This window comes from Hyla sarda, chromosome 6 (assembly GCF_029499605.1).
Source record: "Hyla sarda isolate aHylSar1 chromosome 6, aHylSar1.hap1, whole genome shotgun sequence".
In the NCBI taxonomy this organism is placed as follows: domain Eukaryota; kingdom Metazoa; phylum Chordata; class Amphibia; order Anura; family Hylidae; genus Hyla; species Hyla sarda.
The window spans coordinates 198,153,687-198,297,865 of record NC_079194.1 but is presented as its reverse complement, the minus strand read 5'-3'; positions in this window follow the sequence as shown (position 1 = coordinate 198,297,865).

Sequence of the window (144,179 nt, the reverse complement as noted above, 5' to 3'; positions counted from 1 at the left end):
CTCAACAATATCAAGAGATCAGTGGTGGTGTTAGGATTGAGGCCCTAGTTGATCAAAGCTTTTGACTTGTCTGTGTGACAGCTCCTTCATTCACTACAAAGACAGGATGCAGCTTAGAACACAAATGGACGTCATGGTACATTAGGTACCAGGACACCAGGATGTACAATGTACAATGTCATTAAGGGGTTACAGTGTGGAACAGCAAACTAATATAGCAATGGCAAATAGATTGATAGGATCTATATTATTGTTAGAAACTGTTAGATTTGGTATGACATTTTTTTGTGTGTTATCACTTCTTGGAAGCAAGATTTGTTTGCTGGGTTAGTATTGGTCAAAAATCCTGCAGTGGACAAGCATCTGACTAGGTTGGTTGTCTAGTTCCCTAGATTCCACAGTTAATATTGACTGCAGCACGTTGGTAGTAATCTTACAGAGTCTAAGGTGCTGCACCAGAGCCAGCCACAAATTCGGGATGGATTTGCTGTGGCAGGCGGCACCCAGGTCTCTACCCCTAACACGACTCGACCATGCAGGTGGCTGAGGAGATACAAGGCACGAGAGGAATAAGGCAAGTTGTGGTCAGGAAAGCAGAAGGTCAGGGCAGGTCACACAGGTGCATAGTCAGGAACAAAGCAGGAGGTCAATAGGCAGGTGGCACAGGTGCAAGGTCAGATCATGAAATAGAGGTATCAGCAACACGCAAGCCAAGACACAGAATAGCTTTCTCTAAGCCACAATGGCAAACAAAGATCCGGCAGTGAGTGGGAAGAAGTGCAGAAACTTATAACAAAGCTGCAGGTGAATGTGATAATTATGGGCACACTGGCCCTTTAAATCTTAGAGTTCAGGCACGCGCGCACCCTAGGAGGCAGGGGCAGATGAGGACAGAGCAGAGGAGAGCTCACGGCCAGCATGTCTGGCCAGAGCGCCGGGCGTAACTGTACCCCCCCCCCCTTTGGTCTCCCCCTCTTTTTTAGGCACAAAAAGTTCTGGAGTAAATCACAGTCCAGGATATTTTCTTCCGGCTCCCAAGATCTTTCCTCTGAACCAAAACCTTTACAGTCAACCAAAAAGTGTTGTCTCCCTCTCACAGTTGTAGAGGCCAGAATTTCCTTGACTTCATAAACATCCGAAGAACCAGAGACAGGCGTGGGAACAACATTCTGTTGTGAAAAATGGTTAATCACAAGAGGCTTGAGCAGGGACACATTGAAGGAATAAGGAATACATAAAGAAGAAGGTAGACAAAGTTTATTGGAGACCAGATTAATTCTTTACAACACTTCAAACGGACCCAGGAAGCGAGGTCCCAACTTGTAGCTGGGAATCTTGAAACGGATGTATCTGGAGGACAACCAAACCTTATCACTGGGAGATAAGGAGTGAGGAGATCTTCTTTTCTTATCTGCCTGGATTTTCATATGTGGGGAGGCTTGAGACAGAGAATTCCAAGTCTGTTGCCAAACGGAAGAGAAGTCTCGAACAAGTTCATCAACAACTGGCACACCAGGTGGAGACTGGAATAGGAAGAAGAGAATGAAGATGAAGACCATAAACAACAAAGAATGTAGAACACCTCTTTGACTCAAAATCCTTATGATTGTAGGGAAATTCTGACCAAGGTAGAAGGTCGAACCAATCGTCTTGTCGAGTTGAAACAAAATAATGGAGGTAACTTTCCAGGATTTGATTCACCCTCTCCACCTGACCATTGAACTGAGGGTGGTAGGCAGAGGAAAAGTCCAGATCGATGTCAAGACGGTAACAGAGAGCACGCCAGAACTTGGAAACAAATTGCACTCCACGATCCGAGACAATAGGATTCGGAAGGACATGAAGGCGAAAAATGTGTTGAAGAAAGTGTTTAGCCAGCTGTGGAGCAGATGGAAGACCCAGTAGGGGAATGAAATGAGCCATCTTGGAAAATTGATCTACCGCCACCCAGATGACCGTATTATTACAGGAAGGTGGCAGATCGGTAATAAAGTCCATAGCAATGTGAGACCAGGGGGGTTCCAGAGTGGGCAAAGACTGTAAGAGTCCTGTAGGTCTCTGCCAAGGAGTTTTATCCCGGGCACAGGTAACACAGGAACAGACAAAATCGGTGACATGGCGTTCCAGGTGCGGCCACCAGTAATGCCAGGAGATAAGTTGAATAGTCTTCCATATACCAGGGTGACCTGCCAGTAAAGAAGAATGTCCCCAATTCAAGACTTTATGTCTCAGTTTAACGGGCACATAAGATTTCTGTCACGCTCCGTGCTCCGGCTGGCTGCATCGGCCTCGAGCGCATTGTTCCCTTATCCCCAGCTGTCGGTGGGGCTGGGATTCCCATCGTGGAACACACCCGCATGCGAATCCCAGCCTGTCACTCACCTCACTCCCCTGCTGCCTCCACTGTGTCTCAGCTCCGGCGTGCGCGTCCCCGTCCCTTAGGGCGTACGCTCACAGGCGCTAAAAAATGTAAAGGGCTAGTTTGCCCATAATTATTGTGTACACCTGACACCATTCTATAAGTCCATGCACCTCCCACACATTAGACTCCGCACCTTTGCCACCTGCCTTGGCCTTCTGCTACATTTGACTACCCTACTGCCTTATCCTTTGGTACCTCGCCTTGCCCAGCTACCTGTGTGGTCGAGCCGTGTCAGGGGTAGTGACCTGGGTGTCGCTGCCGCAGCAAGCCCATCCTGCCTTGCGGCTCTGGTGAAGGACAGCAGCACCTTAGTCTACGCTCCCCGATACAGTCCGAGTCATCAGCCACACAGGTCAGAGGATCCTCATCCAGCTCCATTACAATTTCCCTGGGGGAACTTGCTGAAGATCGGCAGGAGCTGCTGAAACTAATCGCTCTGGAGTAATAATATGCCTTGGCGTGGAGTCCAATCTTACGACATCGGAGGACCTGGAAAGAGCATCATCTCTGATGTTCTTGTTAGCAGGGCAGAAATTAATGAAGAAATTAAATCTGGTAAAGAAAAGAGACCATCTAGCCTTGCACGGATTCAATCGCTGGGTAGACCTGAGGTATAGGAGATTCTTATGGTCTGAATAAATGCTGACCAGATTAGAAGAACCTTCTAATAAATGTCGCCACTCTTCCAAGGCGAGCTTAATAGCCAAGATTTCTCGATCTCCAATAGAGTAGTTCCTCTCTGCAGGCGATGAAGTCTTAGAAAAGAAACCATAGGTTACAATCTTGCCCTTGGAGTTTTTCTGGGTGAGAATGGCACCTGCTCCTACGGATGAAGCAGCTATCTCCAAAGCAAAGGGTTTCTTAGGATAAGGTCTAGAAAACACGGGAGAAGAGGCAAATGCAGACTTTAAGCGAGTGAAGGCCTCTTCGGCCTCAGGAGGCCAAGTCTTGGGGTTCAATCAAGGAAGACAAATGTGGTATGAACTGATGATAATAATTGGCAAATCCCAAAAAGCGTTGAATAGCCCGTAGACCAGTAGGACGAGGCCAATCCAATACAGCAGTCAGTTTGTCAGGATGCATCTGTAGGCCTTGATGAGAAACAATGTAATCGAGGAACGGAAGACTAGATCTCTCGAATAAGCATTTCTCCAGTTTGGCGTAAAGATCATTCTCCCATAGGTGTTGTTGAACCAGACGGACATGTGAGGGATGCTCCTCCAAATTGGGTGAGAAAATCAAGATGTCATCAAGGTATACGACAACACATGTATAGAGCAGGTCTCGGAAGATGTCATTGACAAATTCTTGGAATACAGCTGAAGTATTACAGAGACCAAAAGGCATCAGGAGATACTCAAAGTGTCCATCTCGGGTATTAACGGCCATTTTCCATTCGTCTCCCTCACGGATACGGATAAGATTATATGCTCCATGCAAATCCAACTTGGAGAAGATCTTGGCTCCCCGAAGAGAGGAAGGGAATAGCGATTTTTGATCATGATCTTATTAAGACCCCTGTTGTCAATACAAGGACAGAGGGAGGATTGTCGTATAAATCCGTTTTGGAGGTTCTCTTGGATATATTTTGCAATGGGTCGAGTCTCCGGAACAGATAATAGATAGATTCTTCCTCGAGGAGGTGTGGTTCCAGGCTGTAAGTCAATGGGGCAGTCATAGGGACGATGTGGTGTCAGAATTAGTGTTGCTCGCGAATATTCGCAATTCGAATATTATTCGCGAATATCGCATATTCGCGAATTCGCGAATTTCGCAAATATAGCGCTATATATTCGTAATTACGAATATTCGTTTTTTTTGTTTTTTTTTTCCCAGTACACATCACAGTGATCACCCCTCTCTGCTTCCAGCTTGTGTGGTGTAAAGAAGGCTCTAATACTACTGTGTGAGACTGGCGTGCGAATTTTCGCATATGCGAACATTTACATATGCTAATTTTCGCATCTGCGAATTTATTGTCTATGTGAATTTTTCGCATATGTTAATTTTCGCATACGCGAATTTTCCGCAATTGCGAAAATAAAACGAGAATATTACGAATATGCGAATATTCGCGAATATATGACGAATGTTCGTCCATATATTCGCGAATATTCGCGAATTCGAATATGGCTTATGCCGCTCAACACTAGTCAGGATCTCGGCTTGCTTTTCGCAGAATAGGTATGAAAAGTCTTGATATGGAAGAGGCAGAAAAGGCATAGGAGGAGGTGAGGAGACAGCTTTAGGTTGGATTTGTACAAGACAGTGATTTGGGCACAACTGTCCAGAGCAAGTGATTTCACCAGACTTCCATTCAAGTTGCGGAGAATGATGTTGAAGCCAAGGAAGAGCAAGAAAAAGCTCCAAAGTACAATGAGGTAGCACATAGAACTCAATTTTTTCCTTTTGCATAACACCCACTTGCATGGCGAGAGGTTCTGTACTGAATAGCACTGTAGAATTCAGGCTTTATCCATTAACAGAGGTAATATACAAGGACTTAGCAAGTCAAATCACAGGAAGCTGGTGTTTATGGACCAGGGAGGCATCAAAGAAGTCTCCAGCGGAACCAGAGTCCAAAAAAGCAGAAGCAATGAAAGAAGTCTTGGCAGGAGTAAAATTTTGGAACGGAATGGTCAAACGCGGAGTAGAATTCACACCCAAGGTTGTCTCTCTCCCTTGTCCTTTATGCGGGTGTTCTCCCGTTCACTTAGGTCGTACTGATCAGTCATTGAGAAAGTGCTCCGGACTGGCACAATGTAAGCACAAGTTATCATTGCGTTGATGGGATCTTTCCTGCTGCATTAGGTGAGAGCAGCCCACCTGCATAGCCTCTTGGCTGGAGGCAAAGAAGACAGTAGAGGTGGACATTGAAACACGGGAGCCAGACGAGGAAATCGCCATGTACCGCCAGGTTCTCTTCCAAATGAAGTTCCTCCTGCCTCTAGGCAAAACGCACATCAATTAGAGTGGCTAAATGAATTAGTTTGGGTGCGTCCCATGATGCGAATCCCAGCGAAGGGGGGGGGGGGGGTGCTGAGCCGCATGGCCCGATCAGGCTGGTGTGATCAATACAAAAGTATTGCAGTACATTAAATAAGCAATTGAAAGATGGCTTAAACAAGTTCCTCGGGGGAATAAAAAATGGAACAAAAAGTTACAAGTTAAAAATATTATTTATCCCTTTCAAATCACGCCCTAAATAAATTAATAAATAAATAAATTCCTACCTACCTCTAAAGGTTACTAATAAAACTACAGGCCGCCACTTTATTAAAGGAACCTACACGGCTCTTTAGGTAGAAAAATAAAAATGTAGGGGTCAGAATATGTTAATGTTAAGTTTTTTAAAGTGGTAAAACAAGCACTGTATAAATTTAGTATTGTCATATTCATACTCACCCGCAGAATAAGGTTTTCATGTAATTTTTACTGTACGGTATAATCATAATAAATGGTCTTGTACAGCAAAAAATAAACCCCCATATCACTGTTGATGGAGAACTATAGATGTTATGAATCCTAGAAGATGAGGAAGAAAGAATGTAAGTAAAAATAGGAGGGGGAGGGGAAAAATTTATTTTTCTAAATACTTCTGACAGAGTAGCATGGTAAAACTGCAAAAAAGTAGCTTGATGTTTCCGTTCAATTTCAAAAGAAATGGCATCAGCTCCAAAAGCTTAAGTATTAGAAGTTTCAGCTGAAGAAACTTTAATCTCTTTAAGATGAATTGGTGATTTCAGTAACTGAACTTCGTCTGGACCCAGTCAAAAAATTAAGGAAGTTCTTTTCTTTTTGAATTTCTTTTCTGTCTGACCACAGTGCTCTCTGCTGACACATCTGTCCATGTCAGGAACTGTCCAGAGTAGGAGCAAATCTCCATAGCAAACCTATCCTGCTCTGGACAGTTCCAGATATGGACAGAGGTGTCAACAGAGAGCACTGTGGTCAGACAGAAAAGAAATTCAAAAATACAAATCTGTTTAAATTTCTGGCACCAGTTGTTGTTTTCCACCAGAATACCCCTTTAAAAAGCCTACATAAAAATTTGGCTACCTATACACAAAAGTAGATTGGTGTGAAAGAAGGGAACATGTGCACAAGAGGTAAACTATAGTATATTCATATAGGGCTCTTATATTTACCTCCAAGTTCACCACTACATGAGAGATGCTAGGAGCATGTTTTCATCATATTCTAGGGTATTGCGAAAAGGACTAACACAGCACACTACACTTCCCACTTCCAAATAAAGGATGAAGAAAACTTAATGGTACAGTGGAAATACACACCTAGTAAAGGTTCCATTTCCCAATGCAAAAAACTAAACTTCAATAAAACTTAATCCTGCATATAATACTTCTAGTCCCAGTAAGACATGCCCTAAGTGTAACACCTTCATAGTAAATATCGACCCATATAGGGATACCGAATTCAAGTTGACTTCAGCTATTAACATTGTTAATTTGGCACTAGATCCCACTGATAATACAGCATACACAATAATTATGCAGTACTTAATAATTTAATGGAAGTTCCCATAGAAGTCACATCTGCCGGCCCCGAATAATTAATATAATATACGTTCACATTTGAATTTAATCCATTAGGCACCATAGTGTTCAGTCTGATCATCCAATATGCCTCTTTAATGCAGAGGTGACATAACATATCCCCCCCATGAAGCGCTCTGGTAATTCTATTAATTGCCCAAATCCTAAACATGTTAGTAAGTCTGTGGTGACATTATACAAAATGTCTAGAGGCATTGGACATATTTTGATGTCATTACACATCTGACTAATGACATTTAGATGTTCTAGTGCTCTAATTTTCAATTCATGAGTGGTACAACCCACACACATCATATTATACATAGAACACTAATTGACATAGACAACAGAGGAAAAGGTGATGTGTTGCCTGATTGGGAAGGTTTGGGATCCCTCACTATCATGGAATTCCTTGTAAGGAATAACATAGGAATGAGTCCTACAAGAGCAGAAGCCACATCTAAAAAGCCTGTAACTAAAAGCCAGTTACCAGGACTTCTCTACTTAAAGGGGTACTCCACCCCTAGACATCTTATTCACTATTCAAAGGATAGGGGATAAGATGTGTGATTGCGGGGGTCCCACCACTGGGGATCCCCGCATTATTGCATGTGGCACCCACCTGTTTCTTGTCCGGAAGCGCTGGAGGGTCTGGATCGTCATGACTCTGCCCCCGTGTGACATCACTCCCCATCCCCTCATTGCAAGTCTATGGGAGGGGGCGTGACGGCCATCTTTTGGATAGGGGATAAGACGTCTAGGGGTGGAGTACCATTTTAATGGCACTAGGGCAGGGGTCAAGTCCTGGGAAAAAAAGTGTAGGAACTCACCCAAGATTTCCACTCAGGGCTGGTTTTGCAGGACTACTGCTAATGGAACCAGTGTTCCTGCTGTAGAAAAAGTGCAGGAACTCCGTTCCCATGAGTTCCTTCAGGACTTGAGCCCTGCACTAGGGTACAGAAAAATTGCAACCTTTCATTAATATGATACAATTTCCACCTGCTAAACTTTGTTCCAGTTTGGGATCAGCATGTAGAAATGATATATGTTGTATCAATTTAATTTAATTAACCCCTTGGGGACCGAGCCCATTTTGACCCTAAGGACCAGAGCATTTTTTTGCAATTCTAACCACTGTCACTTTAACTCTGGGATGCTTGTACTTATGAATTTGATTCAGATATTGTTGTTGTTGTTATTCTACTTTATGTTGTTATTCTACTTTATGTTAGTGATACATTTTCATTGATACTTCTTGGTAAAAATCAAGTTAGCATTTTTATAACTTTGAAGCTCTCTGCTTGTAAGGAAAATAGGCATACCAAATAAATTATACAGGGTAGGCCATTTCTATGGATACACCTTAATAAAATGAGAATGGTTGGTGATATTAACTTCCTGTTTGTGGCACATTAGTATATGTGAGTGGGGAAACTTTTCAAGATGGGTGGTGACCATGGCGGCCATTTTGAAGTCGGACATTTTGAATCCAACTTTTGTTTTTTCAATAGGAAGAGGGTCATGTGACACATCAAACTTATTGGGAATTTCACACTCTTCACACACTGATAGCAACACCACAGGAGAAATGCTAGCACAGGCTTCCAGTATCCGTAGTTTCAGGTGCTGCACATCTCGTATCTTCACAGCATAGACAATAGCTTTCATATGATCCCAAAGATAAAAGTCTAAGGGGGTCAGATCGGGAGACCTTGGGGGCCATTCAACTGGCCCACGACGACCAATCCACTTTCCAGGAAACTGTTCATCTAGCAATGCTCGGACCTGACACCCATAATGTGGTGGTGCACAATCTTGCTGGAAAAACTCAGGGAACGTGCCAGCTTAAGTGCATAAAGAGGGAAACACAACATTATGTAGCAATTTCGCATATCCAGTGGCCTTGAGGTTTCCATTGATGAAGAATGGCCCCACTATCTTTATACCACATATACCACACCTTACTTACCATGAATTTTTGTGTTCCAACAGTCTTGGAGGGATTTATCCAATGTGGATTAGTGCCAGAAAAATAGCGGTGGTTTTCTTTGTTAACTTCACCATTTACATAAAAGTTTTCCTCATCACTGAACAAAATCTTCTGCTTAAACTGAGGGTCCTGTTCCAATTTTTGTTTTGCCCATTCTGCAGCACCTGAAACTACGGATACTGGAAGCATGTGCTAGCATTTCTCCTGTGGTGTTGCTATCAGTGTGTGAAGAGTGGGAGAAGAGGGTTGCATTGACAATCCAACACAATGGGCAGCACATTCAACACACTTTATAAGTGGTCAGAAACTTGTAAATAACTCATGAAAGAATAAAGTTACGTTAAAACCAAGCACATAATTGTTTTTCTTGTGAAATTCCCAATAAGTTTGATTTGTCACATGACCCTCTTCCTATTGAAAAAACAAAAGTTGGATTCAAAATGGCCGACTTCAAAATGGCCACCATGGTCACCACCCATCTTGAAAAGTTTCCCCACTCACATATACTAATGTGCCATAAACAGGAGGTTAATATCACCAACCATATCCATATAAATGGCCCACCCTGTATATTGATTCACATATACAATATGTCTACTTTATGTTGCCATCATAAAGGGTCTTTATGCTAGAAATACCCCATAATGGACCCCATTATCAAAGCTGCACCCCTCAACGTATTCAAAATGATATTCAGAAAGTTTGTTAACCTTTAGGTGTTTCACAAAAATAGCAGCAAAATGGAGGCGAAAATTGAAAATCTTAATTTTTTTACACTAACATGTTCTTGTAGACCCATATTTTTTTTTACAAGAGGTAAAAGGAGAAAAAGCCCCCCAAAATATGTAACCCAATTTCTCTCGAGTAAGGAAACACCTCATATGTGCATGTAAAGTGCTCTGTCTGTGCACTAGAGGGCTCAGAAGGGAAGGAGCAACAATGGGATTTTGGAGAGCGAATTTTGCTGAAATGGTTTTTTAGGGCATGTCACATTTAGGAGGCCCCTATGGTGCCAGAACAGCAGAAAAACACCCCACATGGTATACTATTTGGGAACTACACCCATCAAGGACCTTAACACCCCACAGGTGTTTGATGACTTGGCATTGAAGTTGGACGTGAAAATAAAACATTAAATTTTTTTTTACTAAAATGCTGATGTTACCCCAAATTTTTCATTTTCACAAGGGGTAATAGGTGAAACTGTCCCCCAAAATTTTAAACCCCATTTCCCTCGAGTAAGGATATACCTCATATGTGGGTGTAAAGTGATCTGCGGATGCACTAGAGGACTCAGAAGGGAAGGAGCGACATTGGGCTTTTGGAAAGCTAATTTTGCTGAAATGGTTTTTGGGGGGCCTGTCACATTTAGGAAGCTCTCATGGTGCCAGAACAGCGGAAATCCCCCCACATGGCACACTATTTGGGAAACTACACCCCTCAAGGAACATAACAAGGGGTACAGTGAGCCTTAACACCCCACAGGTGTTTGAAGACTTTGCGTTGAATTTGGACGTGAAAATGAAATTTCTTTTTTTACAAAAATGCTGATGTTACCCCAAATTTTTCATTTTCACAATGGATAATGGGTGAAAATGTCCCCCAAAATTTTAACTCCCATTTCTGTAGAGTAAGGAAATACCTCATATGTGGATGTAAAGTGATCTGCGGGTGCACTAGAGGGCACAAAAGGGACGGAGCGACATTGGTCTTTTGGAAAGCGAATTTTGCTGAAATGGTTTTTGGGGGGCATGTCACATTTAGGAAGCTCCCATGGTGCTAGAACAGCAAAAAACACCCCACATGGCACACTATTTGGGAAACTGCACCCCTCAAGGAATGTAACAAGGGGTGCAGTGAGGATTTACACCCCACTGGCATTTGACAGATCTATTTAACAGTGGGCTGTGCAAATGAAAAATGTAATTTTTAATTTGCACTGACCACTGTTTCAAAAATCTGTCAGTCACCTGTGGGGTGTTAAGGCTCACTATACCCCTTGTTACATTCTGTGAGGGGTGTAGTTTCCAAACTAGGGTCACATGTGGGTATTTTTTTTTTTTTTGTGTTTATGTCAGAACCGCTGTAACCAGCAGCCAACCCTGTACAAATCACGGGTTTAGGCCTCAAATGTACATGGAGCTCTCTCACTCCTGAGCCTTGTTGTGCGCCCGCAGAGCATTTTACACCCACATATGGGGTATTTCCATACTTGGGAGAAATTGTGTTACAAATTTTGTGGGTCTTTATTTCCTTTTACCTCTTATGAAAATGAAAAGTATGGGGCAACACCAGCATGTTAGTGTAAAAAAAATTTTGGTGTAGGCCCCAACTTTACCTTTTCATAAAGGGTAAAAGCCCTTTTGAAATTGTAGCGCAATGTGGCTCTAAACTGTTGCCTTGAAATAAGACAGGGCTCTGAAATGAGAGAGCGCCATGCGCATTTGAGGCCTAAATTAGAAATTTTTATAGGGGTGTACCCGGATGCAAGGATTTCACTTGCCTCCTCCACAAAAAATACTATACGTCCCCAAACAGGGTGCCTCCAGCTGTCGCAAAACTCACCACATGCCTGGACAGTCAATGGCTGTCCAGCAATACTGGGAGATTTTATTTTGCAACAGCTGGAGGCTCTGTTTTGGAAAAACTGACGTAAAAAAAGTTTTTAATTTGTATTGGGGGGGGGGGGGGGAGGGCAACAGTGTAAGGGTGTAGTACTGTAGTGTATTGTAGTGTTTTTAGGGTACATTCACACAGGCCAGGGTATACAGTGAGTTTCCCGCTGCAGCAGGAAATTTGCCGCATCTCAACCTTGAAGTGGGAAACTTGCTGTAAACCCCCTTCCCGTGTGAATGTACCCTGTACATTCACGTGGGGGGAGGGCAAAATTACAACTCCCAGCATGCACTGACCGACTGTGCATGCTGGGAGTTGTAGTTATGCAACAGCTGGAGGCATACTGGTTGGGATTGGGAAACACTGAGTTAGGTAACAGACTATCGCAGGGTTTCAGCACCACTGTCTGTTTCCTAACTCAGTGTTTCCCAACCCATGTGCCTCCAGCTGTTGCAAGACTAAAACTCCAAGCATGCATGGTCTGTCAGTGCATGCTTGGAGTTATAGTTTTGCAACAGCAGGAGGCACACGGGTTGGGAAACACTGAGTTAGGAAACAGACAATGTTTCCCAACCAGTGTGCCTCCAGTTGTTTCAATACTACAACTCCCAGCATGCCCAGACAGCCGAAGGGCATGCTGGTAGTTGTAGTTATGCAACAACTGGAGGAGAACAATTTGGAGACCAGTGTGTAGTGGTCTCCAAACTGTAGCCCTCCAGATGTTGCAAAACTACAACTCCCAGCATGCTGAGTCTGTCCAAGCATGCTGGGAGTTGTAGTTCTGCAACCTCTGAAGGGCCAGATGTTACAGAACTACAACTCCCAGCATTCCTGGACAGTCTGGGCATGCTGAGAGTTGTAGTTTTGCAACATCTGGAAGGACAGTGGTCTCCAAACTGTGGCCCTCCAGATGTTGCAAAACTACAACTCCCAGCATGCCCAGACAGCCAAAGGCTGTCTGGGCATGCTGGGAGTTGTAGTTTTGAAACTCCTAGATACAGCAATGAAGATCACTTTACTTCACTGCTGCATCTGGGAAACCGCCACCGCTGCCTCCACTTGCCTGCTACCTCCTGTCAGCCACCGGTCCCTGGTCCTCGGTCCCCACGTGAAGCCAGGTAACCGGTGCCGGCGTTCCCCTCTGCACCCACAGGTGTCCCCCCCTGCACATTGCCACCATCTTCCCCCGCTCTGGGGCGGGCAGAGCGGGGGAAATGTACGTTCACCCCCGCCCCTGCGCTGCGATTCGCTGATAAGTCCTGATTGGCCTATCGCAGGGGATAGGAGGAGGTGGCACCCATGCCACCTCACTCCTATCCTTTAGGATGATTGGGGCTGTCTCTGACATCTCCGATCATCCCTATTTTCGGGGCTATCAGGTCATCAGAGACGCGATCAGCCCGGAATCGCCGTGAATCGCTGAGCTGAAGTTATCGGCGATTTGCGGCGATCAACGAGATGGGGGGTTCTCAGGACCCCCCAGGTATTTGTACAAGATGCCTGCTGAATGATTTCAGCAGGCATCCCATTCCGATCCCCATCCAGCTAGCAGCGGGGATCGAAATTCCCACGGGCATACAGGTACGCCCTAGGTCCTTAAGTACCAGGACACAAGAGCGTATCCATATGCCCGTGGTCCCCAACAGGTTAAAGGGGTTATCCAGGAATAGAAAAACACAGCTAATTTATTTAAAATAACAGCTCCCCGTCTGTCGTCAGGTTGGGTGTGGTTTTACAACTTGGCTCCATTCACTTCAATGGAACTGAGCTGCAGTACCACACCCAACCTGGAGACAGACAGGGAGTGGTTTTTGAAAGAAAGTAGCAGTGTTTGGATAATACCTTTAAACTGTGAGTTGTCTTGCAGAACTAAAGTGGACATCATAACTCTCTTTGCTCTATTGCCACTATATGTCACTATTGCCACTATATGCCCATCTTTCCTTTTTAGAATGTTCCTTTATAACATCTGTCCTTATTAGTGTTGAGCGGCATAGGCCATATTCGAATTCGCGAATATTCGCGAATATATGGACGAATATTCGTCATATTCGCGAATATTCGCATATTCGAGTTTTATTTTCGCAAATGTGAATATTCGCGTGTGCGAAAATATACAACAACAAATACAACAAATTAACATGCAAAAATTCGTATATGCGAAAATTAGCATATGCAAATTTTCGCATATGCGAAACTTCGCACGCCAGTCTCACACAGTAGTATTAGAGCCTTCTTTACACCACATAAGCTGGAAGCAGAGAGGGATGATCACTGTGATGTGTACTGTGAAAAAAAAAACAAAAAAAAAACGAATATTCGTAATTACGAATATATAGCGCTATATTCGCGAATATTCGCGAATTCGCGAATATGCGATATTCGCGAATAAAATTCGAATTGCGAATATTCGCGAGCAACACTAGTCCTTATCAAAGTCGTCGACCATACTGTTCCTTCTAACCCTCCTGATTTCTTCGACTGGTAAAGATTTTTTCATGTACTGAGGATGTTGGCTACTCAATGCAGTTTCTGCATGGAATTCATGTGGATTCACGAGTCAATAAAGCAGAATATGCACAGATACCACAGCAAAATCAGCACAGATCCTAACCCGTGTGAACATGGCCTATGTAAAAAAAATGCAGGCTGATAAATAATAAAAACCTAATACTCACAATTGTTTGTACACAATTACAATAAACTAATAAATGCACTCAAACAAAAAAAAAAACACACCTAAAAAGACCTTGGAAATATCCTAGTTCATGATGAGAAAAGTAGAACCAATGTCATTAGCAAAAAATGAAATTTTTTTTTTATCTATTGGAGAGGTTTTCTTCAAATCCAACCACCAAAGATTAAAGGGGTTATCCAGGAAAAAACTTTTTTTTTATATATATCAACTGGCTCCAGAAAGTTAAACAGATTTGTAAATTACTTCTATTAAAAAATCGTAATCCTTTCAGTACTTATGAGCTTCTGAAGTTAAGGTTGTTCTTTTCTGTCTAAGTGTTCTCTGATGACACGTGTCTCGGGAACTGCCCAGTTTAGAAGCAAATCCCCATAGCAAACCTCTTCTAAACTGGGCGGTTCCCGAGACACATGTCATCAGAGAGCACTTAGACAGAAAAGAACAACCTTGACTTCAGAAGCTTTTAAGATTTTTTAATAGAAGTAATTTACAAATCTGCTTAACTTTCTGGAGCCAGTTGATATATATATATACAAAAAAAAATAATAATAATTCCTGGATAATCCCTTTAACATCAAGTAGGTCTCTATTCTTGATTCTACCACCAACAAAGGGCAATGGTCAGAGTCTGTGGATCTCTTCTATCACACCCAGTACATGTGGAAATGTAGAAGCTCTGCCCAGAGTCAAATACAATTTGTACAGGGTGTCACGGAATAAACCATTTTGCCTGGACTTTTAATCCTCAATAAATTCAGCCATCCCAGTTTAGCAAAAAGATTCAACAAACAATCTAATTCCCTAGTAGCACACACCAATAGCCCTGCATACTCTGTCCAACTCTAGATCCACAACATTATTAATATTGCCCAGGGTCAAGAATACTTTGATCTTCCAAGAACTTATAAATGACTCTCTTTTAGGACTTGAGAAGCATAGGAAGGAGGGCGCATAACACCAAAAACAATCTTGCAAATACAGATACTTTCCTCTTTTGTTGGCTTTAATGGCATTGCTAACAAAATGTACATTTTTATTTATTGAAATACTAACTAACCATGCAAGAGAGAAAAAAAAACATTGAGTTGTAAGGTTTATATATCAGATTATTTGTTAAATGAGTCTCAAGGTAACTCAATGGCAAATTAAAGTGTAATTAAATCAAATTAAAAATTGGCAAATGTTTTATCTCATCCTTAACAATCCAGATATCCCAAAATAGAAACCCTCTCTTTTTTTCTTACAATGACGTATATTTTATTAAAAGAACATTTAAAAAAAAAAAAACATCAATTCAAAAGAAAAAAGATAATTTTCCGTCACGTAAATATAAACGTGAATCTAACAACATTATGACATCTGCTGGATTAGAAAAACCTGACTGCAAGTAAATGCAGGAAGTGACTTGTTCTATTGTGTGGGAATTCTTTATGTCTATGATTCACTGGCCTGCTTCCAACGCTGTGTGTGCAGCTTCTATTGACTTGAATGGAAGTGGAATGAAACCTCGACAGTAGATTCCATTTAAAGGTTTCCCCTGAAATGCTTTTTGTCAAAACATTAATGTCCAATGGCTTTTCAAGAGAATTCAAGACAGAATTAGTACTTTGTTCCTTGCATAGCTGTAAGTGTCGCTACCTACTTCTTGAATGCAACGCCTCTGAGTTAACCTCTGAGTTGCCTTTTCCATATGGTGGGGAAAACCTTACTTTCCACCAAATAATAAGCAGAGTGTAGTATGTTTTGGAATCGTACCAAAAACAGTAAGTTCCATGCACCCTTGTTCACTAACCCTTATATACTTTTATTAAGAAACTTGGGATGTCTTTTATATTAAATATAAATCTATTGCCAAGTTGTATTAAATGATAGTGTATGAAAAAAGAAGCCCTCTGAAGAATCAGTGCTTAATTACAACTTAATTAGCATAATTATGCATGCTAATAGCATCTCAAATGAATAGCAGTTGTCATGAGGTTGGGACCATCTGTAAGAGTGTCGGATTAATACATCATTTTTTATATCTAACAACGTAGTAACTCTTTCCCTGAAAGTGATTTTCATTAATCAAGTTCATTTTTATTATATAGAAAATTTGGCATTTTTCATTATGGGCTATTATCCCTTTCCCCATGCAGTCCTAATACAATACTAATGAGACCCCATGTGGCTGCTCCACATTGACAATGGCAGTACAGGTGTATTATTATAATTGTTACAAACAGTACATTGTATCTCAGAAATAGCAGAGTTCTAACCTGGAAATATCACAGATTCGTTCCCAGGGGTCCCAATGTAATTTCTAGAGCTTTATGAAAAAAAAACAAAAACATGCATGTTTTTATCTGGCTGAATAACATTGTAACTCCTACATTGTATCAGCTCCTCCACTGAAGAGATGAATTTAAGTACTGGACATGACTGGAAATATAGCCTTCTAGATGATCATATGTGACTAAGAAGTCCAAGGGTTCGATGAGATAAAAAAAATCATGGATACTTGTACATGGGCTGTTTTTGTGATTGGGCAGCTCAATTCACCCTTATTTTACCAGAGGCTTCCTCTAGTGCCCAGTGTTGTGCATTCATTGGAAGTTCAATGTCTGTAGATCAACAATCCATCTACATACTCGAATCCTCATACCTCGACTTCAGATCTCCTCTTGCTTTTCAAATGTAACTTTCTAAACAAACTATATAACAGAAAAGCATTAAAGGAAATATTGTGGACAAAAACTTATCCCCTATCTGCAGGATAGGGGATAAGTTTTAGATCAAGGGGGGTCCAAGCCCTGGGGCACCCCACGATCTCCTGTATAGAGCCCCAGCTCTCTTCCACAGCGGTGTGTCCCGATCCCCGCCTGAAGTGGGGGATGCCAAGCCCCCTCTATATAGCTTTATGGGAGAGCTATTTGGCAATCTTCGCCTCTCCCATAGAGCTATGTAGAGGGGGAGTGGCGGCCCCCCTTCAGGTGGGGTTCGTGATGCTTTGCTGTGGAGGAGAGCCGGGGCTCCATACAGGAGATTTCGGGGGGCCCCAGCTCTCGGGCCCCCCACGATCTAAAATGGATCCCCTATCCTGGAGATAGAAACGTTTTTGTCCATGATACTTCTTTAAAAGAATTGGCCTACAAGTGAGGCCTTCTCAAACCTTTCTTGGGAAATGTTTCCTTGTTCCTCTATTTCTTTGACTTTTAAACCAATCATTTTCCTGGGATCCTTTACTTATTCTTTGATTTACAAATAATCTAATTGATAATTAAATGTCCTTTGTCTATTCCTAATTTTGGTTATAAAAACTGAAGAATTCTCCAACAAGTGTGTGATTTGAGTCATACCTTCCTCAGAAAACCTATGAAGATGATGAGATGATTATATAATATCAGCAGAACTTATCTGATAGGTAGAACATTGTAGTCAACATCCTACCGTCTTTGTAGCTTGGGTAGATTAAAGAGGTGCTCCGATGCTCCAACGCTCGGAACCGGAGGCCGTGATCATGATGTCACAGCCAAGCCCCCTGGTGACATCACTCCCACCATTCATGTCTATGGGAGGGGGCGTGTCAGCACTACCACTTCCACAGAAACCTGGCATTTGTTTAGAATGCCGGGTGTTGCAGGAGATCGTGGGGTGCCCCATCAGCAGGACCCCCATGATCAGACATCTTATCCCCTATCCTCCTACCCTTTTGATAGGGGATAAGATGTCTAGCAGTGGAGTACCACTTTAATGTAGCATGTACATACAAGTACAGCAAATAAGGATAAATGCAATAGCTTCATATAAGAACTTTTCTAAAGTTTGGTGTAAAGGAGCACCAACCGTTACAGTTTAATTCAATTCATACATACAGTGTCTGAACAGTAAAGTGTATGCCTGGAACTTTTGACAACTGAAAATACAATACAGTTAAAGTAATAATTGAAAAGGGGGGGGGTCTATTATTTTTTTTCCCATTAACGATCAATATAATAGAGATGTAATATCTCACCTATAGTTTTAGGGGGATTCCAGATTTCTGCAGGGTTGATGGGTAATGTTTGCCTCTAATGATCTTTCACCCACTGATACAACTGACTGTAATGATTTGTTCACTATTTTATTACACATTTATTACTTCTTTCTCTCAGACAAACCTCTCCCACTTTCTCACAAAAAGCAGTTTTAGGAGAACAGCATACCTAAAGAACATGCACGCTGCATGGCCTGTTTCTGGCGCAGTTCTTCATGTAAAGGAACGTTCCTGTCATGATGAACGTGTCATTCGTGTGCCCTGGCAAGGACTGCCATAAAATGATCTATTCTGAGAAACACCACATAGCTGCCAAATTATTGCCTATAAAGATTGGCCCCGTAAAGTTTATTTTCATTTAGAATTTTCCATGACAAAGTTGAGGCCTGAAAAGAAGGTTTGAATTTTATGGAGACTTTACATAAGATTTTTGGACTGTGACAGTTTTCTTGATAATGTACAAAAAAAAAAAAAAAAATTGACCACACTATAGGTGCCCGTTACAAATTGTCTGCCCAGTAGACATAAATGGGAACAGTGGGGGTTGGATATCTTCTCTCCTTTATGGGCCACTATCTGCAGTGTAGCCTGTTCACACCACTGATGGCCATGTAATAGCTTAGACCATTATGGTAAACATGATTTTAATAGAGGTGAACATTTATTAATTGTGTCACTTATTTATATTTCATTTTGTTATTGGTTTTACTAGTTGTTTAATTTTTGTCGATCAAAATGAAAAAAAAAAAAAAAAAAAAAACAATGTAAAATCATCATGGTCTGCTTTGATAGTACCTCTTTGGAAACTGCCAAAGTAGCAGTTGTATTCTTCTTATGGGTCATATAATTTAGCCAATTCCTTGTCTTAGACAATGGCAACATGGTAATCATGTTTTTTTTTTAGGAAATAATAATCATATCAGCAAATGAGACTTACACAGGTTATACAGTATTTGGCTATGCTCACACATTGTTTTTATTTGGCCTTTTTTAGCCATACAAAAATGTATAGTTTTGTTGATTTTTTTGTACTCACTAAGTTTTACTTTTTTTTTTATTTCAGCAATCTTGAAAAAAATGCTCTTTATTTTTACTGCCTTTTGAATTACAGCCGTGTGCACTAATGAATGCTTTTCCATAGGTACTACCTTCCAGACAGTAATAGACATGCTTAGGAAGGATCTGTGCTTGTCTTGGGGGTAAACGGCTGTGTTTTGAGATTACCAGCTTTTTGTGAACTACCGTATTTATCGGCGTATAACACGCATTTTGTAGGCTAAAATGTTTAGCCTAAAGTCTATCTGCGTGTTATACGCCGATAAGCCGCTGCAGTTCAATGATTTAAAGCGGGCGCTTTAAATCAATGAAATGCAGCAGCATTGCCGGTGCAGAGACCGCCACCGCTGCCAGCTTCTCTGCCCCTGCCTGTCCTGGTATCTAGAGCCCTGCTGCCGGCCCTTCTCTCCCCCTGACTATCGGTGCCGCTGCCCGTTCTCTCCCCCTGACTATCGGTGCCGGAGCCCCATTGCCGGCGCCGATAGCCAGGGGGAGAGAAGTGGCGCCGGCAATGGGGCAGCGGCGCCGACAGACAGGGGGAGAGAAGGGGCAGCGGCACCCATTGCCGGCGCCGCTGCCCCATTGCCTCCCCCATCCCCCCATCCCCGGTTGTGTAATTACCTGTTGCTGGGGTCGGGTCCGCACTGCTTCAGGCCTCCGGTGTGCGTCCCCTGCGTCGTTGCTATGCGCTGCGAGACGCAATGACTTCACTCGTCATTGCGCCGCGCCGTGCAGTGCATAGCAACGACGCATGGGACGCACACCAGAGGCCTGAAGCAGCGTGGCCCCGACCCTGGCAACAAGTAATTATACAACCAGGGATGGGGGAGGCCACAGTGCAGCAGCGTCGGAAATGGGTGCCGCTGCCCCTTCTTTCCCTCTGGCTATCGGCGCCGCTGCCCCATTTCCGGCGCCGCTTCTCTCCCCCTGGCTATCGGCGCCGGCACCGATAGTCAGGAGGAGAGAACGGGCAGCGGCGCAGATAGCCAGTGGGAGAGAAGCGGTGGCAGCAGGGCTCTAGACCCCAGGAAAGGCAGGGGGAGAGAAGCGGGCAGTGACGGCCCCTCTCCCTCTGCCTTTCCTGGGGGTGTATCGGGGTATAAGCATGCACACACATGCACCCTCAATTTACCAAGGATATTTGGGTAAAAAACTTTTTTTACCCAAATATCCTTGGTAAAATGAGGATGCGTGTTATAGGCCGGTGCGTGGTATACCCCAATAAATATGGTAGTTATTTCCTGTTGGAGTTTGTTCTCTCAATTTTTCTTTCTTCCACACATCAGTCACCCCACCCATTGAAACACACCTGTGCTATCTTCAATGTAAAAGACCAGTGTTTTCTGACCAGGGTGCCTCCAGCTGTTGCAAATTATTGCAAAATGATCTCCCACCCAGCGGTTGAAGCAAAGACAGGCTCCCTCTGAACACCTGAATAGTGATATAATATCTCATGCTGCACTGCAACCTGGGAAAACCTGAGATGACACTCATTTTGTATGCTGTTAAAAATAAATGTAAGGGCAAAAATTATTAAAGAATTGCGAGACCATCATGAAACACAGGCAAAAACACTATATTATGAACTACACTACTTTACAGCCCCTGCAGCATAGTCAAATAAAAAAAAATCCTGGAATACCCCTTTAAGATTTATATAAAATAGTAAAAGACCAAAAATGACTATTTTTGTACTGTGTCGTTCTTGCACATGGTCTGTGTGGGATATTGCAGTGAAGGGGCCTAAGCTTCAATACTAGACATAGCCTATGACCAAGAGTTTTAGTTATAGGTGGTCAGTTATTTTATTGGAAATAGTAGAAAATAATAAGAGCCATCCTGACTGTTTGGGTATATATGATGGTATATATTTAACACCTAAAGAAGTAATGCAGATATGTGCAACCCTAAAACTGATGAATGAGCCATGTCACAGTCTCCGTGTAAGAAGAAATGATATTCTCATCTGATCAATTGCTCAGCCAGGGTGCGATTTGATGCATTAGCAGGGTTACGATAATATGTGGTATATGGACATTGCATTGTCTTACAGACAGGTGCAGACTTCTGCTCAGGTCCCAGTCCTCTGCATTAAGGGGAAAAGCATTACAGCTAGATATGAATGCACAGGGCTTCTGGGATACCCTCTGACAGAGAGACATTTGCATTAGTTCCTCTGTATCAACATTATTGCCACAAATGAACATCTTTGCTGATACAGAATCCTTTAATCTAGCAGTGGTTATAAAGGCTGAGCTGCTCCCATTATTTATACAAATGATGCCGCAAGTAGTTGCCAAATCACCTCTTACTAGGATTGACTCCATGAATGACATCCCCAGGGCGAAGGTTTGCATTGTATATATGGTATTTGGTTATGCTCTAGACAGGACAGAGCCTTCACTACTACAGATGGATCATGTGGGATCTGTCTTTATTCTGTGCAGCTCAGCAGAATCCCCCTCTCTCCAATCAATGCCCGAGGGATTACAGATACCGCTTGTGTTAAAGTCTATACACCGTGATGGAGAACTTTATACTTGTGGATACTTGTGGCACTGTGGGGAATGTATTAACCTTTAAAGTGCTAACAACTCTGTTCCTGTCTACTTTTATAGATGTAACAAAGCCTAATTTTTCATTTGCCACAACTTATGATAGATATTGAGTAGGAATATATATATATATATATATATATATATATATATATATATATATATATGGTTTAACTTTTAGATGGCAACATTTTAACTCAAGGGAAAATGAAAAACTCAGCTCTAGCACGTCTTCATAATATTGTATGACTCTTCACTAAAAGAAGTCACTTTTCCATTTAAAGAGTAGCCGTCATGATTTTGATACATTTTTTACTCCTCCTAGTTCACTCCCCCCATCATGATAAATCACTGCTTTTATTTTTATATATATTTTTTATTTGATACCTGATATGTGTTGTATATTCTGCTCAGTCTCAGCTCCACAGACTGGGAAGGGGTGTTCCCCAGCAGGTGTGACATCATTAGAAGCCATACAGGGGAGAACTTCCTCCCATACTTTGTCTGCCCATACTTTGCTATGCTGCTCTGGACACACAGCCGAGAGCAGTTCAGTATGAGATCATCTTTGATTGACTGAGACCACACCCTTCCCCCTTAGCTCTATGTACTTAACTCTAAAGTGTATCAGCTTTGCCCAACATCTGCAAAAGGGAGCAGAAATATCCAGCACAATGTTTATCACAATATTAGCACTATGCACTGAAGGCATCATGAATCTTCAGCAGCGTTTTCCAACAGGGTGCCTCTAGCTGTTGCAAACCTACAACTCCCAGGCATTCTGAGAGTTGTAGTTTGCAACAGCTGCAGGCACCCTGGCTGGGAAACCCTGCTCTACAGTCTAGCTCAGCTCAAAGGGAAAGGGAGATTAAATATTCAGCTCTAAACACTCTATACACTAAACTGAGGTCCCACCTAAAATTCCTGACTTTTGTCTCTGCCAGGCTACTGAAGGAGACAATCTGCTAGCAGGACTGCAGGCATGACTAGAAGGAGGGGTTAATTTAACACAAAAAGTCACAATATTTTATTAAGACATATATTAGAAAAGTAAGTCAAATAGGCTAGTCTACAGTATATTAAATATATTTGATTGTAAGAGGTAGCATTTAATGTAAGTAAACCAGCCATGAAATTTTGGTAAAATAATACAATATTTATTTTGTGATCAGACACAAATTATGTATTAACTGTCCCTTAAATAAAAAGTTTAGTCTGGGCCACCAGACCAGTCATTAGGATTTTGAGGTCCTACCTTCCATTTGTGCAGAGCATGTGCATGTCATCATTTTATCATTGCAAACAAGACATACATAGACAATAAAGTCTAACAGATTATTTTTAAAGGGGTACTCCGGTGGAAAATAAAAAAAAATTTCAATCAACTGGTGCCAGAAAGTTAAACAGATTTGTAAATTACTTCCATTTGAAAATCTTAATTTTTACAGTACTTATCAGCTGCTGTATACTACAGAGGAAGTTAGGTTATTCTTTTCTGTCTGACCACAGTGCTCTCTGCTGACACCTCTGTCCATGTCAGGGACTGTCCAGAGCAGGAGGAAATCCCCATAGCAAACCTCTCCTGACATGGACAGAGGTGTTAGCCGAGAGCACTGCCCTTTAAATCATCCCATAAATCCCTAGTTTCAAGTAGAGCTGGGCGGTATACCGGTTCATACCGAATACCAGTGTGTTTTTGTCTTACGGTATGAATTTTTCACATACCGCAATACCGTTTCCATAGCAACCAACTCCAATGCGTGATGGCGTCCGGCCGCACAGCGTCTCTGGGAAGTGTAGTCCGAGCCGCACTGAACTGACTGTGAGGAGCTGGGAGGGGACTACAACTCTTGGAGGGCACGTGACTGCTGGGTGGGAGCAGGAAACTCGAGAAGAACTGCAGAGACATGAAGGAGAGTTACCGGGCGGCCTGACTGAGACCCGGGGTACCATGGTGAGGACCCCCGACCACCTGACACTATACTGAGTAACCCTCTTGCCCCTGGCCACAAAGACCGTTAAATACAGTGAAACCGCCATATACTTTTTGGTCACACTGCCCAGCTCTAGTTTCTTGTCTTCTAATAGACCATTATTGTGTCAGAGCCTAGGTCTACTGGATGATTATTTGGTAGTCTTGTATGATAGTCTGTAGTAATAATTATAATAATAATAATAATAATAATAACCAATCATCTTTATTTGTATATCGCAAACATATTCTGCACAAATTCTGAGGATACATATACAGCCAAAATCAGACATACACAAATATAGACTATTCCTTTATTCAAGCAGGAGGAGGAAGGGCTCTGCCTATAGGATTTTACAATCTTTAAGCAATAAGGGTGACACAAAAGGTAAAATATGCTTGTTTTGTACAATGGTCCAATGATCTTTGGGCCTTACTCTGATTCTTCAGGGTATTGAATTCCAACAAACTGCTATAGCAGCAAAAAGTCTTAAAAACGAAAGTTAGAAGTTTGGATCATGCGGCTTATGGAGAATATTACGCTTAGATTGTTGGTGGGATATACAGCACTGTTCGGGCGGTAGATAGAGATCAGGGAGGAGATATAGAGCTGTGCAGCACTGTGGAGAGCTTTGTGGGTAGAAGTAGACATACATTTTAAAAAAAACTGTTGGGCTAACATTCATTTACCCATCAGTCATCTCTCCTGACCTCCCCATACATATGGACGTTTGGCACTGCCGAACATTTCCATTTCCCCTATATATGGAGGGATAGTATAAGGTGCAAACAGACAGCTCCCAAAACAAAAAGGTTGGGTGATTAAAAACCCCATATACCTTATTATACTCTCCACTGACATTATTTGCCAGTGGAGAATTAGGAGGCTGCCATACTCCTTGGACATTTTTCTGAACCCACTAAAGGTGGCTGGTTTGGCCAACTTAAATTTAAGGTGTATGGGCACCTAAGGGGTGGTAGGTTTAAATTGTATTCTATATTGGATGGGGAAAACAGTGCAATGACTGGCACAGGGTGGAGGTGTAACATTTAAGTGGCCCCATCATCACTTCAGAAATGCAGGACCCAGGCAGCTCACTGGCAGGTACCAGACATATAAGACAGAGAAAGTGTCTGAATGACACAGCTTTGAGGTGGCAGCAGCATGAGGAGAACATATAGTGGCTGAATGACACAGCCTGGACTTGGCGACAGCATGAGGAGACCACATAGTGGCTGAATGACACAGCCTGAAGTTGGCGGCAGCATATAGTGGCTGAATGACACAGCCTGGAGGTGGCAGCAGCATGAGGAGAACATATGATTGCAGTATGAGACGGCTTGGAGCTTGCATCAACATGAGTGGAACATATGGTGGCAGTATGAAACAGCTTGGACTGACATCAGCATGAGGAGAATATATGGTGGCAGAATGAGACAGCTTGGAGGTGGCATCAGCACGAGGAGAACATATGGTGGCAGAATGAGACAGCCTGGAGGTGGCAGCAGCAGCATCAGGAGTCCTAAAAGTGACCCGGTGACGTGCGGTGGGTGGCAATACCAATACCCCGTGACGAAGGTGGGTGAAAAAAGGAGAACTTGGCATCAGATGTGGGGCATCAGGCAGGAGGCGGGATCAGAATAGTAGCTGAGGCAGGTAGGCAGAAGAAAACGGTCTCTTTTGTAAAAGTGTTAGCGTGCACAAGTAAGTATTGAGGATATGCATTAATTAAATGTAACTTTTAATAATAGGCTTAATATAAATAAATAAGAAATATGGGCCCCAATTTTTTTTTTTATCAAACAAAAGGAAAGGTGTGCAAAAAAAGATCACTGCATCCACGGCATTGCGGTCGTCTGAATGGATGATTAGATCGCCTGCAGTCAGAGGTCCCCTACCTGCTCTGGCTGTCCGACTGCTCCGGCTGTCCTGCTCCGGCAGAAGATCGCTGATAATACTGATCAGTGCTATGCTTCTGCATAGCACTGTTTAGTATTTGCAATCTAATGATTGCTATGAATAGTCCCCTATGGGGACATAAAAAGTGGGAAAAAAAAGTAAGAAAAAGATTTTTTTTAAAATGTGAAAAAGCCCCTCCCCCAATAAAAATTAAATGTCCCTTTTTTCTCATTTTATCCCAAAAAGCATAAAAAAAAAGAATAAACATATTTGGTATCGCCGCGTACGTAAATGTTCGAAGTATCGAAATATAATGTTAATGATACCATATGGCGAAGGGTGTAAATGTAAAAAAAAAAAAAAAAAGTCCAAAATTGCTGCGTTTTTGTGACATCACATTCCAAATTTTTTTTAATAAAAGCGATTAAAAGCTATATATACGCAAAAGTGGTACCAATAAAAAGTACAGATCACGTTGCAAAATATGAGCTGTCATACAGCCTCGTACGAAAAAATTAGAAAGGTATAGGTAGTCAATATAGAGTTTTAAACATACAAATTTTGTTTAAAAAATGAGAGTTTTTTTTAAAGCCACACAATAATAGAAAAGCATATAACATGGGTATTATTTTCATCGTATTGACCCACAGAATAAAGAAAACATGTCATTTTTACTGTCAAGTGTACAACGTGAAAATGAAACCTTCATAAATTAGCAAAATTGCGATTTTCTTTTCAATTTCCCCACACAAATAATATTTTTTAGGTCGTGCCATACATTTTATGGTAAAATGATTGATGTCTTTAGGTCTAGCAAAAAACAAGCCCTTACATGGGTCTGTGGATGAAAATATAAGAGTTATGATTTTTAGAAGGCAATGAGGAAAAAACGAAGTCCTTAAATGGGGTTATCCACCATAAGGTGATTTTTGTACGTACCTGTCAGACAGTAATGGACATGCCTATGCTTAGGAAGGATCTGCGCTTGTCTTGGGGCTAAATGGCTATGTTGTGAGATTACCATGACACTGTGGCTAGCTTTTTGTGAACTGGTATTTCCTGTTTGACTTTTCTTATTTGCCTACAAATCCCATGATTCCTTTCCCCTCCCTCCCACACATCAGCCACCCCACCCATTGAAACATAAATGAGCTGCATCCATTCCTGTGGTTTTCAATCAGGGTGCCTACAGCTGTTGAATTAGTTGCAGATTGATCCCTCTCCCACCAAGCGATCCCTCCACCCATTGAATCAGACAGGCTCCCTGTCATCAGCTGACTAGTGAGTCAGGTCTCAGCCGCATTGCAACCTGGGAAAAATCTGAGACAACAGTCATTTTGTATGCTGTTAAAAATAAATATTGGGGTGAAAATCACAGAAGAATTGTGAGAAAACCGTCACACACAGGTACAGACACTATATGATGAACTACACTAACTTTACAGCCGCTGTAGCTCATCAAATAAAAAAAATTCCTGGAATACCCCTTTAAGGCTTATTGGGCTGTGTCCTTAAAAAAATGAACATAAATATTTTAGATACCCTTTAATGCCCAATGACAAATCGAAGCATGCTTTCCTATAGGGGCCATCTTATGAAAGTAAACACCTTGCGGCACCATCAGACACGTGGGAGATCGAGGAGTATCCTCCTATGTAGAACAGGGACAGAGGCCCACTTTAATGACATTAGATATCTTTAATCATGATTTCTTGACAAATAGAATTTATCAAACAGTATTCACACTGACCCTAATTTACTATTGTAAACCCGACCTGTTTTGTAAGGTTGTGGGCCAGAATTTGGCACATTGCGCCACAAATTGTGTCTGTGGCAGAATTTGCGCCAGAAAATTTAAAAACCCGACCAACTCTCCATTTTACTTAGAAAACCCAAAAGAAAAGGGACGTGGCCACCAGGAAAAGGGGGCATGGTTGCCAAAAAAGGGGCATGTCCCAGACAGTTTTAAAAAAAAATATCAACATATTTACTAAGGTTTCCACAGAAAATGTGGTGGATTTGAGCTCTGAAAACCCCCACAGATCAGAGCATGTGTAAAAAAAATAAAGTGTAGGGAAAAGTGCAAAATGTGAGGAAACTTTAGTAAATACTGTGGAAAAATACTTGTAACAAAGTAACATAGTTACTACACTCCAGTCTTAGTAAATCAGGGCTACTATGTCCATGTTGGGTTCCTCCCTAGTATGGCTAGGTTGCTCTTCACATTCGGTATGTGCTCCTAGTTGGTTTTCTTGGGTTGGGCTGCCCTGGATGTTTGCATCCAATGATAGAAGGTTTTTTTGTAGGTGTATTTTGCTTTACCAATATACATGACATTTGTTTGATATAAAATTGGATTAGTAGGCGTATGTAGCTAAATTCCATACTTGGATGTATCCTTAGGAGCTCTTTTTGCACTTTTGTTTCTTTGTTTTTAAAGAGTTATTTCAGTGAAAAACTATATAATTTCTTTAAATCAAGTAGTGCCAAAAAGTTAAACAGATTTGTAAATTACTTCTATTTAAAAATCTTAATCTTACTAGTACTTATCAGCGTCTGTATGCTCTAGAGGAAGTTCTCTTTGAAGTTCTTTTCTATTTGACCCCAGTGCTCTCTGCTGACACCTCTGTCCATGTCAGCAACTGTCCAGAGCAGAAACAAATCCCCATAGCAAACCTATCCTGCTCTGGACAGTTCCTGAGACAGAGGTGTCAGCAGAGAGCACTGTGGTCAGACAGAAAAGATCTACACAACTTCCTCTGTAGTATACAGCAGATGGTAAGTACTAAAAGGGTTAAGATTTTTTAATTGAAGTAATTTACAAATCTGTTTAATTTTCTGGCGCCAGTTGATTAGATTCCCCCCCCCCCCCCCCCCCCCACACACACACACACACCGGAATACCCCTTTAAATAGCATTTTCTCAGGTTCATCAGATGTTGCACTAGATTGTTTTTTAACTCCATTGTACTATAAGTTGTTAGGCTTTTGATTAAGTGGGCAACCAAGAAACAAGTTTAGCTGACCAAGGCCCATGTGTATTACCTGTAATGTACCTGTTTTAATGGCTATAATAAAGTCAAGAAAGTTTTATCCACATTGAAATTGCGCTAGACTACTTTTTCTTTTAGTCATTTGTAAATGGTTTATGATTATTAATATTACACCGCCTTTTAGAGGAATCATTAAAATTGGAGTCTCCTTTAATTCAAATGACATAGATTCTTTTGTATGAGGAATATGTCAGGAAGCCAGAATATTCAGCTAATAAACAACATTTTTTTGCACCATGTATGTGCTTCGCTAGTGATCACTTGTATAATGATTAGGGATGAGCGAATCAAATCTGACGAATCAGAATTCATTATGAATTTCAGGAAAAATTTGATTCGCTACAAATGTGAATATCACCGTGATTCTATTGCGCAAATCGCTTGATTAAACTCCATTTAGTGCGGTCCTGGCTCCAGGGCATCTAAAATGGTGGATCCACATGTGAGGACATGGGGCAAGGAATCCTGCGATGGCGGGAACAAGGGTAGGCGGGATGACCCTGAATCACATGCAGCATGCAGCTTATCAGCAGCCAGCCATCCCTGTGATGTCACAGCCCTATATATAATTGGCAGCTATATTGCGGCCAGTCACTTCAGCCATTCACTGCAGGGAGATAGATAAGGACAGATAGCGCTGTGTTTTGCACAGAAAAGCATTTTTCCAGCAATGATTCACCTCCTAGTTAAGTCAGCGTTTTGTTGCACAGAGAGAGGGACAGAGAGCAGCATGTGTTTCACAGAAAAGCATTCTTACTGCAGCGAATCACCTCCCAGTCACTGTCTACAGCATTCTATTACAGAGAGGGACAGAGAGCAGTGTGTTGCACAGAACAGCAACGATTCAGCTCAAGCAAAAATCCTGCCTAGAAGCACTGATAGGGAAGGGAGTGAGATTGAGAGAGAAAGTGCTATTTTGGGTGAAGTACACAGCGACTGTGTGAGGCAGCACTGGTGTGTACTATTTTGTACCTGTTGAAGTCTCAAGGGCCTAGATACTGTGAAACGCCAGGCAAAAGTACTCACTGGCTGCTATTGGTGACCGACAACAGGAAGCCTGAGACATGTGCCCTGCATGGCACACGTGTTCAATGTGGTTGTCAAGCGGTTCCTGAAGTGCTCCCCCCATCTGCAAGACATCCTAACAATGGGAAGGAAACTGTGCATGCACTTCAGCCACTCGTACACAGCAAAGCACACCCTCCTTGAGCTGCAGCGTCAGAATGGCATCCCCAACATAGTCTGATTTGTGACGTTTCCACACGTTGGAATTGCACCCTCCATATGTTGTACCGACTATACAAACAGAGAAAAGCCATTACTGATTTCTTGATGATCCAAGCGGATAGGGGGACTCCCCTGTGTAACTTCAATGTCAACCAGTGGCAGCTCATACGTGACACCTGCCATTTGCTAAGGCCATTTGAGGAAGCCACATTATTATTAGTTAGTTGCCAGGATTACGGGATGAATGACGTCATTCCACTGCTTCATCTACTACAACACGTGTTGAAAACTATGCCTGGTCCGAGCACTGGAGGCATTGCACCTACATCTCACAGACACATGAGCCCTGTGGGGTGATGAACTGGAGGAGGAGGATGAGAGGGAGGGGCACAGTGGAGCACAGTTTAGGTTTCGCGAGATGGGCGGTGGACAGGAGAGGAGGAGCAGGAGCAGCTAGAGGAGCTAGAGGGCTATAAGGAAGGTGAGACACAGGACTCAGACACACCGTGGCAGTAAGCAGTGGTGATGGAGGCAGGGAGCACCTCCAAGTCACTTGCACAAATAGATTGATGCATGCTCACTTGTTTGCGTAGTGACCACAGAATTGTCACCATTCGTCGGCTGTATAACTTCTGGCTCTCCACACTATTGGACCCTCGCTACCGGCACAAAATGGGGGCCTTTTTCATGCCCACTGACTCGGGGGGCCCTCCGTGCTCACCTTCCACTGCCATGGCTGCTGGGGAGGGGGGGGGGGGGTGGCAGGAGCAGTACCAGCTCCATTAGCAGCAGCCTGAGTATACAGTCGCTGATGAGTAGCTTTCTTCACCCGCATAGTCAAGCAACTCATCAGCATCAGGTAGACCTGGAGCAGGACCTGAACCAGCAGGAGATGGCATACCTTGACGTGACCATGCCAACACACCTTGAAGACTCGCTGCACTTCAGGGAAGCCAAACTTGATTTATGGCCACAACTAGCAGAGTTTGCCCTTAAAAAGCTGTCCTGCCCAGCCAGTAGTGTGCCATCAGAGCGGGTGTTTAGTGTAGCAGTGGCCATAGTAACCCCAAGGAGAACTCATCTGTCCATGAAAAATGTGGAGAGACTGACCTTTGTAAGGATGAATCAGGCATGGATCAGCCAGGATTACACCCACCAATGCCTGATGCATTAGAGTAGATAAGGGGTTGGCAACCCCTGGCACGCATGCCACTAATGGCGGGGTGCTTTCCAGCGGCAAGTGGGGCCCATGGGCAGAGAGGCACTCACTCCACTAATGGGGATCCAGGACACTTGTCCCGGATCCCCAGGTGAGTGAGTGCAGCTTTAAGCTGTGTGCGCACACGCAAACACAGCTAAAGCATCCTTTCAGTTTGAGCTGCAAGACCTGTGAACTCTGCCCCCACGCAGTGCAGGCGCTGATGACGTCACTCATCGGCACCTGCACTATAGCGGGAGAAGAACGCAGCCAGCTTGTGCTGTGTGCTGCTGAGGAGATCCCTGCCTGTGTATAGGTGAGTAAAAGGGTTTGTTTTCTTTTTTTTTTTTTTATCATCCTGGCATCGGCTGGAGAGGGGAGTGATGAAAGGGTGTGCAGGTGAGAGGGGGTGATGATGTGGAGGAGGTGAAAGGGGGGGTTGCGCAGGTGAGAGGGTGGGTGATGATGTGGAAGAGGGGTGTGATGATGTGGAAGGGGGGGGTGATGATGTGGATGTGTGGGGGTGATGATGTGGAAGAGGTGAGAGGGGGGGTGATGATGTGGAGGAGATGAGAGGGAGGGGGGTGATGATGTGGAAGAGGTGAGAGGGGAGTGATGATGTGGAGGAGGTGAGAGGGGGGTGATGATGTGGAAGAGGTGAGGGGGGGTGATGATGTGAAAGAGGTGAGAGGGGGTGTGATGATGTGGAGGAGGTGAGAGGGAGGGGTGATGATGTGGAAGAGGTGAGGGGGTGATGATGTCGAAGAGGTGAGAGGGCGTGATGATGTGGAAGAGGTGAGAGGGGGGTTGATGATGTGGAAGAGGTGAGAGGGGGGTGATGATGTGGAAGACGTGAGAGGGGGGGGTGTTGATGTGGAAGGGGAGGTGATGATGTGGAAGAGGGGTGTGATGATGTGGAAGAGGGGGGGTGATGATGTTGTAGAGGTGAGAGGGGGGGTGATGATGAGGAGGAGGTGAGTGGGGGTTGATGATGTGGAAGAGGTGAGAGGGGGGTGATAATGTGGAAGACGTGAGAGGGGGGGGTGATGATGTGGAAGAGGTGAGAAGGGGGGATGATGTGGAAGAGGTGAGAGGGGGGTTGATGATGTAAAAGAGTGGAGGGGGGGGGGTTGATGATGTGGAAGAAGTGAGAGGGGGGTGATGATGTGAAAAAGGTGGTGATAATGGGGAAGAGGTGAGGGGGTGATAATGTGGAAGAGGTGAGAGGTGGTGGGGTGATAATGTGGAAGAGGTGAGAGGGGGGTGATGATGTGGAGTAGGTGAGGGTGTGTGTGCCGGTGAGAGAGTGGGTGATGATGTGGAGGAGGTGAGAGGGGGGTGATGATGTGGAAGAGGTGAGAGGGGGGTGATGATGTGGAAGAGGTGAGAGGGTGGGTGATGATGTGGAGGAGGTGAGGGTGTGTGTGCAGGTGAGAGGGTGTGTGATGATGTGGAGGAGGTGAGAGGGGGATGATGATGTGGAAGAGGTGAGAGGGGGGATATGATGTGGAAGAGGTGAGAGGGGGGTGATGATGTGGAAGAGGTGAGATGTGGTGGGGTGATAAAGTGGAAGAGGTGAGAGGGTGGGTGATGATGTGGAGGTGAGAGGGGGTGTGATGATGTAGAGGAGGTGAGGGTGTGTGTGCAGGTGTAAGGGGGTGATGATGTGGAGGAGGTGAGGGTGTGTGTGCAGGTGAGAGGGGGGTGATGATGTGAAGGAGGTGAAGGGGGGTTTAAGTGAGAGGGGGGTGATGATGTGGAGGAAATGTGGGGTGTGTGTGTGCAGGTGAGGTGGGGGGGTGATGATGTGGAGGAGCACTGGTTACTTCCCTACATGGTTACCTACCCAATTACCTGCTTGGCTACTTCCATATCTGGCAACCTATCTAGTTACCGTATATGCCGGCGTATAAGACGACTTGGCGTATAAGACGACCCCCAACTTTTACAGTTAAAATATAGAGTTTGGGATATACTCGCCATATAAGACTACCCCTCCTACCGCGATGTACGGTACCTTGTAGTTCCCCCCACATTAGGTAGGCATCATGTTCACCCACATTAGGTAGGCAGTATAGTTCCCCCCACATTAGGTAGGCAGTATAGTTCCCCCCCACATTAGGTAGGCAGTATAGTTCCCCCTACATTAAGTTGGCAGTTCCCCCACATTAAGTTGGCAGTTCCCCCACATTAGGTTGCCAGTTCCCCCACATTAGGTTGCCAGTTCCCCCACATTAGATTGCCAGCTCCCCCACATTAGGTGGGCAGTTCCCCCACATTAGGTCGGCAGTTCCCCCACATTAGGTCGGCAGTTCCCCCACAATAGTAGGCAGCTCCCCCACAATAGGTTGGGAGTTACCCCACATTAGGTAAGCAGTTACCCCACATTAGTAGGCAGCTCCCCCACATTAGTAGCAGTTCCCCCACAATAGTAGGCAGCTCCCCCACATTTGTAGGCAGCTCCCTCCACATTTGTAGGCAGCTCCCCCCACATTAGGTCAGCAGTTCCCCCACAATAGTAGGCAGCTCCCCCCACATTAGTAGGCAATTCCCCCACATTAGGTCAGCAGTTCCCCCACAATAGTAGGCAGCTCCCCCCACATTTGTAGGCAGCTCCCCCCACAATAGTAGGCAGCTCCCCCCACATTTGTAGGCAGCTCCCCCCACATTAGGTCAGCAGTTCCCCCACAATAGTAGGCAGCTCCCCCCACATTAGATTGGCAGCTCCCCCCAACAGACATACAGCTTCCAGCCATATACAGTGTATGGCTGGAGGCTGTATGTCTGTACTGCCCCCACAGTGTTCCGATCACCGCTCCTCCGGCCCGGGTCACCATCTACTGCTATGGTCTATGGACCATAGCAGTAGGTGCCAGGACTGGGGAGCGGTGACCGGATCCCTTAAGATAGCACGGCCGGTCACTCACCAGGCCCCGGTCGGCGCGCGTCCTCCTGCGGTCCTCCTGGTCCTGCGCTCCTCGGCCTCTATGGTTGTAGGCACGTGACGTCACTGACGTCCCATGCGTACAACCATAGAGACAGAGGACCGGACCGCAGGAGGACACGCGTCGCCGGGGAATGGTAAGTGACCGGCGCACAACCTTATGTCCCAAAATGATTTTTCGGCACACAGGGATGTCCGGTATAGAAATACCTAAGATTATCTGCCCGGGCCCGCTCTCGTGTGTGGCTGCAGGCGGGGGCCGGCCAGAGCAGGTAAAAACTAATACTGTATACTAAAAACCAGGGGGCCTCCAGTTGTTGTAAAACTACAACTCCCAGCATGCCCGGACAGCCTTTGCCGTGCTGGGGGTTGTAGTTTCACAACAGCTGGAGGCACCCTGGTTTTTAGTATACAGTATTAGTTTTTACTTGCTCTGGCCGGCCCCCGCCTGCAGCCACACATGGGAGCCGGCCTGGGCAGATAATCAGAAGTTTTCCTATCCCGGACCTCAATACCCGGGGTATAAGACGACCCCCGAATTTTCTGAAGAAAATTCGGGGTTAAAAAGTCGTCTTATACGATGGGATATACGGTACCTGTCTGGCTATTTCCCTACCTGGCAACCTGCCTAGTTTTTAATTTTTTTTTATTTATACATTTTTATTATATCCGTTAAACATTAAAGACACATGACATAAGAAACATTACACTACCATTTACCCCTCCCCCCTCCACCCCACATCCCTGCCAGAAGAGAGGGGAAAAAAAAAAAAGAAACAAATTCATTCTTACTCTTCCCAATCTGCCCATATTGATTTAAAATTTTTTAACCTTCTCCTAGACCCACCGGCCCTCCATTCTTCATACTTCCGGATTTTCAAAACTAGCTTCTCCCATTCGGTGACATTTGGACCCCTATTACCTAAGAGCCCTCTGAGGATCATGACCTTAGCCAGCATAAATATATGAATCAATAACTCTCGTCCAACCTGCTTGGCTACTTCCCTACCTGGCAACCTACCTAGTTACCTGCCTGGCTATTTCCCTACCTGGTAACCTACCTAGTTACCTGCCAGGCTATTTCCCTACCTTAAACCTACCGAATTACCTGTCTGGCTACTTCCCTACCTGGCTTCTAACCTTATTACTTTCTTGGCTACCTACCCACCTACTTAGCCTCCTGGCTACCTACCTACATAGCTACTTACCTACATAGCAACCTAATTACCTAGCTAGCTAGCTACCCAGCTACCTACCAACATAGATAGCTACCCACTTACCTACCTGGCTACCTACTTAGCTACCTTGCTACCTACCTATGAACCTCCATATCTACATAAATACCTACCTACCTACCTAATTGGCTGCCTATCAACCTAGCTAGCTACCTATATCCAAGGAAAATCACAGCACACCAAAGTATAATGTGCAATTCAGTGGAGTTTATTCCATTCCAACCAGTGTTACAGAGAAGGCTACAATTTGTCGCTTCTAGTGCTTGACAAAGGTGAAGACAGGTCGCTGAAACGCAGCCTGCTCTGTAACACTGTTTGGAATGGAATAAACTCCACTGAATTCTGCACTTCTGGGGACTGCACTGAAACATGCAGAAACTAAGATGTTTGTCTTGCTGATGCTGCAGTGATGGGTTTTGTCTGTAAGAGTCAATTAATGTAACTGTATTTATATTATTGCGCAACACGACTGAGGTCTGATCCTGGGGTCTGTATTATGCAGGGATCTGATTCTGGGGTCGGTATAATGGTGGGGTCTGATTATAGGGTCTCTATTATGGTGGGTGGTGATTCTGGGGTCTGTATTATGATGGGTGGTGATTCTGGGGTCTGTATTATGGTGGGGTCTGATTCGGGGTCTGTATTATGGTGGGTGGTGATTCTAGGGTCTATATTATGGTGGGTGGTGATTCTGGGGTCTGTATTGTGGTGGGGACTGATTCTGGGGTCTGATTCGGGCATCTGTATTATGGTGGGTGGTTATTCTGGGGTCTATATTATGGTGGGTAGTGATTCTGGGGTCTGTATTATAGTGGGGTCTGATTCTAGGGTCTGTATTATAGTGGGGTCTGATTCTGGGGTCTGTATCATGGCAGGTGGTGACTCTGGTGTCTGTATTGTGGTGTGGACTGATTCTGGGGTTTGTATTATACAGGTCTGAGTTAAAATGGTTGTTCTCACTGTAAGGTCCTTACAGCGAAAACAATGCATAGTGACAATTCTGTAAAAACCCACCCTGTGACCAGCCACACCCCCACAAATCACACCCATAGCAAATCACATCCACAACAAGCCACACCCACAACATGCCACACCCACAACAAGCCACACACATGTTGCCGGCACACCAAGCATCTTTGAAAAAAATGTAGGCACAGCACTACCAAAAGGTTGCCTACCCCTGAAGTAGATTGACCATGGTGCCACACCCACATTTCACAAATATGAATAGTGCAAAACATGTTAAAGGTGCTGTTCCCCAGTTACAGACATTCCTCGCCATCAGACCACAAGTAAGTATTGAGGATATGCATTAGCTAAAACAACTTTTCTTAGGATAAAATATACATACTCAAAGTTTTTTTTCTAAATCAAACAAAAGGAAAGGTGTGCAAAAAACACCACGTGCCACCTACACCACCAAGTACTGATGTGAGGCAAAGACCTCTAAAAGTGGAAGGGAACAACGTATGGTCCATTGTAACTGGTAGGGGTAAAAACTTCCCCTGTAAGGCCCTACACTCACATTATTAATTCTCTTCTTTTCAAGTGTTACTCGCCCTAAAAACGGCGGCCCCACACAGGAACCTCTCCCAATTTCCCCCTACAAACACTGCCATTTCCCAGGGTTTTTAGGTGGAAATAGAGAAAGTTTCCTGTGTGGGGCTGCCCTTTTTAGGGTGAGTAACACTTGCCAAGAAGGGAATTAATAGGGGGAGACTAGGGCCTTTCATGGGAAGTTTCTACCCCCCCCTGCTACAATGGACAATACGTTGCTCCCTTCCACCTTTTTGAGGAAAGTGTTACTCATCTTAAAAAGGGCAGCCCCACACAGGAACCAATCCCTATTTCCACCTAAAAAACCTGGGAAATGACCATATGTTCTCCTCATGCTGCTGCCACCTCCAGGCTGTCTCATTCAACCACCATATGTTCTCCTCATGCTGATGTCAGCTCCAAGCTGTCTCATACTGCCACCATATGTTCTCCTCATGCTGCTGCCACCTCCACGCTGTGCCATTCAGCCACTATTTGGTCTCCTCATGCTGCTGCCAACTCCAGGCTGTGTTATTCAGCCAGTATATGTTCTCCTCATGCTGCCGCCACCTCCAGGCTGTGTCATTCAACCACTATATGTTCTCCTCATGCTGCCTCCACCTCCAGGCTGTTTCATTCAGCCAGCATATGTTCGCCTCATGCTGCTGCCACCTCCATGCTGTGTCATTCAGCCACTATACGGTCTCTTCATGCTGCCGCCACCTCCTGGCTGTGTCATTAAGCCACTATAGTAGAAGGAAAACAGGAAAAAGCCGGGTATAAAGCGCAAACCACTTCGGACGTCTCTTCAAAGGTAATATAACTTTATTACAGCCACATACAACGTGTTTTGAGGCGCATTCCTCTTCTTCAGGTGACAGGCTTATCTTTATGTCAGTGCCTCTGTGTGCTTTTTATGACTAAAATTGGCGCCAAAAATCGTGGCTTTTTTGGCCCCGCCCTATGGGCGGACCCCAACTTGCAGGTAATGGCCAGGTGTTTGGCCCACATTATTTAAAACACAATAAATAATACACTGTAAAACACGTTAAAGAATAACATATAACAATAAAAGGCTACTGGTTCGGTATGGATGTCATTCAGGACAATATGCTTCATAGCGGACCATAGAGGCAAGTACGGCGCAGGCGCTCTGTGTTCCGGTCAAGCCGAACTTCTGCGCCGACTCGGCGCAGAAGTTCGGCTTGCCCGGAACACAGAGCGCCTGCGCCGTACTTGCCTCTATGGTCCGCTATGAAGCATATTGTCCTGAATCTACTTGAATCTAATAAAGTAAATTAAACTTGTGAATCTAATATAAATAAATTAGAATTTAAAAAAATCAATATCATCTTCTCAAGACTGAGGCCCTATGGTTGTCGACATCATATATTATCTGTGGAATTATCACAAGAATCCAATGAAACAGCTTGGAGCGATAACAATGAACCATGACTGATTAAATGAAACATTTGCACTCTCACAGTCAGGGGGGCGCTGAGAGGCAGGAGCTGGAACAGGTGGTATTTGGCCTGACGGAAGACCGCCAGCTTGATGCTCACCAGAATGGGTACTCAAAAAAAGTTAATAAATTGAAATAAAATAAAATAAAAATTACATAAAAGATCACTTTATTCTCTTCAATTTTGACACCATATGGTCTCCCTGCTGCCACATCCAGATGCTCTATGGCAGTGATTCTAATAGTGATGCCTGTAATCTGCATGTCATACTGAATAACAGTATTATTTCACTAACACAGCATACACCCTATGCGTGTTAGGACAAGGCAAATTGTTCTACACATCTATTGAGGCTATATGGTCTCATACTTTCGCAACCTCCTCCACTAGCCACTATATGATCTCCTCATGCTACCGCCACCTCCAGGCCATGTCATTCAGCCACTATATGGTCTCCTCATGCTTCCGCCACCTCCAGACTGTGTCATTCAGCCACTGGTCTCCTCATACTGATGCCTCCTCCAGGCTCTGTCATTGTGCCGCTCTGCGACAATGATTCTAATAGAGACTCCTCTGATCTGCATGTTATACTGAATAACAGTATTATTTCACTAACCCAGCACACACCCTATGCGTGTTACAGCAAGGCAAAATGTTCTGCATCCCGATTGAGGCTCTCTGTAGGCCAGAAATAGCCGTTTTTAATAGCGATTTGCCGCAAATCAATTCGGACCTAACCAATTTTTTTTTCGGAAAATTCAACAAATCGTCCGAATCAAATTTTTTCTAAAATTTGCTCATCTCTAATCATGATAATAATTTTTAATATATAATAAATGTCATTGGTATGTGAAGAGCAGACATCACATTTTTCTTTGGAGAACTTCGTTAAAGTTTGATATTTGGTGCTGGTATCTTACGTGTAACTGGGATTTGATTGCTTTGCCCTGTTAGTACAGCTCTACAGAATGTATCTTGTACTTCATAAATATATTCTCATTCATTTGCTGCGGCTGCACTTTTGGATATTGCAGTATTAGTATTACCAATATTATTATGAATAGTGTGGTTACTGTTACATCTAGAGATGTTCAATATCACAGTTGTTGGATCTCAGTAGTCAATTCATGTTCTGTACGTGTAAGGTGAAGATTAGCTTACCCAATGAAGATTTTCTGTTTATTCAGGGAGAAATATATTTTTTTTAATGGAAATGTCAGTTATCTCCTTGTGTACATAAAGGCTGGGATGGCCCACCAGGGAACTGCCCAATTCATTGGAGAGCCCTAAATCCCCAGGTGCGTGGAGGAATATCTCTACATCTATATATATAAAACTCAATGGCCCTGATTTACTAAAATCCGAGTGTTCTATCTGGAGTGTTTTAGATTTCACTCCTCTTTTTCTGGGAGTTGATTTACTAATGTGTTGCACGTGTTGGTTCATTTTCTGTCGCATGTTTTTTTTTTTCGCATGGGAAAATGTGTCGCACATACTATGGGTTAAAAGAAAAAAACAAAAAAAAAAAACATGGTATAGAATACAAATCATCACTAGGATGTGCCAAACCAAACAAGCAAAACCCAAGATTTAACGGGAATTAAGCAACAAAATAGAACTAAAAAAAACTTAAATGGACTTAGACCATCTAATATAGGAGTTTAAAAACATCCCCCCCACACACACAATAAAAATATATATATACAATTAAAGGCATATTCTAAAAATCCTTGTGTAGAACTGTAAAACAATGGAAAAAAAAGAAAAGAAAATAGTTAAACCCCTTAAGGACCAAGCCCATTTTGACCTTAAGGACCAGGCCAATTTTTTTTTTTTTTGCATTTTCATTTTTTCCTCCTCGTCTTCTTAAAATCGTAACTCTATTATATTTTCATCCACAGACAAGTATGAGGGCTTGTTTTTTGCTCGACCAGTTGTCCTGCGTAATGACATCACTCATTTTACCATGAAATGTATGGCGCAACCAAAAAAAATACTATTTGTGTGGGGAAATTAAAACTAAAACCGCAAATTAGCAAATTTTGGAAGGTTTTGTTTTTACGCTGTACAATTTACGGTAAAAATGACATGTGTTCTTTATTCTGTGGGTCAATACGATTAAAATTATACCAATGATTATATACTTTTGTATTATTGTTGCTCTTAAAAAAAATTGCAAACTTTTTAACCAAATTAGTATGTTTAAAATCCTTCTACTTTGACAACCCATAACTTTTAAATTTTTTCATATAAGCGGCGGTATGAGGGCTCATTTTTTGCACCATGATCTGTGCTTTGTATTAATGCCACATTTGTGTATATAAAACTTATATGCACAAATATGTTCACACCGTACACCATGCAGGATCAATAACATTATATTTTAATAGTTCGGACATTTACGCACGCGGCGATACCAAATATGTGTATTAATTTTTTTTTTTTTACACTTGGGGGTAAAATGGGAAAAAAGGACATTTTACATTTTTATTGGGTGAGGGGATTGAAATTTTTTTTTTAACTTTTTAACTTTTTTTTAACTTTCATTTTAACACTTAAACAGTCCCCATATGGGACTATCTATAGCAATCCTTCGATTGCTAATATTGTTCAGTGCTATGCATAGGACATAGCACTGATTAGTATTATCGGTCATCTTCTGCTCTGGTCTGCTCGATCTCAGACCAGAGAAGAAGACCCCGGGAGATGGCTGGAGCCAGGTGAGGGGACCTCCGGCCACCATGCTGGATGATTGGATTGCTACGGCAGCGCTGCAGGCGATCCGATCATCCATTTTAAGTACTGCACTGCTGCAGATGCCATGATCTGTATTGATCACGGCATCTGAGGGGTTAACAGCGGACATGCGCGCGATCGCGGATGTCCGCCATTACCGCCAGGTCCCGGCTGCCATCACATGACGTGAGCACTGGTCCGGTGCTCGCGGTCATGGTGTAGCGTAAATGTACGCCATAGTGCGTTAAGTACCCCGGCACCATGACTTTCATTTACGTCAATTGTCGTTAAGGGGTTAAGCACTCCCCACCACGTTAAGCTGTGCCTTTGCCAAAATCACTCGCTTTTGGTAGTTTTTACACATCCTCTTGGCTGTCGTTTATTCTGTGAGACAAACTCACACTTTTTCAGGAGTGATTTTGGAAGTACTCCGAGTAATTTCTGCTTTTTGTCGGGAACACGCCCATTTTTTTGTTAACCAGGCCCATTTTCTTGTAATAAAAAAAACACTCCGAGTGCTTTCAAAAGTGTAGGTTGTGCGGTGTAAAATTTGGGTGCTGAATTAGTCGCACAGATTTTGCAACAAGTATTTAGGCGCATAAACCGAGAAAAAAAGTTGGTTGGCCTTTAGTAAATCAGGGCCAATGTGTGTATGTGTGTGTGTGTGTATGTGTGTGTATGTACATGTGTATGTGTGTGTGTGTGTGTATGTATGTGTGTATGTGTGTGTGTGTGTATGTATGTGTGTATGTTCCAGCATCACATCCAAACTGCTGAAGATATTAACATGAAACTTGGCACACATGTTACTTATATGTCAACAACAAACATAGGATAGGTTATTTAATCCTTACTCACCCCCATTTGCCAGGATTGGGGTTTTTATTTAAAGTCCCATACAAGTCTATGGGAAATGTATGTTACTGCATAATTTACAAACAGATGGAGATATTTAGATAATACTTGGTCATATGTTACTAATATGTCAAATAAAAATACATAATAGTTAAATTAACCCCTAACCTGCCTCCATATGTGAAGGATAGATTTTTGTTTCAAGTCCCATGCAAGTATATAGGACTTCTGCTGCCTTACTCCACAAGCTCCGCTCTGCATCTCCTGGTGAATGTGTCAGTCCGGCTGGTAAGCCACACCCCATAACACAAAGACACACCCACATTTAAGCCACACCCCTTTTATTTTAAGCTTACAATATCTTTACCACAACGCAGCCCCACCTGAGGACTGGATATGAGCATTAGAAATGAGGATTAGCTATGGGAACGGGATATGAGGACGGGATATGAGGATGGGATATGAGGACGGGATATGAGGATGGGATAAGAGGACGGGATATGAGGTCGGGCTATGAGGATGGGATGTGGGATCGGGATATGAGGTCGGGATATGAGGACTGGATATGGGGATGGGATATGGGGTTGGGATATGGGGTTGGGATATGGGGACGGGATATGAGGACAGGATATGAGGACAGGATATAAGAACAAAATATGAGGACAGGCTATGAGGTCAGAATATGAGGAGGGGATTTGGGATCAGGATATGAGGAGGGGATATGGGGTAAGGAGGACAAAAGCTTCCTCCTTTGTTGCTTTCCCCCCCTACAAGGATAGGAAAAACACAGTAGGAAAAACCGGGCAACGCCGGGTCCTCAGCTAGTCTATATATATATATAAAACTCAATGGGGGAAATTTATCAAAGCTGTCTATGTCCCGCATCAATATAGACCAAACTACAGAGGGTTAGGCCGGTCTATTGTGCGCCTAATTTATCAAAAGGCGCACGGCTCTTGATAAATTTTGCGCACGGACTTCGTGATCTGTGCTTTAGACTGTATTTAAACCTGCTCCAGCATGGTCTGACATTTCAGCGTACTTTCAGATGATGCGACTTGTCGCTGAAAAGTTGCTTTTGATAAATTCAGCACCAATGCATTTTTCTGTCTAAAATAGACTAGAAAGCATTATGTCATAAAAATCCTCTAAAGCAAAAGTCACAAAAATGTCGCACATATTTAGACTGTGACTTTCTGTGCGACAGATTTACATGGGAAAAAACTGTCTAAATCCTTTGATAAATCTCCCCCAATGTGTGTGTATGTGTGTATGTGTGTATGTTCCAGCATTACTTCCAAATGGCTAGAGATATGAACATGAAACTTGGTACACATGTTACTTATATGTCAACAACAAACATAGGATAGGTAATTTAACCAAACCTACCCCAATGCAAATCTATGGGAAATGTATGTTCCAGCATAACTTCCGTACGGCTGGAGATATTTCACTAGTTCTTGGTCACATGTTACTTATATGTCAAACAAAAATATATAATAGTTAAATTAACCCCTAACCTACCCCATATGTGCAAGTATATAGGACTTCTGGTACCTTACTCCACAAACTCTGCTCTGCATCTCCTGGTGAAGGTGCAAAGACATGCCCACCCTTTAAGCCACACCCAATTTATTTTCAGCTCACAATATCTTTACCACAATGTATCCCTACCTGAGGATGGGATATGAGGATTAGAAATGAGGATTAAATATGGGGATGGGATATGATGACAGGATATGAGGACGGGATATGAGGTCGGGATATGAGGTTTGTGCGGTGTCCCAGTACCGCATTCTATACGGTACTTGTTTATGTATGGGTCCCCATAGCCAGAGTCCCTAGGACTTAGGGATCCCTCTTAGCCAGTCTACCCCTAGTCGCCTCTATTCTAGTGTATAAATCTGTAATTTATCCATAGGTTAATGTAAATGGGATAGTATATGTAAATAAATGGTTAATTACTTGTTTCCATGGCGTCGCAGGGCCTTGGGTCATGTGATGCGTTCCAAGCCTCACTATGGATGCGTTCCAGGCCTCACTTTGGTATTTCTAGCCGCGTTTTGGTTTTATTGTGTGTATAGGACCTGTATAGGAAGTCAGATGATCACCCAGAAGCCTGTGTGACGGTGAGTGACAGCTGACCTTGGACCTATTAAATTAGGCTCCGCCCCCTGTCCATATAAGGGACATGGCAGCCATTTTAGCTCTCTTTGTTCCTGGGTTGCCAAGTGAGCAACATCTCTCTATAGAACCTGCGCTGCTAAAAAACGTGAGTTAGGCCCAAGCCTCGCAGCAACGGCCGATCCTTAGCAAATATAGAGTGTATCAATCCCCAAACACTCTGCGGGACCACCGGACCTAATCTACCCCTAAATCCGGACGGATCCACGCACCAATTACCTTGATTCTATTAACCTGCAAAAGACGCAAGGTCCGCAGCAACTGTCAGTCATTGAAGTCTTTAGAAGTGTATTGCAGAGACTGTAACTTTATTCTGAATGTACTGCAAGTTCAAGAGTAAAGTTTACTTCAGTTCAAGTTTAACTTCAGTGTGGACCTTCAGTCATTTCCTGCATACGCCTGTCGTTTCTGGGAAGGACGGCGATAGGCCGAAGCTATACCTCAGTAATACCAGCCCTCACCCTTGCGTCACGAGTGACAAGGTTATTATTAACCCCTCATATACAGATACCATACCACCACCACCATACACCCCCCCAAGGGCTACCACAAAGCCTTTTTGGCGTTGCACGAACAGGATTCGGGTGTGTGCCTACTATTGCCACTAGTGAAAGTGTACTCCCCCCTATATAAGAGACTGTGTTTAATGTGCAAGAGTGGCGCGTGTGGCGAACGTTACAAGGGGGTCACGCAAAAAGTAAGGGGGGAGGCGAAGAGTACAGCGGAGCTGCAATCTGAGTTGAAAAGAGTTAAAAACGACGCAAGGCCTTCCCGCGCGCGGGATCCAGAAACTCCGCCCACCGAAGTCTGCGGTGTGGCGGTGGCCATCTTGCCGGAGCCCAAAGTTGGGGACATACAGATCCAAACTTCATTTAAAGAGCCAGCGCACTCAGTAAGAAAATGTCAGAACCAGCAGCCCCACAGTCCCCATCTGAACAGCAAGGGGGCAATGCTCCAGTGGCTCCACCAATGGGGTCTCCACCCCAAGGCAGAAGGGTGTTGCCACCTTCACCAACACCTTCTACTTCACAAAGACATACTCCACCTGTGATTCCAGCAAGTCCACCTTCAGTCTCTCCCTAAGTGTTGGGAGCCCCTGTTGCTGCACCTGTCTTCTTGGGGAATCCTGTGCTTCCCACCTACAATGGTGACCCTTTTACATTGAGAGACTTTAAAGAAAAATTCTACAGCCTCTTTGGATTTTATGCACTCCCCCATCATCAACAGATACAGATGCTTGTGGGACAGCTCCAGGGACCCGCCTTGGCAGAACTTCGCACCTGGCCAGCGGCTGATAAAGCTACAGTGGGACAGATTTTGGGACAGTGTTTGAATCTCATTCTCCCTCGGAGGTACGCTTCCGACTCTATGAACGGCGCCAGAAGCCGGGTGAGACTCTCCGAGCATATGTGGTGGCTTTGCAGAGCGCATTAGAGGCGGTACAGAAGTTGGACGGCATCACGCCCGATCAGGGCAATCGAGTACTGATGGACCGTTTTATAGAAGGGGCACTGAACAAATGGGACAAGGCCCAACTTAGGATGCCATCTGTGCAAAATCCCGACATGGCTTTCCCAGCTTTTAAGAGACTAGCGGTTAAAGTGATCGAATCAGAACCCCAGACAGAGGAGGCTAGTGTCCCCGCTACAGAATCCTAGGGGCCCTCACCCCAGTCACCTGTCCCCTCTCAGCCTGCCCTTACAACACCTCCCCCTAGCCCTTGGACAGCTGATTTGCAAGACATTAAGCAGAACATTGGACAGTTAGCCAAGGCGTTTAGAGAAATGGCCGTCCGGCCCAATACCTCTAGATCTGCAACACTCCCACCTAAGAAACCTGACCCCCGTCCTGCTGATCCACCTAATAACCCTCCTGTGAGACCGCCTGGAAGTCAGAGACCTGTTTGTGGTTATTGTGACAAGAATGGACACTGGAAGAATCAATGCTGGGCTTTAGCTGATGAAGGTCCAGAATCAACCAGCAACAAGAAAGGACTGTCTGTGTATGTAGCTTCTTGTCCTTATGTACAGGTGATGATTGAAGGTATCCGGTTACAAGCTCTGATAGATACGGGGTCTCAGGTGTCCACTATTCCGCAGGGGGTTTTCTATAAGTATTGGGGCCCAGAAAGGTTGTGTGAATCTCAGGAAGTGGAGTTTAGAGTAATTGCAGGGAATGGGAAACCAGTACCCAGGCATGGCTACTGGGAGCCCACGGTGCAGGTGGGAAAACATGTGTTAGGAAGTCAGGGTGTGATTGTCACAAATGTTAGGGATGAGGGAGCAACTGACTTCATTTTAGGCATGAATATTATGAGGCACTGTTTTGATGATATTGTCTGTGCAATGCATGCATCTCTCCCTCACCTGTCATCCCCAGGGAGGCGAGCTGCCCAACACCACCTCAAAACCCTCCAAGCAGAACAGAAGTTCGTGAATCATCAAGGAGAAATTTGTCGAGTAAGGATTCAAGATATCCGAGCCGTTAGTCTACAGCCACAGACGGAGACAGTTATTTGGTGCCGTGCCCGACCCGGGGTGAAAAATCAAGATTACCAAGCACTCTTGGAACCCCTTCTACTGGAAGATCATCCCTTGGTACGAGCTGCTAGAAGCCTGGTAACCGTACGGAATGGGAAGGTCCCAGTGAGACTTATCAATCTCTCCCAGGTTGCTGTCCAACTACCCAAGTACACCGCAGTGGCTACTTTACACCATCTAGACGTCCGAGATGTAGTCTCGAAGTCACAGGTGGTCCAACGAGGACCTGAGCAGAGCCCTGCGGAACCTTGGTGGAACCAGCTGCAGATAGGAGACAAAGATACCCCCATGGAACAGGTGGAAGTAGTCATCCAGGTGGCTAAGAAACATCAAGAAGCTTTCAGCAAATTTCCCACAGACTTTGGCAGGACCGCCATGATCAAACATAGAATTCTCACCGGAGACAATCCACCCATTAAAGAGAGGCATCGCCCTGTGGCTCCTGGGATGTATCAGACCATAAAGAAAATGCTGGTGGAGATGAAAGAGGTCGATGTCATCCAAGAAAGCCAGAGTCCGTGGGCTGCACCTTTGGTCTTGGTGAAAAAGAAAGATGGCACCATCCGCTTTTGCGTAGACTACCGGAAGCTAAACAACATAACTCATAAGGATGCCTATCCTCTCCCAAGCATTGAAGAATCTTTGACTGCGTTGGGGTCTGCCGCCTACTTTTCTACACTGGATCTGACGAGCGGCTACTGGCAGGTGCCAATGGCAGAAGAGGACAGAGAGAAGACCACATTTGTGACCCCCATGGGTCTCTTCGAGTTCAAAAGTATGCCCTTTGGACTGTGCAATGCCCCAGCTACTTTCCAACGCCTAATGGAGCGATGCTTAGGGCCCCTTAACTTCCAGAGTGTTTTGTTGTATATAGATGACGTCATAGTCTACTCTCGTACATATCAGGAACACCTGGATCACCTGAAAGAAGTTTTCCAAGTTCTTATCCGACATGGACTCAAGGTTAAGCCTTCCAAATGTCACATACTAAAGTCTCAAGTGCACTACTTAGGACATGTCATCAGTGCTCAAGGAGTCCAGCTTGATCCAGACTAAGTGAGTGCTGTGAAAGAGTAGCCCACACCCAGGACGGTGCGAGACATCCGAAGTTTCCTGGGGTTTGCTGGATATTACCGGCGTTTTATCCCTCATTTTGCTCAAATTGCCAGACCCTTGACCGAATTACTGAGAGGGACTGCCCGGGATAATTATAATGGGAGACTTCCCATCCAGTGGGCCGAGGAACAAGAGGATGCCTTTCGAGCCCTGAAGTATCTCCTCACGGAACCCCCCATATTGGCGTATCCTGACTACAGCCTGCCATTCTGTTTATACACAGATGCTAACTTTGAAGGTCTGGGGGCGGTCTTATCTCAAGTGCAAGATGGCAAGGAGAGGGTGATTGCCTATGCCAGCCGGCATCTTCGAGGTGCTGAGAAGAATGATGCTAACTACAGCTACTTCAAGCTGGATCTCCTGGCCCTGGTTTGGGCTATTACTGAGAAGTTTAAAGACTATCTGGCTGCTACTCCCTTCACGGCCTACAATGATAACAACCCCTTGGCCCATTTGAACACTGCTAAGTTGGGAGCTCTTGAACAGCGTTGGGCCTCTCGGTTGGCCAACTATGACTTTAACATCAAATACCGCAGCGGAAAAACCAATGTCAATGCGGATGTACTTTCTCGCATGGCCCCGGGAGAAGCACCTCCTGCTGAAGATGTGTGGGAAGATGTAGAAATGCCTCCCTTCTACCGAAGGTTCGTGAGCCAGAATGCTCTAACTGCCCAGGCTGGTGAGGGACCTGAATCTCCCAAGGTCTCTGAAGATCTGTCTACCTGGAAGACACTTCAGGATGAAGAGTTATCGGGGACCTCCTCGACTATAGCCTCCACAAAAAGTGCCTACTCGGGTGCGCAAGGCTCACGGAGACTTCGAATTGAAGCGGCTGTGGCGGCAGAGAAACCGCCTGTTCCTGCACAAGGGGTTGGTCTACCGAAATTCCCTGGACCCAGTCTCTGGAAACCGCATACACCAGATTGTGGTTCCCACGAGGAATGCAGCCATGGTTCTGAATGCTTATCATGACCAATCCGGACACTTCGGGGTCCATAAGACGGAGATCACAGTCAGAAGGAGATTCTACTGGATTGAGATGCGGGGAGACATCGAGAAATGGTGTGTCGAATGCTCCGTGTGCAACGTGATAAAGAACCCCCGGAGGGACGCAAGAGCCCCTTTTCATCCCATCTGTACAGAGAGACCGAATCAAATTGTTGCTTTGGACCATGGGAAGCTGGCCCCCACTCGATCTGGCTATTGTCATGCCCTAACAATGGTGGATCATTACTCCAAGTGGGTGATCGTGGTCCCCGTCAAGGACCTTACCGCCAAGACTGCTGCTCAACTCTTCTATTGGTATCGGATCCAACCGTTGGGGTGTCCCGAATCGGTCCTCACGGATCGGGGAACCACCTTTGAAGCCCAGTTGTTCCAGGAACTTTGCCGGCTGCATGATTGCAAGAAGCTGTGAGAGGATCAATCAAGTGTTCATCCAAACACGAAGAGTGGCCTCAGCTGCTACCAGAACTCCTGGAAATCTACAACAACACTGTTCACTGCTCTACGGGGTATACGCCCTTTTTCTTGATGATGGGCCGAAACGGCCATTTGCCGAAGGATCGAACCTTTGGGCTACAGGCACCTTTCAACAATTCTCCTCAGGCTTCCCAAGGTTGGGTGTCAGAGCTCCGACGAAGAATTGAGTAAGCCAAGGATTGAGAAGAAAATGGGTGAAGTTCATGAGCGCCAGCAGAAAGACTATAATCGACCTTCTTCGGCTCAGCCCTTGCAGCTTGGAGATAAAGTGTGGCTCAGAAAATTTCCTAGAACCCATAAATTGGACTCCCTGTGGGAAACGGAGCCATACACCATCACTGCAGTTCCTTACCCTGAAACAGACGTGTATGAGATACCAAAAAATGGGTTTGAGCCACAGGTGGTTCACCGGAATTGGGTAAAAGTGTGCCGGAAAGAAGATATGCTTGGCCCATCTCCTCCTACTCCTCCTGTTCCTCCTGCTACTTCTATTCCACCTCCGACAAGGCCTGTGAGAGAGTATGTGCCGGGAGAAGGAATTAATTCCACTATGGACGTTCCTTTGTTCCCATCTCAGCTGCCTACCATGTATTGGGGCATACCGTTACCAGCTCCATCCAGTCAGCCGACACTGGTCGCACCAACCAGACAGTTGCCAGTAGCTGTTGCCCCATGTCAACCACCATTGGACGCTACACCCAACCTCAGTCCTGCTCCAGTGACCGCTCGGGACGTTGAAGCCACTCCTCCATCTGTCTTAAGAGAACCCCTCAGTTCTACCGAAGAAGTTGCTCCTGTTTCCAGCCCTCCAGCTGATCCCTCGGGGACTGAAGTTCTTGAAGAATCCTCAAGTGGAGGAACTCCTGATAACTTGGAGGTGGTGTTGCAGCGGTCTCAAAGGACTACACAGGGAAAATTACCCATCAGGTACCAGGATTCACATTTAGTACCTGCACACATAGTACCTTTAATAACCCACTTCAATGCTCTGCCGATCACTTTTCAGTACCCTAGATTACTCACTTAATGTACTACCTCAAAATTTCTCTAGTACATTAAACAAATAAATATCTCACTTAAGAAAACACTTAAGGAATTGTAGCATATTTATAACCAATTCCTGCCACTGTTAGGTACACTTCTTCTCTTCTTTATTCATTACGTGTGTGAGATGCTCTGCCTGGCCAGTAGATGCTCTTGCTAATACAGAATATAAACACGTAATTCTTAGAATAACCTGGATAGGTTGTTTTGAAAGTGCTCTAGGGGTAAGTAGCGTGTAGTCGATAGACCCTAGCAGCCACCCTTACTGTGACCTAGCTTCCGGCTAGCCAGTACACCTTTCGTGTACTAACTAACAGGTAACTAAATGTTTGGCATATAGAATGTGTGAGATAATACAAATGTCTAGTCAGCTTGATGCAAAAGGTAAATAGAGCTGTACTAATATCTAGCTAGCCTTATGTACAGAAGTATGTGCTAATGTTCAGTTTAGCCTCGTCAGAATGTATAGAGAGCTATTAAAAATGTCTTCGGCAGCTATCTAATTGTCTAGAGAGACCTAATTGCCTAGTAAGCTTCAAAATGTATCATAAGTTTTATAGAGTTGTATAGGAAGCTAGAAACTAAAGGATAGATAGCTTTCTTTAAATGTCTAGATAGCATTCAATTGTCTAGATTGTATTCAAATGTCTAGATAGTATTCAGATGTCTAGATAGCATCAAAATGTGTTTAGTCTACTTAGGATGTATAGCAAATGTACAGATCATCCTGTTCTATAGCATCCTGTTCTAGTCCTAGTCCCTCTGTCTCAGGGGACAGACGTCGAGGCCGACTTATCTTTAGTAAGGGGGTTTGTGGTGTCCCAGTACCGCATTCTATACGGTACTAGTTTATTTATAGGTCCCCATAGCCAGAGTCCCTAGGACTTAGGGATCCCTCTTAGCCAGTCTACCCCTAGTTACCTGTATTCTAGTGTATAAATCTCTAATTTATCCATAGGTTAATGTAAATGGAATAGTATACAGCGGATCCTTAGCAAATATAGAGTGTATCAATCCCCAAACACTCTGCGGGACCACCGGACCTAATCTACCCCTAAATCCGGATAGATCCACGCACCAATTACCTTGATTCTATTAACCTGCAAAAGACGCAAGGTCCGCAGCAACTGTCAGTTATTGAAGTCTATAGAAGTGTATTGCAGAGACTGTAACTGTATTCTGAATGTACTGCAAGTTCAAGAGTAAAGTTTACTTCAGTTCAAGTTTAACTTCAGTGTGGACCTTCAGTCATTATCTGCATACGCCTGTCATTTCTGGGAAGGGCGTCAATAGACCGAAGCTATACCTCAGTAATACCAGCCCTCACCCTAGCGTCACGAGTGACAAGGTTAATATTAACCCCTCATATACCGATACCATACCACCACCACCATACACCCCCCCAAGGGCTACCACATTTGGATATGGGGTCAGGATATGAGGACCGGATATGAGGACAGGATATGGGGTCGGGATATAAGAATGGGATATGAGGACGGGATATGAGGAGGGGATATGAGGATGGGATATGATGTCAGGATATGAGGACAAGATATGAGGTCGGGATATGAGGATGGGATATGAGGACAGGATATTAGGATGGGATATGGGGTCAGGATATGAGGACTGGATATGAGGACGGGATATGAGGACGGGATATGAGGATGGGATATGGGGACGGCATATGGGGACGGCATATGGGGACGGCATATGGGGATGGAATATGGGGATGGGATATAGGGACGGGATATGAGGACAGGATATGAGGACGGGATATGAAGACAGGATATGAGGTCGGAATATGAGGAGGGGATTTGGGGTCGGGATATCAGGAGGGGATATGGGGTCAGGATTTAAGGACGGGATATGAGGACAAAAGCTTCCTCCTTTGTTGCTTTTCCTCCCCCACAAGGACCTGGTAGGAAAAACCGGGCAGCGCCGGGTACTCAGCTAGTTTTGGAATAAAACTGCTGGAAATGTTCTGTGATTTGCACTGAGCCTTGTTGTTTCTGACGCAGGTCTTCATAAATTGCATCATAATCATGACATTTTTGTGACAATTTATCCTTTAACAAAACTGCAACCAGACCTGAGAAACCTGTGATGAAAGCATCATATGACAAGGTCACCACAGAGGAAGAATCTTGCTCATGTAAATCATAAGGGACAGCATGAGGAGCTTGTAAAAAAGGAGCATAGTTGAACAGTCTGCGAGAGAGGTGATGCATGGTCTAGTCTGTGTGAAAACGATGGGGCATACAGATCAGTCTGTGTGAGGGGGCATGGCAGAGTAGCCTGTGTGATGGTGGATGAACAGTGTGTATGAGAATAATAGGGTAGAGGGGAGCAGTCCCTGTAAACAGGCATAGTAAGCAAGAGATGGGGTACATGGGGAACTGAATGTGTGAGAGTGGAGGGCATGGAGACCAGTCTGTGTGAAAAGGGAGCAGCATGTGAGAAAGAGGGAATGGGGAGAAGTCTATAGTATGTGAGAGAAGGCGGCAGTGGGGAGCTATAGGGCAGTTTAAGGGCGGTGCCACCTTATGTTTTTTTAAGTAAAAAGGCAGCATACGGGTAGCCTTTGTTAGAAATATAGAGCTTTTAAAGCAATCTGCGAAAAAGGTGTAGGTAAAAATGTGTGTGAGAGAGGGGGGGGCATGAGGAGCTGTCTATATAAGTGAGTGGTGTTCAGTGATTGGCTACAGAGACCACAGCATCATCAAGTAGAGTGCAGAGGAGTCTGGGTACCACAATAATGGAAATGCAGGAGATAAGTATAGGTTGACAGAAAAAAAAAATAATGAAAATTATTTTTCTTCCATAAACATGCATTTTTTTAAATAGTTTTCCTTTGCATCTGGCCTGGCTGCACAAAGCATCACAGTAGTAGCACCACTCCAAGTACCATAACCATCAAGCTTATTGTGCTTGTAATGTGAGCTTTAACCATCATGCATATTGTTCTATTGTTCTATTAACTAATATAGTAAAATTGTAAACTTATTCATCACAGAAAATAGGAACTAGAAACTACATAGTGTGGAAAGACAGCAGGGTGTAATGATGGTTATTACAGGAGGTGCAATTGTGGCTGGGTAGGGAAGAATGACCCATCTGAGGATTTGGGACACATGTCCTGGATCACCACTTTTATTGTGTTTTTAATCTTTATGATGCAAAGTTAGTGTATGCCCCATGACAGGCAGCCGGCAGCTCTGCCCATTCACTTCAGCCAGGGCTTCTGGTACGAGCAGCATCTCTGTCAGATGATTGGTCAGTTACTGTCCAGTAATGTCCAGAATCCAGAACACTGTTAAATAGACCTTGAACTTATTAAAACTCTGTGTTTTTCCAGCAAATCCTGCCACTCTCTTTGGGTGCTCTGCTATTCTTTTGGCCTTTCTCACATCAAAATGGAGTCATCCCGAACAGATGTTTTCCTTTTGTGACCACATTTACCATTTGGGTGACAATGGTTTTTTGGCCATTGGTTTCCTTAGAGCTCAGCTGACACGTGTCATATTTACGCTGACGTTATTAGCAATTTTTGATCCACGATCATCATTTTCTACCCAAATTTCAATTTTAGTACACTGTTATGGTGTGCTATAGTATATTCGTGTCACAGGGGTTGTGAAGGGACACATTTTCTTGAGGATCATGTCATTAAAGTGTTACCCTGGCAAAGCAACAGTTCAAACATGAATTCAATAGAGGAATTATGGGCAGATCTAAGGTCAGAAATAAAAAGAAGATTCACAACAAACAACAACAACTGATGGAAGAACTTATTTCAGCTTGGGCACACGATGCCTGCATGACTAAACACTAGAGGTGCACTGAAAGGGAAATTTCAGAACCAAAACGAAACCGAAAAAAAAAAAATGTCCGGCCGAAACCGATACCGAAACCGAAAATGACTTCTCCCTGTCTTCTGGTAAAATGCAGTGCTCCGCTCATTAGATTAGATTAGATTCCCCCACATTAGATTGCCAGCTCCCCCACATTAGGTTGGGAGTTCCCCCACATTAATAGGCAGCTCCCCCACAAAAGTAGGCAGCTCCCCCACATTAATAGGCAGCTCCCCAACAATAGTAGGCAGCTCCCCCACAATAGTAGGCAGCTCCCCCACAATAGTAGGCAGCTCCCCCACAATAGTGGGCAGCTCCCCCACATTAGGTCAGCATTTCCCCCACAATAGTAGGCAGGTTCCCCACAATAGTAGGCAGTTCCCCCACAATATAAGGCAGTTCCCCTAACAATATTAGGCAGCTCCCCCCACATTTGTAGGCAGCTCCCCCCCACATTAGGTCAGCAGTTCCCCCACAATAGTAGGCAGGTTCCCCACAATAGTAGGCAGTTCCCTCACAATATTAGGCAGCTCCCCCCAACAATATTAGGCAGCTCCCCCCACATTTGTAGGCAGCTCCCCCTACAATAGTAGGCAATTCCCCCACAATATTAGGCAGCTCCCCCCAACAATATTAGGCAGCTCCCCCCACATTTGCAGGCAGCTCCCCCCCACAATATCAGGCAGCTCCCCCCCCCAAAAAATATTAGGCAGCTCCCCCCACATTTGTAGGCATCTCCCCCCCACATTAGGTCAGCAGTTCCCCCACAATAGTAGGCAGCTTCCCCCCACCCCACAGACATACAGCTTCCAGCCATATACAGTGTATGGCTGGAGGCTGTATGTCTGTACTGCTGCCCCCACAGTGTTCCGGTCACACTCAAGAAGATGACGCGGCGCCGGTCACTTACAGGCCCCGGCCAGCGCACGTTCTCCTGCGACAATCCTGCGGTCCTCCTGAGTCTCTATGGTTGTACACACGGGACGTCAGTGATGTCCCGTGCGTACGACCATAGAGGCGGAGAAGCGAGGGACCGAAGGAGGATCGCAGGAGGACGCCGGGGAATGGTGAGTGACCGGCGGACATCCTTATGTCCCGAGAAGATTTTCGGGACAAAGGGATGTCCGGGATAGGAATACTTCTTTTTATGTGCCCGGGCCGGCTCCCGTGTGTGGCTGCAGACGGGGGCCGACCAGAGCATATAAAAACTAATACTGTATACTAAAAACCAGGGGGCCTCCAGCTGTTGCGAAACTACAACTCCCAGCATGCCCGGACAGACTTTGCCGGTCCGGGCATGCTGGGAGTTGTAGTTTCACAACAGCTGGAGGCCCCCTGGTTTTTAGTATACAGTATTAGGTTTTATATGCTCTGACTGGCCCCCGTCTGCAGCCACACACGGGAGCCGGCCCGGGCACATAAAAAGAAGTATTCCTATCCCGGAGAGCGCGCCCCCCCAGATGTTGCGCCCGATGCGGCCGGCCCCCCCTGCACCCCCCACACTACACCTCTGCCACTGGCAGTGTTTGTAACTTTTGCTGTGGGCGGGCAGGGGAGGTGGGTCATTATTGTCACATTTTTTGTTGTTTCGGCATTTCCCCGAAATAGCTATTTTCGGCCGATATGTATCGGCCGCCGATATATCGGTGCATCCCTACTAAACACTGCAAAAACGTGTTCACTTTATGCCTAAATAGGTTAAATCCTAGATATTGACCAAAAGGTAAATAATAAAACATAAATTCAACAATTTTTTTCCTTAAAGAACATGTTTTACTTGTACGACAAAGTATTTTTAGTGTTATTTCATATGTCTGATATGTCAGATTTTGCCCTGGGGACAACTGGACCTTAGTTACGTCACTAAAAAAGATAATAAAATATGTGAATATGTGACAAGTGGCCATCTTACATCAAGAACATATCACACTTATGCAATACCATTAGCTTTAAAGAAAACCCTACTTGTCCTTAATTTGCTTGAAAGGACTGTAAGACTTTTAATTGGTCTATAACAATTTAGCTAAAGTAAGTTAGAATTTAATCAACACGCTCATGAAATGGCAGTATTTTTAGCAATAAATTGCTAGTTAATAAACTTACTTGGGCTTTCTTTGTAAATGCCAACTAAAGACTTAAGCGTTACTTTCGAATTTAATTACTCATTTATTGCTCATGTAGTTTTGAATTAATTACATGCCGAATAGATTTATATTCTATGTACTTAATAAAACTCTTTAAGTGCTCCGTTAGCAATCAATTGGTATTTAGGATGTTCTGCATTTACTGAAGAAAATGGCTTTTTTTGGGGGGGTTCCGGATTTCCCTGCCATCTGTGGGATCTGGAGGATCAGTCTGTTTTATGTCACACCAACGTCCTTAGCTTTCGAAGTGAACTTCACAACCCCCAAACCGTGCATAAAAGGTCTTATTTGCAATGGTAATATGTCTTATTTTAATATTGGATGTGAGGCCCGTGTCCTCTGTATCTAGATATCTTAAAAGGGGAACTCTGCTGGTAATCATTTTGGTATACTGCTAAAATGTATTAGGGTCCCCCAAGTAGAATGTGTCTTTTCTTGCCCCTAAGATTTAATTCACTACCCTAGAGTAATGAACTGGGGTCCCTAGGCCAACTAAAACAGGGTCATTGCTAGGTATTAAGATCAAGGGTGTGAGTACCAGAGGAAATGACTGCTGCCACAAAAAAATTTGGCCACCATCTGCCCCACTTGGCTGTCTGTTGTATCTCCCTACCCTATGTATCTCCCTACTCTACCCAGCTATCATGTCATTGATGTAAAAATTTACAATCATAAATCAGTGACATAATCCCAGGCTGCATACTCTGCAGACCACCTCCCCCTCCCATCAGTCCTGACTACTGAACTGCCTGCAGCAGCAGAGACTTCAAGTAAAAATAAAAGCATGGAGGGGGTAGGGTGAGTTAACCCATACCAGCATCCCTCTGCAGTGCCATGATCCATACAGGGCCTATAGGCCTAATTAAAATGGTCGCACAAAAGATCCATCAGCTGACAAACAAGTATTTGATCATTCGCCGGCTGATCCTACTAGTACTTTTACACAGGCCCTATATCAGATGTGCGTGGTTCTAGGAACTCTTATTTGCCTGATAATTGGTAAAAGAGCGTTTAGTGGTAAGTGTGTGCATTTATTCCTGTATGTGGTTACTGCACTGCATAGCATATCTGTGTCTGGAAATATTAAAGGGACATTGTAGCCAAAATGTTTGGGGGTGCATAGATCTCTCTCTCTTAAAATTGCTGCTCCAGTCACTTTAAAACTACATACGGCACATAGAATCAAATAGGTCCACAAGTGACATGCTGTGGTATATGCTAGCATCCAACTCTTCATGGTTGCTGTATACCACAGAAATTCACGTTGAATGGCTCTGAACCTGGCCTTAGGGTATGTTCACACACAGTGTATATGCTGCAGATTTAATGCCCCAGATATTTTAGAAACCTAGCAATGCCCCTGCACCAGAAGAAAAGACTCCAGGGGGGGCATCTTATGTTACATACAAGTGTTACCTGTTTTATCCTTTTAAGATTTTTAGGATGCAGCAAGGACACCACCTTTTTATGATTTGTGCAAACATTTTTGGTGTGTAAACTCCACATGTAATGCGCCTTTAACATCTTCCAGGCAGCATTAAGATGCACCTGTGAGGCCATGCAATTATAGCAGCCAACTTAGGTGGGGCTTATAGTCTGTCTCCCTCCTCCCATTGTATGTGTGCTCAGTCACACTGGAGGTAATCTGGGAGGAGGCTGTGAGTCGGCCTAATGCTGCTGTAATTGCTCACTGGCCCCTGGTTTTGCTTATCACGCACAGGTAGGTTTAGTGTTAGGCCCCGTGCCATTTGAGAAACCTTGGTGTTGGTTTGCGGGCTCAGGTATGTCCTTCATATAAGGATATACTGGCTAATGTCTTAATTTTAACATCAGTGTTGAGGGTTAGCCAATGTGATTGTATACATCTACCACAGTAGTGCACCTAAATTCCTGTATTATTACAAACATTTTTGCCACAATTTTGTGCAAATCACAGCAAAAGTGAAATGCACAGACATAATTTGCTACTATTCAATGACCCATGGAGGGATCCATCTGTCCTCCTGTGAGCAATTTAGAGCCTGTTCTCCTCCACCAATGTCAAAATAATAAGGTTTAGGTAGATTGGCTTTTGGTGCACCTCTGGGATTGCCAGACACAAAGAAATAAATCTTTATGATCTATAAATTGCTGTACATGGCTAGATGGGATCTTTTTGTCTTTACATGATTATATATTTAATCCTTCCAAGTCCCCAACAAAAGTTTTGGCTACATAACAAAATTATTTGCTTTAACTGTCTAAGCTTAATGCATTTTCTCCAGACTGGCCCCTTCATCAAGGAGACTACATACATGGTATACAATGGCATAGCTTGACATAAAAGGGGTACTCTGCCTCTAAACATTTTATCCCTTATCCAAAGGATAGGGCATAAGGTGTCTGATCTCGGGGGGTCCAGCCAATGGGACCCCCTGCGATCTCCTGCCTGACACTTCAGTAATCCGCTGCACAGAGCGAATTCTGCTCCGTGCCAGGTTACAGGCAACCACAGCCATCATGTCCCCTCCCATAGACATTAATGGATGGGGGCATGATGATCGCCGGGGTTAAGAACACCGGGGTGCCTGGCCAAAGGCCAGGCCAAAGAGGATAAGATGTCAGGGGACAGAGTACCCCTGTAAACATTAAAAAAAAAAGCTACAAAACAGGATAAATGAGTAGATCAGTAGTTGATGAAAGGCATTTACAGGTAAATCCAAATTATAAACAAGAGAAGATCCCCAATTGTTAATTATTTATTACAGTATACTTACTACAAGCATGATACCATTTGTGTGGATACAGTTTTATTCCTGTTAAGATGAATTTTATGCCACAAAAGATACTATTTACAACTGTTTCACACTTTCCCTTTGCCTCTCCCATTTCGAATTGAGTCAGCAGGTGTGCCTCCTGCGCGCAATTCATGGAGGATGGAAGCAGATATACGGAGGGACAGATCTCTGGAGTGAGGGTACATACAGCAGTCAGTGACCCCTCATCAGTCTCCTGTTCACCCGCACTATAACCCAGTGTATTAGGTTTAGTGTGGATGAACAGGATTACCATTTTCCTTTATGCTTCTCGAGCTCCACCCAATCCCCCTTTCATTTGAGTGGGACATGTTGTGAAGTGAGGGATATGGATTTGCTATAGCTACATTTGCAGAGGGGTTGTGAGGGTTTCTTTTGCTGTATGCTTCCCCCAGTCTTTGAAAATGAATTCCAACTGGGACATCTACAATACTATGGGCAATACTATAAATATGATACTAAGGGCAATGTTTTCAGTAGTAATGTGTGTTATTATTTATCTATATTTAGTGTGTATTTTTAGATGTTCTTTGTTTTTTCTCCGATTCTGCAAGATCTGATGTTTTTACACAGATCTATACAATGAAAGAATATTGATAGTTAATGAAGATCATAGTAGTCCATCTAATCTGCCAATTGTAATTAGAAATAGGTTTGTCATAGAATAGATCTACATTCATCCCGTATGCAAATGTTTATTTATGTTATTGCACATGCTACCTAAATCCCATCTATGACTGTGACAGACCCTGTGAATAAGTGCATCTTCAAGTTGTTGTTTCACAGAGAAATGTATGGTTTGGTCTGAACATAGTACAGGACCTGGTTGAGTTGAGGTGGAGTTGGAGTATACAGTATATCTGAGGTCCCATGTTGGCATTATACATGCTTAACCTTTCTAATGGGTCTTGCTGGATAGCTAGTGAATTATATATTACTTTATGTATCATAATTACTGTTAAAGGAAATGCTATATTTTTGTGTAGATAAAAAAAGAACAATGTTTCATATTCACAGACTGATTAAAAACAATCCAACAAAGAGTTATGGATTTTACTTAAATGTCATAATGTTAGGCCACATGTTGTTCTAAAGAGCTGAATGCTGGTGGACACACATGTTCAGTCACTTTCCCTACAGCCAGGTCGCTGCATAGTGATCCTATGTACACTGCAGAGCAGCCAACAAAAATAGCTTTCTTTCTTACAGAAAGATATTTCTACTGGCAACAAGATCTTAAGACCCCTCAGGTACCAGGTACCACACTTGCTGGGTATTTGCCTTAACATAGTCTAAACCACATGGGCACTTACTAAGTATATATACCATAAACATAGAATTGCACGTATAAAGGCCTCTGATGAAATATGGTTTGCCAGACAATGGGTGATATAGGCTTTGTCTTCCTTAAGAACTTCAATAGAATGTACACAGTGAAGGCAGGGAAAAATGCCATTTCTGGCATGGTAAAGCTAGTTTGTTGGGGGGGGGGGGGGGGTCACCTGCCTTCCTACAATGTCTGCTTTGACCAGTTTATCATGAAGGTTTTGGGGTTTCCAGAAACACGGAAGAAATGGTACCCGGAATTCCTTTTGGGGGATAGGGATTCTGAAACAATCACCAAAGTTTACATATTGGGGTTTATTTACTAACGTGATCCTGACTCTTTTTTGTCGTGTTTTGCACCCATATTGTGTTGCATGTTCTGTGTGACACAATTTGCGACCCAAAAAACAAAAACTCTCTATTTTACAAGAAAAACATGGAAAGGGGGCATGGCCATGGGAGAAGGGGTGTGTCCCCGACAAAATGGGTGTGTCCCCGACAGTTTTGAAAATTCCCACCATATTTACTAAGGTTTCCAAAGAAAATGTGGTGGATTTGATCTGAGGAAAACCCCAACTGATGAGAACAGTTGTAAAAAAAAAAATAAAAAAAAAGCAAAATGGAGGGAAAAGTGCAAAATATAGGAAAACATCAGTAAATGCCTTAGAAAAATACCTGTCGGGACTCAAAACCCACAAAGAAAACACCATTATCTCAAATGGGTGATACATATGAAAAAGGGTATCCTCGGGTCAATTTACTTAATTTTTAGTAGTTGTTGTTCATGGCATTTCCTTAATATGTGATGGAGGTAGCCTCTTTCCCTTAATCTGGTGGTCATGTCTTCCAAGTATTTTATTTATTTATACATTTTTTTGTAGTGTCTTGACGCTGACCAACCCTATGAAATTAGTAAGGATTTGATTTATTAGATGGATGACAATTGGACAATGTTTAAAGATTATTCACATGGCATCATTTTTGCACAGAATTCTGCATGAAATTATAGCCAATTCACTTCAATAGAATTTCTGCAGCAGAAATTCTGCAGCAGAAATTGTGCTGAGTGAATGGGACATGGGAATCCCATTGAAGTGTATTGGCTATAAATTCATACAGAAATTTCATGCAAAATTTCTGGTGTGTGAACATAGCCTTATGATCAGCAGGTTGCGGATATAGTGCTTTTATTTTGCCTGAACCAGCTTCTCCCCAGGTCTGCTTCTCCTCCTTTTTCTCATCTACTTATACAGTACATATTGTTCTTATTCTTCCTATGCCAGTGTCATATGTCCTATCCCCAGACCAGAAGTCGACACACTGCTCATTGGCTCATAAAATATATAGCCCACATTGCTCTCTCCATGCTATACACTAGTGACAATGTCACATAGACAATTGCCATAGGCCCATGACGTCAGACCATTTCATACTAAATTTTCTATGTCATCCTCAGAACACTGGTAAGGCTATTCCATTTAGGCCGCCATACAACGTTCTCTGCTCTGTTTATCTTTGTACATTTTATTGCAATTTGTCCATGTCCTACCCCTCCTCCAAGGCACATATCCTTCATGATATAAGAGACATCCATTGGGTTTGGTTGGATTGCATTAAACCAGTCTCTGGTTTACCTTTCTTGATGTACCATTGATGTGCCTTGCACCCCTACTTTCAATTGCTTTCCTTTGCCAGTTTTGTACTTTTTCTACTATTAAGACATACTATATACTACATAGTAAGTGACTGTTTTTTACATTTTGTTACTATGAGTCGTTATACACTATACTATGTGATATGTGTTGTAATCCTGTATTCGAGTCTTCTATTCATTTATCTGTGGTCTGGACATGATCCTATTATTTTGCCTCCGCGGATATCTTTTATTAATAAGAAAATTATTGCACCTCTTTATACACACTTTTGTTATGTTTAAGACATAAAGTCCCTTTTTGCTCTCTGATATATACATTGGGGCAAAAAAGTATTTAGTCAGCCACCAATTGTGCAAGTTCTCCCACTTAAAAGATGAGAGAGGCCTGTAATATTCATCATAGGTATACCTCAACCATGAGAGACATAATGAGAAAAAAAATCCATAAAATCACATTATCTGATTTTTTAAGAATTTATTTGCAAATGATGGTGGAAATTAAGTATTTGGTTAATAAATCGAGATTTTCCTAGCTTGTGACAGAAAATATAAGTTATATGAAGACAGGAGGCGAGTATCTTATGCATTAATCTTTCTTTTTAATGCTCATAGCAGAAATACAATGCTTATAATAAATGTATTTAATAGAAAAAATTCATAAAACTACAACTCCCAGCACTCCCCTGTGATCTCCTCCACCAATCCCAGCATGGATGGCTCCTATATAAGGGACTGCCTGTAGACACTGCTCCTCTTTCTTTATGCGATCCTCCTGACCGCAACCGGAATCGCAATACCCAGGAACAGCTCCGACTCTGAACCTCCGAACATCAGAACCAACAGGACTGAAACCACCTGTTCCAACGGGAACATAAACTGTTGAAGAACAATCCAAAAGAACACATCAGCCCCCACTGAAAAGACAAATTCTTCTTCTTTCAATAACTTGGAAAGAGACAAAGAACACCATAATAGGGAGGGTCGGGAGGGAAGATACTCGCCTCCTGTCTTCATATAACTTATATTTTCCGTCACAAGCTAGGAAAATCTTGATTTATATATCAGACAGGAGGCTCCTATCTTATCCAAGTTTAAAGCGAAACCATGTAAGAGCACGTAAATAAGATAAGACAGAAAGTCAGAGAACCGCCATAGAGACATGTTCATCTGGTCTGAAATAAAACTGACGAAAGGTCGTCTATGACGACCAGTCAGCGGCTAATAGTAGATCCGAAAGAGAGCCTCCTGAAGTGACCACCTTAGTGGCCATAGCTCCCCTAGAAGAGTGGGCTCCAAACAGGGATCTATCAATCCCCGCCATCTCCATGGCCGACCTCACCCACCTGGCCAAAGTGGCCGAGGTGACAGGAAGATGAGGTTTTACATAAGAGATTATCAGTTGATTATAACTAAGAGATCGTAAGGACACTACATGTGTCTCGTAAGCTTGAATGCAGCGCACCACACAAAGGCGGGGATGCACTGGAAAACAGGGGTAAAAGACTGACTGAAGTCCCGTCTTGGTCCTGCGAAAAACGAAAAAACGGACCCCCTCAGGCGAAAATTGTCACCTAGAAATATCTAGGGCTCTAACATCTGATACCCTCTTGATAGAAACCAGACACAAAAGAGTTGTCAGTTTAAAAGATAGAATTTTCAATGAGAGAGCCTCATTGTCTTCCCAAGAGGAAAACATATCCAGCAACCGGGAAATATCCCAAGTCGCTTGATATCGAGGACGGGGAGGACGTTTAAACTTCACCCCGCGTAAAAGCCGACAAACAAAGGGATGCTTGCCATCCGGTAAAGAATCCACCGGGCAATGATACGCCGATATGGCGGATCTGTAAACGTTAAGCGAACTGTAAGACTCTCCTGTTTCAAACGAATCTGCTAGATAGTTGACTACTACAGGAACAGGTGCCTGAACGGGATCAATTTGCTGTTGATCACACCAACGAACCCATAAGGCCCAAGCTGATCGATATGCCGATCTAGTCCCTGGGGCCCAGGCCAAGGCGAGGAGGTCCCTAGCTGATTGTGAAAGGTCGCCACCTGCGTCTGACACCCCGAAACCCACCACGAGAGGAGTGGAAGTTTGTCCTCAAGTACCAACGGATGAAGACCCTTGGTCGGATTCATGAGCAGTTGAGGTGAATGGGGTATCAACCTGGGATTGTCGACAGACATCCCCAGAAGCAGAGGAAACCAAGGTTGCTTCGGCCACCAGGGAGTGACCAGAACCACCGTCGCCCTCTGAGTCGCTATGTGAAGAAGGACTCTGGTAATCATCGGGAATGGGGGAAACGCATAATGCGTCCCCTTCGGCCAGAGCTGGCGGAATGCGTCCACTGCTGACGCTTCCGGATCCGGTCTCCAGTAGAACCAGGGAAGTTGGCGATTGAGGCGAGAAGCGAAAAGGTCCGTGTATAACGGACCCCAAAGATCTCGCAGCGCCAGAAAAATCGATCGATCTAGCGTCCAATCGCTGGAATCGATCAAATAGCGGGAGTTCCAGTCTGCCACAGAATTGGACACCCCTGGAAGATATTCCGCTTTCGAGGTGATATCCCGGGACAGACAAAAGTGCCAGAAGTCGGACGTAATGTCCGCCAGAATTCTGGACCTCGTGCCCCCAAGGCGGTTCACATATTGCACCGCCGCCACGTTGTCCATGCGTAGTAGTACGCAACAATTGGAACCGTGGGGAAGAAAGCTCCTGATAGCAAAGAATGCTGCTAAGAGTTCCAGGCCGTTGATATGGAGAAGAGACTCCTCTTCGGACCACCTCCCTTCTGTCGCGTCCTGCCCACAACGAGCCCCCCAACCTTGGTGGCTCGCATCCGACTCTATTATAATGTCCGGGCAGGAATTGAATATAGTTTTGCCGTTCCATTCGATGGCGTGGCGTAGCCACCAGCGCAACTCTTCCACCGATTCCGGACAAAGAGACACTTCGTCCGCATAGCGCAAGCCCTGCCGAAGGTGCAGAGCTTTGAGCCGTTGAAGGGCCCGGTAGTGGAGTGGGGCCTGAAAAATCATCTGAATGGAGGCTGACAACAAGCCGAAGATTTGTGCGATCATCCTCAACGACACCCAACCTTTGCGTAAGACCGCCCTCATTTCTTTGCGAATCAGGGCCAGTTTGGATTTGGGCAAACACAGGATGGCTCGCTTGGTATCCACCAGGAAACCTAAAAAATCCATCTCCTGTGAAGGAGAAAGCACCGATTTTTTGTGGTTGATCAGGAACCCTAGTTCCTCCAGCAAAGACACCGTCCAATGACTGTGTAACATGGCCTGTGCCCTGGAACGTGCCATGATTAGCAAGTCGTCCAGGTAGATTATTAAGAGTACTCCTCTGCTCCGAAGAGCAGCCACCACAGGTTTCATTAACTTGGTGAAACACCATGGGGCCGATGACAACCCGAATGGAAGGCAAGTGAATTGCCACATTCGGTGCCTCCACAGAAATCTTAGGACTTGCTGGGAGGACTGGTGCATGGGCACAGGGAGATACGCGTCCTTTAGGTCGACCTTTACCAGCCAGTCTCCTGGCCACAGAAGGTCTCGCAACAGGTGGATCCCCTCCATCTTGAAGTGACGGTAAGTCACGTGCTGATTTAAATCTCTTAGGTTTATCACCGGACATTAACCGCCATCCTTCTTCTTGACTAAGAAGAGGTTGCTGATAAACCCGGGAGACAAGGGGTCTACCTCTTGCACCGCTTGTTTTGACAAAAGCTCTTGAAGCTTGTTGTCTATGAGGGCTATGTTTTGTTCGGAGAACCGAATAGGTTGGGGAATAATGTTCATGTCCGGTAGAGACTGGAATTCTATGCGATACCCCGCTACCGTATTGAGAATCCAAGCGTCTGCCGTAATCGTGGACCAGATGTGGGTAAAATACTTCAGTCTGCCCCCCACAAATATGTGTGGAAGTGGTAGTGGGAATGTACTCACCAGTTGGTGGGCGAGACCTAGGATATCCTCGACCGACTCATCCTCTCCAGGGCCGTCCACGTGGGGGAAAGAATGGGGCAGGTTGCACCACCGGTAGTGGGTACGACTGCTGAGCAGGAGCATATGGTTGGGTAGGGGGTCTAGAGTAGGGCCTGTAGTAGGTATTGCGGCCGGCAGATCGGCCTTGCCAAAAACCTTTGCGCATTGACCCGCTTTCTTGAGAGCGGTTTGGGCCTTGTCTAGGCTCGTAAACAGGCCCACGAACCTATTGATGTTTTTTATTAGGTCGTCTCCAAATAACAAACCCTCAGCCTAGGGACCTGGCTCGTTCTCTGCCAGGTGAGACAGATGTGGCTCCAATTTCATTAGAATCGATCTGCTCCGTTCTATGGAGCAAGTAGTATTAGCACTGCCCAGCATGCAAATAGCACGCTGAGCCCAGCCCCTAAGCTGTACTAAATCTACAGGTTGGGCAGTAGATGCCGCCTGCTCAGATAAATTCAGAATCTTGGTTAACGGGCCGAGCAGGTCCAAAATGCAGTCTTGAATTGTTTTAAAAGACCTTGCAATCCCCTTTTTTGCATACTTCCCCGAGCGGGTAAGGTATTTCATTAATACCGGATCTATCTCCGGTGTGGCCACCACCTTTATGGCAATGTATCGCCTGGGGCATTCGGCCTGTAATTTATTCCGGTTGGACCGGTTCAAAGATCGCCTGGTCCAAAACTCAATATATTGAGCTACTTGCGGCAGCGGAACGGGGATGCGTAATTGCATTGGGGCTAAAGAAGGGTTGCCCAAGCGTGTCCAAAATTGCCTCGCTTGGCGTTTCAGGATTGGCATCAGTATACTCCGCCATTATCCCCGCATCCTCTCTATCTGACCCTGAGTCTGTGACCTCAGCCACTTCAGACTCTACGGACGACTCTTCATCAGATATATCATTATAAGAGTCCGGTTTTGTCCGCCTAGTGGATTTGTGCCTCTTAATGTTGCTCTCCTTGAGGCCCAAGGGACGGTGAGGGTCATCAGGATGCGGGGAGTGACAGGCCGGGTTGGGTCCTGCCTGCGGCATAAATTGTCCTTCCCCTGCCGGTGAGTCGGAGTTTCCAGTCACATGTTTACGTTTGTATAGGGCTCTACCTTTAGTGATATTGTCTCCAGTAGGAGTGGTCTGGGGTACCATAGGAACAACAGCGGAAGCCAAGGCTGCTTGAACGGACCTATTAATTAGGTCCTGGATCTGAGAAGCTGACATAATTTGGGAAGCTTCCATATTTAGCGCCTCTCCTGCAACACCAGCTAAAGCAGATAGAGGGGCATTATTACTATCCCCAGCCATAAGAAATGTATGTAGAAGCTAACAAGTAGCCGATAATCTATAGAACTAAAGGTCCGGAAACAGCCTTGAATATAAATATATATATATATATATATATATATATATATATATACATATATATCTAGGTAAACCTCAGCGAAGTCTAGATACTCAAAAAGGATGTAAGTACCTACTGCTTATCACACACTCTAACACCGCAACCGTATATGCTGGCGCTCCTCTCACCGCTCGCACAACACTGGCGACGGAGAGAGGAGGTGTAACCCAGCTACAGCGCCTTAATCTCGTGCGATAACGGCTGTAAGCGCTGTGATAGGCCGCGCGGTGAGAGAGGAGAGCGCGTTGTCGGGAGCGCGTCACTAAACCACACCTCTAAACCCGCCTTCCCCGTGAAAATGGAGTGAGCGGCGGGAAGAAGGGGAAGAAGACGGCGCGAATCCCTACAAAATGGCGCCGAGTAAGCAAAATAGGGAGGAGGGCGGTATAAGAAAATGCAGTGTCCCGCAGGAAAAACTGTGGGGCACAAGGGGGAGTGCGCTAGTGATCGAATCGCCATCAATGTAATACACTATGAAGATATGAATATGCACTATAGAACAGAATGTATACAGGAATATAACAGTACAAGATGGAATATATAAAATACAAAAGAATAATACAGAGATAGAAGTAACAATATGGAATACAAGACAAATGAGTATACAATTATAAATTGAATATATACAATTATATACAGAACATATATAGCACAGGGAACACTTATATCACTTATCTAGCTGCCATGAGCAGAAAGAAAGAGGAGGAGTGTCTACAGGCAGTCCCTTATATAGGAGCCATCCATGCTGGGATTGGTGGAGGAGATCACAGGGGACTGCTGGGAGTTGTAGTTTTATGAATTTTTTTCTATTAAATATGTTTATTATAAACACTGTATTTCTGCTATGAGCATTAAAAAGAAAGATTAATGCATAAGATACGAACCTCCTGTCTGATATATAACTAAAGTTCATCTCAATACATTGTTATCTACTCTTTGTTGGCAGACAGAGGTCAAACATTTTCTGTAAGTCTTCACAAGGTTTTCACACACTGTTGCTGGTATTTTGTCCCATTCCTTCATGCAGATCTCCTCTAGAGCAGTGATATTTTGGGCTGTCGCTGAGCAACATGGACTTTCAACACCCTCCAAAGGTTTTCTATGGGGTTGAGATCTGGAGACTGGCTTGAAATGTTTCTTACCAAGCCACTCCTTCGTTTCCTGGTTGGTGTGTTTGGGATCATTGTCATGCTGAAAGACCCAGCCATGTTTCAACTTCAACGCTCTTGCTGATGGTAGGAGGATTTCACTCAAAATATCACGATACATGGCCGCATTCATTCTTTCCTTTACACGGATCAGTCGTCCTGGTCCCTTTGCTGAAAAACAGCCCCAAAGCATGATGTTTCCACCCCCATGCTTCACAGTATGTATGGTGTTCTTTGGATGCAACTCAGCATTCCTTTTCCTCCAAACACGACAAGTTGAGTTTTTACGAAAAAGTTCTACTGACCATATGACATTCTTCAAATCCTTTTCTGGATCATCCAAATTCTCTCTAGCAAACTTCAGATGGGCCCGGACATGTACTGGCTTAAGCAGGGGGACACATCTGCCACTGTTTGATTTAAGTCCCTGGCGGCGTAGTGTGTTATTGATGGTAGCCTTTGTTACTTATGTCCCAGCTCTCTGCAGGTCATTCACTAGGTCCCCCCATGTGGTTCTGGGATTTTTGCTCACCTTTCTTGTGATAATTTTGACAACACGGGGTGAGATCTTGTGTTGAGCCCCAGATCGAGGGAGATTATCAGTTGTCTTGTATGTCTCCCGTTTTCTAATAATTGCTCCTAGAGTTGATTTCTTCACACCAAACTGCTTGCCTATTGCAGATTTAGTCTTACCAGCCAGGTGCAAGTCTGAAATTTTGTTTCTGGTGTCCTTCAACAGCTCTTTGGTCTTGGCCATAGTGGAGTTTGGAGTGTGACTGTTTGAGGTTGTGGACAGGTGTCTTTTATACTGATAACAAGTTCAAACAGGTGCTATTAATACAGGTAATGAGTCGAAGACAGAAGAGACTCTTAAAGGAGTATTCCAGATTATTATTATTTTTGACTATGCTACAGGGGCTGTGAAGTTAGTGTAGTTCATACTATAGTGTCTGTAACTGTGTGTGATGGTTTTCTCACAATTCTTCTGTGATTTTCACCCCAATATTCATTTTTAACAGGATACAAAGTGACTGTTGTCTCAGATTTTTCCCAGGTTGCAATGCGGCTGAGACCTGACTCACTAGTCAGCTGATGACAGGGAGCCTGTCTGATTCAATGGGTGGAGGGATCGCTTGGTGGGAGAGAGATCAATCTTCAACTAATGCAACTGCTGAAGGCATCCTGATTGAAATCCACAGGTCTTTTGAACGGATGCCGCTCATCATGTTTCAATGGTTAGGGTGGCTGATGTGTGGGAGGGAGGAAAATGGAATTATGGGGTTTGTAGTCAAAAAAAGAAAACTGAAACAGGAAATGCCAGTTCACAAAAAGCTAGCCACAGTATTATGGTAATCTCACAACATAGCCATTTAGCCCCAAGACAAGTGCATATCCTTCCTAAGCATGTCCATTACTGTCTGCACAGGTATGTACTAAATCTCCTTATGGTGGTTAACCCCTTTAAAGAAGAAGTTACAGGTCTGTGAGAGCCAGAAATCTTGCTTATTTGTAGGTGACCAAATACTTATTTTACAGAGGAATTTACCAATTAATTCATTAGAAATCCTACAATGTGATTTCCTGTATTCTTTACCCCATTATGTCTCTCATAGTTGAGGTATACCTATGATGAAAATTACAGGCCTCTCTCATCTTTTAAGTGGGAGAACTTGCACAATTGGTGACAAAATACTTTTTTTCCCCACTGTATTTTACAGACTATCAATGATTTTTCTGAATTTCATGGATCACTTATATAGACTATGCATACTCCAACCTGAAGTACCAAGTAGTCCAAGGAAGAACACCAGGGGAACTGGTGGTCATGGATACCCAAGTCTTATTGATGGTTGTTTGATCCATGGAGGCCTCACTTTGCAACTTTCAGGATCTGCTTTTAACGTAAATCTTGGAGAATTCATGTCACGATGGGTCAAAGTTGTTTTGGTGGCCAAGGGAGGCCTTCACAATATTAAACAAGTGCTTTAAAGGGGTACTCTGCCCCTAGATATCTTATCCCATTTCCCATCACTGGGGACCCCCACAATATCCCTTCTGTACCTGGCGTTCATTTACAGCATAGTGTGCAGCACCGGAGGCTCATGACATCACGGCAATGCCCCGTTCATGACATCATGGTCATGCCCCCTAAATGCAAGATTTGCATTGAGGGGGCGTGGTCATGACATCACGAGTGGGGCATGACCCTTACGCCTCCACCCCACATCGCCAGTCATCCGGCATGGAGCAAAGTTTGCTCCGTGCACCGGATGTCTGGGGTGCCGCAGCTGAGTCCCCCATGATCAGACATCTTATCCCCTATCCTCAGGATAGGGGATAAGATGTCTAGGGGCGGAGTACCCCTTTATGGTTATGGTTGAACACTTGAACAGTGTTTTTTTTTTAGCTTCACTTATATATTTGTCCATATTGGTGTTACTATTTTACTAGTATAGATAAATATTGTATTATAACACATGATGGCTTCCTCTGCTATGTTGTTGCAACAGGTTAAGTGCAGTAAAGCCTACAGATCAGAGCTAGGTGAGATAGACACCCATAGTGCTATATGTCTCATAAATGTGTAAAAATGGGTAAATTATTAAACCTATGCCTCAGTAAAGGAACACGTTTCCTCTGATAGTATGAAGCACAGATCCATAGTAGAACATGCCCCGTAGATAGACATACATTTTCCATGAACAAAGAGACACATTGCCAACCCTGTTTGTAGATAATTCTCCACTTAACATTTAATATACAAGCTTGGCCAAGCAATATTCAACTCAGATGACTGTCAAATTTCAATACAGCTCATCCCCTGGTATATAATGTTTCTGGAAGTAAGATCCCATCAAAGCGGACTAAGAAATATCAGGCTTTTGCCCTTTTTATGCAGAAATAAATGCAGGGTGGCTGGGGAATAAAGAGACAGGTCAAAGTGAAGAGAAGAGGTCGGCAGTGAAATGAAAAAGCTGTTCCGCTGGGTCCGCTGTGAACTTCTACATAAAAGAGAATTGTTGAATCTCCAGCACTGCAGCATGCGCTCTGATTTCCCTTGCTGTAAGGGGTCGGGGAAGGCAGTTTACTAGATACACATTACTGAGCTTGTAGCAATGTTAAGGACATAACTTTTAAGTTGTGTTGAATGATTCAAGAATTGATAAACTTTGACATTGTGATTTATTTTAGCAAACGACTTTATCCAAAATGCTGTGTTGTATAGGTAAACCAGGCAAAGTTGATATGAACTAAAACAAAGATTAACCACACCTCAAGAATACTACCCTAGGGTACACAGTGAATAATTGTTTGAGACATAAAGTTTTGAAAAAAAGTGCAGATTTTATTAAAACAATAAAAACCTAAATGGTTAAAAATATCAGAGCAATGTCAATGTTATCTTAAACTGTCATTGGGCCCTAATGACAGATTTAGAAAATATGAATATATGTATAGCAACCACCTAATATAGAATAATCTATAGATGTAAAAAACAAATGCAATTTTTCAACGGTATATAATGATCCAGAGTCGACTATTAGTCCGGCACCTATGATGAATAAAAAAAAAGGGCTGATAGTCCGGCACTTGTAATGGAAAAGGCAAAGTCACTTGATGGACTGATGTATAGGTGTATAAAAAGCTGCCCACAGTTGTTAGACAAATGCAAAGTTCAACCTCACCCTGGCTGCTGGTCCCGTACTGCGACGGGCCGATAGTTGAAATTCTTGTGTTGGCTGCAGCAATCCTGGCGTGAGAGCCTGGATGGATGTGGGCTCCGGCAGGAGACTCTCTCGGGAACGGTCCGTGGTATCGGCAAATACCTGGATGTGTATCGGACCTTCGCTGGAGAGATCCTGGCTGGGTTCTGGTAGTGCAGGCAGCAGGTTGGTAATGCGCTCAGTAGGAGAGGATGTTTGATGAATGCAGCAAGTGGTGCACAAAGTTCTGGTCCGGCTTCAGTCTAGGTGGTGCGTGCAAATTGTGCTCTGTTCAGATTAGATATCAGCCTAGACGCGTTTCAGGGTGCTAAAAACGACCCCTTCCTCAGTAGGCGAATGAGGAAGGGGTCGTTTTTAGCACCCTGAAACGCGACATTGCTCTGATATTTTTAACCATTTAGGTTTTTATTGTTTTAATAAAATCTGCACTTTTTTTCAAAACTTTATGTCTCAAACAATTATTCACTGTGTACCCTAGGGTAGTAATCTTGAGGTGTGGTTAATCTTTGTTTTAGTTTTTACCCATTTGGATTGGTGGGGATCAATCCTTTAACCACAATAACCTCGAATACCTGGTTGTGAGCTGCACACATTTTTCTAATTTTTCAAAGTTGATATGAACCTCAATGTCACAGCAAATAAAAATACAAAAAATTAGAGGCGTTGATACACTGCATTTTATTTATTTATTTTTTTGCCACAATTTTCCAAAATTGGGTAATACTTCAATGTGTTTGCTGCATTTTTGGAAACCTCACCAAAAACTATAAAATGACTGTAAAAAAAAAAGAACACTACATGTGATCACAGCCTCAATAAATATCTTCATTTTGTAGGCTGTGCTTATTGTAACTGAGTAATACAAATTATTTGGGCCATGCTCGATGAACTTCAGCAAAATGTTATGATCAGGCCAAACTAATTCAGTCCAAACCAGAACTTCACCAATAGCCCTAAACCTTTTGTATAACACTGTCTACAGTGCTAGAAGTCCTGTATCTAAGTACTTCTGAGCTGCTGTTAAAGGGGTACTCCGGTGGAAAATTGATTTTTTAACATCAACTGGTGCCACAAAGTTAAACAGATTTGTAAATTACTTCTATTTAAAAATCTTAATCTTTCCAGTACTTATCAGCTGCTTTATGCTCCACAGGAAGTTGCATTTCTTTCTAGAGTTATTTTCTGTCTGACCACAGTGCTCTCTGCTGACACCTCAGTCTGTATAAGGAACTGTCCAGAGCAGTTCCTGACATGGACAGAGGTGTCAGCAGAGAGCCCTTTGTTCAGACTGAAAACAATTTCAGAAAGAAATACAACTTTCTCAGAAGTATACAGCAGCTGATAAGTACTGTAAGGATTGAGTTTTTAAAATAGAATTAATTTACAAATCTGTTTAATTTTAGGCACCAGTTGATTTTAAAAAGCATTGTTTTCCACCGGAGTACCCCTTTAAGGCTTAGTTAATGTGAAATGTTACTGTGAAATGTGGTGACCACTGGCAACCAAAAGTTTGTTTACCCCTTAACGACCATGGACGTGTATACTTGTCCAATGGCCGTTACCGAGGTATGACGCGGGCTCCCGACTCGAGCCCGCGTCATACCGGCCGGCCCCCAGCTGATTCTTGCAGCTGGGGGCCGGCGTTAATAGCCGACATGCGACGATCGCCGCGGCCGGCTATTTACCCTTCAGATCGCCGCTGTCAAAGCTGACAGCGGCATCTAAAGGTGCCTGTATCTAGTCCCTGGTGGTCCAGTGGGGTGGATCGCTCTCCCGCAGCGCGATCGCGGAGGAACGATCCACTACTGAGGTAGCCTGAGGGGTTACCTCTCCTCCTGTGTCGGCTCCGGCTCTCTGAATGATACAGCCTGGCAGGACCAGGCTTTATCAATCGAGAGCAGAGCACCCAGATGAATGGGATTGTATGTAATCCCATTCATCTGTATGAGGAATCAAATGATTCCTCCTAAAAGTCCCCTAAGGGGACTAAAAGTGTAAAAGAAAAAAAGGTAAAAAAAAGTTTAACACACACACATTAACCACTTCCTTATTAAAAGTTGAAATCACCCCCCTTTTCCCAAATTCCATATAAATAATATATAAACATAATTAAAATAAACATATGTGGTATCGTCGCGTGCGTAAATGTCCGAACTATAAAAATATATCATTAATTAAACCATACGGTCAATGGCGTATGCACAAAAAAATTCCAAAGTCCAAAATAGCGTATTTTTGGTCACTTTTTATATCATGAAAAAGGGAATAAAAAGCGATCAAAAAGTCCGATCAATACAAAAATTGTACCAATAAAAACTTCAGATCACGTCGCAAAAAATCAGCCCCCATACTGCCCCATATGCAGAAAAATAAAAAAGTTATGGGGGTCAGAAAATGACAATTTTAAACGTATACATTTTCCTGCATGTAGTTATGATTTTTTCCAGAAGTGCGACAAAATCAAACCTATATAAGTAGGGTATCATTTTAACTGTATGGACCTACAGAATAAAGATAAGGTGTCATTTTTACCGAAAAATTTACTGCGTAGAAACGGAAGCGCCCAAAATTTACAAAATGGCATTTTTTCTTCAATCTTGTCGCACAATGATTTTTTTTTTCCGTTTTGCCGTAGATTTTTGAGTAAAATGACTGATCTCACTGCAAAGTAGAATTGGTGGCGCAAAAAATAAGCCCTCATATGGATTTTTAGGTGCAAAATTGAAAGGATTATGATTTTTAAAAGGTGAGGAGGAAAAAGTGAAAGTGCAAAAACGGAAAAACCCGTGCTCCTTAACCTGTTGGGGACGAAGGGCGCATTCATACGCCCTTGCGTCTTGGTACTTAAGGACGAAGGGCGTATCCATACGCCCGTGGGAATTTCGGTCCCCGCCGCGCGCCGGGCGGGGAATGGGCCGGGGTGACTGCTGATATCTATCAGCAGGCACCCCATGCAAATGCCCAGGGGGGTCATTAGACCCCCCCATGTCGGCGATCGGCGCAAATCGCAAGTGAATTCACACTGCGATTTGCACCGATTCCGGGCCATTACGGGTCTATGGTGACCCGGAATAGAAAGGGGATCGCGGGTGTCTAAGACACCCACGATCCCCCTAAAGTGATAGGAGTGAGGTGGCAGGGGTGCCACCCCTCCTATCCCTGCTATTGGTGGTCTAGACGCGACCACCAATAGCAGATCTGGGGCGGGGGGGCTTTACGTTTGTTTTCCCCGTCCTGCCCTCCCACAATAAGCGGGGCAGAACGGGAAAAACGAAGAGGAGCGGCGCTGGAGTCCACTTACCCGTCCGGAGGCAGCAGAGTGACGGTGATCGGCGGGCGGCGACGGAGATCTGCGGCGGCGTGCGGCAGAAGAGGACGGCTCCCTGGATGCGACGGAAGCCAATGAGTAGTTGCCTAGCAACATCTATAGGGCTACAGTCTGAGACCACTATAGTGGTCTCTAGACTGTAGCCCTCCAGATGTTGCAAAACTACAACTCCCAGCATGCCCAGACAGCTGTTTGCTGTGTGGGCATGCTGGAATTTGTAGTTTTGCAACAGCTGGAGGTCTACAGTTTAGAGACCACTGCACAGTGATCTCTATACTGCCCTCTAGATCTTGCAAAACTACAACTCCTAGCATGCCCACACAGCTGTTTGCTGTCTGGGCATGCTGGGAGTTGTAGTTTTGCAACATCTGGAGGTCCACAGTTTGGAGATCACTGTTCAGTGGTCTCTAAATTGTAGCACTCCAGATGTTGCAAAACTACAAATCCCAGCATGCCCACACAGAAAACAGCTGTCTTGGCATGCAGGGAGTTGTAGTTGCGTACCTCCAGCTGTTGTATAACTACATCTCCCAGCATGCCCTTCTGTGATCAGTACATGCTGGGAATTGTAGTTTTGCAACAGCTGGAGGCACACTGGTTGGAAAATACTGAGTTAGGCAACAGAACCTAACTGAAGGTTTTCCAACCAGTGTGCCTCCAGCTGTTGCAAAACTACAACTCCCAGCATGTACTAACAGACCGTGCATGCTGGGAGTTGTAGTTTTGCAACAGCTGGAGGCTCACTGGTTGGAAAATACTGAGTTAGGTAACAGAACCTAACTGAAGATTTTCCAACCAGTGTGCCTCCAGCTGTTGCAAAACTACAACTCCCAGCATGCACGGTCTCTCAGTACATGCTGGGAGTTGTAGTTTTGAAACAGCTGAAGGTTTGCCTCCCCCCCCTCCATGTGAACGTACAGGGTACATTCACACAGGCAGGTTTACAGCAAGTTTCCTGCTTCAAGTATGAGCTGCGGCAAATTTTTCGCCGCAGCGCAAATTCCTAGTGGGAAACTCACCGTAACCCGCCAGTGTGACTGTACCCTAAAAACACTACACTACACTAACACCTAATAAAGAGTAAAACACTACATATACACCCCTTATACTTCCCCCCCCCCAATAAAAATGAAAAACGTATTGTACGGCAGAGTTTCCAAAATGGAGCCTCCAGCTGTTGCAAAACAACAACTCCCAGCATTTCTGGACAGCCACTAACTGTCCAGGCATGCTGGGAGTTTAACAACAGCTGGAGGCACCCTGTTTGGGAACCACTGGCATAGAATACCCCTATGTTCACCCCTATGCAATCCCTAATTTAGTCCTCAAATGCACATGGCGCTCTCTCACTTCAGAGCCCTGTCGTATTTCAAGGAAACAGTTTAGTGCCACATATGGGGTATCTCCGTACTCGGGAGAAATTACACTACTAATTTTGGGGGCTTTTTCTCCTTTTACCCCTTATGAAAAGGAAAAGTTGGGGTCTACACCAGCCTGTTAGTGTAAAAAATAAAACTTTTACACTAACATGCTGGTGTTGCCCTTTACTTTTTATTTTCACAAGAGGTAAAAGGAAAAAAAAGACCCCCAAAATTTGTAACGCAATTTCTCCTGAGTACGGAAATACCCCATCTGTGGGTGTAAAATGCTCTGCGGGCACACAACAAGGCTCAGGAGTGAGAGCGCACTATGTACATTTGAGGCCGAAATTGGTGATTTGCACAGGGGTGGCTGATTTTACAGCGGTTCTGACATAAACACAAAAACATTAATACCCACATGTGATCCCATTTTGAAAACTACACTCCTCACGGAATGTAACAAGGGGTACAGTGAGCATTTATGCCCCACAAGTGTCTGACAGATTTTTGGAACAGTGATCCGTGAAAATGAAAAATGTAATTTTTTTGTTTGCACAGCCCACTGTTCCAAAGATCTGTCAAACGCCAGTAGGGTGTAAATGCTCACTGTATCCCTTATTACATTCCGTGAGGGGTGTAGTTTCCAAAATGGGGTCACATGTGGGGGAGTCCAATGTTCTGGCACCACGGGGGGCTTTGTAAATGCACATGGCCCCCGACTTCCATTCCAAACAAATTATCTCTCTAAAAGCTCAATGGCACTCCTTCTCTTCTGAGCATTGTAGTTTGCTCGCAGTGCACTTGACGTCCAAACATTGGGTAGTTCCATACTCAGAAGAAATGGGGTTACAAATTTTGGGGGGCATTTTCTCCTATTACCCTTTGTAAAAAAGTAAAATTTGGGGAAAAACCAGCATTTTAGTGGAAATTTTTTTTTTCATTTACATATCCGACTTTAACAAAAAGTTGTCAAACACCTGTGGGGTGTTACGTTCCTTGAGGGGTGTCGTTTCTATAATAGTGTGTGATGTGGGGGGTTTTGCTGTCCTGGCACCATAGGGGCTTCCTAAATAGGACATGCCCCCCAAAAACCATTTCAGAAAAACTCACTCTCCTAAATCCCATTGTCGCTCCTTCCCTTCTGAGCCCTCTAGTGCGCCCGCTGAACACTTGACATACACATATGAGGTATTTTCTTACTCGAGAGAAATTGTGTTACAAATATTGAAAGGATTTTTTTCCTTTTACCCCTTGTAAAATTTCAAAAACTGGGTCTACAAGAACATGCGAGTGTAAAAAATTAAGATTTTGAATTTTCTCCTTCACTTTGCTGCTATTCCTGTGAAACACCTAAAGGGTTAACACACTTACTGAATGTCATTTTGAATACTTTGAGGGATGCAGTTTTTATAATGGGGTCATTTATGGGGTATTTCTAACCAGAAGATCCTTCAAATCCACTTCAAACCTGAACTGGTCCCTGAAAAATTCCGATTTTGAATTTTTTTTCGAAAAATTGGAAAATTGCTGCTGAACTTTGAAGCCCTCTGGTGTCTTCCAAAAGTAAAAACTCATCAATTTTATGATGCAAACATAAAGTAGACATATTGTATATTTGAATCAATATATAATTTATTTGGAATATCCATATTCCTTATAAGCAGAGAGCTTCAAAGTTAGAAAAATGCAAAATTTTCTAATTTTTCATTGCATTTTTGAATTTTTCACCAAGAAAGGATGCAAGTATCGACGAAAATTTACCACTAACATAAAGTAGAATATGTCACGAAAAAACAATCTCGGAATCAAATTTATAAGTAAAAGCATCCCAGAGTTATTAATGCTTAAAGTGACAGTGGTCAGATTTGCAAAAAATGCTTCCGTCCTTGGGGTCATAATGGGCTCCGTCCCCAAGGGGTTAAGGGGTTAAAAACACACTCCAATAGTGAACTGTAATTTTTTTTTTTTTTTTATTAAAGAAGGTCTAACAAGTTTTCCATTGTGGTGTCAGATGTCTACTAGTATTTATAGGCACATGGAGGCATCTAAAAAAAATGTCTAACTTTTTCCATGCAGTCCACAAATAAAACATTTTTTGAGATTAGCAACAGGTTTTGCACCTGAATAGGGAATAAGCAATGACTTTTTACAAGCTGTCAATTTGGGGAGAAGCATCAGAATTAGGGTCCTGGAAAGAGTGCAAAAGTGACAAAAAACTCTCTATGCACTTAGTAACCACCAAGAGAAAAAAAAGAAAGAAACTGGCACACTTAACCTGAAAAGTGCTGCTTTAAAGGGGTTGTCCGGGGAAAAACAGCTTCCTGGTGCTAGGGTCTGCATGGTACATTGCCTCTCAGACAATCTTTGGCCACAATCTTTGAAATTTCTGTCTACACATACACCAAAAAGCTACACTATGTCTGGGCTGGTGTAGTTTTAAAGACATTTCAGTGGCTTTGCACCTTTTTTTGCTCCTTTTTACAAAAAGGTGCAATGATTTATCCCTTCCATATCATGTCTATTGCCAAAATCAGTGGATTGCAACTCAAAATCAGTGGATTGCAACTCAAAGTCAGCAGAAATGTGTAAACAAAAAGGGGCAAAAAAAGGCGCAAAAAAACCTGCTTGCGCCTTTTTTGCCCCTTTTTTAGACACAAGAAACAGTCAATGACAATGATAAATGTGGGCCACTGTCTCTTACTGACCTCAGCACCTAGAAGTGGGCTGAGCAGAGACTGGGACCATGATAAAAGACACTTTGGGGAAGGGAGAGAGGTAACTACAAGCTTTATTTATTTATTTTTTTATGAAGTAGCCTGGGCTAGTGTTGCTCACGAATATTCGCAATTCGAATATTATTCGCGAATATCGCATATTCGCGAATTCGCGAATTTCGCGAATATAGCGCTATATATTCGTAATTACGAATATTCGGTTTTTTTTGTTGTTTTTTTTTCTTCACAGTACACATCACAGTGATCATCCCTCTCTGCTTCCAGCTTGTGTGGTGTAAAGAAGGCTGTAATACTACTGTGTGAGACTGGCGTGCGAAAATTCGCACATGCGAAAATTAGCATATGCGTATTTTCGCATATGCGAATTTTCGCATATGCTAATTTTGTATATGCTAATATTCACATATGTTAATTTTCGCATACGCGAATGTTCGCATATGCGAAAATAAAACTAGACTATAACGAATATGCGAATATTCGCGAATATATGACGAATATTCGTCCATATATTCGCGAATATTCGCGAATTCGAATATGGCCTATGCCGCTCAACACTAGCCTGGGCCTATTTATGTAAGAAAAACCTTATTCCCAGACAAATCCTTTAACTACAATTAATGTGTTTGTGTGTTTCAACTCCTATCTGTGTTGTTGTTTGCTGCTCACTGACCCTCACAGAGATCTTCTCCTAACATCTACTATCCCTGAATTGGCTACTGAAACTATATGCATAGGCTTTTATAATGGCTTTGCCATCACCCCTATACTGCTTCCTGATTGACCTGTTTGCAATGTATTATGGGCTACCCCGAGGTTACAAGATTTGTCCTCCTCCTCCTTTCTGTTATGTGACCAATGTTATTTTGTTAGGTTCTGCAGAAACAAACTGCTCAAGATTTGAGTTTATGCTGACCTGACACATCTTTGTGCTACTGGCATCTCCTGGACATCTGAAGGGTTTGTCCTTTACGGACAAGGCTTTGTAGAGATTGTTTTGTGTACCTTGGGGCAGGGTATGTGCCCCAGGTTCTGGGCATCAATGAGAAAACGGGGTGAGCAGCATGTTTTCCCTTGCTGAACATGTTTCCTTTTTGTTAAAAGTAGCCTATAATTTTAAATGGACACTATGCTTCTTAGATAATTTTATTTGCTCAGTGATTCTTTGTTTTGACTTACTGGTAGCATTTTTCCCATATATGAATGCTTCCAGAAATGATTGTTTTCTGAGCTGCCAGTCACAAGGGAAGTTATAGGTACCTTTATAGGCTCTAGAAGAGTCTCCATCCATCTATTACTGGATGGCGAATGCATATGATAAGCCTGGCATGGGTAACCTGTACTGGGTGAGTAGTGGTGTGCTAAAACATGGGAAGTGCAAGTATTTCATATTGTTTGGATAGGCTGAGGAAGATCCCATTCCTAGACAGCTGGTAGATAACTCTATTTAGTTTTTGTTACTATGTGAATCTGAAGAGAGAAAAGCTTATTGGTGCTTTTGTTTCCTTTGTTACATAATGTTGTATTGTTCATTCGTTTTATGCCTCACAGAGTCTGGGCACCTGCCTAATACATTGGCTAAAAGCTAGATAACCACCAGCTAGGCAATGTTGCTATCTCATGTTTGAGTAAAATACAAGGATAATGTTCTTGAACGCCATCCCTCAGATGGAGGTGCTATTCAGAAGGTGCAGATATCCACAAAGTACAGAGAGCCTTATGCCACTGAGTTTGGGCTGAGGCACATCCAAAAATGAGTTTGGCATCTTGTGAATCAGTGTTTACATTAATGTTGCATGAATAAAGAGACCTGTTCTAAAAGAAAGAGGGAGCATGGGCCTGGGTTCGGCCACCAAAGAGTGAGCAGGTATACTGAGAGAATGATAGAGCCTGAGTAAATACTGATGTTGTGTAGTTGTCATATTGTATAATATAAGTATGAGCTGGGATGATGTATGCTCTGAATGTGCACCGGTTCTGGTTTAATGAGCCTATGTCTATGCTGTGTGGGGCAGCATGAACAATCTCTATGTAGCTCATGTGGCTCTTTGCTGCCATCATTCATCAGCCACACATCCCCTATTACACGGTGAGAGGTGCAGTTGATGAGCAATATTTTTTTGACATATGAGTATGAAGTGATAAGCAGAAGAATGAATGTTTGCTTGTTCGTCTGCTGATCAATGGCCCAATTACTTATGGCTTTATTGGCCTGTTTGGCCAATAATTGCCCTGAGCATTAGGTCCCATAGTGTGAGGACTAGTAAGAGGACTAAACAGTGAGACTTCAGAAGAATCACTTAAGAGGGCTTTAGGGCTAATGAGTTTGCCAGATTGTATGTGAGCCTGCTGCTGTATATTGTGGACAGAGTATTATATCAGTTTTATACAAGTTCAGTGTGCATTGAGGACTGTTTTCTCAACTATCTGGTCAAAGACCCAAACGCTTATCAAGCCTCAGTGTGTGTTGTGGTTGGATGAACAAGGAGCACATCTGCAGTGGTTAAAGCGTAATTCTGTGGCAACTTCATAGTCTGAGACTGCTGAAGTGATCAAGATAAAGATTTGCTGGAAATCCCATGCAAGTTTATGGGACTTTCTGTTATTCTGTATCCCCATTGCTTTAGTATTTGGCAAGTTACAGGTTACAAAGTTGCCATGAGATTTAACTGGCATCCTGCTGCCTGACAAAAATCACACACCTTAAACCCCTGCCACTACACTATACTACAGCTGCATGTCGGGCTCTCAGGCACAGCCTGAGGTTCCAGGCCTGAAGGGGAAGCTTGTCACTGCCAGCACAAGGCCCAGCGCTAGCCTCACAACCCCTAAGCCCCATAACGAAACACCCTCCCCAGCGCATGCACACATGCAGGCTCCTAATGCCTACAGCAACGGCCATGCGCTCCCTAGCTGTGAGTGCAGTGGGGAGGGGGGTAGTTTTGGGGTCCGGAGGAGCGGGGCCGGGAGGTGGGGAGATTTTGGGGTCTGGAGGAGGCGTGTGTACGTACTGTATGTATGATGTATGAATGAAATGTGTATGTATAACAGATGTGTGTAAGCAAGATATATTTATGTATGTCTGATGTGTGGAGACGTGTGTAAGCTAGAAGGATGTATATATGATGTGCGGAAATGTATTATGCGGGGGGCAGTGGTGTAGCTATAGAGGTTGCAAAGGTAGCCATTGTGACCGGGCCTCAAAGCACATGGGAGGCTTGTCGCTGCCAGCACCAGGTGCTAGCCTCAACCACAACCCCTAAGCTCCATAACGCAACCCCCCCAGTGCACGCACGCAGGCTCCTAATACCTGCAGCAACGGGTGTGGCAGAGGCGCCGGGTGTGTGTATGTATGATGTGTGTATGTATGATAGATGTGTGCGTGTATGTATATGTGTGTATTTGTGATGTGTGTATGTATGTATGATTGATGTATGTAAGTTAGATGGATGTATCTATGACGTGTGGCTGTATAATGTATGCGTGTATGTATGATAGAGATATGTATGAATGATAGGTGTGTGTATGTATGATAGATTTGTATACGTACGATAGATGGGTGTATGATGTGTAGGTGTATCATACATCTTTCATGTAGAGAAAGGGAAGACAGCACCAGTCCCAGCTACTATGAAGGTGATCATCCGGATAACCAGTCCAGAGCATAAACATCCAAGTAAAGCAGGTCACAGCATTAAAGCAGCTGACTCCAATATGCAAAAGGATTGGTATTTTATGGTTACCAGCAGTGTAAAGTTTTGGCTATAACTTAGCCTTTGTCAAACATCTATCATACATACATACATCTATTATGCACACAAAAGTCATACATACTGTATACACATTTACCATACATACACCAGTCTCATACACATCTATCATACATAAATGCATATACTGTTCATCAATGTGGAGGGGTAGGGGGCTAGGAGGTGATTGGTTATGGGTCGGACTTTGGGGTCCGGAGAGTTGGGTAGGGGAGCCTGGAGTGGAATTCGGGGGTCTGGGGAGGGGGCAGGGGAGCCTAGAGAGGACATAGGGGTCTAGGGAGGGGGGAAGAGGAGCATGTAGGAGGACTTATAGGTCTGGGGGGTGGGGAAGGGGGGGAAAGGGGGGTGTGAACAGAGGAGCCAGTATTATATTCAGGAGGTGGCAGTATTATATTCAGGAGGTACAGTGGATGGTATTTTTATATTCAGGGGATACAGTGGGTGGCAATATTATATACAGGACGTATAGTGGATGGTAGTTTTATATTCAGGGGAAACAGTGTGTGGAAGTATTTTATTCAGGGGGTACAGTAGGAGGCAGTATTATATTAAGGGCATACAGTGGGTGGCAATATTATATGCAGGAGGTACAGTGGATGGTAGTTTTATATTCAGGAAATACAGTGGGTGGCAGTATTATATGCAGGAGGTACAGTGGATGGTAGTTTTATATTCAGGGGATACAGTGTTTGGCAGTATTATATTCAGTGCAGATAAGAAGAGAAAAACAGACAGTGGTGGTGCTGCCTTGTGCCATTACCACGGGCAGCACAAGTAGGTTCTTTTACTTTGCTAAATGCCCACATACCTGAATGTGTTGGGCTTAGAGCTCAACACCTATTATCACATGTTTTAGTTGAAATTTGCACGGCAGACGACACGGGGGTTGCAAAGAGTCTTGATTCTGTTGAAGGGCTCGCCGGAGGATTTAGAAGGGGTTTTGGTGGGCGCACAACGCTACGGTACAGGTAAACAACCGTGGACACCGTATAAAAATAAAAAAGTGGCTTTATTATTACATAGAGGATGCGTTTCGAGAGCATCTACTCTCTTAGTCAAGCATCAAGACTTTGCTATGAGACTTGACAAAGAGAGCAGACACTCTTGAAATGCGTTGTCTATGTAATAATAAAGCCACTTTAAATTTTTTTATACGGCGTCCCGGTTGTTTACCTGTACCGTAGTGTTGTGCGCCCATCAAAACATGTTCTTTCTCCTCCGGTGAGCCCTTCAACAGAATCATGTCCTCTCAGTATTATATTCAGGGGGTACAGTATTTAGCAGAATAATATTGATTATTGTCTTCATACAGAGGACATAGGCGTGCGCATGGGGTGTGCCAGGTGTGCCTGGGCACACCCTAATCAAGCCTCAAACTTGATGCTCTATCACTTCCGTGCTGCACTGCCTTGCTGTGCATTTGTTCTGGCCCATCGCTACAGGACAGGAAAACCAAGCAATTGCTTGGGGCCCCGAGCAGAGCCGGTGCTTGTTGTGCCGGGCCGTCCTCCTGCCCCTATCCCGGTTCGGCCGCTTGCCCTGTCGGCCGGCCGGGCCAGCAGTGCGAGAGCCTGGAGCGGGAGGCAGAGACTAAAGCCGCTTGGCCTCCGGCTCCTATTTTTTTGCCCGGCTCACCTGTAGTTGCTGGGAACTCAGGATGTCCCCACCCCCAGGGCCATTTGAAGGAATTTGGGGGCCCCAAGTAAAATAGACATGGAGGCCCCCCCTTGATGTTCACGCACGTTATGCTCTAGGGCCGGCGTCACTTGAATGCTGGGAGCACGACGTGAGCGAACGTCTATACGAGGCCCACACATTAGGTGCAGCACAGTTCCCCCACGTTAGGTGCAGCAAAGTCCCCCCCCACGTAAGTTGCGGCACAGTTCCCCCCACGTTAGGTGCGGCACAGTTCCCCCCACGTTGGGTGGGGCACAAATCCCCCCACGTTAGGTGCGGCAGAGTTCCCCCACATTAGGTGCAGCAGAGTTCCCCCCACATTAGGTGCAGCAGAGTTCCCCGCACATTAGGTGCAGCAGAGTTCCCCCCACAATAGGCGCAGCAGAGTTCTCCCCACATTAGGTGCAGCAGAGTTCTCCCGCATTTGGTCCATTATAGTTCCCCCACATTAGGTGCAGTATAGTTCCCCACATTAGGTAGTATAGTTCCCCACATTAGGTGCAGTATAGTTCTCCCCACATTAGTTGCAGTATAGTTCTCCCCACATTAGATGCAGTATAGTTCTCCACATTAGGTGCAGTATAGTTCCCCAAATTAGGTGCAGTATAGTTCTCCACATTAGTATAGTCCCCCACATTAGGTGCAGTATAGTTCTCCACATTAGGTGCAGTATAGTTCTCCACATTAGGTTGGCAGTATAGTCCCCCCACATTAGTTGTAGTATGTTCCCCCACAGACATACAGCCTCCAGCCATACAGTGTATGGCTGGAGGCTGTATGCCTGTTTACTGCCCTACTTCAGTGCTCCGACCACTGCTCCTCTGGTTTGGCCACCATAGCAGTAGGTCCCGGGACTGGAGGAGCGGTGGTCGAAGCACTGAAGCTGATGTGCCGCTGATCACTTACCATGCTGGCCAGCGCATGTCCTGTTCGCTCCTCCGCGTTGCTTTCCAATGGGCGCACGCACGGGACGGGGCAATTGCCCCGTTTCCCCCCCCCCCCCTGGATCTGCCACTGCATGCATTAAATACACACACAACACACTGTATACATTACATACTGTACATGCATGCTTCATACACACACACACATACTGTATACATTACATACTGCATTTGCATGCTTCATATACACACAACACACTGTACACATTACATACTATACATGCATGCTTCATGCACACACAACACACTGTACACATTACATACTGTACATGCATCATACACACAAACACTGTAAACATTACATACTGTACATGCATCATACACACATACTGTATACATTACATACTGTACACTGCATCCTACAAACAACATACTGTACACATTACATACTGTACATACATCATACACACACATAATGTATACATTACATACTGTACATGCATGCTTCATACACACACAACACACTGTACACATTACATACTGTACATGCATCATACACACACTGTACACATTACATATTGTACATGCATCATACACACACTGTACACATTACATACTGTACATGCATCATACACACACACACTGTAAACATTACCTACTGTACATGCATCATACATACACACTGTACACATTACATACTGTACAAGCATCATACACACACACACTGTACACATTACATACCGTACATGCATCATACACACACACATACTGTACACATTACATACTGTACATGCATGCTTCACACACACACACACACACACTGTACACATTACATACTGTACATGCATCATACAAACACACACACTGTACACATTACATACTGTACATGCATCATACACACACACTGTACACATTACATACTGTACATGCATCATACACACACTGCACATTACATACTGTACATGCATCATACACACACACTGTACACATTACATACTGTACATGCATCATACACACACACTGTACACATTACATACTGTACATGCATCGTACACACACACACACTGTACACATTACATACTGTACATGCATCATACACACACTGTACACATTACATACTGTACATGCATCATACACACACACACACACACACACTGTACACATTACATACTGTACATGCATCATACACACACACACACACACACTGTACACATTACATACTGTACATGCATCATATACACACACACTGTACACATTACATACTGTACATGCATCATACACACACACACACACACACTGTACACATTACATACTGTACGTGCATCATACACACACAACATACTGTACACATTACATACTGTACATGCATCATACACACACACACACTGTACACATTACATACTGTACATGCACCATACACACACACTGTACACATTACATACTGTACATGCATCATACACACACACACACTGTACACATTACATACTGTAAATGCATCATACACACACACTGTACACATTACATACTGTACATGCACCATACACACACACATACTGTACACATTACATGCTGTACATGCATCATACACACACTGTACACATTACATACTATACATGCTACATACACACACAGATAGATAGAATAGATCAGTGTTTCCCAACCAGGATGTCTACAGAGGTTGCAAAACTACAACTCCCAGCATGCCCAGACAGCCTTTGGCTGTCTGGGCATGCTGGGAGTTGTAGTTTTGCAACAACTGGAGGCACCCAGGTTGGGAAACACTGGTATAGATACACACACACACACACACACACACTGTACACATTACATACTGTACATGCATCTTACACACACACACACTGTACACATTACATACTGTACATGCATCATACACACACACACTGTACATATTACATACTGTACATGCATCATACACACACACACTGTACAGATTACATACTGTACAAGCATCATACACACACACTGTACACATTACATACTGTACGCGGATCATACACACTCAACATACTGTACACATTACATACTGTACATGCATCACACACACACACACACACTGTACACATTACATACTGTACATGCACCATACACACACACACTGAACACATTACATAATGTACATGCATCATACACACACACTGTGCACATTACATACTGTACATGCACCATACACACACATACTGTACACATTACATTCTGTACATGCGTCATACACGCACACTGTACACATTACATACTATACATGCTTCATACACAAACAGATATATATCAGTGTTTCCCAACCAGGATGTCTACAGAGGTTGCAAAACTACAACTCCCAGCATGCCCAGACAGCCAGTCTGGGCATCCTGGGAGTTGTAGTTTTGCAACAACTGGAGGCACCCTGGTTGGAAAACACTGGTATAGATACACACATGCACTTTACATATAGTCATCTACAGTAGTAACACACACACACAGGCACAGTACACATGTACATGCATCATACACACACACACACACACATTACATACTATACATGCTTCATACACATACAGATATAATAGATCAGTGTTCCCCAACCAGGATGTCTACAGAGGTTGCAAAACTACAACCCCCAGCATGCCCAGACAGCCTTTGGCTGTCTGGGCATGCTGGGAGTTGTAGTTTTGCAACAACTGGAGGCACCCTGGTTGGGAAACACTGGTATAGATACACACATGCACTTTACATATAGTCATCCACAGTAGTAACAGCCTGTTGTACAGCCTCTGCGGTCTCCTCTCCTCACAGCTCTGTGCTCTCTCCTCCCCCCTCCCCCTCCTCCTGCTCAGATGCTGAAGGCTGAGAGAAGAGTCTGGGCTGAGGGAAGATACCAAGTGCAGCGGGGGTGGGGAGCGTGATTGTGGTGAGGTGAGAAGAACTGCAAAGCTGCAAATTAGTTTATTTTAAAAACGTGTCAGACATTCGGGGGCCCTCTTGTTTGGGTGCCTGGGGCCCGCAGCACAAACTCCAAGAGCAGGATTGTTAACCACTACAGGACGGGCAAGCACTGGCTGTGCTCGGGGGCCCCTAGCCAGCTTGGGGCCCCAAGCAATTGCTTGGTGTGCCTGTCCGGTAGGGACGGGCCTGCCCGCCCCCAGTTAAGTGCCGTACAGCTACTAGTGTCGGCCTCGTATTGATGTTCGTTCACATCATGTCATGCTCCCAGAATTCAAGGGCCGGCCTTACTACGTCCTGACATTGGCCCTAGGTATTCTGAGAGCGTGATGTATGCGAACATCATTATCATGCGTTATGTGTAGCTGAGAAAGCCCTTATCTGGGGACTGGGGAACGTTCTGCCCTGAATTCCCGGCAACTGCAGCAGCAAAGGTACCAGCCGGAGGGGGGGGGGTCTAATCTAGGGGTACTACCTGTCTACTGGGGGGATCTAATCTGGGGATACTACCTGCCTACTGGGGGGAGGGGGTATATACCTCTATATGGTCCTGTATAGGTACGGTGGGGAGGGGGTGGAGGGGGCCTCCATGTCTATTTTGCTTGGGGCCCCCAAATTCCTTCAAACAGCCCTGCATTTGTTTCGCTGCCGATCCTATCCTCCTACACTATGTGAGCGATATCGCCGCACAGTGTAGGATGGCAATGCTCCTCCTCCAGACCTCCCCTGTAGCATGCGCGGAACATTCCGTGGCATCATAATGGAAGCGGAGTCACGGCAACGCAAGGGTGAGGCACAGCCAGGTGGTTACTGTGCAATTCCAGCGGCATTTCTCTCGGTATCCCAATCTCCCAGAACAGCTTACGACAGACAATATCTGCAATAGGTGATTATTTCATTTTTAAATCATCAATTTTTAATAAACTGTGCAATTTATTGGTTATAGAATTATTTTTATTATTATGATAGTGTACGTTAGCACTACCATCTTTCTATGGATTCTCTAGTTAGTTAGTCACCCTAATGTTTTAGTTTAGCAGCTTTAATGATAACAGCTATTGTTTATTTATTTTACTAGCTGAGTACCCGGCGTTGCCCGGTTTTTCCTTCCTAATCCTTGTTGGGGAGGAAAATAAACAAAGGAGGAAGCTTTTGACTTCATATCCCATCCTCATATATTGTTGTGATATCCCGACCTCCTAGCCTGTCCTCATAACCCGACCTCCTATCCTGACCTCCTATCCCATCTTCCTATCCCGTCCTCCTATCTCGTCCTCCTATCACATCCTCCTTTCCCGTCCTCATATCTCGACCTCCTTTCCCGTCCTCCTATCCCGTCCTCCTATCCCGTCCTCCTATCCTGTCCTCCTTTCCCGTCCTCATATCTTGACCTCCTTTCCCGTCCTCCTTTCCCGTCCTCCTATCCTGTCCTCCTATCCCGTCCTCCTATCCCATCCTCCTATCACGACCTCCTATCACGACCTCCTATCCTGTCCTCCTATCCCGTCCTCCTATCTCGACCTCCTATCCTGACCTCCTATCCCGGTCCTCCTATCCCAGTCCTCCTATCGCGTCCTCCTATCCCGTCCTCCTATCCCGGTCCTCCTATCCCGTCCTCCTATCCCATCCTCCCATCCCGACCTCCTATCCCGACCTGTAATATGTGTACCAGGTAATGAAATATCTCCAGCCGTACGGAAGTTGTGTGGGAACATACATTTCCCATTGATTTGCATGGGACTTTAAACAAAAACCCCGACCCTCACAAATGGGGGTAGTTAAGGGTTAAATTAACTATCCTATATTTTAAGTGGATATATAAGTAACATGTGACCAAGTATTATTGAAATATCTCAAGCCGTTTGGAAGTTATGCAGTAACATATATTTCCCATTGACTTGTATGGGACTTTAAACATAAACCCCGCCCCTGGCAAATGGGGGTGAGTAAGGGTTAAATCACCTTTCCTATGTTTGTTGTTGACATATAAGTAACATGTGTGCCAAGTTTCATGTTAATATCTTTAGCCGTTTGGACGTGATGCTGGAACATACACACATACACACATACATACATACACACACACACACACGTTGAGTTTTATATATATAGATATATATTTTCTGATTTTGTTTTTCCTCAGCCATGTATACTAAGAGTTTATTTCTTTTTCCTTCATGCTGGATTTTATATTTCATTTACTCATTCGTTCAGCCTCAGTCAGACCCATCTGTGTCACATATTAAAGGGGCAAATGGCTACCTACTGGTAGTTTAGATTCAAATACAGATTGTTCTGATTTATTGATTTAAACTTGCACGATACTACATATTGTTCACACAGAGCACCTGACCTGGGCTGGTTTACTGAGTGCAATTCACATAGAGATCATGAGCAAATTGTGCAGGTCTGTGTGCATGCAAGCAATAGTGTACTTGTGTGTATGTGTATATATATATATATATATATATATATATATATATATATATATACAAGCGTGTGGCATGAGTTTTTGCTTTAGGGTGCACACCATAATGCAAAAGGCTGTGCACGCCTATGACAGAGGATGAGGATCTACTGACAAAGTGAGGAGCCTATGATGTGCGGGTGTCAGATTCTGCAGACAAGATGGAGCTGGAAGATGTCCTGGTATTTGCACCAGATGGAGAAGAAAAGACAACAGAGAAGACATCACTCAGGTTACTGATATCATTGTGTTTTCTCCTGACTGTCCCATCACTAGTGTAGTCACGTGTAAGTTCCGCAGTGATGATGGGTGACGCTGTACCCTAATTGTGGCTCTGAAGCTGTTGCAAAACTACAACTCCTATAATGCCTAAGGCTCTCCATGATGGGTGTTATAGCTTTACAACAGTTGGAGAGCAATTGGAACCAAGGTAATTGGTGATTGGTAGGGGTCCCAGCAGTTGGACCCCCACCAGAAAAATTGTCTGCTTATTCTTAAATGCCTGTTTTGTCTGTCTGGCCCTGCCTGTTAATCACTTACAATATATTGTTGTGTATTCCCCTGACTGATATTTTTGTGCGGCCCAGTAATGGGTCATCAGGGATTGGGGAAGCTGGTTGTCAGGTGTAGGGGTTCCCAGGGCAGTTTTTCGCACCAGGGCCCTGTGGTTTCTAGCTACGCTAGTATTAACCCTGGGGGCAAGATGTTGTTAACCCCTTAGTGTTCGTGACACCAGGACACAAGGGTTTTGCAATAACTGGAACTTTTACTTGGAATATTCAGGAAACAGTCTTTACAGTTATGCAGTTTCCACAGAGGCAACCGGGACACAGGATACCTCGCAGGCTTGCTTGTACTTGTAGTTATGAGGATATTTATGCAGGCCATGGTGCTACTAATATATTCCTTAGCTGAGTGGTAGTCACTGGATTTGTAGAGAGAATTGTAACTCACGTTTTATAAGTAGCTGCTGTTCCTTAGGCTTTTAGAGGCAATTGTACAGGAATCTATGCTACTTTAGTGTACAGGATGAGAAGCAGGAACTAAGAGAGCTAACTGAAAGACTACAGCCCCTTATATACTAGGGGGCTGGACTAATGCCCATTGGTTGCTAATGCCTGGGGTTCCTGTGCCCATGGAACTCTGGGTATATCACATGACAGTAGGTCACATGACCAAGGAAGGTCCTATACATTTTATACAAACTGTACAACTTTACACATATGAAAAATAGATACACATAACGAATTGACATTGCATTTATATGAGACAACAAGGGGGGAGCCCTGCAGGAGAGCCCTATGGACCTAAGGGACTCTTCCTGAGGGAACATAAGGATGTTACAGGACTAGCTCCTGTATCGGGACACCAGAAACCCCCTTACTTAACGAAAGTCGCCCTCGACATCTGTCCCCTTAGGGAGAGGAGCAAAATGGCCATTGGGCCAGATGCAGTCCTGAAGCATTTAATTATAACTTCCAATTTCAAGCTGATGAACGAGAAAGTAATAATGAAGAAGTGTAAAGTCTCTGTACACATTAAAATGTCCATAGATGCTCTGTAACTTTGCGAACAGGATGAGATGGCATAACTTTTAGGACTTGCTGGATATACGGATTCATTTTAGAATGCAACCATGAAATGGGTGAAATAAGATCCCTACAGAATACGACCATAACCACCATGACTATAGTACATTACTTTAGAGTTTACATCAATGCCTTTTTTTTCTTTTTTCCTTTTTTGCATAGATATATCTTCATATTGTTATGCATCTCTAATAACTATGCACATATAATGAATACCATCACATTTGACTATGACTGACAATTTTACTGACATTTGACTGCTATATATGGTATGCATGATGACTGCAATGCTTATACATACGTGACATTATCTCACTGTTATTTTTTGTTGATAGATATTTGACATTATACCACTAGTTATTTCTGCTGTTATACACTGGTTGCGGATTGGGTTGCCTGAGGCTTTCTGCCCCATGCCTTGGCTACTAGGGTCTATCGGTACTACACACTTACCCCTAGAACACTTTTATTCTAGATAACATGTACACATTCTGTTACCTTACTTTTGTACATGCGTTTGGTTAGCTACAGGAATACCTTCTGGCCACAAAAGTACCCTGCGCACGCAAAGACAAGAAGAAATAGCATTAGTTGCATGACATTTAGTGCATAACAGTGGTATGAACTGACATAAAACAGGTTACAGTCCCGAATATACATTTTATTGTGTGCTTGTGAGATAGGTACGTGAATTTAGTGCTCTATGTGTACTAAACTTGTGGATGTACACTAATAAAGTTTTATGTGTACTGAATTTATATATACACCAATGTAGTCAGTCTTGGTATCTGACTTGTTAGGAGTTAGTGAAAAGGGGTTTTTCTTGTTTCTCCCAGTGGAGCTGGGACAGCACACGAGTAGAGTCACTATAACACCTCTATATAATTTTGTACTCATGTACAGTAAACATTTTAGGTGAACTTAACTTTTATTGCTTGTAGGCACAAAGGTTAAATACCAGCAGCAAATAATTAAGATGGTAAGGTTAAATGTACCTGATATTTTTGAGTGCCAAATAGTGCACAAAATATATATTACTTTTATCACATATACAATAATGTGCATGTAAGGCTCAATAGTCCACCTACATTATGGAGTCTTTGGTTAGGATCATGGCTATAGCCGGGCACTAGACTTAACAGGATCTCCTAGGGCAAGCAGTCTCTCGGCCGGAGTCGGGCACACACTTACGAAAATGGTTACTTTACAAGCGGTGAAACTTCTTGGCACAGTCCTGCCAGGCACTTGGCTTGAACTGTTGCGGATAATGATAACCTGAAACAATAAAGAAGGTACTAGTGTACCACACAGTTAGTAGAATGAAAAAATATCAGATGTTTTCTCTTCTTGCTTCCCAACCTCGCCTGTCGGTGTGCTTCCTGCTTTGAGACATATATCTGGGAGCACAAGGTTAGGTTTCCCTCATGGGGTTGACATAGGCGTCCCAGACAACATTGGTCAGCCGGGACTGTGTTATGGTCGGATTAACATTGACCACCACATTGACCTCAGCGGCTGATGCCACTGGTACAACTCTAGGTGTCGGTTGGTTTGGCCACACCTCCTTAGGTGGAGTAGACCGCGGCACATCGGTGGGTGCCTGCTGATTAGGCCACACCTCCGGGACTGGAGTAGGCCTAGGCACATTTTCTGTGAGAGAAGATGCTGAGCTGGACCTCTTCAGGAATTTAGGAGCCATGGCAGGTGCCTCAAACAGGTAGGTTTCCTCCTCAAGAGGGGTTGTCGGGAATCTTCATTGGTCTCAGCCCAAAAGGATCTGCATCCCAGTAGTCCGAAGAGAAATACGTGAAGGGTAGTTGAGTAGGGTCCTTGTGCCTGGTAATAGCTGCAGCTCACTCTCCACGTAGACTCCTCACCGGGTATATTCCACAATTTCACCCCTCTCTAGAGAGTGGAGGGCTGGAGGCAGGTAGTCCCACTGAAGGACTCTCCTGTTTACAAGTATGGTACCTCCATGCCGACAGTCTTGTAGGGTGCCAAAACCCGGTGCTTTATCGAATTTTATAACTGTGGCGCGTCGGCGCTCCAAGGGTGGCTCACCCTCTAGTGGATAGTCCAGCTTACGTATATAGAGGGCCTCCAGCCTTTTGGTATTCTGCTGCTGCTCTACTTGTACTTCATAGGGAAACAGCCTAGGCCCATACCTTTCTCTGTGCTGGGCTCTCAATTTTTCTGTGATGTCGGCTATTTGGGCATCTCTGCGGGCTCTCTCAGCCTGTGCTGTGGGGACTGGTGGATGAGACCTCCCTGGCAGGGGAAGGACATGGTCCCACATGTGTTGGATAAGCGCTGGCTCGTCGCCGAACACCCACCGAGGAAGAGGGGGTGACTGCGGGCTTGCGCTAACTGGAACAGACTTCGGCACTGGGGACTCCCTATCTGTGCTGGAAGAGTAAGAAGGCATAGAAAATGCGGCCTCGGCCGGCGTACTTACATCCGACTCCTCGGTTGTGATCTCCGCCCAGGATACCCAGGATCTGTGGTGAGGGGACAATCTCACCAGTGATGCTGCTGCTGAAGACTGTGGTGATCCCCTTTTCGGGGTAGCTGGCCCTTCATCGTCCTCTGGAAGAGGGGGCAGGTTTCAGGCCTCCTTGGCCCCAAGGGACAATCGCTGCAAATGGTCAGCTAGGTCAGGGAACAGCTGCGCTGCGGCTGCAGAAACTTTCCGCTGCTCCGGCACCATCTTGTTGCTCTCTTCACGTGCTCCGGTGGGCTCCGCCATGTCTGTACACCTCTCTGCCATTTCCGGACTGAAGAGGACTGGCCCTTTTATAAGAGGCTTCAACAAAAGGCTGGAAGGATGTCATCGGTGCAGCGCTGACTTCCTGTCCCCCGGCAAACAAAAGCAGACAACAACAGTTCACAGTTCCACCTCGGCATAGAGACGAGCGCGGGACATTTTGTGCCCTTTTTGGGTTCTTCCTTAACCCCTTCAGGTACTTTTTGTAGCGTGGCATGTAACATGGCTTTGTTCTTAATTTTACACATGGCCACAATACAATATTCTTCACCTCCCCCTTACTTTTTCTAGCGCCCCAGCAAAGCACAATTTCAACAACAATGTCCTGTACACTTTTGGGCGCAATTTAGGTCATGGCTTGTGAAAATCCTGGACAGTTCTCTATTCACATTCCTGCATAAGGGAGGACTAGTGGCCCTTGCAATAACGGTATACACCCAATTTTCGTTGTGGGTACCCGGGTGGCTGAATTATTAAAGGCACACAACCGTATCCTGTTCGTAGGACACCAAAAGCTATGCGGTGACCACAGGGTGTTGCAGTATGTAGCCGGGTCTGGTGGTATTAACCCTGGGGGCAAGATGTTGTTAACCCCTTAGTGTTCATGATGCCAGGATGCAGTTGTTTCAGTACAATAACCACCAACAATCAGCCCAGAAACGGTATGCAATAAAGGAATGTCCACAGCAAGGGTTTTGCAATAACTGGAACTTTTACTTGGAATATTCAAGAAACAGACTTTACAGTTATGCAGTTTCCACAGAGGCAACCGGGACACAGGATACCTCGCAGGCTTGCTTGGACTTGCAGTAATGAGGATATTTATGCAGGCCACTGTGCTACTAATATATTCCTTAGCTGAGTTGTATTCACTGGATTTGTAGAGAGAATTGTAACTCATGTTTTATAAGTGGCTGCAGTTCCTTAGGCTTTGGCCTAGATGCAATTGTACAGGAATCTATGCTGCTTTAATGTACAGGATGAGAAGCAGGAACTAAGAGAGCTAACTGAGAGACTACAGCCCCTTATATACTAGGGGGCTGGACTAAAGCCCATTGGTTGCTAATGCCTGGAGTCCCTGTGCCCATGGAACTCTGGGTATATATCACATGACAGTAGGTCACATGACCAAGGAAGGTCCTATACATTTTATACAAACTGTACAACTTTACACATATGAACAATAGATACACATAACGAATTTACATTGCATTTATATGAGACAACAAGGGGGGAGCCCTGCAGGAGAACCCTATGGACCTAAGGGACTCTTCCTGAGGGGACTTAAGGATGGCACAGGACTAGTGAGAGGGTCTGAGGATCTCATCTCGGTACTTAATGGCAGTCAGGCTACCTCTGACAAGCACATGGAGGTCTGTGCGGCCCCCTCAAAGAAATGCAACCCCACACCATTACTGACCTACCGCCAAACCGGTCATGCTGGAGGATGTTGCAAACAGCAGAATGTTTTCCACAGCATCTCCAGACTCTGTCACCACTGCCAGCATTCAAAAGTGACCAAAATATCAGCCAGAAAGCATAGCAACTGAGAAGAGGTCTGTGGTCACCACCTGCAGAACCACTTCTTCATTGGGGGTGTCTTGCTAATTGCCTACAATTTCCACCTGTTGTCTGTTCCATTTGCACAACAGCATGTGAAATTGATTGTCAATCAGTGTTGCTTCCTAAGTGGACAGTGTGATTTTACAGAAGTGGGATTGACTTACAGTTGAGTTGCATTGTGTTGTTTAAGTGTTCCCTTTAATTTTTTGAGCAGTGTAATATCTTATCGTCATATTCCACTAGGGAATGTTTGCTGTGAGTTACCACCTAATTAGTATATTTAGAATCTGTTTCAGTGATAATTGTATTAATGCGGAAGAATGGCTGGGGTAGCGGTATCTGACACTTCTGCAACAGTCAGATGAACATCTTGGGGAATTCTCTGTGATGGCCCCAAGTTAGGGCATAAATATAAACCTGTTGGAAAGAGAATATCCAAGGATTCACACACCTGCTTAGGCATTTTCTCTGCCTCTCTCCTCTGCCACTCACTTATTAAGCGATTTGCTTCTCAAATGACTGAGCTGTATTTGAACAGCATGTAAGGTCAAAGAGTCCCATCACTAATCAATGTAGAGCCTTGTACCTTAAAGGGGTACTCCGGTGGATAACTTTTTAACCCCTTTACGGAATAGGACATAGCGACATAGGACGTAAATGTACGTCCTGGTGCCCTGGAACTTGACACACCAGGACATACATTTAGTTCCCATATATGACTGGAAGTACCGGAGTGGTGCTTGTATCATGCGCAGCCATTCCCGGCTGCCTCCTTTCAGCAACCAGGGACCCGCTGGTAATGGCACACATCAGCGATCGCCATTACCCCCTCAGATGCTGTGATCACTACAGATCACAGCATCTGCGGCAGTGCGGCACTTAATATGGATGTTTGGATCGCCCGCAACGCTGCTGCGGGGATCAATTATCCAGCATGGCGGCCGGAGGTCCCCTCACCTGCTTCCGGCCATAAGATAACCAATAACACTGATCAGTGATATGCCCTATGCATAGCACTGAACAGTATTAGCAATCGAATGATTGTATAGTACCTTTACTATATGGGGACTATTAAAGTGTAAAAAAAAAAAAAAAAAAGTACAACAATTTGAAAAATACCCTCCCCCAATAAAAATGTAAATCGGCCGTTTTTTCCCATTTTACCCCCAAAAGTGTAAAAAAAAAAAAAAAAAACAAATGTATAAACATATTTGTATCCTTGTGTGCTTAAAAGTCTGAACTATCAAAATATAATGTTATTGATCCTGTACGTTGAATGGCTTAAACGTCCAAAATTGCTGCTTTTTTGTCACATAATATAAAAAAAATGTTTAAGTTTAATATATGCAAATTGGATATCAATAAAAAGTAAAGATCACTGCGCAAAAAATGAGCCCTCATACCGCCGATTATACAAAAAAATGAAAAAGCTATAGGACGCACTAATTTTGTTAAAATGTTTGAGATTTTTTTAAAGTGCAACAGTATTAGGAAAGTATGTAATCATGGTATCATTTTATTCATATTAACCCACAGAATAAAGAAAATATGTCATTTTTACCATAAATTGTACAGCGTGAAAACAAAACCTTCCAAAATTAGCAAAATTTTTTTTTCTTTTAAATTTCCCCACACAAATAGTATTTTTTTAAATTTCCCCATACATTTTATGGTAAAGTGAGTGATGTCGTTACAAAGGAAAACTGGTCACGCAAAAAATAAGCCCTCATACTAGTCTGTGGATGAAAATATAAAAGAGTTATGATTTTTAGAAGGAAGAAAAAAACGAAAACGCAAAAATTTTATTGTCTACGTCCTTAAGGCAGAAAGTTAAACAGATTTGATTGCTTAAAAATATTAATCCTTACAGTACTTATTAGCAGAGGAGATTCTTTTATTTTTGAGTTTCTTTTTTGTCTTGTCCACAGTGCTTTCTGCTGACACCTCTTTCCATGTCAGGAACTGTCCAGAGCAGCATAGATTTGTTATGGGGATTTTCTCCTGCTCTGGACAGTTCCTGATACGGGCATTAGGTGTCAGTGGAGAGCACTGTGAACAAGACAAAAAAGAAATTCAAAAAGAAAAGAATTTACTCTGTAGCATAAAGCTACTAATAAGTACTGGAAGGACAAATATTTTCTTTAATAGAAGTCATTTATAAATCTGTTTAACTTTCTGGCACCAGTTGATTTAAAAGAAAAAAAAAATTTCAACCAGAGTACCCCTTTTAGGATTTAGCAGGATCTTGCAAATGCATAAACTTATTTATGCTTCTATTAAAAGCACCTTTGTAGTAGCCCTGTACAGCCTGAGAGAGGCTCCTTAGGACTTCCTAAAGCAGCCAAGTCGGTGATGTCTCTCGGAATACAGAGCAGGAACAACAGTCTGTCAACCAGATATTTCATTTGACTGTGAGTGTTAGCAATTACAGGGAAGGTGTGAAGACAAAGTAGCTGCATTCCAAATGTTCAGGGCATCGCTGCTTCATAGTCAGACAACAAAGTGTTATCAATACACTGAGCCCACAGCCCGCTTGAGCAATAAAGTCATTACCAAGCGGAGGTGATATTTATCAGGATACTGTCTATACACATACACTGAGGACTAGTTCATAGCTTAAGGGTACATTCACACGTACCGTATCTGCTGCAGAGTTGCTTCTGTGGACTACCTGCTGTTTTCAACTATTTATTTGTATTATTTAACAGCATGAAATCTGGAATCTAATATGGTACATGGTGTACGGTGTGAATGCACCGTATATACTCAAGTTTTAGCCGTTCCGAATATAAGCGGAGGCCCCTAATTTCACCCCAAAAACCTAGGAAACGTTATTGACTTGACTATAAGCCTAGGGTGGGAAATACATCATCCCCCCATGTCATCATCCCCCCCTGTCATCATCCAGGCCCCCGTCATTAACACCCCCGTCATCATCACCGCCGTCATTATCACCCTGTCATCATCACCCTGTCATCATCACCGCCTGTCAATCGATTTCAGTGATCTTCAACTTGCAGATCTCCAGATGTTGCAAAACTACAACACCCAGCATGCCCGGACAGCCGTCAGCTGTCCGGGCATGCTGGGAGTTGTAGTTTTGAAACATCTGGAGGTCCGCAGGTGTAAGACCACTGCGGCCTTCCTCATCATCCAGACCCCCCTTTTGTTTTCTACTCACCTCTCCAGTTTCTCGGTGGGAAGGAAGGGTGAGCTGTTCAGGGCTGTCCATCTTCGGTCATCTATGCTGCAGGGACCGTCCGGTGGGGAGGGTTAGTCGTTCCGGGCTGTCCATCTTCACCGGGAGACCCTCTTCTCCGCTCCGGGCCGGCCATGGACTAGTGTCGTTGCCTTGATGACGACGCGCAGTGAGGTCCCTGCGCATGAACGTCCCTGCGCGGTGGCGTCAATGCAGTGTCACTAGTTCGGGGTCGGCCTGGAGCGGAGAAGAGGGCCTCCCGGTGAAGATGGACAGCCCGGAACGACTAACCCTCCCCACCGGATGGTCCCTGCAGCATAGATGGCCGAGGATGGACGGCCCGGACCATCCCCTCACAGCTAAGCCCTTACAGCTAAGCCCTCACAGCTAAGCCACCCCTCACAGTTCACTCGAGTATAAGCCGAGGGGGTCGTTTTTAGCACGAAAAATCGTGCTGAAAAACTCGGCTTATACTCGAGTATATATGGTACCCTAAAGGGTTTGTTCAAATGCATGTCATAGTGGTCATTCCCCACACAGGAATCCCCCCAGAGGGCCATTATTTCAGAGCAGTTTTCACTCTGGAGGACTTAAATCATACAAGTGACATAAATTGCCATTCATTTGAATGACCTCCATGTAATACTACATTTCAGCTGTGGGGAAATATCTGGCTGGCTGTGGCATCACATGACATAATAACTGTATTGGTGTTCTCTTTTGTGACAATGGGGTTTTTGGTGTCCTCAAGCTCCAGAGCATGGGTGTGATCACTACTTCCACACCCCTATAGCTATACCCTGGTCTGGTATACTGATTTTATTTTAAGTATACCTGTTATATCACAGAAAAAAATAATTTAATAATTCCTATATAGAGTACTCACTAAGCTATGCAGATGCCTTACATGTCTTTTTTAATGTGTTTTTATTCTTTCTTCTACTGCTTGAAGAAAGCACTGAGCCCTCCTTACTCATCATGCATTAAATTCTGCCCTGAGTCTGCTGTACTGTACTATGTCACTTCATCCAATCATTGCTGGCTACTCTGTAACTCCTTCCTCTTTGTTTTCATAGTGAAGTTTAAAGGGGTTCTCCGGTGCTTAGACATCTTATTCCCTATCCAAAGGATAGGGGATAAGATGCCTGATCACGGGAGTCCCGCCGCTGGGGACCCCCGGGATCTTGCACGCTGCACCCCGTTTGTAATCAGTCCTGTGTAATAATTTCTGTGCAAAACAACGCGTTTCGAGGGGGCACCCCTCGAAACGCATTGTTTTGCACAGAAATAAAGCCTTAAAATCTACACTGACTCAGTGTCATCCTCGGGTGAGCGCCTACCAAGCCTAAAAGTTGGAATTTTCCTTGGACATCTGGCTAGCCCTGCAAGGCAACCCAGATTCCACACCTGAAATCCTATTGTAAAATCATGAGCACTTTCAAATGTTGTACGTGTTGTATGGAATATGTTGGCTCATACCAATATGTAAATACTATACTGACATAGTGAAAAGTAAGGCTAAAATTATGTAGCTATAATCTAGTACCTAGGAGCATGGCACCAATAGAGACTACCCTGTACTTTTTGATGCCATTCTTGCTGATAAGCAGTAAAAATAAGCAGATTCTGTATCCATTTTCTCTTTAAATTACTGCATCTGGACATCGAAACAGATAAAAGGGATACCAATTTGTGCCGGTCCAGGGGGAAATCTCTGGGGTCAATAACTGTCCGTTAATCCATTTATCATTGCCCACGCTCTGTGTGAGCTACTTGGACATGATCACATTACTGAAAATAACTTGGCTATGGTGACTAGCTGCAGCTGCGCATCCCTCTACATTTTACATGTGTTTCATAAGCAGCCAGTGCTGGTGGGATATAGGAAACATGGTGTCATGGATGTTGTGTTGCTAAAAGCAATAGACTTGGACAAGATTGTATAAAACTCCTGGGCAGTGCTATTTTTGGTGTCTACAATGTGCCACCATTTTAAACAAAATTTTATTTGATCGCCACTTGACTTATAGGTGCATCTGGTGAATCATTTGGTTCTTGCCTCTAAGATTGCTTGCTATGTAGCTTTCAGATCAGGTCTATTCATGTGTAAACCCATAGCAATATGCAGGGGAAATTAAAGGCTGCCTCAAAAGAATGGGCACCAAGTAATACATTGACAGGCCACGTCCTTCAGTAAAGGAGCCACATTGGGCAGCACTTACTCGTTCTATAATGTGTTCATGTTGTAATCGAGCATGCTGAAAGGAATTGTCCAGGTGGGAATGCACTGAAAAGCAAGGGAGGAAAGGGATAGACGCCTCTTTGCGCACCATAGAATCATATACAGTGAAACCCCTTGTGAAGACCACTATGCATAATGCATGGTGAATTGAAACTCTGTCACAAGAAATGTGGTCTGGAGGTGGTCTTCTAAATGACGTGGTCTTTCGGAGAGGTTTTGTTAAAGATGTTTCATTGACTTAAACCCCCAGGGAACCACTTTTCTACCCTAAACCATCATCAATTTTATACTAACCAGCCTACTATTTATATAGTATTATATGGACACTGAATGGCAGTTTTATATTGTGTGCAATATATGATAGTGTTTTGTGAGTATCATATGGACTGTATAATATTGGCATTGTATAGGAGCGTTATTTGTATATACTAGCTCTTTGAGAAGACCAGCCCCTTATCCAGACCAGATTTTGTGTGACAAATTTTCAGTACCCCATATATTATGCATAGTGTCCATTTTTTTCTCCTAGTGTCCACTTCCATAGAAAACTTCTTTTCAATGCAGTTTTGGGTGATTTTTCAAAGAGGCTTTACTATATTTGTGCTCAGGGCTTACATTCGTACTCGTTGTAACATTTGAAATACAGATTATACATGACCACACATTGACTTACCAAGCGGTCGAAGTCCTTTCGTACTTGAGACTGCACCTTACATACAAACCTGTACACCTATAACAAATGAGAAAGACTAACGAAGCGGTTGAAATTGTGCCAAAAACCGCGTATGAGGGCACGCCTATAGAGGGCATGCCCTATAGTGAAATGATGAAAATAAGGGCGGGTTGAGAGGGTTCCGAAATGACTCGTACGCCCCGCCTGCATGGTGGAGGGGCGTTTTATAGTCGAGCCTCCGTCATGGCTCTGCCTAGAGGTGCGGGGGGCGTTGGAATTCATGCCCCTTAGCACAAATTCAGCCTTAATAGGCTTCCCACTTGTGCTCAGGGCTTACATTCATACTCGTTGTAACATTTAAAATACAGATTATACATGACCACACATTGACTTACCAAGCGGTCGAAGTCCTTTCGTACTTGAGACTGCACCTTACATACAAACCTGTACACCTATAACAAATGAGAAAGACTAACGAAGCGGTTGAAATTGTGCCCAAAACCGCATATGAGGGCACGCCTATAGAGGGCAAAGAAATCAAGAAGTAGAATTAACAACATTATTCCTAACCATGATGACCAAAGCCACACACTAGTAATATCTAACTCCCTTAACTGTACTTAACTGAAATAGAGAAACAAAGAGAGTGTTATGCCTGCAGGCTAGCAACTACAAGAGGCAGTGCTTGATGCTGCAAAGTCAAGGCAGTCATGCCTTCTGCAACTGTACGACACTGGAAACGGGACCTGACTACTTACTAGCTGGCTCGTGCATGTTGACATACTTACTGTGCCATTGCAGAAGAGGAAACCAACAAAGCTTGTCAGACATGACACATCTTGCACTCCCTGCTAAATAAGTGGCAAAATTTCATTGTTAGTTAGTGACGCTCAGCCTAACTATGTGACGGACCCTTGGTAGATTTAGACAGACATTAAAACGCGCTCGTGCCTGTAGATGTGACAGGTCTTTGCATAGACGTTTTGCCTGTGACGAGACAAACCTAATTCGAACCTCGTGCCTGTAGATGTGACAGGTCTTTGCATAGACGTTTTGCCTGTGACGAGACAAACCTAATTCGAACATCGTACCTGTAGGTGTGACAGGTCTTGAGTAACCCTTGTGTCTGCGGATGTGACGGATGTTTACGTGACGCTGACATGCGAGAACGGTTGATTCGAGAAAATGACCACTTGAGCGTTATGAAATTTATAAACTTCTATGACTTGTGTAAGGGTGACATTGACTATGCTGTAAATCCCAGGCAGACTTGGCAGGAGATGGTGTGGAACCCCTAAGTATCACGGAGTCATTGCTCTGAAGACGTGTCAGTAACAACGACCAAGTAGTGCATCCCCCTGCAGACGTGGCAGGCATGATGGGTCTACAACTACCTATGTGTAATGATGTAGTTGCTCTGAAGATGTGTCAGTAACAACTATGCAGTGCATCCCCCTGCAGGCGTGGCAGGTATGATGGGTCTACAATTACCTATGTGTAATGATGTAGTTGCTCTGAAGACGTGTCAGTAACAACTATGCAGTGCATCCCCCTGCAGGCGTGGCAGGCATGATGGGTCTACAACTACCTATGTGTAATGATGTAGTTGCTCTGAAGACATGTCAGTAACAACTATGCAGTGCATCCCCCTGCAGGCGTGGCAGGCATGACGGGTATACAACTAACTATGTGTCATGATGTAGTTTGTCTGAAGACATGTCAGTAACAACTATGCAGTGCATCCCCCTGCAGGCGTGGCAGGCATAACGGGTATACAACTACCTATGCGTCATGACGTAGTTGCACTGAAGATGTGTCAGTAACAAGTACTAAGCAGTGCCTCCTCCTGTAGATGTGACAGGTATGACGGGTACAACCACCTATGAGTCGTGCCATTGTTATTTGAAGACATGTCATTAAGCATAAGAAAATGTCAGTGCCAATGACTTTGTTCATGCCCTTGGACAATTTGAGAGGTAACTAGTGAGTGTATGACGAGATACGGACGCTTCAACTGTGACTATGTGCAGTTACTATGGTAACGTATGTGAATCATGTCAGCTACGGGAACCAGGTGCCGGTACCTCAGCTGAAGCGCAGCAAATAAGTGTAGTTAAACTGTGTGCATGGTATGTTACCTATGGTAGTGAGAGCTTGTGACAATACTATGTGGATGAAGATGATACAAAGCCATCTCGTATATGCCGACTCGTAGCAGTGTACCTGAGTAATGGAATGTAACACCATGCCATTGACACTACTTATACCGTGCTTAAGGACAAGTGTTATAACCACTACGGTCATGCATAACACCAACTAAGTAAAGATACACATGCGTGCTATGAGCCTATACACCGTGTGACTGGAGAATGCTGTAAACTGTGCTTATATTCTATAGGTATGTTTAGTGAAAAACAGTATACAGCAATTGCAATGTACCGGGAAACACATCGTAATAAGCAAACTACAAGTGTAAGTACCGTAGAATGCTACAAGCTTGTGTTTAGTGAAAACATAACGTATGTGAGCGTAATGGTCCATACGTATGTGCAGAGTAATTGTTTGTGACTGTACCGCACATGCAATGAACATCTGAACAGTATGAAGCTGTGAGCTTATATTTAGTGTACTCCGTGTGAAGCTATGCGTGTATGAACAGTATGAGCTATGAGCATGTGTATGACAACAGTATGAAGCTAAACATATCAACAAACTATGAACGTACGTCCCATGTAGCTACACTAGCGTATGGAATGGAAGGCACACGTGAGTGCAATATGACAATGACGAGTTCATAAGCGGTGCTAGTGGTTTGAGCGTTCAACCTGTGAGTGTACTTGCTGTATGTGACGCAACAAGCATATGTACCATACAATACTGACCGTGTCTGCAGTATGTGACACTATGAGCGTATGTACTGTTATACCATGATGTGACCGTACCCACTGCACATAGCACTGTGAGCGAGTGTACTGCATGCCATGCTGTAACTGTACCTACTGCATATGACCCCAAGAGTGCATGTACTGTGACCAACACTGGCCATACCTGCTGCATAGACACTATCAACGTGCGTACTGTGCATAACAATAACTGTATCTACTGCGTATGATACTATGAGCGTATGTGTTGCATACTATACTGTAACTGTACCTACTGCATATGCCACTGTGAGCATATGTGTTGCACACTGTGCTGTAACTGTACCCACTGCACATAACACCACGAGCGTATGTGCTGTACGCAGCACTGAACTGTACTCCTTGCATGAACACTATAAGTGTATGTACTGTATGCCATGCTGTAACTCACCTACTGTATGTAACACTACGAGCGTATGTACTATATACGACACTGACTGTACCCACTGCATATAATGCTATGAGCGTATGTACTGTACACAACACTATAACTAACAACACTGTGATTGTACCCACTACATAACAGTAAGAACGTACATACTGTGTACAACACTGACTGTTACCCACAGCATGCCACTACTCCCTGTATATGACACCATGGAAGCACACACCGTGCTCACACCGACCGCACGTGCCGCATGCCTCACTAAGAGCGCATGAAGCACGCGCGCGCAGAGCAACGCCGCGAATACCCCCAAGCGGTGTGAAATGCCGTGATCGTATATGCGTAGTAACCTACGTGCGGTATGGAACTGTTATGTCGTAAGAGCAGTAACGCTATGAGTGTGAGTGCCGTACTCATGTTACAGATATGAGCGTAGGAAGCGACTACGCAGTATGCGGCATGAATGCTTAAATTGACTGTACGGTATGGGTGCTTTAAATGACTGCCCGGTATGACAGCTATGAGTGACTGCACGGATTCACGGCTCTGGGTGACTGTACGTTATGAAAGCTACGGGTGGCTGCACGGCATGAATGCTTATGAGTAACTGCACTGTATGAACGCTGTGTAACTGCACCGTATGAACGCTATGAGTGACTGCACGGTATGAAAGCTATGAGTGACTGCACGTTATGACTGCTATGAGTGACTGCGCGGTATGAAGCCATGAGAAACTGTACGGTGTGAATGCTTATGATTGATTACACGGCATAGATGCTATGAGTGACTGCACAGCATGAACGCTATGTGTGACTGCACGGCATGAACGCTATGAGTGACTGCACGGCATGGACGCTATGAGTGACTGCACGGCATGGACGCTATGAGTGACTGCACGGCATGGACGCTATGAGTGACTGCACGGCATGGACGCTATGAGTGACTGCATGGCATGGACGCTATGAGTGACTGCACGGCATGGACGCTATGAGTGACTGCACGGCATGGACGCTATGAGTGACTGCACGGCATGAACGCTATGAGTGACTGCACGGCATGAAAGCTATGAGTGACTGCACAGTCTGAATGCAATAAGCGACTGCACGGTATGCTATAAATAACCGCACGGTATGAATGCTGCAAATGACTGTGACGGTATGAATGTTGCTATTGGACAAATGCTGAGTTACGAACTTTGTAATTCATGCATGCACATGTGATAATATTCTGCAATAAGACAACCAAAGTGAGCTTCACCTGTATGGTGACACCGAGCACGCAGGCTCAGAGCCACGTGACGTACCCGTGAGAACCCCGTAAAATACCGGGTCAGGGATTGACCAGAATCAACCCGAGGCCGTGTCCCCAGGGGCTCCGCCCCCTCGTGCCCCATGGGAGGCGAGCAGAGGGGTGTAAGCCGGAACCACCGCGGCCAGCCCGTGTAGCCGGCACCGGAGGTAGCTCCGGCTGACCGGGACAGCTGATGGGGTAGGCCCCGCCCTCTGCACCACGTGGCCCAGCGGCCGCAGGAGCCGGGGGATCCCAAGTCTGCAGCAGGGCCCACAGCCCCGCTGCTATTGCTGTTTTATTCACACGAGTGAATTGCAGAGCAGAAAGAGCTACAGTTTTTACAGAGCAGAACCTCAGATAGTGCAAAGTACTAGTAAGTGCTGCCGGATTGCCGCACATCAGTAACGAAACTCTGGCATAGACAATAGCAAACAGTGTTTGCCCGCCCTGTTCACAAGGAAACTCCGCCCTCCGCAAACCACGTGGCCCAGCAGCGTCCCCCCGGCAACCAAGAGGGACACCAGACACGCAGCCCAGCCACGGGGAGCGGGAGAAGGAGATCCCCGCAAAGTACCAGGTGGGGGATCGGTCTGATCTAACGGAGGCCGGAACTACTGCGGCCCCAACCCCCTCTGCCCCCACTCATCCCGGTAGTGATACTGCGGCTGGGGGAAGGGGAGCGGGATGTGGCACCAGTGAGCTGTCCAGATAAGCTTGGAGGCACCCGGAGCGGGGGAGACCTTGGGCGGGGAAGCTCCGGTCAACCAGCCGTGACTCCTGCGAGCAAGTGCAGTGCCGGAAGGGAGGAAAGGCCTGGGTGCTGTGAGAATGAATTAGAGGCCGGAGACCCGGGCTTACCGTACTGGAACCACTCCACCCCCTGCACACACTCCCTCCGAAATGAGTTGTACGCCCCGCCTGCATGGTGGAGGGGCGTTTTATAGTCGTGCCTCCGTCATGGCTCCGCCTAGAGGTGCGGGGGGCGTTGGAATTCACGCCCCTTAGCACAAATTCAGCCTTAATAGGCTTCCCACGTATGAACATTGTAGTAGCAAATGCATAGGTATCCATCATTGTGTTAGATCTTTCTTTTTTAATTCTTACCTGTATAAGGCTCAGTTTCCACAAGTTCCTGCGTCAAAATGACCCAAAAAGTCAACACTACCGCACAGCGTTGGCAGAGAGTCAAAAGTGAATTATAAAACGCCAAATCCTCTATGTACTTTTGGGTTTGGTGTTTTTACCTGCTTTTGAATGTTTTGGGGAAAACTGACAGTTTCCCAAAAATGCAGCATTCTGAGACTATGGCATTTTTGCTGTCAAAAACGCCATAGTTTCAGCATCTATGGAGGTTAGTAGTGGTGCACAGCCGGCTGTACAGTATAGTCATCCATACAATATACAGTGGTGCATAGCCGGATGTACAGTATAGCCATCCATACAATATACAGTGGTACATAGCCGGCCGTACAGTATGCAGTGCTACATAGCGCAGCATTGTTTACTATCCCTGCTTATAGTGGGACTGAGCTGTGCCCACAGATATATAGCCACGGGTAAAGCTTATGCTGGGCAGGAGATATACAGTAAGAATATACAGAAAACCATGCACTGGCCTGCCAATGGAAAAGTGATGTTGTGCTGTTGTGCCCTAATCACAGGCCGAGCAAGGAAAATGTTAAAGGGGAACTCCGGTATTCAACAACTTTTCCCCTATCTCAGTTTTTTCAGGTCAGAATAAAAAGCCAGAAAAAAATCTGTGGAAACTTAGTCTAACTGCAGCAGTGAGGGTGTTAAACAGAACAAATAGTTTACGTATCCTTTACACACATTCTATAGTTGACATCCCTTCCAAGCAATAAACATTAACTGGTGTTTTCTGAGCTAGATCAGCTTTTATGCTGCTTACATAAAGTTATACCCTGCAAGGATTCCAGAGTCGTTCAGTTATATACCGCAGTTGTTGTTTTTTTTTCCATAGAAAGCAAGTGTCGTATTAAGCAACAACTCCTACAAGCTGGTTGTTACAAGTAGTTAATGGACTGTGGCCTGCGATAGTTAATGCTCTGTGAAATCGGTCATTAATTTTAGAAACTACCGATTTCTGGGGAATTGGCGCAATTATTAAGCTTTTATAATCCAGCAACAACAAACAGGGGAGAGCCAAGACAGAGCAAAATTTCAAATAAGGAGGAGAAGGGATCTCCTGCCATGCTGTTACTGAAGCTTCTTAGACTAGTATCTGCAGCTTTAAAGCTCAGGTGAGGCTTCATTCACACTGTAAAAATGCTCCATTACAAACGGACGTTAATAGCTCTTGTTTTTTTTTTTCTTCTACTTTGTCTGCCATTAAGGTCCATTATTGTAAAACAAATTGGCAAAATAAATGAGGGTGGTTGTAGACAATTTTGTTTCATCTGGTAAAATGTATTCTGTAACCACACATGTGGGTTGGACAATAGCTTCTATTCTTTGCTTTTTTCTACTACTCTTGATATTGTTAAGTGTAGTTTAGCTTTTGTAGTCAGGCATTCCATAGTCTGACTATTCTTATAAGAAAGTATTTTGGCATAAGATCACCCCCCCCCCCCCCCCCCTATATTCTACCCGTCTTCCTCCTTGCTCAATGCTAACCCTATGCTAACCTACTCATACCTCTATTATAGAATTCCCTTGTGCCCCCCTTGTAGGCCAATTAATCAACTAGATTGATTATTTCTATGAGCTAGAATTGGTTGGATGGCATACTAGTAAACCACATTTTTTATCCATTTGACCATCTTGGCAGTACTAAAGACACTAGGCCTAATTTCTCCACCCCTTCTTCTCTCCCATTGCCTGCCTCATCTCCTGATCCTGTTACTCTCGGGCTGCAGAGATTGTCCGGGACTTTTAAACATCCTGCTGCCTGTCAGACAGGTAGGTGCAGAGTTCAGTTAGTGCAGGGAATGGGATATGAGGATAGTAGAAGTAGTAGAGGATATGAGGACAGGATATAAGGATGGCATATGAAGAGGGGATATGAGGGCGGGATAAGAGGACAGGATATGAGGTTGGGATATGAGGACGGCATATGAGAACGAAAGCTTCATTGTTGCTTTTTCTCTCCCACAAGGTTTAGGTATGAAAAGACCAGGCATCACCAGGTACTCTGCTAGTAAGAAGATTCTTTCATAGCAAAAATATTTTTGTCAATAAACTCTTCCTTTACTGACAATAGTGACATTTGGCATTTCCTGTACATAAGGGGTTCCCTTGTTTATTGCACACTATTGGATAACTGTATAACTAAAGGAACCTTTAAAAAAAAAAAAAAAAGTTTCCAAGCTTTTGTTTTAAGAAACTTCTCACTCCTTTTATGAATAAAGGTACAGTATATTTTTATAAAATATTGTGGTGTCCTGGTACCGTATTGCATACGTTACCTTGTGGTGAGGTCCCCAAAGTCAGAGTCCCTAGGAACAGTGGGGGTCCTCTTCCTTAGTTAACCCCTCGTCACCCCTCAGTTAGCTATAAATAATGTAAATATGAATATAAAGATGTATATTTAATATTCTTACCTTGTTTGCGTCGCAGGACCTGCGGGTCATGTGACCAGGTTGCAGAACTCTATGGTTTTTGCTAAAGGACCTTTGGTGGTTTTGGACATGCGATCACCCACAATCCATTGTAACGGTGAGTGACAGCTGATTGGACCAATCCAAAACAGCCAGCCCCTGCCCATATAAGGGAGCTGCGCCATCTTGATCGCTCTCTTGGGTTGCTGATTCTGGATGAGGTAGGACCTCCACAGCTTACAAGACAATTACTAGGCCTAAGCCTGCGCTAGAGACGGATAGTTCATACAATTCCCCTGTATCTCTGCAAGATCTTAGGACCTAATCAAACCCCTAAATCCGGCGGATCTATGCAAATACAATACTCTAAAGCTAAAGAGAACTTTCCGGTCCTAAGCATCTGTCAATCACTGCTGTGCTGTTTAAATAGACTCTGTTATCTGGACTGTTACCGTTATTGCAAAAACAGAAAATCTTCAGTAAAGATTCCTGCAAGTTTTAAGTTCAGCATTGCTGTGGACAATCTATTTATTTCACACTCACCTATCGCTCTTGGGAAGGGTGGCGATAGGCCCAACATCACTACAGAGTTTTAACCCCCACCCTGGCGTCACGAGTGCCAAGGGTTAACAGCGCCCTTTATAATACTGAACAGCAACACCCCAACTACCCTACACTCCCACAAGGCTTTATTCCCCAAGCTCACCACAATATCTCTAGCACTAATTTATTCTTTCTATATTTTTCCAGAATTGCACACTATATTGAAAATGCTTTGATGCACAGGTTTTTTTTTTTAATCATCTTTTATGTACCTTTTCTTTTTGTTTCTGCTGCTTCTTACATTTCTCTCTTGCTTTTGTATTGTTTTATTTAATATACTTAACCATACTATTACCTTGGCCTGCATCTTATTTGTCTTTTAACAGCTTATATGCTAGACATAATTTTTTTTTGTACTATTCCGCAATCTTGGAGTGTTTTACAAATTCATATTAACTCACCCTATTGAATATAAAAACTACAAGCATCATCTGTTGCCCTCTTTGAAGTATGTATCTTATGTTATCCTATGGAACACCTTATATCATAATGGGTAGCTAAGCATTGAAACCGCATACAACACACATGTAATTGAAAAGTCATTTCCCCGTTGGTGATTCGTATACAGTGATCCCTCAACTTACAATGGCCTCAACATACAATAGTTTCAACATACAATGGTCTTTCCTGGACCATTGTAACTTGAAACCAGACCAGACCCAACACACAATGCTACGGACAGTCCAGATCTGTGAGACATGTCACAACTGGAGGAACTGACCAATCAGAATGGGCATTTTACTGGTAAATCACCTGTATTACTGAAGTGCATGCACTGACTGGCTGTCTAATAGCGCCCCCTACAGTACAGGGAGGAACTACAAGTTCTGTACTACTCCTTACCTGTGCCAGGGTTAGCTGCTCCTTTGGACACCAGGTGAGGGCAGCTCCATTTGGGACACTGTGTGTACTGTATAGGACCCTGAAGAAGCTCCTGTCCTCTACATAAACCATTGTTTCCCAACCAGGGTGCCTCCAGCTGTTGCAAAACTACAACTCCCAGTTGCCCGGACAGCCAACGGCATGCTAGGAGTTGTAGTTTTGCAACAGCTGGAGGCACCCTGGTTGGGAAACACTGACATAGACAGTGATTTACAGTTCCCAGCAGATCTTTCTTACTTTTATATATAAGGATTTGCCTTATCTCTATTAATTATCTACTTGTTTTTCTTTATTCCTCACTTTTTCCTATTTTTTGGATGACATTTTGGTGGCTTCAGAACCAATTTCCAGGTTTCCATAGAATTATGGTCTCAACATACAATAGTTTCAACATACAATGGTCGTCCTGGAACCAATTAATATTGCAACTTGAGGGACCACTGTATTCACTTACTTTGATGGAAAAGTTGACACTACAGTTAGTGAAGGGCATCAAAGTTATTTTCATATAATGATAGACTTCTCAGTAGACACAGAGGTTGTCCATTGGACCACACATCTTCAACCCTGTTGGCCTAGTTGACTGTTTAGGGGTGTATTATTTCATCTGATCTCTTTGACCTACTAAATGTTTAGATTAATAGTAAAAAAAAAAAGTATCCTTGTTTATTCCATTCTCACTGGGCTCTCAAGTGCCAAATCTGCATTGCCAATATTCCACCAAAGTGATGGCGACTCCTTCAGTATAATTGTGAATCATTTTGGAATTGGACAGGGATTGTTAACTTCTAAACTGTTATTCTGCGGCCGCTGCAACTATTTCTAAACAATTTGGAACATATTTTTTCCTTTCTAGGAAGTCAGATTGCTTTTACCCTGTATACAAAGATTATTATTAGGAGCCGATATGTAATAAATTCTAAGAGCATCGCTCAACACAACCCTTCATTTTGCATTTAAGTGTTTCTTTAAATACAGTTCTCAGTTGATCTGATGGTCATTTGGTTAGATGTTATTCCAGGTCTTTTCACCAGAGAACATATTTTTTGGTGGCGACTTCTGTTATGCTTTTGATTATTTTCCTTTTGCTTCACATCTTAATACAGAGAATACTTATATATAGAAATCAATGGGTTGGTGGGCCAGTAGAACCAGGATACTTTACCCTGTCTTTATGGTTTGTGGAATTCTTGATTCGGAATTTTTAGGAACCTCAGGCCTGGGCTTTCTGTATATCTAATTGCGTTTTTCAGTTCCTAGATTAGCTCACTGGAAATTCTGAAGAGCCAAATTCTTTTTAAATTATACCTTTAAAGAGACTGCAAAATAGTTTTACCTCTTGGATTTTTAGTCTGCTTTTTTAACTTTTTTTTTTTTTATTTCTGTGACACTATAGTTGATCACTATAAAAAGTTTAGTGTAAAATATGTGTAAGACTGTCATGTATTATTTTTAAACATTTTTAGCATATCCATAGGACATGTCACCAAAGTCTGATCATTCTCCAATAAAACTGGACCACAGTGTAAGGAGGCAACTGGTGTTTCTGCCTCCATTATTTTTCGAGAAATTCTGAAACAACCAGCTGTTTCCCTCAGACAACATTGACTCCTATGGAAATATAGTCTGTCTCCTACAACATCCCTCGTAGTAGAAAATACTGGTAGGGTATGCATGTATGCCATTTTTTTTTTTCTGGCACACATTTCTCCAGAATTCTGCATATTTATAGTAAATCTGCCCCATTGTTTTAGTGCAGAGGTCTCAAACTCCCCGCCCATGGGACATTTGCGGCCTGCGGAACGAAATTTTGTGGCCCGGGCACTGGGCAGTTGATTTCTACAGGCATTTAGCCTTGCTTCAGGCAAGCAGTGCTAAATGCCAGAAGACTTCACACATGTCGGCACACACTGCTACTGTACCTATACATCAGTGATGGGGATCATATCTATCTGGGGCCTCTATACCTACTTGGGAGCCCTACCTGATGGGGGTCATAGTTATCTGGGGGCCTGTACACCTATTGGGAACCCCTACCAGATCATCAGGTAGCACTCCCCAGTGGGTAGACAGGCCCCCAGATAGATACTACCCCCATCAGTGATGGGGATCATATCTATCTGGGGCCTCTATACCTACTTGGGAGCCCTACCTGATGGGGGTCATATCTATCTGGGGGCCTGTGTAACTACTGGGGAGCCCTACCAGATGGGGGTCATATCTATATGGGGGCCTATGTACCTACTGGGGAGCCCTACCAGATGGGGGTTATATCTATGTGGGGGCCTGTGTACCTACTGGGGAGCCCTACCTGAAGGGGGTCATATCTATCTGGGGGCCTGTCTGGGGGCATGATGGGGGCATTATATGTGAGGGGCGCATGATGGGGGCATTATATGTGAGGGGTGCATGATGGGGGCATTATATGTGAGGGGCGCATGATGGGGGCATTATATGTGAGGGGTGCATGCTGGGGTCATTATATGTGAGGGGCGCATGATGGGGGAATTATATGTGAGGGGCGCATGTGTCCCAGCCTCCAGTAGCCCCCAGATAATTTGAGTTTGAGATCCCTGTTTTAGTTTTTCTTAGAGTATTCCTATAATGAAGTATTATAGTAGCTTTGTATTGAGATTCTTCCCATTTTGTTTCTCCTTCTCAGACAGTCAAGGTGATCTGAAAATAGTTCCTGCTTACTTTTTCATTAGCAAAATATATTCTTTATCAGAGAAAATTGAAGGGACATTATAAGCTATACAGATATTATTGTCTATGAAGATCTTACTGTATATGTCAGCTCTCGAAAATACCTTCTTGGCTGCAAATATGGGTTTAATATGCTGGCAAAGCATAATATATAGTTATTCTGTTTATAGGAGGAATTTCACGAAAAAGGAAGAATTTTCTCTCTGCTTCTCCATTTATCTACATTGTCTCTAAGTATGTCAGGGGAATTCATTCTCCACAGTTCTAACAGGAATTGCTGTATGTACATGATGTCAGATATATTGTTTGGAGATAGATATGAAAGCTGAAAAAATAATATTCCTTCCAGCTTTAAAGTACATTAAATTGCAATTCCCACTCAAAGTGGGACATTACATGGCGTCTAAGATGGCACCACATTAATTCTGCAGTAATCTTATTATAAATATAGTTCCGTGCTGAGCTAAATCCTTCAACCCTCTTTGATCACATTGATGGGTTAAAAAAATGGATTCTCTATAGATATAACTTTAAACATAAAGCAAAGACTTTTACAATGGATAAATGGCAATTTTATTGCAAATATAAAGACCTGGAAAAGGCTTGAAACTGTTTTGCGCTTGGAAGGAAGTAGGATAACCAGTATGTACAGTAACCAGATTACACAGCAGAGTTGTTGAGCATGCGGTCATTGCCAGGCAGATGCTAGACCACTTGCATTAGGAAAAGGTTTGGGTCACTCCTCCTATGGGCACTGGTGTTGCTCTGGTGATGGCCACCACGCAGCTCTACACCATTTTTACGTTAGGGACAAAATTTATACTAATAAACTATTCGCTTTTGTAATTGTGCTGAAAAGCAGTAGATCAATGTTCAACATATCGATGTGTGCCCATGTCTTTCTGTCTACATTTATGTACCATCTGGACAACTGCATCCTAACCTGCCACAGCATTTAATACATTGTAGTGCCTTGTATCGAGACAGTGTTTAGGTACTCTTCGAGTAGAAAGTGGGCTCAGTTAATGAGGGCATTTTCATTATACAGTATCCATTGGAAGAATATATCATGATGATGTATACTTCCAATTGATGCCTCTAAGGGTGACCACTTTACAGGTATGCAGTAGGGCTGATTTGGGGGAAATGTGCGATTGAGATTATGGAGGTAAATATTGCGATTGCAATATAATAAGCAAATAGTGAATTTCCCCCATTTCATATAGCCATTCATAGTTTGAATTAAGGGGATTGGCTATGAGGGGAATTGGCCATATGAAATGAGGGGGAAAGTCTATATGATGGGAAATGGCTATATGAGGGGGAATATAGGCTACAGGAGGAGGAACATAGGCTATAGGAGATGAAACATAGGCTTTAGAAAGAGGAATATAGGCTTTAGGAGGGGAAACATATTCTATAGGAGGGAGAATGTAGGCAATATATTGGGAATATAGGTTATAGGAGGGGAAATTGGCTATAGGGAAGGAATAGGCTGTAGGAGGGAAAAGGGCTTGCCTTACATGTGTGGGGTGGATCAACCCCCCAGGTTCAGAATTTCTCAGGTGTCTTGATGACTGTTGTCTCGATCAGAAGGGTGGCAGTACATACAGCTGGACCACACACTTCATCAGGGACTGGTTTGTCAGGGAAGACAATGAGAAGCCAAGTCCCCTGTGATCAGCTGTTGCCTCAAGCAGGATCCTAGGAAAGGCTCAAGACAACAGTCATGAGGACCATGAAATCACAAAAAGGGGTCAATTCGCCCCACACATGTAAGGCAAGTAATGGCTTCACAGGCATGATCGTATAAAGTTAATAATACTTGGATAACCCCCTTTATATAGTATGTTAAGGGACCACTATTTTTACACCAGAAATCTGGCATGAATTATAGCTGTCAAAGACATACCAAATTTATTAAGGCGTCTGTTCTTCTTAACACATTTGCTACATTTTACTCCAATACCTAAAGTTTCATGAAGCAAATCGGAAGCAATTGGGAGCATATTGGATGTAAACCTACTAAGACCTTATAGCTCAGCTATGTTCAGGGAGCTGGAAAGCCTTTAACTCCTATCTGCATTATCACATACATGTATGGCAGAGAAAAGGCTCCCATCTTGGATATTGGTGTGCATATTTTCTATGTGTCAAGACAAAAGAAGGAAGCGTCAAGCCGTAGCTGTCAGAACTGCACTAGTGGAGGGTCAGTGGCAGGTGAGTAGCACTGGTAGGGGATGAATGGCAGGTGGGTAGTACTGAAGTTAGATCAGTGGCAGGTGAGTAGCACTGACAGGCAAATGGTGGCAGGTGAGTAGCACTGGCAGGGGATCGGTGGCAGGTGAGTAGCACTGGCAGGGGATTGGTGGCAGGTGAGTAGCACTGGTAGGGGATCAGTGGCAGTAGTTTTTGAGTATTCATTTTTATACCCCCCCCCCCCCCAATATAAAAATATTTAGCTGTACAACACTTCAAGTTAGCAACTTTTTTTTGTACATTAATATAAAAAAATTTTTTTTAATACATCGCCTTTTATGGTTCTAGAAACACATAGATACTAATTCACAGTAGATATAGCTTTAGAATATCATTTTATATTTATCATTACATGGAATCTATCATGCTAGCGAGGACTCAATTCACATAGAAATCAATGAGTTGGATCACATAACAACCACATCCTTTTAAGCATTACAAATGGTCTTTACTTTGACGTTTAATTCATCATAACGGTATTGAGTGGTTTTGGTACTACATAATAATAATATAATACTGACACTGAACGTGTTACCTAAAAATAACCTACTTCAAAATCACAAGCATTTTAACATCCATTGACACAGGCTGCAATTCAATACTTAAGCTTAAGGTTGCACCCACTGACGTCATTGGTCTGATTTATGTTTGAAGTGTCGGGCATTGGGGAAGGCGGGGGAGGGGGGGGGGCATTTCTGAATTTATTTGACAATGGGTGAAACAGAGTTGAGCACATTTGGAGATAACAGGGATGGTGGACTGTGTTGGTCTTTCGGTGGCACATTGCCTCCATATCAGAGCCATGTTGCACTGATAAAATAGTTAGCCATTGTGGGCTAATAATAGTACCAATCACATTGTCTGCATTAATATGTGAACCCCAAAACATAACCAGTAACAGTTCTCATGTCAAAATGTCAGCCTCCTTGGCTCCGTTATAGAGTACAAGAGTGCAAAGTATCTTCACAAAATGGCCAACTTACAATAGTGCCTTGATAAAAGAGGACAGTAGTGATTTTATGATGTGACAATTTTTTTTCTTTATTTTTGTAGTTTATTTTCGACTTGTTGGTTCTAGTACCTAGGGACTAATAGATTATCATAATAAAAGTACTGACTCCACTTCTTTGATACTTGACAAGTTTTTAGTTTATCCACCCTCAGTATGCTTTTGTGGCCATCTTGATTATGGACCCTTACTGGTTGTGTAGACAGTGGGGTTTAGGGTGTGAAGAGATTCCTGCCCCACACAAATAGGAACCTGTATACTTAAAGAGAAAAAGGGAGCTACACCATTGTTCATTTGAAAAATTAAAAACCAATACTTTATTGATATTTATCATATAAAAATATATCACACAATTGTGGTCTTTGAAATATGCAACAGTCCAATACATACACGATGCATGAAGGGGAAAGGGGATATCAGTCTACAGCATCTATCTTGTAAATTATCTGTCAGATATTCAAAAATACATGCAGGGTACATAGGCAATGATCCTCCATACAATAATATATGTTGGTATATATTCAGGGCTGAGAACTAATCACTCACTATGGAGACCCATACCCTATACTTATACTGCACCATAGTTACCATGTATAAACATAGATGGAGTTCTGCTTATACATTCTCATGTAGTAAACTGCAGCCTCTCTCCCGACCTCAACGCACGTTTCGCCGTCTTTCTCAAGAGGTCATGCCATCTATGTGACAAATGGGAACCTGGTACATTGATTATGAATCAGGGATCCCTAATGTGGGGTGTTATGTTTGTGTGTGTGTGCATGTGTGTACTTTTGACACCACTTTCACAATTCACATATTTATTGCGGATTTCGCATATTCGCAAATATGGCGAATATAGCACTATATATTTGCAATTATGAATATTCATAATTTTTTTTTTATCCCACAGAACACATTACAGTGATCTCCTCCCTCCCTCCTTCCAGCTTGGGATCTAAAGAAGGCTTCTATACTATTTACTGTATTAAACTGGAGAGCAAATCTTTGCAAATATCATCACTAAAGAATATTAGGAGATAGATAGATAATATAGATAGATAATATAGATGGATAGGTAGATAGTTATCCGCATGCGCACACGCGCATTTGCATATGCGCAGGCGGAAATAACCGCAAATATATCGAATATGCGAATTTCGCAAATATAAGATGAATATTCATCCATATATTCCTAAAATATCGCAAATTCGAGTATGGCATATGCCGCTCATCACTAGTCGCTAGTACATACCTCTGATGCGGAGTGCCTGGGAATAGACACACTTGGCATCTTGGAGACCAGCACTACAACTGTTATGTAATGTTTATGTTTTACCCATCTGACTAGTCCATTAGTGTTTTTATTGGGAGAACCTTTGAAACCATAGTGCCTCTATGAATTGCAATCACTTTATATATTGGATCAGAAATGTTCCACATAACTTCTGACCATTTATTTAACCCCTTAAGGACCCAGCCCATTTTCACCTTAAGGACCCGGGCATTTTTTGCACATCTGACCACTGTCACTTCAAGCATTCATAACTCTGGGATGCTTTTACTTTTCATTCTAATTTCAAGATATTTTTTTTTTTGGTGGTAAATTTTCGGCGATACTTGCATAATTTCTTGGTGAAAAATTCCAAAATATAATGAAAACATTGAAAATTTTGCATTTTTTTTTAACTTTGAAACTCTCTGCTTATAAGGAAAATGTATATTCCAAATAAATTATATATTGATTCACATATACAATATGTCTACTTTATGTTTGCATCATAAAGTTGACAAGTTTTAACTTTTGGAAGACATCAGAGGGCTTCAAAGTTCAGCAGCAATTTTCCAATTTTTCACAAAATTTTCAAAATCAAAATTTTTCAGGGACCAGTTCAGTTTGAAGTGGATTTGAAAGGCCTTCATATTAGAAATACCCCATAAATGACCCCATTATAAAAACTGCGCCAATCAAAGTATTCAAAATGACATTCAGAAAGTGTGTTAACCCTTTAGGTGTTTCACAGGAATAGCAGCAAAGTGAAGGAGAAAATTTAAAATCTTCATTTTTTACACTCGCATGTTCTTGTAGACCCAGTTTTTGAGCTTTAACAAGGGGTAAAAGGAGAGAAATCTTCCTAACATTTGTAATACAATTTCTCTTGAGTAAGGAAATACCTCATATGTGTATGTCAAGTGCTCTGTGGGGGCTCTACACGGCTCCGAAGGGAAGGAGTGACATTGGGATTTTGTAGAGCGAGTTTTTCTGAAATGGTTTTTGGGGGGCATGTCACATTTAGGAAGCCCCTATGGTAGCAGAACAGCAAAAAACTCCCACTTGGCATGCTATTTTGGAAACTACACACCTCAAGGAACGTAACAGGGGGTACAATGAGCCTTAACACCCCACAGGTGTTTGAAGACTTTTCATTAAACTTGGATGTGTAAATGATTTTTTTTTCACAAAAATTCTGGTTTTCCCCAAATTTTAATAGGCGAAATAGGGTAATGGAATGGAGTATGGGAATATCCCCAGAGGTCTTATCAGGTTTTTTTTTTTTTTTTTTTGGGCAATTTAGTGGTTTATGGGGTTAAAACTTGGAATGTACTCTGGACTTGGTACATTGGGGTCAAATTATGGGAAATTAAAATGAAAAGGGAAAATGTAGTACTGCATGGAAGTGTAATACTGCCTGTAGCAGTTTTCAATGCAGAGGCCCGAATGATCGGGGCAAGTGTCACATTGAGTGGTGGTGTCCTTCCATATTCCCCTCTTTTGACATACTCTGCATTTTTTCGTCCCTTCTTTCCAGTGTGGTGGACTTCACCTGGAAAGGGTTGGCCGGGGACGATCCTGGCACCTATAACTTCAGCTCCTTGGGAACTCTGGCCTGCTTTTTTGTACCATACCCGTGTTTTGCGCATGGCGTTATATGGCTTGAGGATTTGATCAGAGAGATCAACTCCTCCCATATACTGATTGTAGCCCAGAATACAATCAGGCTTGAGGATTGTTGTTGTGGTACCTCGCACAGGGACAGGTGAGCTGCCGTTACCATGAATTGTGGTCAGCATAAGGACATCCCTCTTATCCTTATAACTGACCAGCAACAGGTTTTCATGGGTAAGGGCACGGGTCTCACCCTTGGGCATAGGTGTCTTAACAAAATTTTGAGGGAGGCCTCTCTGGTTCGGAGGTGCCAAATGCAGCGACCTGAACACCTAATAGGGCCCGGGTCGTGCTTAAAAAACTGTTGTGGACCCTTGAGGACCTATTAGGAGGTCAGAGGGGGAATTTTTTATTTGTTTTTTAACTTCTACCTGTCCCTGCAGATAGAACTCACCCTGCACTACAGACACTTTTTCAGCCCTGAGGGGCACAGATCTTCACAGAGGGGGATCCCTGGCTCGTTCTCTCAGCTATGAACTTGGTGGGCGAGCAGAGCTGAGAGAAGGGGACATTAACCCCTCCTCTGCCGGCTGCTATTGGTTGGACGATCGTCCGACCAATAGAAGCGCTCCTGCTGGGGTGACGGGATCGTCACTTCCTCCTAGCTACAGGAGGTGATTGCTTTGTATACTACACCGCCGATCACCATCTAATTCCGGGTCATCGGGTCACACTTGATCCGTATGACCGTAATCACCACAAATCGCCGGTGGGAATTCACCGCTGACATGGGGGAGGGGGTCTCAGGACCCCCCTGGGCATGGTCAAGTGATGCCTGCTGAATGATTTCAGCAGCCTTCCCCCCGGTTCCCGCCCGGCGTGCGGCAGGGACCGAAATCCCCACGACCGTACAGGTACGCCTTGGGTCCTTACATACCAGGGAACGAGGGTGTACCTGTACGCCCTGGGTCCCTAAGTGATTAAGTATGTTCCTTAAAGCAAATCATTTCAAGTTACTTATTTCAATGATGTATATGGGCAAAAAAAGCTTAGATCCAAATGATTTCCACATAACAGATGTAGCTGTATGGTGGTAATATGATGCCATGATCTGTAGGGATATATGTACCTGCTTAGCATATGCTTGGTTTAGTACCCTTCAGCTTGTCTGTATGAGAGGTCTTCTTACATATTTAGATGACCCTGAACGATCAATAGATTGATGGATTGTGCGAACACGCATTGGATATATCATAAAAGAAGTATGGAAGGACTACAAAACCACTCTCTTCTTACAATACCTATTTATTTCTATACTCCAGGGTCTGAGGCTGTGGGCCTGTCAACAGGGACTTGTCTTTTTCAGGGTCACAAAATGAAATGGTGCATCATATTACTACTAGCAAAATAGATTATTGATCAGTTTTAGAGGGAACATCATTTTGTGACAATAAAGCCTGCCTCCCGAACTAGAAACAACTGACTATTTTATGGCTTAATAAAGATGTCTGCTCTCTCTCTCTCTGTAGTAGAACATGCATAGTACGTCTGCCTTCTCTACATCATATTTACTAGTTAGGAAAAAATGCAATGAGCTCTAATACAGAGTTCCAATCTTGCCGGATCCACTCAGAATTACATGGTAGATTAGTGTATCGGCTCAGACATGGCCATCTATGGGGACTGGCGAGGGCTAACAGCAGTCCCCATAGACGGCCATGTATTTCTGAGTGGATCCACTAAAAGAATGAACATTCAGTGCACTGTAATCTATGGGGACAGCAATGCAGTCAGCGTGGTCCTAGTGCGACTCCTGTCAGCACTTGTTATCCTTGGGATTCCCGGGTGGAATTCCGGTCAAAGATTTCATTGTGTGAACCTGGCCTAATAGTTAAAGGGATATTCCAGTTTTATCCAATTATAATTTACAATAAACATGCATGTATTTGTCTAATCTGCTTTCTGTATCCATTCTCATGTTTGTCAAGATGTTTACTAGTAGACCTTGACTTGGAGCCTCACTATGTTCTCACTATACAGTTGAATTGTGTTTATTGATTCATTTTACAGTATTAGATACTGGATGAGCAAACGCATATGTTTTTAGCTTTTGCTAAAAGATAAACAGGCTTGCAACATTGAATCAGTTATAAGACAGTTTGAATGTAGCCACCAAATAACTCAATTAAGTGTACATCCAAAGTTCATGCTCTGCATGATCTTCAGCTCCGGATGTAGAGATGCAGTTTAAGCTGGGTGGTACAGGTGCCGAGGCAACCAAACAACTCCCAGCGAGTTCTGTGCACAAGTCCTAATAATAAGGATAAGGCTCAATGATAAGTCTATGGGATTCTATCTCAGTGTCCCCTAAGTCCACCCTTATTGTATATATCTCAAATAGTTAAGCATTGATCAGTGTTATCAGCGGTTGATTGCTCAAGCCTGGATTTCAGGCTTGGAGCAATCAATTGCCGTTCGGACGCGCAGGAGGCAGGTAAGCAACCCTCCTGCTGCGTCCTAGCTGATCAGGACATCGCGATTTTACCGCAATGGTCCCAATCAGCCCCCTCTGAGCTGCCAGGAAGCTTTCACTTTCACTTTAATTGCTGCGATCAAAGTTGATTTAAAGACTCAAAAGATAAAAGTTAACTAAATAGTTAATGCCTGACATCTGCCTGAATGGTGATGTCCGGCATTAGCCACAGGTCCTGGATGCTGATATTAGCCGGCACCGTGGCTCCTGAGCACGCTTCATAACCCTCCCGTATCGCAGCACCATTTAGAAACGGTGTTTTGTGACAAGGGGTTAAATGTTGTTGTTAGGTCATATTATCAGAAAGTGTCAGTGACCAGAAGACTTGTGTGGTGGCCTATGGTCACCTATTATGAATTGCTCCCTTATAAACCAAGGGAGGAGTTAGCTCTCTTGAGTTCCAGTCTTTGCTGAGTACAGAACAGTCAAGACCTGAGAGTGTCTGGTATCCTGAGGAGACCCAAGGCCTAGTCACGCAGCCACGCTTCTATCACCAAGTGCCCCACAGGTGAACGTCAAAGCCTGGTAAGCTACACAAGGGGTGAAGTCTAGTCAATCCTAGTCAAGTCAGTCAAATCTGTCTAAATTCAGCGTGGGTATGCAGCCTTGGGTCCAAGCCCACTACAAGTTCCAGCGAGCCCACAAGTCTCTGAAGTCACTGGTCCCCTCCTTGGGTCTAACTTACCTGTAAAGTCTATTCCATCTGTCTGCCTCAGTAAAGCTGCTGATGTTCAGTAACTTGCCATCAAAGTCATTATTTGCCCCTTGCCTAGCCCAAGATCCAGCAGCCATACCTCGGGTGGTGCAGAGATTAACCACACCCTGGTGTCATGAATACAAGGGGTTAATGCCATCTGCCCCTAGGGTAATAACATCTGTCCTCATCACACCCTCACCACACACACATATATACCCTCACCACACACACACACATATATATATATATATATATATATATATATATATATATATATATATTGTGACAAGGTGGCAAGGAAAGGGTGTATTTCCTTGGCTCACCCTGGAGAATCTCTCACCTGCTTCTTAAGTAATGAGGCAGCAGGGAAGGGAGGTGTATATCAGATGGAGGCTCAGTCTGATCTATGCTCTCTCTTGGAAACAGAATGCTGGCTGTTAGAGGGGGAGACACACGGGCCCTGTTTAGGTAACACGCAGCAGGCGCTGCGAGTGGTCGACGTTCGGTTTTGAACTGGTAGTAAAACAGGTTGCAGGTGGCTCGGGTGTTAACTGGATGAGGGAAGCTCACCAGTTGATAGACAGGGCATGCTGAGAGTTATAGTCAGCGACCAGACGGTCTAGGACTTTATTTTGTTCCTGTTTATGTTTTGTTTTTACCTGCAACCTGCGGAAATAAAGCTGGCAAGGAGCCAGACTTGTATGAAGAACTGTGGTCTGCAGTGTTATTGTGAGGAACGTGTCCCGTGGCAAGTGACCAGGACGATCCGAGAGCTAATCCCTGAGATGGTTCGTCTCATTTTGGTGAAGGATGCGGGCACTCGTTGATAAGGAATTCACATTGACAAGGGCAACCCGTTGCCAAGGGCAACCAACGGGTGAGTTGGAGAGGAGCCATTGCTAGGAGCAACCCCCTGCAAGATTGCAAGTCGGAGGAGCCCAGCAGAGGAGTTCAAGCACAGGATGGTGTCTGTGGAGGAGCGTTGCTAGGGGCAACATATCAAGATTTTTTGGGGGCAACCGACGTGGGCCACAACCGGTGGTCGCCAGGATGAAGGCAAGGTCCCGTGAGGTGTTGATGGGCGGAATCCCACTGTGGGTGGACTTGGATGGAAGTAAGACTGTGTCTCAGATAATGCTGGAAATAATTCCCTTTGTAAAGTCCTGCCCGGAGCCTGGAAAGATTGTTCAAATTACCTTTGATACATGCTTTGGGGCAGTAAGCCATATGATGGAGGTATGTGCGGAACTTACAGTTGAAATTGTACTGGGCAGAGACTTTCCGTATTTCTGGCAGCTGTGGGATGCTGAGAGTGCACCTGAGAGTCCGCACCCAAAGGTTCCGGAAGTAGTGAGAACTGGGGTGTCACTACTGGACTGTGTGAATGGTGCTGTATATTGTGAACCCATGCAGGCTGATAATGTTTTTCTTGAAACACTTATGGTAATGTGTTCTGATGTAAAGAGTAATGTTGCCACCTCTCGCAGGACAAAAGAAAACCTGTGTGAGCAGGAAATAGAAGGTAAAAAGATGATGGTTTTGTTAGATCCAAAATGTGTAATAAGTCTGGTAAAGACCAGCTGCAGAAAGCTAGACCCTGCTGTAATGTCTATACAAGCCGGTATTTGGGGTTATAAAACAGTTAATGTGTGTATTTCTACTCCCTATGGTACCATAAGTCACAAGGTTGCAATAGAGCCTACCTTAGAGTATGAAGTAGTGCTGGGAAGGATTTTCCGTTTTTTCCAGCAGTTGTGGAAAGATAGTCAGGTGACTAGAGCAGGAACACCTGATAGGCTCACAACACTTGATTTTCACCACATAGCAGGGGACAGCAACTCAGCAAAGGATGAGGACGGCGAATGTCAGCAGACCCTAGGTATATGTCAGGTAGGAGTGTGCGAGACCACTAGGGGAGCTGAAGAACAGTCCGCGAGTCAAGTTAAAGAGGTGACTGGAATAGAAGCTACGGGGATGGCTGTGGAAAAACCAAAACTCCGGTAGAGAGTACCAGTGGAGCTGGGGGCTGCGCTTACGGTCACAGACAGAGTCCTAAGTGAAGGCGATGTGGCGTCTGGACCAGAGAGGGGTTGTAACCAGGAAGGTTGAACCACTGGACCAGATATTGTTGCAGACCCAGGAGCCCTAGTCTTTTTTGCCAGGCCGTGGAGAGACTGTGACAAGACAAAAGAAAAGTCTGCCAGGGAGCCGAGAGACAGTTCAGAGGAACTGTTCGGGAATCACTGTCACGATTCGGCTGGCTGGAGGTGGATCCTCTGTGCCAGAGAGGGATTGGCGTGGACCGTGCTGGTGGACCGGTTCTAAGTTGCTACTGGTATTCACCAGAGCCCGCCGCAAAGCGGGATGGTCTTGCAGTGGCGGTAGCAACCAGGTCGTATCCACCAGCAACGGCTCAACCTCTCTGACTGCTGAAGATAGGCATGGTACAAGGGAGTAGACAAGAGCATGGTCGGATAGCAGAAGGTCAGGGCAGGCAGCAAGGATCGTAGTCAGGGGCAACGGCAGGAGGTCTGGAACACAGGCTAGGAACACACAAGAAAACGCTTTCACTGGCACAATGGCAACAAGATCCGGCGAGGGAGTGCAGGGGAAGCGAGGTATAAATAGGGAGTGCACAGGTGAACACACTAATTAAGCCAGCTGCGCCAATCAGTGGCGCAGTGGCCCTTTAAATTGCAGAGACCCGGTGCGCGCGCGCCCTAAGGAGCGGGGCCGCGCGCGCCGGGACAAGACCGACGGAGAGCGAGTCAGGTACGGGAGCCGGGATGCGCATCGCGAGCGGGCGCCTCCCGCATCGCGAATCGCATCCCGGCTGAGAGAGGTATTGCAGCGCACCCGGTCAGCAGGTCTGACCGGGGCGCTGCAAATGCGAAGATGTTGCGAGCGCTCCGGGGAGGAGCGAGGACCCGGAGCGCTCGGCGTAACAGTACCCCCCCTTGGGTCTCCCCCTCTTCTTGGAGCCTGAGAACCTGAGGACAAGACTTTTGTCTAGGATGTTGTCCTCAGGTTCCCAGGATCTCTCTTCTGGACCACAGCCTTCCCAATCCACCAAGAAATTTTTTTTCCCTCTGACCGTCTTGGAGGCCAGAATCTCCTTCACGGAGAAGACGTCAGAAGAACCGGAAAGAGGAGTGGGAGAAACAAGTTTGGGAGAGAAGCGGTTAATGATGAGTGGTTTAAGGAGAGAGACATGGAAGGCATTGGGAATACGAAGAGAAGGAGGAAGAAGGAGTTTGTAAGAGACAGGGTTAATCTGGCACAAGACTTTGAAAGGACCAAGATAGCGTGGTCCCAGTTTGTAACTGGGGACACGAAAGCGGACATATTTAGCGGAGAGCCATACCTTGTCTCCGGGAGCAAAAATGGGGGGAGTTCTTCTTTTCTTATCGGCAAACCTTTTCATGCGGGATGAAGCCTGTAAAAGAGAATTTTGGGTCTCTTTCCATATGGTGGAAAGATCATGAGTCACTTCATCCACAGCGGGCAAACCAGAGGGCAAGGGAGTAGGGAGGGGGGGAAGAGGGTGACGGCCGTACACCACGAAAAATGGGGACTTAGCAGAAGATTCGGAGACTCTGAAGTTGTATGAGAATTCGGCCCATGGTAGAAGATCTGCCCAGTCATCCTGGCGGGAGGAAACAAAATGCCGTAAATAGTCACCCAGGACCTGGTTAATTCTTTCTACTTGCCCATTGGATTGGGGATGATAAGAAGAAGAGAAGTTTAATTTAATCTTGAGCTGTTTACAGAGGGCCCTCCAGAATTTAGACACGAATTGGACGCCTCTATCCGAGACGATCTGCGTGGGCAAACCGTGAAGACGAAAAATGTGTACAAAAAATTGTTTTGCCAACTGAGGCGCTGAAGGAAGACCAGGAAGAGGAATAAAATGTGCCATCTTGGAAAATCGATCAACGACCACCCAAACAACTGTGTTGCCACGGGATGGGGGTAAGTCTGTAATAAAGTCCATACCAATCAGTGACCAAGGCTGTTCGGGGACAGGCAGAGGATGAAGGAGACCAGCAGGCTTCTGGCGAGGAGTCTTATCCCGGGCACAGACAGTACAGGCCCGCACAAAATCAACAACATCCGTCTCCAGAGTCGGCCACCAATAGAAACGAGAGATGAGTTGCAAGGATTTTTTGATGCCCGCATGGCCTGCGAGGTGGGAGGAGTGTCCCCATTTGAGAATCCTGAGACGCTGGTGTGGAGAAACGAAGGTCTTCCCTGGAGGAGTTTGCCTGATGGAGGCTGGAGAAGTGGAGATCAGACAGTCAGGAGGAATGATGTGTTGCGGAGAGAGCTCTACTTCCGAGGCATCCGAGGAACGAGAGAGGGCATCAGCCCTAATGTTCTTGTCGGCAGGGCAAAAATGAATTTCAAAGTTAAAACGGGCAAAGAACAACGACCACCTGGCCTGGCGAGGGTTCAGCCGTTGGGCAGACTGGAGATAGGAGAGATTCTTGTGATCAGTGTATATGATAACTGGAAATTTTGATCCCTCCAGCAGATGCCTCCATTCCTCAAGCGCCAATTTAATGGCCAGTAGTTCTCGATCCCCGATGGAGTAGTTTCTCTCCGCCGGAGAGAAGGTCCTAGAAAAAAAACCACAAGTAACAGCATGCCCGGAAGAATTTTTTTGTAGAAGGACAGCTCCAGCTCCCACTGAGGAGGCATCTACCTCCAATAGGAAGGGTTTAGATGGGTCAGGTCTGGAGAGCACGGGAGCAGAAGAAAAGGCAGACTTGAGATGTTTAAATGCGTCTTCCGCTTGGGGAGACCAGGACTTGGGATTGGCATTTTTCTTGGTTAAAGCCACGATAGGAGCCACAATAGTGGAAAAGTGTGGAATAAATTGTCTGTAATAATTGGCGAACCCCAAAAAACATTGGATAGCACGGAGTCCGGAGGGGCGTGGCCAATCTAAGACGGCAGAGAGTTTATCTGGGTCCATTTGTAGTCCCTGGCCAGAGACCAAGTATCCTAGGAAAGGAAGAGATTGACATTCAAACAGACATTTCTCCAATTTGGCATAAAGTTGATTGTCTCGAAGTCTCTGAAGAACCATGCGGACATGCTGGCGGTGTTCTTCTAAGTTGGCAGAAAAAATCAGAATATCGTCCAGATAAACCACAACACAGGAATATAAGAGATCACGAAAAATTTCATTAACAAAGTCTTGGAAGACGGCAGGGGCATTGCACAGGCCAAAGGCCACGACCAGATACTCAAAGTGTCCATCTCTGGTGTTAAATGCAGTCTTCCATTCGTCCCCCTCCCTGATGCGGATGAAATTATAAGCACCTCTTAAGTCCAGTTTGGTAAAGATGTGGGCACCTTGTAGGCGATCAAAGAGTTCCGAGATAAGAGGTAGGGGGTAGCGGTTCTTTACCGTGATTTTATTAAGTCCGCGGTAATCAATGCAAGGACGTAGGGAGCCATCTTTTTTGGACACAAAAAAAAATCCAGCTCCGGCAGGAGAGGAGGATTTGCGGATAAACCCCTTTTTTAAATTTTCCTGGATGTACTCTGACATGGCAAGAGTCTCAGAAGCAGACAGAGGATAGATTCTGCCCCGGGGTGGAGTAGTACCCGGGAGAAGGTCAATAGGACAGTCATAAGGCCTGTGAGGAGGTAAAGTCTCAGCTTGCTTTTTGCAAAACACGTCAGCATAGTCCATATAAGCCTTAGGAAGACCGGTTACAGGGGGAACCACAGGGTCACGGCAGGGAGTACTGGGAACCGGTTTAAGACAGTCCTTGAAACAAGAAGTACCCCAGTTCTTGATTTCTCCTGTGGACCAATCAAGGGTTGGGGAATGGCGTTGAAGCCACGGTAATCCAAGAAGAATTTCGGAAGTGCAGTTGGAGAGGACCAAAAATTCAATTTTTTCGTGATGAGGTCCGATGCACATTAGGAGAGGTTCCGTGCGGTAACGCATGGTACAGTCCAATCTTTCATTGTTAACAGAATTGATGTAGAGGGGTCTGGCGAGACTGGTCACCTGGATGTTGAACCTGTTGATGAGAGAGGCCAAAATAAAATTTCCTGCAGATCCGGAATCCAAGAAGGCCATAGTAGAGAAGGTAGAGGAAGATATCCGCACAGGCACAGTAAGGCGTGGAGAAGCAGAGTTGACATCAAGAACTGTCTCACCCTTGTGCGGAGTCAGCGTACGTCTTTCCAGGCGGGGAGGACGGATAGGACAATCCTTCAAGAAGTGTTCGGTACCGGCACAGTACAGGCACAGATTCTCCATGCGGCGTCGTGTCCTCTCTTGAGGTGTCAAGCGAGACCGGTCAACTTGCATAGCCTCCACGGCGGGAGGCACAGGAACGGATTGCAGAGGACCAGAAGAGAGAGGAGCCGGGGAGAAAAAACGCCTCGTGCGAACAAAGTCCATATCCTGGCGGAGCTCCTGACGCCTTTCGGAAAAACGCATGTCAATGCGGGTGGCCAGATGAATAAGTTCATGCAGGTTAGCAGGAATTTCTCGTGCGGCCAGCACATCTTTAATGTTGCTGGATAGGCCTTTTTTTAAAGGTCGTGCAGAGGGCCTCATTATTCCAGGATAATTCGGAGGCAAGAGTACGGAATTGGATGGCGTACTCGCCAACAGAAGAATTACCCTGGACCAGGTTCAGCAGGGCAGTCTCGGCAGAAGAGGCTCGGGCAGGTTCCTCAAAGACACTTCGAATCTCCGTGAAGAAGGAGTGTACAGAGGCAGTGACGGGGTCATTGCGGTCCCAGAGCGGTGTGGCCCATGACAGAGCTTTCCCAGACAGAAGGCTGACTACGAAAGCCACCTTAGACCTTTCAGTAGGAAACTGGTCCGACATCATCTCCAAGTGCAGGGAATATTGCGAAAGAAAGCCACGGCAAAACTTAGAGTCCCCATCAAATTTATCCGGCAAGGATAATCGTAGGCCGGAAGCGGCCACTCGCTGCGGAGGAGGTGCAGGAGCTGGCGGAGGAGATGATTGCTGAAGCTGTGGTAGTAGCTGCTGTAGCATCACGGTCAGTTGAGACAGCTGGTGGCCTTGTTGCGCTATCTGTTGCGACTGTTGGGCGACCACCGTGGTGAGGTCGGCGACAACTGGCAGTGGGACTTCAGCCGGATCCATGGCCGGATCTACTGTCACGATTCGGCTGGCTGGAGGTGGATCCTCTGTGCCAAAGAGGGATTGGCGTGGACCGTGCTGGTGGACCGGTTCTAAGTTGCTACTGGTATTCACCAGAGCCCGCCGCAAAGCGGGATGGTCTTGCAGCGGCGGTAGCAACCAGGTCGTATCCACCAGCAACGGCTCAACCTCTCTGACTGCTGAAGATAGGCGCGGTACAAGGGAGTAGACAAGAGCAAGGTCGGACGTAGCAGAAGGTCAGGGCAGGCAGCAAGGATCGTAGTCAGGGGCAACGGCAGGAGGTCTGGAACACAGGCTAGGAACACACAAGGAAACGCTTTCACTGGCACAATGGCAACAAGATCCGGCGAGGGAGTGCAGGGGAAGCGAGGTATAAATAGGGAGTGCACAGGTGAACACACTAATTAAGCCAGCTGCGCCAATCAGTGGCGCAGTGGCCCTTTAAATTGCAGAGACCCGGCGCGCGCGCGCCCTAAGGAGCGGGGCCGCGCGCGCCGGGACAAGACCGACGGAGAGCGAGTCAGGTACGGGAGCCGGGATGCGCATCGCGAGCGGGCGCCTCCCGCATCGCGAATCGCATCCCGGCTGAGAGAGGTATTGCAGCGCACCCGGTCAGCAGGTCTGACCGGGGCGCTGCAAATGCGAGGATGTTACGAGCGCTCCGGGGAGGAGCGGGGACCCGGAGCGCTCGGCGTAACAATCACCCTGACTCGCTGGTGCCAAGAGCCATTGAAGTTGTTGCTAGGGGCAACAAACTTACCGCCAAGGGATTGCCGGTCCGACTTGAGTGTTTAGCAAGAGTCTCCAGAGTTGCCAACGTGGTGGGAGAGGAAGAGTGCCAGGTGTCGGTGGCACCTGTTGTTGATGATAATAACGAGGCACAAGTGGCCGCAACCCCGAAAAAAGGGGAGACTTCATCTTGAGATGGAGAAGAGCTGGGTCGAGTGTCTGACAGAGGATCAGAGGATGTCTCAAGGTCTAACAGTGAGAGTGAGGAGACCACTGTTAGTAAAAGGTCTCAAAAAGACAAGCTGGCTTTGGAAAAAAACTGGAGCAGATCCAGAATCTGGAAGAAACCCTGCAGATGGTTTCTGGGAAGTTGATGGAGAAAGAAAAAGAGGTACATCACTTTACAGAGGAGAGGGACAAATCACTTGCTGACTTTAAGAAAGAGGCTTCAGTTGGAAAAAGTCATGGATCATCACAAAAGGGAGTTTGTGGCTCTGCAGGATGAACTGTCCTGCTACCAGGGTCTTGTGACCAGCATGGAGAGTAAAGTGGAGAGTCTGTCCAAGGGGATGTCATTCCAGGAAGAAGAAGTGAGTCTTCTACATGGTGCATATCAGGCTCTGCAGAGTGATCACAAGGCTAGGCTGGTAGCCATGGAGAAAATAGAAAAAGAGAAGAATGAAATGAAGATGGAAGTTGATGATCTTGCCAGCAATCTGGAGACAACTTGAGGAGGTGAGTAAAGGCAAAGAATGCCCTTGCACATGCTCTTCAATCTGCTCGTCATGACAATGACTTGCTCCGTGAGCAGTATGAGGAGGCCCTGGAACAAGTTGAGACTCTGCAACATGAAAACAAGAATTTGCAACAGGAGATCTCAGATCTATCTGAACAGATTGGTGAAAGTGGAAAATCTATCAATGACTTAGAGAAGACCAAGAAACAGTTGCTGGACAGTGAGATAGATGATCTCCGCAAAGCAAGAGTGAGCAGCTGAAGTATATAAAGCTGGAAGATGACATGAAGATCTTAAAAGAGACCCTGGAAGCGTAGAACGAAACATGCAGAAGGTCCCACGTAGCTGCCTTGGTTTTGCTGGGAGCGCAACTCTACGAGCAGGTGGCTGTGCTGGCGGACAATGAACAGTTGAGGAAACAATTGCTGTCTTCGGAAGATACTGTCAGGGACTTGACAGAGTTACTTGGCAGTGAGAGGATGAAGTCCGCTAAGCTCCAGTGTAAGCAGCGGAAATATGAAAAAAAGAAAGAGGGCCAGGAAGTCCTAAAAGAGAGCAGAGACCAAGATATGGTGGAATTGGCTAAAGAAAGGCTTCTGGGGCCAAAGTTACAGGATACAGGATTGCTTTCTCTGAATGCCAAAAAGTCTTCTAAAGCTAAGATTGAGGTCAAGCCCTGTAAGAAGTCCTCTGAAGCTAGGACTGAGCTGAAACCTGGTGGGAAATCCTCTGAAGTGGAGACTAAGGAGAAGTTAGGCAGGAAATCCTTTGAACCTGAGCTGACCAAAAATTCTGAAGGTAATGCTGAGGCAGAGAAATCCACTGAAGCAGAAGATAAACCAGAGTCAACCTTAAAAGCTGTGAGTAAAGAAAATGGCACAACTGAAGAAGCTGCCGAGAAGAGCAAAACAGAAGTAGAAGCTGTTTCTACACAAGAACCTGAAGGAGCCAAAGACTCTGAAGCCAAACCTGAGGAAACTGGTGCCCCTGAAGAGAAAGCTGGAAGGGATATGGTGAAACCATGTGAGAAATCCGCTGAAGTCAAGACTGAGGTGAAACCAGGTGGAAAGTCCTCTGAAGCCAAGACTGCGGTGAAACCAGGTGGGAAGTCCTCTAAAGTTGAGACTGAGATGGACCCAGGTTGAAGGTCCTCTGAAGCTACAGAGAACAAGACAGTGGTTGGTGAAGCCACTGAGGCCAAAAGATACTTTGAAGAAAAGGCAGAGGTCCGGCAAGCCAGAAGAAGGCAAAGGTTGGAAGCATCGGTTCTCTCGGTCCTTAATCTCAAGAACCCTGCGCACACCAGGCTGAAGAACCTAGTATTGGAGTGGTGTGACCAAGAGACTTGCAATTGGTGGCTGGTAAAAGTTCGGAAGAAAGAAGTCAAGGACTTCAGAGACTGTGGGACAAAAGTTGTCCAAGAGAAAGGAAAGGTGGATGGTTTCTGGCTTTCAAACATATGTGCTCCTTCCCGGTGGTCTGAGCAAAGGATGGGGGGGGGGGGGGGGGATATGTGACAAGGTGGCAAGGAAAGGGTGTATTTCCTTGGCTCACCCTGGACAATCTCTCACCTGTTTCTTAAGTAATGAGGCAGCAGGGATGGGAGGTGTATATAAGATGTGCTCTCTCTTGTAAACAGTATGCTGGCTGTTAAAGGGGGAGACACACGGGCCCTGTTTAGGTAACACGCAGCAGGCGCTGCGAGTGGTCCAAGTTCGGGTGTGAACTGGTAGTAAAACAGGTTGCAGGTAGCACGGGTTTTAACTGGATGAGGGAAGCTCACCAGTTGATAGACAGGGCATGCTGAGAGTTATAGTGACCAGACAGTCTAGGACTTTATTTTGTTCCTGTTTATGTTTTGTTTTTACCTGCAACCTGTGGAAATAAAGCTGGCAAGAAGCCAGACTTGCATGAGGAACTGTGGTCTGCTGTGTTATTGTGAGGAACGTGTCCCGTGGCAAGTGACCAGGATGATCCGAGAGCTAATCCCTGAGACGGTTCGTCACTATATATATATATATATATATATATATATATATATATATATATATATATATATATATATATTAAGATCTACACTCTGCTTATGAAAAGCGTTCTAATGGTACAACATAATAAAGGACTATAATCTGTGCAGCTGATGGAAAAATCTTTCCAGCTGTATGGGTGCTGGAATGTATTTAGAGTATTAGTTGAAATAAACCATAAATATGTTATACAAAGTAACTAGCATTTTAAGTTGTTTGGGGCATTTAAATCTGCACATATTCAGCCAGAGTCTTATTAATATTTTCTTCCCATTCATATGAAGTCATTCATTCTCTTAACCGCAAAATTGGTTGGTGAATGACAGCACCATCTGCCTGGTTGTTTCTTTCCCTATAAATATATACGGTGTATATCCAATAACAGTGTATGAAGTAATAGCCATTTACCCACAGATTTTCATCCATCAATAATATCATTTCTCTAAGAATATCTTCATGACCTCGGCTTGCACAGTTAACACGCATCCTTGTGCTGTATCATATGTCTCCCTTATTAATCTTTAATTGCTTTACTATGATGTCATTATTGTAGTGTAGGTAGCAGAGAACCAAGGTGCAGAGCAGGGGCCATGAACTGTACATTATAGCCATAGTTGGATTCATGATATATGACCAGGTCATTTACATCAGGAAAAGTTAAATGATCACCATCAAAGTCAAGCCGGGACACTGCACTTGTATTGGAGGCTGTAGAGAGAGTAAAAGTTATACAACGTGCAGTATATACTTATTCAGTCATTATTGTCTTTCTTTTGATCATTCATTCCTTTTTTGTGCGTATATAGCACCAAAACATTCCACAGTGCCGTACAGAGGGCTCACAATCTAAATTCCCTTTCTCACTCACTAGGGCCAATGCCAAGTCAATAAATCAGTTCATATAGTGTGTGAAAAAATTGGAAGAAACTCATGCCAACTTGGGCGAAAATTCCAATTCCATGCAGATGTTGCTCTTGAAGATTAAAATCCAGGAAAACGGAAATGTTTTCCTGGATTTGGTCACTGTGCTGTCTTTATTTTAGTTGTTCATTCATTTTCTTATTTATTCATTCAATAATATATACTTTTTTGCACTGATAATGCTAAATTAACATATAAAAGGAGCAGTGCTGTACTTGCCATTAGGCCCTTGTGGGCCTGTGCCTAGGGCAGCAGTATTGAGGGGCAGCACTTTAGTGAGTGAAAAAAAATATATAAATACATTTGATGTAGCCATGTTGTGGTATGGAGATAAAATAGTTTTTCCCCTTTGGTCAAAACAGCTGCACATTTACCTACCGCAGCCATTCATTGTGCATTTGTGAATGACTTCACTACATTTTGTGTATATGGATGAGATCCATGCTAAATCTGCAACAAAGTCTGTATGTAACTCATGCAGTTTATGTTTGTGTATTTGTGACATATTCAGTCTACATTCCTACGGCAGCACAGGCTGTTAATACGCCCATGAAAAAGAGTTGGCCAATTCTATTCCATCCTTGAATGGAGTGAAGTTGGACAACAAGAGTCAAAAATAATAAATGTATCTTAAAACCTGCAACAATTAAACCACGCTGCTTTAACCAAAACCAAGTCCCTATAAGTGCAGAAAACACATTATAAATCGTATAAGCCAGTTTTTGGCATATAACATTAATAACATAATAAACATTCCTCTATGTGTAAATGTTTTGTGAATGCATATGGCACTGGAAGTATGAATCAATAATGGCATTGCAATGTGTGATTTTATGTATGTTTTTTTGCGTCAAATGGAGTGTGGTGGGGCCAAAATTATCAATTGTCGCACGCAAGTTTGTAATTTTGGCACAAATGCATCCCTACAAAAGGCGCAGACGCCTGTACCAGAATTCCAGGCAGAACTTTCTGACTGTGAGGCAGTTAAATCTGACCTTGGGACTTTTGCTGGTTTACAGAGGTACAGCTCGCACAGCCAGGGCCTTTTTTGCTGTTTTTAATTTGTGCATTAGGGGGGATATTTATCCAGACCTCTGCCTTGGAACAGTGTTGTATTATCCCCCTAGCAACCAATCAGGCCATCACGCCCCCTTCCATAGACAGGAAAGGAGGGGGCGTGGCGTGATGTCACGTCCCCAGTCCCGGAAACCCGGAGGTTTCCGAAACTGGAGACGCAGCTCCCGCATAGAATGTGGGTGCTGCAGGGAGATCACAAGGGGTCCCAGTGGCGGGCCCCCCGTGATCAGACATCTTATCCCCTATCCTTTTTATAGGGGATAAAATGTTTTTGCCCGGAATACCCCTTTAAGGTTTGGGTATGATATGAGGATGTAGTCAATAGATGAAAGGCAAAAAGTTTGTAAATTAATAGGAACTGTGATAAAGTCTTTGCTGTTAAATCCTATTCGATAAGGTAATGTTACACTGTTTAATTTGTTCAAGGAACATTGAATATAAATACAAAGCCAAATAGGAATCCCTAAACACACACCAGACCTGTAAAATAATACAGACCCCATACAAATACAAAGCAGCTCTCATTTCCTCTACCGAGTTGGGGCCAGGATGACACTTTATCTAAGAAACAACCTGTGTACATTGTCAAAAAGTATAATAAAAGCAACTTACTAATATAATGTAATTAGCTTTAGTACACAGATCTCTCAATATCAGCTGAGCTGTCTGGCTTGTGGCTGTGACATCACGTCACAGGCTGTGTATGCAGAAACTTTCCATCTTTCCTCCCCTTTCCCTTCCTGTCTGCTGAGAACAAAATCATTGATGTGAAAAAAGAATCTCATATTACTGCTCATTATATTTTAGGGCAGCAGGAAGCCTTTCTCAGATAAGACAGCAGTGAGCCTGAAACTACTGTGACTGAGAAATGCGTCCTGCTGTCTTAAAATATAATGAGAAGTAATATGAGCTTATCTCTTCACATCAATGATCTGGTCCTCAGCAGACAGGAGGGAAGGGGGAAGGAGGGAGGGATGGAGATCTGCTTGTGATGTGATATCACAGCTACAAGGGAGATACAGAGCTGATATGGAGATATCTGTGCAGCATTGCTTTAATATATGTTTTCACATGCATTGCATTTTACTGTAATTGTTGAATGGTTGCTTTGGTCACATGCAGTCCCCTAGCCAATAGTTGCAAGAGCCAGTCTCAAGTCCAACCCTCCTATCCCGAGGGAGATTTGATCCTAAGCCATGTCAGTTTAGGGCTTGGTTTTGTCAAATCCACACAGGCTTTAGCTATCTCCAATGATAACTAAGTCTATCTTCATACAGACCATACATCTACCCAAAAGTCACTGTTTATCCCAAGATCCAGTCCTGCTTCAAGGATACATTCTGCTCCCATATAGACTCCAAGACCAAAGCACATTTTCAAAGACCTATCTGTCCTTCACTGATTTCTCTGGCCAGATCAGTGCCAGCCTGATAGCCAAGTCAGGCAGGACTTCCTTGGTTATGTCTTTTGTGTCACTAATTATTGCCAAATGACTGATTACTATTATTGGTTAATCCACCTGTGAGGATCCTCCTCGAGTAGTTTTAGTAATTTGGTCTTTAGTACTTGAGAGTTAGAGAACCTCCAACATGTGTAGTAGATTTATACTTACAAGTGCTAAGAGAGCATTGAAGATTTATTCTTTCAGTACGTCGGCCAGAAAAGCTTTCAGTAAAGGGGCCAGTGACCAAATCATCATCATTCTCCCGACTCATAAGATGTACTTTTGAAGAGACTGTATTTTCCTGTGCTTGTGAAAGGAGTTCAGTACAGAATCCTAATGATAAAGGTTTCATTCTTGGGCTTAGGATACATGAACAGCTTTATTTGCAAAAAAGCACATTGATGGGATTCACAAAGGAACATTGGGTTAGCACCACTCATCTATGTGACATATTCATCAGGATATGGAGGAAAAGAAAGGAGGAAAAAACACTGGGGCGCTCCCTTGAGTGGATGTATGAAGAGGTCGGTGGGCCCTTTGTTTCGTAGTTGCGCGTGTGCAACGATGAGGTTGTCACAGTCTGCTGCTCTCACCCCTATTTTCCGTGTTCCCAAGGGGGGAGACAGACAACAATATGATGTAGAGGGTGCAAAAAGATTGGGGTATTAGGAGAATGCTACTGTATCTCGACGGGAGTAGGAGTAAACAGAGATCAAGCCAGCACTTACGCAGGACTAACTTTTATTGGTAAAAGAAGTCAATAAGTAAAACAGGACAACGCGTTTCGGCGCACACTCAGGCGCCTTCCTCAGGTCCACAAATATAATTTTGTGTAGTCCTGGCCAGGAGCTACACAAATATAATTTTGTGTAGTCCTGGCCAGGAGCTCCTGGCCAGGACTACACAAAATTATATTTGTGGACCTGAGGAAGGCGCGAGTGTTCGGCGAAACGCGTTGTCCTGTTTTACTTATTGACTTCTTTTACCAATAAAAGTTAGTCCTGCGTAAGTGCTGGCTCGATCTCTGTTTACTCCTACTCCCGTCGAGATACAGTAGCGCTCTCCTAAAACCCGATCTTTTTGCACCCTCTACATCATTTTCATCAGGAACCACTCCCCTCATCATAACCTACAACATCATCCCTAGTACTCACCACACAGGTCTTTCAAAAGTAACAGGATCTGCACACATATGGTCATGCAACCGTCTGTGTGGCAAGGTTCTTTGGTAAGTCCTGGTCATATCTGCTATAGTTATCATGGCACAAAAAAGTATTGTTTTGGTTTTCGCCATTATTCATGGCAAGAACCACAAGAATACAGACATTTGCATGAATTCTTTGGTTTTATATGCCAGTCTTAAGTAAACGCCTGCCAGTGTATTGTCACGCTGGATTGATTAAGAGTTGTATGCCCCAGATTTCTATGCCATCTCACAGCTGGTATAGATTTTAAATACAATTTACAGATGCTTACAAGTGTAAATTGTAGTAAACTCAGTTCAAGGAGTGCATAGATCTCCTCCAAACAAAACCAATCCCCCTCTACACCATGCTTGAAGATAAAGTTAAAAATTGAAACAAATACTATGCAAACCATGGGGTCGACATCAGGCACAGACTGTGATAAATTTACTCCATAGTATTTTGCAAAAACACTACAAAAACTGAATGAAAAAAAAAATGCACAAAAAACAAAATAAATTCTGTCATTTCTGTCAGTTTTAATGAACAAAAAAAAAGCCACTAAAAATAAAAATGCACACATATCTTCATGGTTTTTAATTTTTGATCCCCTGGCCTTGTGGCCCTGATGATATCTAAGTCCCTGCTGTTTGTCATTACTCACTTTAAAGGGGTACCCCACTGCCTCAGCTTTTGGAACATTTTGTTCCGAACCCTGGTTGCAGGCTATGGGGGTCATGATGTCAAGGCAACGCCCCTCGTGATGACACGCCATGCCCCCTTAATGCAGGTCTATGGGAGGGGACTTGCTTTGAGGGGGCATGGCATGACATCACAAGGTTCATGGTTGTGACAACCCCCACAGCCCACACCCAGCGTTCGGAACAAAATGTTCCGAACACTGGGGCAATGGAGTACCTCATTTAACTGTTCACGATGATTGTTTTCATTTACTGATTGCAAGTTGAGAGCTTGAAAATAGTAAGGTAATAGACGCTAAGCCTATGTTCACATGGTGGATTTTCTGGGCAAACATTCCACAGACAGTGGGCACTGGCAGAACATGATGATACTGGGACCACTTGGAAATGCGCAGTCTCCATCAATGGCAATGCATTTTTGAGCATTACACAGTAAGAATTGACTTTGTCTTTTTTTTTGCAAAGGCAAAAAAATCACAGTTTTCGCTGCAGATGTTTCTGCTGTGAAAATTGCCACCATATGCGCAGTGCAGCAGAATTCCATTGTACACGATGGGGCTCTTCTGCAACCGAATTTCCAAGATAAATTTTTCCGCTGGATTCCTCTTGGAAATTCTGCAGTGTGAACAGCCTTAGGAGGAAATGTTGCTATTTAACTAAAACTACAATATATGTAGTATGATGCTAAATGTATTTATGAGCACACACCACATCTTTGGCTGTTGTTGAGTCATTGAACTGAAATGCACACCATCTATGAATTGGTATAGATTTAATCAATAATTAAAAACCAGTAAATTTCTGGTGTAAATTTATTTAATCTGTCTAGCCATGGCAGGTTATGCCCCTCATACAGAGTCCTACCCACTGTTTAAAAAATATTGAGAACAATGTAAAACGGGTTAAAAAGAAAAATTATTAATTTTTGTGCAAATAAGGCTTGCACACATATTTGTGACTTTTGTATGCCAAAAAAAAAACGGGTGTACAATACACCCCAATGTATATTATATAAATTGCATACCAAACAATGATTTAATTATATGCCCAGCTCAAGTGAGTAGTGGTGTATGGGGGACACATTTTGATCAAAAAGTGCGCTAAGAGCTTCCATTTTTTGACCAAACATTCTGCTACAACCTTTATTTATGTATACCTGGCATGAAATAGCTACCTTCGGCGTCTGACGTCCATGTCTGCCCGCTTTTATCTTTGTTACCGCACTTCTCAATATATAAAATTCTGTTCACACAGTATACCGTGGTGAGTGCCTCCTGATTCTCCTACGCAACATTAATGCGAACTGGGATTGAGCACCCGAGATGATCCTGTGCTGGTATATTGTTTGTGTTCCCATGGCTGGATATGGTGCCACTGAGGGTTGTGTGTAATAAGGGATGTGGAGCTGTGCCAGCCATTAACACTTTGCTTTATTTATGTATACTTTGTATTTGCCACAGCAGAGTGCACCCGTGTATTAGTAGTTGTGCTGGCAATTTTTCATATATTTTTTTTTTTTGGGGGGGGGGCACCCTCTTTTGCTGTGTGCAACCCCCCCCCCATGTTTTTATACTGATAGTGGATCCATCATGTCACCCAGTTAGAGGCTATTGGGGAGATTTATCAAAACCTGCGCAGAGCAAACGTTGTCCAGTTGCTCATAGCAACCAATCAGATCGCTTCTTTCATTTTTCAGAGGCCTTGTTGCTATGGGCAACTGGACAGGTTTTCCTCCGGACAGCTTTTGATAAATCTCCCCCTATATGCCTAGCAGAGGTAAGTGGATTGAGCATGTTAGGGGCCCCATCTGAAGTGATGCCACCTACAGGTGGTAAATGGTTGACATGTTTTGATCAAAAAGTGCACTAAGAGCCTCCATTTTTTGACCAAGTGTGTTGCTGTAACCTTCTATTTGTACACAGTGATTTAACTTGATGTAACACCCCTTTAATTTTCAAGGCTAAGGCTGTTCGTGGTTTCTTACTCAGGAAAGCCCACAACACAATGTTAGTGCTTTGGTTGTTGTAGTGTTGTTGTATTGACATACAATTTCCCCCTCGGCTCTATATTGTTGACAATGGCATGGGTTTATTGGGGGCTAGGATAAACTTCATGCCCAGGTGTTGTTGCCTAAAGGGACCCGATAGCCTCTAGTTCTACAGAGGAAGTCATCAGTATTGCAAATGACACATGGAATGTTTGGGCTCTATTTCAGATATTGCATTGGTGTCAAGGAACTTCAAGTTATACTTCTTATTATTGGCACATTTCGTTTTTGTTTTTGCATAAATAATAGACTCATAGATGTATACACAATGTACATCAACATTAAATCAGGGTCGGCAAAAAATTTTTTACCATATGTTTAACCCTTTCAGTGCTAAAAAAAAAAACTTTGCAAAGACTTCTGCTGATACCCTTTTCCTTGAGTATCTGAGGTGTTAAATGTGCATGACCTAAATTCTAGGACCATTATACAAGATTTGGGATTGGAACGTTGGCATGGGAATAGCCCCAGTTTAATGAATGCTACAATTAGAATTTGACTGAATTACACACAAATAGCTCTGCACACAGTTTAGACCTGCCCCTAGGGAGCTATGGGCAACTCAAATTTACCCTCAGGCATTTCAGTTTTTTTTTTTTTTTCTTCATTTTGGAGTCTGCATTCTATTCTGTAATTTTCATTCGGAGGCTGAAATATTGACTTGACCTCAATAATAGTAAAAAAAAAAAAAAATATAGTAAACTTTATGTGACTCATGCATATCCTGCCACTCTGGAGAAAAAGGTTGAGTCTCCAAGAATTGGTCACTAGTGCATTCTTTATGGAGATGCTCCCTGAGA